This window comes from Desmodus rotundus, chromosome 2 (assembly GCF_022682495.2).
Source record: "Desmodus rotundus isolate HL8 chromosome 2, HLdesRot8A.1, whole genome shotgun sequence".
Classification (NCBI taxonomy): domain Eukaryota; kingdom Metazoa; phylum Chordata; class Mammalia; order Chiroptera; family Phyllostomidae; genus Desmodus; species Desmodus rotundus.
Window position 1 is genome coordinate 55,071,065 of NC_071388.1, and position 144,179 is coordinate 55,215,243.

Below are 144,179 nucleotides of genomic sequence, written 5' to 3' on the forward strand. Positions count from 1 at the left end.
TAGAACAGAAACAGAATTAAAGAAATGCAGATCACATGGAGGATTATCAGCAGGGAGGGGTGGAGAGTGGGGGAAAAGGTACAGGAAATAAGAAGCATGAATGGTAGGTACAAAACAGACAGGAGGAGTTTAAGCATAGTATGGGAAATGGAGAAGCCTAAGAACTTGTATGTACGACCAATGGACATGAACTAAGCAGGGGGAGGGGAATACAGTGGGAGTGCAGGGCAGAGAGGGATAAAAAGGAGGAAAAAAATGGGACAACTGTAATAGCATAGCCAATAAAATATACTTAAAAGTTTGTATATTGGCCCTTTGAAAGGAATGAAAATTATGTGAGCTTCTCTTTTGCAAGAGTTGACTGTCTTGTATCTTGTCCATTTTGAGCTCTGGTTTCCACATTTTTCTGGTTAGATAGTATTATGTTTTACCAGTATAATAAAATGTATTCACCTGTCAAACCTTACCTATAGAGAGCATGACAGTCTTGGACACTTGTAAATTGCCTTGAACCATGTAAGGGACTTGAGCATATTTTACATTGACAGAAGAAATATGGACATTCAACAAACAAAAATATACTCAGTCTCACTAGAAATCTTATAAATTGCAAATTAAAACAACAATGAGATTCTCTATTAAAAATGTCAATTGACAAAACCTGACAATATCAAGATGCGGTGGTATGTAAAACAATAGCAATGCACATACACTACTGTTGAAACAGTGAATTGGTATAACCAATTGGTAGAGCAATGCTACAATCTGTCATGACAATGAAGGGGTTCATACCCTTAAAACTTGAAATTCTAATAATAGCAATAGCCCCAGAGAGCCTCTTCTTATGCATAGAAGGAAACACGGACAGAAATATTTACTGCAAGATGTATTATAAAGAGAAGTTAGTGAATTAATAAGGGCTATCCAGGAAATCAGAATAAGGGAGAGGAACAAGGGGAGGGAGAGGGGAAAAGGGTAAGTTTTTAAGGAATTGGCTCACATGACTGTGGAAGCTGGCAAGCCCAAAATCTGCAGGGTGTGCTGACAGATTGGAAGCTCAGGGAAGAGACGATACTGCAGTCTGAGTCTGAGGTCAGTATGTTGGAAGAACTCTCTCTTCTTTGAGGGAAGCCGATACTTTTTATTAAGACCTTCAACTGATAGGATGAGGCCCACCAACATTATGGAAAATAATTTGCTTTCTGAAAGTCTACTGGTTTAAGTGTTAATCTCATCTAAAAAATACCTTCAAAGAGTCATGTAGAATAATGTTTGACCAAATATGTCAGTACTTTTGCCTAGCCAAGTTAACATAAAATTAACCATTATAATTGGCAAGAACAAAATATTCATTAAAGTTAAACAGGTAAACATATTTTATTATACTGGTAAAATACAATACTATCTAACCAGAAAAATGTGGAAACTAGAGCTCAAAATGGACAAGGTACAAACAAAATTTTGAATAAAGCAATCTAATTGCAGAAGAAGTATATAGTATAATGCCACTTATATCCTATTAAACATATGAAAAGTGCCTTTCTGCCAGTGGATGCCGCTGAGTAAGCGTCGTTGAAGTTCTCTCTTCTGCAGTTATCATGTCTAAGTCAGAGTCTCCCAAAGAGCCAGAACAGCTACAGAATCTCTTTATCAGAGGTTTGAGCTTTGAGACAACAGATGAGAGTCTGAGGAGCCATGCTGAGCAATGGGGAATGCTCACAGACTGTGTGGTGATGAGAGACCCAAACACCAAGCACTCCAGAGGCTTTGGTGTCACATACGCCACTGTGGAGGAGGTGGATGCCGCCATGAATGCAAGGCCACACGAGGTGGCTGGAAGAGTTGTGGAACCAAAGAGGGCTGTCTCAAGAGATGATTCTCAAAGACCAGGTGCCCACTTAACTGTGAAAAAGATTTTTGTGGGTGGTGTTAAAGAAGACACTGAAGAACATCACCTAAGAGATTATTTTGAACAGTATGGGGAAATTGAAGTGATTGAAATCATGACTGACCGAGGCAGTGACAAAAAGAGAGGCTTCGCTTTTGTAACCTTTGATGACCATGACTCTATAGATAAGATTGTCATTCAGAAATACCATACTGTAAATGGCCACAACTGTGAAGTGAGGAAAGCCCTATCTAAGCAAGAGATGGCTAGTGCTTCATCCAGCCAAAGAGGTCGAAGTAGTTCTGGAAACTTTGGACATGGTCATGGAGGTGGTTTTGGTGGGAATGACAACTTTGGTCGTGGAGGAAACTTCAGTGGTCGAGGTGGCTTTGGTGGTAGCCATGGTGGTGGTGGATATGGTGGTAGTGGGGATGGCTATAATGGATTTGGTAATGATGGAAGCAACTTTGGAGGTGGCTGAAGCTACAATGATTTTGGCAATTACAACAATCAGTCTTCAAATTTTGGACCCATGAAAGGAGGAAACATTGGAGGCAGAAGCTCTGGCCCCTGTGGTGGTGGAGGCCAATACTTTGCCAAACCACGAAACAAGGTGGCTGTGGCGGTTCCAGCAGCAGCAGCAGCAGCAGCTATGGGAGCGGCAGAAGGTGTCAATTACTGCTGGGAAACAAGCCTTAGCAGGAGAGGAGAGCCAGAGAAGTGACAGGGAAGTTACAGGTTACAACAGATTTGTGAACTCAGCCAGGCACAGTGGTGGCAGGGCCTAGCTGCTACAAAGAAGACGTGTTTCAGACAATACTCATGTGAATGGGCAAAAAACCCTCGAGGACTGTATTTGTGACTAATTGTATAACAGGTTATTTTAGTTTCTGTTCTGTGGAAAGTGTAAAGCATTCCAACAAAGGGTTTTTAATGTAGTTTTTTTTTTCTTTTTGCACCCATGCTGTTGATTGCTAAATGTAATAGTCTGATCATGACGCTGAATAAATGTGTCTTTAAAAAAAAAACATATGAAAGGTAATACTATATATTATATTGTTTATGGATATATACAAATATATATAGAGAGAGAATGATAAGAGGGAAAAACAAAGAGACAGATAATCTAAAATATTTCATTCATAAAATACCTGTAAAAATATTATTCACTATATAGAAAAATATTTGATAAAATAACTTATACCAATTATACATTGTTTCTTAAATAAAGCTTTTGGTTTTATTAATATTCCATATATAATCACCAAGTTTATGGGTGTTTTCAGTCAGTTGAATGTCTAGGGTGGGGCATGGAAGGTGGTTCTGTTTAAGTTTATATAAGGACCAGTCTTCTCAATACATTTTCAAATTAGCTGAACACAACTCAGTTATTCCTGAAAACATTCCTAGGTGAGTGGGAGATTGAGTTCCTGTTATAGGAAGAATAATGGCCCTGAAAAGATGTACATATTACTGAAAGTTTTGTTACATAGCAACAGTGAATTAAGTTGTGGATGGAAATAAAGTTACTAATCAAGTAACCATAAAATGAGAACATTATTCTGGATTATTCAGGTGAGCACAATGTAAACCCAAGGGTCCTTTAAATGTGGGAGAGGAAAGCGGAAGAATAGGGTCAGAGGTAATGTTACAATGGAAGCATTTGCTGCTTTTGAAGATAAAAAGAGGCAGTTATTCAAGGAATAATGGTTCTCTTTAAAGACAGAAAAAGCAAGGAAAAGGATTCTGCCCTGGTGCCTCCAGAAAGAATAAAAACATTCCAATGCCTTGATGTTAACCTGGTGTACTATTTTCTCAGAGATCTGGAAGTCTTAGTTCAAGGGGCCAGTGTGGTTGGCTCCTGGTAAGAGCTCTTTTCTCGACTTGTAGAGGCCACTTTTTTGTTGCTGTGTTCTCACAAGGCCTATCCCTAGTGCATGGACACAGAAAAGGAGAATTGTGAGCAAAGTCTCTTTTAATGAGGACACTAATTTTATCAGATTAGGGGCCCATCCTTTTATCTTCATGGAACCTTCATTACTTCCTTAGAGATCTCGTCTTTAAACATAGTCACACTGGTATTAAGGATTCAACATACAAACGTTGAGGGGACATAAACATTCAATCCACAACACCCATTAAGACCCATTTTAGACTTTTGGCTGCCAGAACCATAGAAAAATAAATTCGTGTTGTTTGAAACCACTAAGTTTGTGGTGGTTTGTTATAGCAGCAATAAGAAACTAATACAGATTTTGGTTTCTGGAAGTATGGTGCTACTGTAACAAGCACCTAAACATGCAGAAGTAGTGTTGGGATTTGGAAGTAGAAACTGAAAAAATTGAGGAGCTTGATTTAGAAAAAGCTAAGATTGCCTTAAATAGACTATTCATTGAAATATGGATTTTAATGATTGTTGGTCAGTGCTCAGAAGTACTCAGAAGGATATGTATTATCTTAGAGTATATTTGCATCATTGTGAACAGATGGATGGTAGAAATATGGATTTAAGGCATTGAAGGGGAGAACTCAGATAAAAATGAAGAACATGTTATGGGAAAATAGAGGAAAGGGGATTTTTTTATAATATATAATGTCAGAAAGCTTAGTTGAATTGTGTGTTGCAAAACTGTATATTTACTATTTTGTTGTTTATATATTAATAAGTATCTTATAGGGAGAAATAAATTGCCTTTCATGGGCAAGCTGGCTTCAAGCATCTGTTTTCCAAATCTAGTTGGCTTCCAACATGGGTAAATTTATAGGCTATCCCTTGGCACAATTAAGCAACTTTATTCTACATAAAATTAAGGGTAGATTGAAGTTTAACTTGCATACTTAGTATAGGGACAAATAAGCTCACAAGTCTATGGCCAATTGACTGTTGGGTATCATCTTATGGCCTATTCTGCTTATAAATCCAGAACTTCTAGTTCAAACCCTGTATTGTTCAGTTAACATTATTTCATCTGGTCTCATGCTACAAATTTTGCCACCTTCTTTCATGACTTACGATATTTGGAGGCCGTGAAGCTAAGAAGGGAACTCAAGGCCTCAGGACCCAGATGGTATTCTACCCAGCTCTGAAATGAGAATTGTTCTCCAGTCTGGCATTTTATATAGAGACATCCTCTCTCTCCCGAGAAGGGAATCAGTCTTCATCTGTGGGTTCAGAATAATTTGTATATGTCATTTAAAGCCGCAATACAGAAATATAATTTAGCTTAAGTTTTGCCTGTTGGAGGGAGCCACTTCTCTCATTTTAAAACCAATGATCATTACTAACACTAAAGTATTTTTCATTTTCTGCTTTGGTTTCCTGCAGGAAACTTCTCAAGTGCCTTGATGAGGTTAAAATATTTAATCCTCACCTTGACCTAATAAAGTAGACACTGTTATGCCCCCTTGACAGCTGAGGAAATGAAGATATAAGTGGTGATACAGCTTGGATGAGAAAAGGTCTGTGGCAGGAATGTTAGCCTAAGAAATTTAGTTAGCTAAGGCATAGTAGGTGATGGGCAGGGACAGGGACAGGGACAGGAGCTGCGCGGGTCTCATGCAAAACTGTTTTTGAATTACAGTCTAATTTTTTTCCATTTTTATATCCAAAATAGACAATGTAACTATAAGAAAAAATTATACTTTATTAAATCTAGCCATAATTTACTTCCTTTGTAACAACTAGTGTTATTCTGCAAATACTGTATATTCATAGTTAAATATTAACATAATTTCAGTCTCCTTTATAATTATGTTCAATTAATAGTTAACTAATATGCATTTTACCAGGCAAAAGTAAAATTTGTCTTTGTTTTATATTCAGATATTTTCACTATATTTAATTTCTCCTAAAGGTAAAATGTTCGATATAATTTCTCCCAAATACACAATGAACATTCAGAGAAAATGTGTAAAAATACTTATAAGCAATGATACAGAAAATAAGCTATATAATTTGAAGGTGAAATCATATACCTGGACTACGAGGCATCACAGTAATTTAAACATGGTATAATTATTTTTAAGAAGCACACTGGTTGTCCTTTTAGACAGTCCCAGTCACTTCACTGTCCCAAGCACGGACACTTCAAATCTTGCGACATTCATTAATACACTAACACAGCTTTGCTTTCAGGAATGTATGCAGTATTTTAGGACACAAATTATTTTCAAAAAACATGAAATCCTAGATAAAAACAAAGAAACATAGAAATGAGTTTTCAGCAGCAAAACAGACAATTCTCTAATATAGAAGTTCTAAAGGTTCTGAGGAAAACAGTAATATACCTGTTAAACAAGAAAATTTTAACTGTAATGAGTAAATCTGGGAAGAGTTTATAGCTATATAAACTCCACCTTCAGCTTTCCATTTTTGAGCAATTAAATCCTATAATTCTATTTATTTGTTGACATCTGCATGAATTTAATTATCATCTGGTAATTTCAATATATTTTGCCTTTTCTAGTCTCCTAGAAATCTTCCTCTTTCAATATATCTTACTCAACTTTTTTCGTCCCTCTCTAGTAATAGAACTTTTTCTGTGACTAAAGTTCCGACTAAAGTTCCAACTAAAATTTTAAAAAATTTATAAGAATGCCAGCTTTTCTAAGAGGTAGAATTTTTTTTTTTGGTGTTGGTTTCATTTGTCTTCCAACTTTGTCCACTATATCCCCAGCTTGTTTCGTTTCGTCAGTGTGTATACAGACCTCTACCCCTATGACTTCAACCACATCCTATGGCATATGTCTCTCACAGCAATCATTTTCCTTACACCATCAACAGAAAATAATTTATCCTTATTGTAATGACCAGCAAATGCACTGTTGCAATTTTACCTCTCAAATTCACTCCTCACATAGACACCAGGATTTATCTTTCTAAAATTTTGATTTATAACTATTATAGTTAGACCTAGTTTAAAATCAACATTAAATGAACCATTCTCAATTAATTACAATTCTCTATGAAAAGTTGCTTGATCTTTTCTCCCCCTCACCAAAGGATATGTTTATTGATTTTTAGAGAGAGAAGAAGTGGGGGCAGAGAGAGAAAGAGAGAGAGAAAGGCATTGATCAGTTGTTTCCCATACGCATCCCGTTGGAGATTGAACTCACAACCTAGTATGTTCCCTGAATGGGGATCAAAGCTGAAACTTTTTGATGTACTGGACAACACTCCATCTGAGCCACCCAATCAGGGCAAAAGTTGCCTGATCTTTGAAGATCCTTTAGCTGAAGCCCTTAGTCATTTACTAATGAGCCAAACATCACCCCAGCCCCATTTCCCATTGATCTAAACACTTTAGGGTACCCTCTCTTCCCTAGAGACACCATATATTTCACATTACCCTGTCTTTAGAGAGAGAAAAAGGGGAGAGAGAGAGAAACATCCATGTGAGAGAGAAACATCGATGGGTTGCCTTTTACTTGCCTGGACCAAGGATCAAACCTGGGAATGCACCATGACTAGGTATGGGTCCCGCGACCCTTCGGTCTATGGGATAACGACAGTACAAGGAACTGAGCTACACTGACCAGGGCAAACAGCCAATGTTTAAATTACCCTAATAAATGGATTAAAATGAATCAATATCCAAACATGGCCAACAAAGTATTATGTTGATAGTTTGTCCCTTTTTCATTTTATTTTTATCTTTTTATTTTCCTTATATTTATTTACTGAAATAACTATTCTTTTCTGTACACTCTCTCACTTTTTGCTTATTTTAAAATTTTCTCCCTCAGGTCAACATTTGTGTTCCAAACCTTGCTTGCACACTGGTATCATCTGGGAGTGATCTAAACAGTTTGCAGGCTTGGTCCCATCTCCAGAAATTTTGATTCGATATCTGGGTGCAGTCTTGACACAGGAAGTTTGAAAAGATACCCAAGGTGTTTCTACTGTGCAATTAAGGTTGAGAACTGTTGCTTCTTCCCAGGAGTCCTTGACTTTGGCTGCATATTGAATCTTGGGGAGCTTCACAAACTTCTGAGTTAGTTGCATCACGGTATGATTTAGTACGTGGGGTTTTTGAAATCTCCCCAAGCGATTTAATGGAAGACAAGTTCAGAATCACTGTCTATCCTACGTGTTTCCTTTCAGCTGCCAGTTCCGTCTGCTGGCTTGACTGGATGCACACTCTTACTGCAGTTCCCACTGCTGCAGTAGAAGGGTTAACTGAATAAACGAATCAGGATGAAATCTCCCTGTTTCACTGAGTTGTACTCCATGTAAGCTCATATTTGAAGTCTTACCCAAAGCACCTGTTTCAATTTTAAATAGAAGCCCAAAGACCAGGGTCTCTCTGTAACACAGAAGGTCCTTTTACTGCCATGTGAAACTAAACAGAATTTCCCAAGAAACTGGTCCCCTGTGAATCCAGACTATCAGGAGAAAGTGGAATTTCAGAGAGAGGATTAAATGGGACCCCTTGAATAAAACCTATAAATTTAAGCAGGTCACTTAAAAATGTATAATTTACTGAATCTTCACAGAATGACACTAGAGAAATACCGAAGATTAGCAAGAATAGACTCACAATGAGGAAACACGCGCCAATCATGACAGCTTTCATTTTCACGTCAAGGTCTAAGGGGAAATGAATATCAAAACTACTGAAATCTGTAAATGCCTCTCTCACAAAGCCAGTCCACTGCTTGGAAATCTTGCCAATCACATTTTCTTCATCAATAGATTTAATCTAAATTGAAAAAAAATAAGAGTCTTAGGAAGTAATAAAGAATTATTAATTCTTATAAATAGTTAAGAGTTCTAGAAAATAATACATCTATTGTACTTTCAAAGTTGGAACACAATGAAAGAAATACACTATTAAACTTATGTGCGATACAAATACATAACTATGAACATTATATCTCTCATTAGGTGCATATAAATTCCTGTACTTGTTTATAGGTACATAAAAAAAATTATTTCTTTGCTACAGAGAAATATATGAAAACAGTTTCATGGAAATATTTAACATTTTTTACATAGAGAGATGGTAATGAACCATTTGAACTGATCTAAAGCAAAATTTAAGCATGAAAAGGTACAAACACAAAATGTTTCTTTGATGGAATTTCTACAAGCCATCAGAAGGCTAGCAAACTAAACCCCATGCGACACATCTGTTTTAAGACCAGCACAGAGAGTTTACATGGGCTGATGGGACGGACATTAACGCTCACTGTCAGTAGGCAGCCAGCACTGCTAAGGGCCCGGGAAACAGGGCTGGCAGTTTTGAGTGAAGGCAAGTTTCCAATAAGTAACCTGATGGTATATGCCCGTGGTCCGGGGTTGGGGTATGGCTGGACAACAGAGCGTGGGGGACAACAAAGAGAGGGGTGTGTGTGAAAAAGCTCTGAAGTAAAATTTTTCTAATTTCACAATTCTGCCTGAGGAAAGTGCAGGGCCATCGTAAAGAGCTGACAAGATGGTAGCTGGACAAATGCACCTCACCCAGTGGGCATGTGGGGCTGTAGGTAGCCACACTCACCATGGCGTGTACATGTAGGGTTGTGTCAACACCAGGAAGAGAAGTGTCTTTTTTAAATGTACACAAGGTAACACATGTGCCAGCAACACCCTGTGAAGCCCTAGCTCAGGTAGAGAGCTGCTACATAAATGAGGGGAAATTAAAAACTGTTCACTCCTTTTATTCCTTTGTGGGAGGTAAGTTATTAACAAACCTGAAATAAACTTTTCATCTGAAAACTGAGGTAGCATGGATTACTGTTCATCAATAGTCATTCACCCCTCCCACTGTAGGCCCAGTATGCTTCCCTGTACATTGATAATTAGGGTGGTCCACATGACTAGTTTGACCAATGGAAGGTTAGTATACATGAGCAGAGACCTTAAACGTGGCTAAGTGGTTTGGCCTGGCTCTTGCTCTCCAGTGATCAGCCACTAGAAAATCATGATCCAGGTAGTTGTTCCTGCTGCAGCTCTAGAATGAGCACACCTGGAGCAGGTCTGGGGCCACCCTCTAGCCTAAATCAGAGCCACCTGGCTGAGCCTATGACTATCCACTGAGAAACAGCTGACCTGCAGACCCATGCGCATGAGAGCAAATGCCTGTTGTTTAAGCTATTGAACTCTAGAGGTTTTATGTCATGTAATACTATTGTGAGAAAACAGACTAACACAAATTTCGAACCCTTTAGTGTTTTATCTGCTAACAGCTGTCATTTAAGTATTCGTATCTTGTAGAGTAATCTTATTTTATTTTTGAAATTTATTTTTAATTTAGAATATTTTGAAATGTACAATACAGAAGATAACTTTGCAAAAAAATACCACACTAGATTTAACTGTTATTAATATTTCTCCTTTTTTATTCTTGCTATAAAGCAAGAAATTTTAAACTTTACAAATATTCAAGCAAAAAGTAAAAAACAGTTCTTTTAAAGGAAAGAATCAGAAATGTGAATAATGAAAACTAAAATGTTATCAGGACTAGGTAATTTTTAGCTAAATTTTAGATAACCTTTTAAAAACAGAAAATCCTTATAATAAAGTTATTTACACATAAACATAATAAATTGGTATTTGTGACACCATAAGAAATATATCTTTAGTTTTTTCATTGGTTTCTTACATAGAGATCTAAAAGTCTTGTACCTTTTTAAATGATAAAAATTATAGGAGAGACTTTTAAAAAAATAATACTTGGTGTTTGTCTCAGGTTTCTGGCACACAGATCCTAAAAACCTAGTTCCTCCTGAGTGATAAATCTTTTGTAAGGTGATGAAATGACTGTTAGCTATGGCCCCCTGACAGCTTCAGGATGGCGACTGTTCACCAGAAAGTCCAAGCATGTTAGAGACTTGGCACTTTGACCCCTTTCCCGACCTCTGCGGAGGAGACAAGGGCTAGCATTTGACCTGATCAACAATGGCCAACGATTCAATCATTCGTGCCTGTGCAGTGAAGCCTCTATAAGAACTCTAGGTAATGGGGATTGGAGTGTTTCCTGATTGCTGAATGCATCTATATTCTGGGAGCATGGTAAGCCCTAACTACACAGGACAGAAGCTCCTGAACTCAGGACCCTTCCAGACCTCACCCTATGTATTTCTTCATCTTGCTGTTTATCTGTATCCTTACAATATCCTTTAGAAATCCTGTAAACATGAATAAAGTTGTTTCTGATCCTTATGATCCATTCTAGCGAATTACTGAATCTGAAGACAGGGTCATGAGCACCCCAGATTTATGGCAGGCAGTCAGAAGGACGAGATGTCTAGGACTTGTGATTAGCATCTGAAGTGGGGCAGTCAGTGGGATTGAGCCCATAACCTGTGGGGTCTGCATCAACTCCGAGCAGTTCCCGTTAGAATTGAATTGCGTTGTACTACAAGCAGTTGGTGTACAGGAAGAATTGTTTGGTATGGGAACCAGCCCCCCTCCATACACTTTGTGTCAGCAATGTGGATACCATTATGGTATATTATATTTGAATTAATTTATAAATACATTAAGTTTAATACCAGTAGTAAAGATAATATAAAATGAAAACTATAGATTCACCTATAATACAAATATAATGGAAAAAGAAACAAATAGAACACTAGCACTATACCTAGGTAAGTATCAAAAGAATATACTGTGATAAAATACAAATCACTAGAAAATCAATATAATTTAAAACATGCTCATATCAATGGCTACCAAAAGGATATTTTATTTACTAATTAAACATTTATGTAACATCTAGTATATGCATGACATACAAAGACTTTATGATTGATAGGTTTTTAATGCTTATAAAAATTTGCAGAATACATGCTATTATTATATGCAATTTTCACAAGGAAAAAAAATGAAGCAAAGAAAGGGTAAGTACTACATCCAACATTACACAGATAAGAAATTGTGGAGATAGGTTTCCAGTCCAGGCATTCTATCTCCAAAGTCTGTACTCTCAACCATTATATTCTTTTTTTTTTTTTTTTTAATTTTCTTCTTCTTTTTTGATTTAATCTTTATTGTATTTTTTTCAATTACCATTTAACCCCCTAATAACCCTTTCCCCCTAGCAATCCTTTTTAAAGGTTAAGTATCAATTCTGAGTAAAAATCTCAGCTGGGAGTTAGCAATTAATGGTTACTGGGCCAAATCTGCCTGATTTCCATTTTTTTTTCAAATAAAGTTTTATTAGCACAAAAATATAATCATTCATTTATGTATTGCCTGGGACTACTTTCATGCTACAACTGTAGAATTGAGTCACTGTGACAATGACCATATGTCCTGTAAAACCTTAAATATTTTCTGTATGGCCCTCTTACAACTAAAGGTGTGATGATTCTTGTTCTAGGAAAAGTAGGAACAGAAAATGACATGAAAAACTAAAAAAACTTCCTAAATTATGAAATATTTGAATAGTAATATTTTTCTAAATTATGAAATATTTGTTACTCTTTTAATTGAGATCATCAAGTTGGTAGGTATTCCCAGTATTGTCATCATCATTATAATTTTTGTTGTTTAGGCTGGAAAAAAAATGAACCATTTAGTATATAAACACAAAAGAGCTACCATAATCTCATTTGCACCTAGATTTTATACCTAGAGAAACCATGTAAATGAAGCATAAGCACCTACATTTAATACTGGATTAATGTCATATGACCAGATAAAAGGTAAAGAGAAATAAATGGATTTTCTCAGTATTGGTAATAAGCACCCCAAAATATAAATATTCCTCCTTATTGGTAATAATGGCTATAAATTACTTACTACATATTGTTTTTTCATTCATCAGTGGACATTTGGATTGTTTCTGCTTTTTGTTCCGTTACATGCTGTTTGTTCTTGGATTAGTTCCTAGAGAGTTGTGTAACTTTTGTTTTTTTTCTTTTTTTAAAAAAATATTTTTTTGATTATGCTAACACAGTTGTCCCATTCCCCACCCCCCCTTTATTTCTCTCTGAACTGCAATCCCCAGCCACCAGCAATCCCCCACCCCTTAGTTCAAGTCCATGGGTCATACATATAAGTTCTTTGGCTTCTCCATTTCCTAGTATTCTTAACTTCACCCTATTTTGTACCTACCACTTACGCTTCTTATTCCCTGTACCTTTTCCCCCTTTCTCCGCCCCCAACGCTGATAACCCTCCATATGATCTGCATTTCTGTAATTCTGTTCCTGTTCTAGTTGTTTGCTTAGTTTGTTTTGTTTTTTGTGTTTTTTAGACTCACTTGTTGAGACTTATGAGTTTGTTGTCATTTTACTGTTCATATTTTTGATCATCTTCTTTTTCTTAGATAAGTCCCTTTGACATTTCATATGATTAGGGCTTGGTAATGATTAACTCCTTTAACTTGACCTTATCTGGGGAGCACTTTATCTGCCTTTCCATTCTAAATGAAAGCTTTACTGGATAGAGTAATCTTGAATATAGGTCCTTGCCTTTCAAGACTTCAAATACTTCTTTCCAGCCCATTCTTTCCTGCAAGGTTTCTTTTGGGAAATCAGCTGATAGTCTTATGGGAACTCCTTTGTAGGTAACTCTCTCCTGTTCTCTTGCTGCTTTTAAGATTCTCTCCTCTTTAATCTTGGGTAATTTAATTATGATGTGCCTTGGTGTGTGCTTTCTTGGGACCAAATTTTTTGGGACTCTTTGAGCTCCCTGGACTTCCTAGAAGTCTATTTCCTTTGCCAGATTGGGAAAGTTTTCTTTTGTTATGTTTTCAAATAACTTTTCAATTTCTTGTGCTTCCACTTCTCCTTCTGGCATCCCTTTGATTCGGATGTTGGGATGTTTAAAGTTGTCCCAGAGGTTCCTAAGCCTTTCCTCATGTTTTTGAATTCTTGTTTCTTCATTCTGTTCTGGTTGAATGTTTATTTCTTCCTTCTGCTCCAAATCATTGATTTCAGTCCCGGTTTCCTTCCCTTCACTGTCGATCCCCTGTAATTTCTCTTCATTTCATTTTGCATAGCCTTCAGTTTTTCCTCTATTTTGCAACCATTCTCAACCATTTCTGTGAGCATCCTGATTACCAGTGTTTTGAACTCTGCATCTTATATGTTTGCTATATCTTCATTGCTTAGTTCTATTTTTGGAGCTTTGATCTGTTCTTTCATTTGGGTCATATTCTTATTTTGTCTCAGCACAGCTTTTACCTTGTAAGGGATGGACCCTTAGGTATTCGCTAGGGAGGGGCAACCCATGTTGTTGTGTTGTGGTGCTGTATGTGGGGGAGGGGTCAGAGAGGGAACAGAGACGCTTGCTCAGCTCTCCGCCAGCTTTCAGTCACTTCCCCTGCTACCCACAAGCAAATTGGGTCCTTCTGGTACTGATTCCTGGGTGGATGGTTTTGTGTACATTCTAGGACCTGTGGGTTTCCCCAGCGAACTCTCCTGTGAGGCTGGGATTTTCTTCTGCTGCTGCAACACCCACAGGTTTTTACCTCCAGAGGTTTTGAGGCTTTATTTCCCTAGGCTATAACCCTGGGTTTCACAGTCTGTTTTGCTCCCCAGTTGTTCTTCCCAGTTTATCCTCACGCAAATGTGGGACTGCCCCACCCACCAGCTGCCGCCTCACCTGCCTGGCCCTCCAGCCACTACTTTGCTGAGTGTCCTCTCAGCCCTGTTTACCCGTCTCTGTCCCTCTTACCAGACTGAATGAATGTTTTTTTAACTCCTTGATTATCTCGGACTTCCATAGAGTTTGATTTTCTGGCAGTTCTGGTTATTTTTTGTTTTTAAATTTGTTGTTCTCCTTTTGGTTGTGCGACGAGGCAAAGTGTATCTACCTACGCTTCCATCTTGGCCAGAAGTTCAGTTATGTAATATGCTCATGTAAAGATAGTTTTGTTTTTTTTTCCTGTAGAAATAGAGGGTGCCCTTGGTGATTAATCTCCTTCTAGTGTGTTTTGTAACAGGGTGCAGCCAAGGTGGGCCCCAAATAGGGATTTTTAATGGGGCCCAGAACTCAGTGTCCAGGGAATATTAGAAAAGTATATATAGAATGTCCTCCCCCTGCCAAGTCTGAGCTGGGGGATGGGATACATGGAGAAGGGCCATTGCTGGGATGGTTGTTTAACATCTTTATAACCTTTAACTGGTTTCATAGATATGTTAAATAGCTGTGGCTGTGCTTTGAGCCAGGGGGATGGGATCGACTTCAACCCCTGATGTAACTGGGAGGCAACTCCCCCTGGTTACAGAGTCTGCATAAGAGCTTGGAGATGATTGGCTCCACACCACAGGGCCATACCTGCCCAGACTTACTATGGCAGCCCAGTAAAGCTGGAAAAATATGGGAATGCTGGCAGCTGTGGCCAGTTGTGGGAGGAGTAGGAAATGGTGCCGCAGAGGAAGATTGGCTCTGTGATTTAAACCCAGGCACAGCAACCATGTAGTGTCTTTTTGGGACCATGCGGCATCGGCAGAGAAGAACCACAGACTTCTATTTCTTTTTCTGAGATACGGTACCCCGGACTGGAAAGAGCGGGAAGGAAAGGCTGTGTATTTGTGGGTATTCTAAAGGACTTTGGGATCTCAATGAAGACATAAAGTCATTACTCTTAAGTTTTTATAACATTTAAAATAAATAATCCCTTTTCTTTTCACCAGTCTCTGGCATTGAGAGATGTCTTTCCCTGGTGGCAGGCAAGGTGAACCTAGTATGAGGTGGGGGACCCCTGGAACACAAGGGTGGGTCCATTTGGTAATAGTATATCATTCACCTTCCTCACCCTGGGTCTGTTCTGTGAAACTTTAGCATTTGATCCTACTATCAGTATCACCACTTAGCATCTATTTTTATGTTTTGAGATTCCTAAACATACCATAGTGATTTTGTCAATTCAGATTTCATATTCATAGAGGGGCCTGGATTGGAATATCAGTTTAATGTATGCATATTTTTTCCCTACCAAGAGTCCTGGAAGAAGACAGATTCCCTTATAATCTCCATGGGATGTAGAGGAAAGTCTACTTGTCTTCTCTTCACACTTGGAACAACCTTCTCACAGCTTCAACTACTATCTGTATGCTGAAGAGTCCCCAATATTTTCCTCTACATATGTAAAATTCAACATAACTCAAATGCAAACCACTAGCTTCCCACAAATCAGCTGTTTCTCCTTCAAGATTATCATCTTTGCGAAAGGCATTATTTCAGCTTCTTAATTCTCAGACATCAGATTCATCTCTAGATTTTCTTTCATCCTCAATGGACATCATATTCATAAGACAGCTTCATTCAGTCTGCTTATGAAATTTCTATGCTCTTTCTCCCTATTAAATGATTCCTGCTGTGTTCAGGCTTTTATCTTTTTTCTACTCCAAGGTTCCATAACTACTGACACAACAATGGCACAATCCATGTTCCACAGCAGTCTCTCCTACTCAAAATTCTAGATTTAAGGTGTCGCTCTTGCCATCACCAATTGATTCAAATGGCTATTTCTCAATGCTCTGAAAGATGGTACCTGGTTATCATTCTGGATGCATAGGAGAGAAGTTAGTTTATTACATACGATGAATTCTCCAAGGATTCTATTGTGAAAATTTGCTGGATGAAATCTAAATTAGTTAGCATTAAATATAATAATTTCACAATGCTTTCCTAATGTTTTCACCAATTTCTCCAAAATAATACATGCCAGGTAAACTTCAGTGATTTTCGTTGTGTGAATGAACGATTATCTTTCTACTCCTCTGGATCTGTGATAAGTATGCCATACCCTACATGAGGAACTATTTTGTTATACATACATCTATATAAAGTTCTTATACATATATAACACACATACACACCAACATACACATTATCCATATCCTTTTAAAAGAGCCTTTATAAAGACTGTTTACATTGTGTGTGTTTTCTTAGAATCATCCATCTCTGTCATTAGTCTATTAATTACTGAAGGAAATGATTCATCTTTATATAACCAGGGTGTAACAGAATTGAAAATCATACAACTAGGGAAGTCAGGCAGATAACATAAAAAATAAAGAGGATAGTGGGAAACTGAGAACGATGAGAAAGAGGCAAAATTCCCACATCTTGTTATAGGGTGGTATCCCTGCTCAGTTGTAGACTTTTGCCCTTTCTGTGGAAATGTGGGCTCAGTTTAATGGATTTTATAATTTTCAAAGATAATCATAATATCAAGATTAAGTTATAAAATCTCTTGATTTACAACTAATTTGGGCTTACAGCTAGAACATCTGTTGGAAAACTTCCATAATGAAATTGCTTCATACAGTAAGCACACAGATATATTTTGGTTTCTAACAACCAATTTAATACTAAGATAAAGCAGAGACCATAGAGAAGCATAACTGGGTGGCACAGTTTACACTATCTTCCTGAAAACTCTCTTTGCCTCATGGGGCTTTCCGTAGGAACTCAAAGATGTCAGACCTTCTGAAGAGGGCCGAGGGCGCCGACAGCCTGTGTTTAAGAGTAAGGAAGGCTGCACAGACTCTGGCAGTCAGACATCCATGACAAGGTGGATATTCAAAGTGGATAATATATAGCACTTCCACACAGAAACCACCACAATGTTAGTTGTTTTGCTTATACTTATTGAGTATAAGGCTCTGCTTCACTTTTTTCCATTATCACAATCAACACTGAAGCTCAATGAGATTAATAACTACCTTTCTGACCAAAGTTACATATGTGAGTGCACTGTCTCCCTCTTGAGATATTAGGATACACATATTTATTTAATATCTTTGTAACATGTTACAAGATTATATTCTCCTTATATTTGTAAATCAAATTCTATTAGAGTGATTACATCTCTTACCTCAAAAACAAGATCTTCACATGCACAAAATGAACATCCGCATGCACAAAATGGGCCAATAATTCTTAGTATATCCTTTTTATCCTCATTTTGAATTGTAAGCTTAGGCAGATATGCGTGCCTAGCCTGAATAACATAGCCTATTAGTGTACCAGGAGGAGAGTAGATTCTTATCTACAAAAGCAAAAGAATATATGTAACACAAAATCACCATTGTTGTCCTCATCATCATCGTTATCATAATACGAGCTCTCACTTCATTGCAATGGGCAATATTCTTCCTTTCCAGCTTTATTGATGTATAATGGACAAGTATAATTATAATTTATTTAAAGGGTACAATGTGATGATTTAGTATACATATACATCATGAAATGATTACCACAATCAAGTTAGTTAACACATCTGTCGCCTCATATGGCGATGCTTGAGATCTCTCTTAGCAAACTTCAAATATACAGCATAGTCACCTTGCTGTACATTTGATACTCAGATCTCATTCATCTGATAACTAAAAGTTTGTACAGTTGGACCAACATTTTCCCATCCTCCTTTCCCCAGTCTCTGGCAATTACTATTCAAATCTCTTTTTCTATGAGTTAGACTTCTTTTTTTTTTAGATTCAGTATATGATAAGTGCTATACAATGCCATACAGCACTTGCCTGTTCCTGTCTGATTTACTTCCCTTAGCGTAATGCCTTCTAAGTGCATCCACGTTGTCTCGATGGCAGGGTTTTCTTCTTTTCTTTGGTTGAGTAATATCCCATTGTACATACCTATGTTTATATTACATTTTCTTATCCACTCATCCATCAGTCGACATTTAGGTTGTTTCTATATTTGGATTATTGTGAGTAATGCTTCAATTAATATGGGAAGGTAGATATCTCTGAAAACCTGGTCGCATTTCCTTTGCAAACATACCCAGAAGTGGGATTGCTGTATCATATGAACCTGCATGCTCTTTTCCACAGCGGCAGTAACAATTTATATGTATTCCGACCAACAGTGCACAAGGGTTCCATTTTCTCCACACACTTGCCAAATTATGTCTTTTTTTGATAACAGTATTCCTAACAGGTGTACTATGATATCATATTGTGGTTTTGATTTTAATTTCCTTAATAATTAGTTATGTGGAATAGTTTTTCATATATCTGTGAGCTATTTTTATGTCTTATTTGCCTATTAAGCTCCTTTGCCCACTTCTAAGTATAAGATACTATATTTGCAATACTTGATTGAAAACAGTTACTTAGATGTGTGAACAAGAGCTCTGATCACTGGCTCAATTTCCCAGTATGAGTGGCAATGGTTCTACAAGGAACATGGGGAGGATCTTGGCCCTGCTCTTAGCTGGGGGACCTAGAGAGTACAGTACAGTCATTTGTAAAGGTGCCTTCCTAGGCTGTGTTCTAAGATCAAGAGTCTAACGTGTGTTACTGTGCTCTTTACATTTAGAGCATATTTCCTCAGACTCTCAGTTTTTCCTCAGATATTCCTACAGACAAGTACTCATATATCTAACCCAAATGACATAAAAACCAAAAGAATGCCATAGGAATAACTTCAGTTAACTGTTTAAAGTAAATGCAGATGAGACTTCAAATGTCTATGTGCTTGTGCCTCTGTCTGTGGCAGGGACTCAGAGCTACTTGTCTGGAATGGCTGGCCAGGCCAGGGCTGCTCTCAGGCCAGTGGGATGTAGGCAAAGGCCAACTTTCCTAGAAACTCTGTGCCCTGGTGTCTCCCCTGAGACCCACATGGTATATCAGTGGGATGCCAAGTAATTTGAAATAGATGCCTGGTCTTCCGAGACCTGAAGGTACCCACACCTAGCATATCTCTATGACAGAGGCTCAAATACATTAGTTTTTAAAAATGGGGATCTTAAAAACACGGGAGTTGAGATTTCTCAGAGGCGGTCTCTCCTAGGTTTGTTCCATAATATTTTGGCCAAACTTGTGAGATGACTATGTGTTCTTGTCCTCATTCTTCTGGACACTTGCTCCAGGAATTGTATTCTAGGTCTGTCTATGGTTCCCTTCTCTGGCCTTGGCCAGGCCTCTCTTGCTGGCCACTTCCAGTGAGGGACTTGACCAAGGTGCCTTATCTTCTCAGTTCTCCTCCTGATCAGGAAGATTAGGAAGGCTGGTCTCTGAGCAGATGCTCAATCCCACCAGACAAACTTCTCAGGACATGGGCTCACTGGTCACTGTTTTTTGCCTGCCATCCTTCCTGTCCAAATTAGTCTCAAGCATAAAACAACAGCTGATGGACCAATTTTTAGAAAATCTTATTTGATTATATAGGTTCAAAGACAGGGTGAAAACTCTTGTTGAACTACTTTACAAATTACCCAGGTAAGGGCTCACCAACCTCCTGCAGGCAGCACGGGAAACAACAGCTGGTACATCTTAGTGGTCTCTCCAGAGTCATGACCTCTCGGCTCATGAGATCAAAAATTTTCATGGTAGAAGGCCTAGAACATGCACAGCAATTTCGGGCCCAGCAATCAGTATCTTCCACAGCAAAGTAAATCCTCTGTCCAAGGCTGTTCTTAATTTCGTATTTGTTATTTGTTTCAATATGTATTATGACTGAAAACAAAGAAGAAAAAACCTTAATTACCATTATGTTTAAAAATATAAGGTATCTAAATACTTAAAATCAAATATTTTTGATAATATCTCAATACTTAGATGACACTTAATGTCACATAGGGGGAATGAAAAGGAAAGGTGTTTAGGGATGATCTAGAGTCCAGACAGAGGAAAAAGCAAAGGAAGAGAACTAGGAGAGCATGTGAAGGTATATAAAATTGAGAGTTCCTCTGTGAGACATGGAAAAGAAAACCCTTATCTTCCTAATTGCACAGACTCGTGTCAGAAAGGGCGGCTTTGCTGCTGAGGAATGGGCCGTGCTGCAGATGGTTGCAGCCGCACTAGGTTACACAGCGTCGTGTCCATTTGCACAGTGCTGTCTTCAGATATCCAATCGGGGAGGGGAACAGAGGATGACTGCCATGTTTATGCTGCATTAAATAAACATAGTGCATTAAATAAATTGGCTCGAGATTTTGTTTCATAATACATTGATGGCTTACCTTTTTGCACTGAATGAGGGAAGGTAACGAAGGTGTTTACTCTCCACTCATACATGTAAAGAGGGAGAGCGTGAAAGTGGAAGGTGGGTTAGGACACCACACTGGGCCCAGAGCGTCCTTGTTTAATGCAGCAGTAGTTGTTCAGAGGTGGGAGGTGGTATTAGATGGCGGGGAAAGGTGCTTGGCAACCAAGGCTGCAACTCACACAATATCTCAGCCACTGTCATCCTAAGTGAACTCTGTACCTTAGAGGAGGCTAATCTCTTCCCCAGGGAAAAGATATTTGCTCACTACTGACACCCACCTGGTATCTTATGAAAGTCTTCCCAGACCAAACCACACATTGGAAACTGCTCCTTGCTCAGAGCCAGGAAGGAGCAACTCATGTCCCCACTTGTCCAGAGCCCTCATTAACTTGGGTTGTAGGATGTCACAAGCCACCCCAATAAAAAGTGATTAAAAGGAATGTATGAAGATGAAAACTCTCTAATATCTGCGTGGATGGGCTGCTCTCTAGTATCTGTTTGATTCAGATAGAGATGTCCTGAACTAATTCTAGCTCCATGAGCTGCCCTAAATGTCTTTGTTCTGACTCTCACAGGCCCTCGACTTTGCCTTTATAAGAATCATCCTTCACCTAAACATGCCAGTCAAATATTTCATTAAAAAATTTAAACTTATTTATGAAGTTGGATTTATTACCTAAGTGTTTCATTGAGTAGCTAAATCTCACAAATCCTCTTATTTATCTGTAAAATGAGATCAATCGACTTACAAAATATCCAATTTTTTTCTTGTTACTTAAAAAATTAAAAAACAACAGACAATTCTATGGGTATATCTTTATGGTCCATTAAATTTTTTCACAGTTTTTATTTTTTCTTTTAATTAAATTTATTGGTGTGAGTTTCATTAATGAGATTATATAAGTTTTAAGTGTACATTTCTATAATACATGATTTTCATATTGCATTGTGTGCCCACCACCGAAAGTGAAATCATCTTCTGTCACGATATATTTTAACCCCTTTACCCTTTACTATACTCTCCACCTCCCTTCCCTCTAGTAACCGCCATACTGTTGTGTATGTGTAGGAAATTTTTATTTGTTTGGCTGTTTTTCTTGTTTTGTATCCCACATAGGAGTGAAATCATATGGTTCTTAAGTTTTTCTGGATGACTTATTTCATGCGGCGTGATATGCTCAAGGTGCATCAATGTTGTTACAAATGGCAATATTTCATCTTTTCTTACGGCGGAGTAGTATTCAATTGTATATATGTATCACATCTTTATCCAGTTGTTTATTGAGGGACACTTTGGTTGTCTCCATGTCTTGGACACTGTGAATAATGCTGCAATTAACATAAGGGTGCATATTTCTTTAAGAATAAATGTTTTCAAGTAGGTATCCAGAAGAGGGTAGCTGGGTCATATAGTGACTCTATCCTTAGTGTTTTGAGGAACCAGCATACTATTTTCCATAGTAGCTGCACCAGTTTACATTCCCACCAGCAGTGAATGATGGTTCCTTTTCCTTCACATCCTCTTCAACACTTGTTTACTACCTGTCTTGGGATAATGGTAATTCTAACAGGTGTGAAGTGGTATCTCATTGTAATTTTGATTTGCATTTCTTTAATAGCTAGTCCAGTTGAGCATCTTTTCATACATCCATCGGCCCTTTGTTTGTCTTGGGAGAATTGTCTGTTTAGGTTCTCTGTTAATTTTTAAATTTAATTAGGGCTTTTTGTGTGTGTAGTTGCATGACTTCTTTATATATTTTAGATATTAGCCCCTGGTCAGAGCTGTTGTTTGCAAATATATTCTCCCATTAGGCTGGTTGCCTTTTGGTTGTGTTAATGGTTCCTTTTTCTGTGCAGAAGCTTTTTTGTTCGATATAGTCCCATTAATTTATTTTTGCCTTTGGAATCAAAGTCATACAATCTTTAAAAGCAAGAACCATGCTTTTAGTATCTATGTTTTCATGTAATTTATTTTTTCAGATCTTACCTTTAGGCCTTTGATCCATTTAGAATTAATTTTTGTAAATGGGGCAAAGTGTATCTCGTTTCATTCATGTGGTTTTCTAATTTTCCCAGCATCATTCATGGAAGAGGCTTTCTTTTCTCCATTGTATGTTTTTGCTTCTTTGTCAAAAATTATTTGCCCATATGTATGTGGGTTTTTCCTGGGCTTTCAATTTTGTTTCATTGTTCTATGTGTCTTTTTTTCTGCCAATACCAACCTGTTTTGATTATTTTGGCTTTGTATTATGATTTGGAGTCTGGGAGTATGATACCTCTGGTTTTGTTCTTTTTTATCAGAATTGCTTTGGCTATTCGGGGTCTTTTGTGATTCCATATGAATTGTGGTAATTATTTTTGTTCTATTTCTTAAAAAAATGCCATTAGGATTTTGATAGGGATTGCATTGATTCTGTATATTGCTCTTGGTGATATGGGCATTTTAACTATGTTTATTTTTCCAATTCATAAACACAGAATATCTTTCCATTTTATTGTGTCTTTTAAAATCTCTTTAATAATGCTTTGAGTTTTCAGTATGTAGGTCCTCCTCATTCTTTGTTGAGCTTATTCTTAGGTATTTTATGCTTTTTGTTGTAATTGCAAAAGGAATTTTTAAAATATCCTTTTCTGAAATTTCATTATTAGTATATAGGAATGCAGTGGATTTTTGTAAATTGATGTTGTACCCTGCAACTTTGCCACTTGCTTATTGTTTCTAATAGTTTTTTTTTTCTTTTTGGTGGAGTTTTCATTGTTTTTATATATAGAATCAAGTCATCTGTAAAAAGTGATACTTTTACTTCTTAATTCCCAAATTGGACATCTTTTATTTCTTTCTCTTGTCTGATTACTCTGGCTAGGATACGCAGTAATATGTTGAATAAGAGTGGTAAGTGGATATCCTTGTCTTGTTCCTGATATTAGAGGAAAGTTTTTCAGTTTTTCACCATTGAGTATGATATGCTGAATGTTTCTCACATATGGCCTTTATTATGTTGAGATACTTTCCTTCTATACCCATTTTATTGAGTGTTTTTATCACAGATGGGTGTTTTACCTTATTAAATGCTCTTTATGCATCTATTGGTAAGATCATATGATTTTTATCCTTTGTTTTGCTCATGTGGTATATTACATTGATCAGTTTGCATATGTTGAAACTTTCTTGTGCTACTGGAATGAACCCTACTTGGTCATGGTATATAAGGTCTGTCTGGAAAAAGTCCAGCCATTGTTAATATAATGAGAATGGTTTATGTGACATCAATGTAACCTGGCAGCCAAGGAGAGCACTGCAATGCACATGTGCGAACAATGACAACTTCATTGTATTAGTAAGTGGCAGCGGTAGATACCATTGAGTGAGCATGTGTCCTGTGTGGCTGTAGCATTCAAAATGACTGGGCAAGTACAGCAGCAAATCTGCATCAGATTTTGAGTTAAGCATTCCACATTATTAAGTTTCCACATTCCTCTGTGGAGACTATTTGGATGATTCAGGTCTCAGCTATGGGAAACTGGTATTTGTCAGCTTCATCACAACAACATGCCCACTCATGTAGCAGATCTCATGCAGCTTTTTTGTGAAACATCAAATCACCCAGGTGACTCAGACTCCTTAGATCCCAGATTTGCATCCTGTGACTTCTGGTTTTTCCTAAAACTAAAATCACCTTTGAAAGGGAAGAGATTTCAGATCATTGATGAGATTCAGGAAAATATGACAAGGCAGCTGATGGTGACTGGGAGAACTGTGTGAGGTCCCAAGGTGCCTACTTCTCTGATGCACTGGAGCTCAGAGGTAGTGAGTGAGCTGGAGTAAGTTGTGCGTGGGCTTGTTAAGAAGAACTGCCTGGAACTCTAGTGCTTTGTCTTCCACAGCCTCAATCTGCAATGGTTTTTACACCCAGAAGTTATGGAGACTTATCTTCTGGGCATTGGAACCCTGGGCTGGGGGGTCCTTGCCCCTGAGATATCACTCCTGATTTTTATCTGCCACACATGGATGTGGGACTAGCCTGTTCCACAACTCCACCCCCCCCCCACCAGTCTCAATGTGTTTTCTTCTTTAATTTTGTAGTTGTAGGACTTTCATCAGCTCAGTTTCCAAAGGTTCTGAATGGTTTTCTGTAGTTTAGCTGTAATTTTGATGTGGTTGTGCAAGGAGGTAGGCCGTGTTTACCTATGCCATCATCTTCACCAGAAATCTTTATTTGCTTTGTGAGCTGGCCCATTATATTGACTATTCCTGGCATTTGATGGATTCCTCCTTTATATGCATCTATGTATGAGTAGTACTTCTGTAGATCGATAAAATGAAGTCTTTCTATTGTTTTCCAGTAGGGGGTGCTGAACCCCAAGGTTTTTAGCTCTCCAACACTACTCTTGCTTTTCAATCTCGGGGGTGAAATGGGGTGTGTATGTTGGAAATTAGCCTGTATTCCCTGGGAATTTGGGAATTCCTCCATGTTTCGGTGGTCTAGGTCTCAAGGGACCAACCTCGCTGGGGATTTGATGGGTGGTGGGGTTCCAAATCTGTGAAATCCCAGTGCTGTTCCCTGCAGGCAGATGCTGCTGCTGGCAGTGCAGTTATGATGTGTAGGAGTGGGGTGAACTGGGGGGATTTGGCTTCTTTCTTTGTTGCTTTGCTCCCCCAGTAACGATGATTGCTAGATCTCTGGGGCATCTCCTATGTGTCTCCACATGACTCCTGGATTATTTGTAGAGTGTGCCTGTCACTCAGGGAAAATTGTTTTTGTAACACCAGTTCTTGAATTTGTAGATAATGTGCTCTGCAGCCTGAAACTAGTTGCTACAGCTTCTTCTGGGGCCTGCTGTGAGCTCTGGGAGAATTAACCGAGGTGAGCTCTGGGAGGGTGAGAGGAAGCGGCCAAGCTCCCTGCCTTTGTTTCTTTGTCTGTAATGCCGATTGCTAGACAACTGAGGCCACACCTCCGTGTTTTGTTACTGGACTCAGCTGCAGCTCCTACTGCACCCTCCTGCAGGAATGGTCACTGACTCTCTTTGCTCTCCCAAGCTTAAGGGAATGCCGGCAGCAACCTGATTTCTCCCCTCTCTGGCTGAGCACTGCAGTGAGCTCTAGCCCGTGAACCCCGGCTGCAGGGCTGTATCTGTGGCCCATCTCTGTTCTCCTTTCCCACCTTTCTAATTTGTTCTCACTTGCCGAACTTCAGATGTTTCGATACATGGTTCTCTCAGATGTGTTTGGGTATTGACCAGTGAACCATTTGTTGAATTATAGCTGTTCAAATTGTTGAAACTTTAAGGAGAGAGACCAAGAGGATCTCATCTGCCCTTCCTTTGATGTCACTTCCAGAGACTTTATGGTCTATTAAATTTTGAACTGGGCAGAGGTATAAGTCCCTGTCATAGTCTTAGATGCTAAAAATAAATTTTATCCCTTTACACTAGTCACTGACCTCCTGAAGGCAGCCAAGCACCTTCATCACTTTATGCTGAGTATAAAGTATAAAGATAAAGAATAATCTTCATTACTTTCTACTTGCCCTAATGCTCAAATATAACATAGGCTTTCATGTAGAGATAAATGAAAAAAAATTCAAAACATCCACTTTTAAAAACTGAAGAGTTAAGAAGTAGTATTTTTGGTACTTACATTGTATTTCATGATAAACATATATTTCACATATATTATGTTTTTAATTCTAAAATCATGATTAGAGGGCTGTAAAATATACAGAACATAGACTTTCAGGTTTTATAATCTCATTAATACATGTCTTAGAATAACACTTAAAAATTCACAACATAAACTATTAAACATCAAAGAGCTCCTTTATAGATAAAATTTGCTTTTGAGAAACTAAACAAAATCAAGAACATATAAATATCTAATAGTTACAGTGGAAGTAATTTTTAAAAATTTATTTACTTATTTCTTAATTTTTCCAATTACAGTTGACATTCAATAATAGGTCATTTTTGGAGATGCTTTTGTACTATATTTTATTGAAATGTAATTGACATATAACATTGTAAAATTTTTAGGTATACACCATAATGATTCAATACATGTATATATGTGAAGTGATTGCCACAATAAGTTTATTCAATATCCATTACTATGCCCAGATAAAAACTTCCCTTGGTGACATTTAAGATACTCTCTTAGCAACTTTCAAATATACACTATAATATCGTTAATTGTATTCACCATGTAATCACATACACAGGGCTTATTTGTCTTATAACTGGAAGTTTGTATGTTAACCACCTGCATCCATTTTGCTAACCCACTACCCCACCCCCACCCTCATCTCTGGCAACCACCAATCTGTTCTTTGTAAGTTTGATATTTTTAAATTCACACATATATAAGTGATAACATACAGCATTTGCTTTATATGTCTGTCTTATTTCACTTAGCATAATGCCCTCAAGGTCCATCCATCTATCCATGTTGTTGCAAATACTAAGATCTCCTTCTTTTCTTATGGCTAATAATATTACTCTATCTATCTATCATCTATCTATCATCTATCTATCATCTATCTATCTATCTATCTATCTATCTATCTATCTATCTATCATCTATCTACCTATCTATCTATCTATCCATCCATCCATCCATCCATTCACTGCTCATGGACACTTAGGTTGCGTTTCTATGTCTAGGTTATTATAAACATGCTACAATGACCATGGGGGTGCGGATATCTTACTAAGATAGTGTTTTGGGTTTTTTTCACTCTGGTTAAATACTAAGATCTAGACTGCTGAATCATAGGTAGTCTATTCTTAATATTTTGAGAAATCTTCATACTGTTTTCCATAGTTGCTGTGCCAATTTATATTCCAACCAAAATCTCCTTAATTATTATGTAGAGTACGTTCAAGTACCTATTGGCCATCTGTATGTCTTCTTTAAAAAAATCTATTCAGGTCCTCTGACCTTTTAAAATAAATTGTTGTTTTCCTATTGAATTGTGTGAGTTCTTTATATAATTTGCATATTAACCCCTTACCAGACATATGATTTGCAAATATTTTCTCCCATTTCATAGGTTTTTTTTTTCATTTTTGTTCATCTTTCTGTGCTGTAAATATTTAGTTTAATGTTGTCCCATTTGTTTTAGTTTTGGTTACCTGTGCTTTTGTAAGGTAACCAAAAAAATCACTGCTTAGACCAGGGGTGTCCAATCTGCAATCCATGGGCCTCGTGTGGCCCAGGATGGCTCTGAATGTGGCCCAACACAACATTGAAAATCTACTTAAAACATTATGAGGTCTTTTTGTGATTACATGTTGCAGTGTATTTAACGTGTGGCCCAAGACAACTTTTCTTCCAGTGTGACCCAGAGATGACAAAGGTTGGACATCCCTGGTTTAGACCAATGTTAAGGAGCTTGCCCTTCTATGTTTTCTTCTAGGAGTTTTATGGTTTCACGTTGTACATTCAACTCTTTAATGCATTTTGAGTTGATTTCTCTATATGGTGTAAAATAGAGGTCCAGTTTCATTCTTTTGCATGCGGTCCAGTTCTCCCAACACCATTTACTGGAGAGCTTATTCTTTCCTATTGTATATTCTTTCTCTTTGTTGTATATCAAATGACCTTATATGTATGGGTTATTTCTGGGCTTCCTATTCTGTTCCTAATAGAATAGAATAATGTGTATCTGTTTTTATGCCAATACCATACTTTTAGAGTTACTATAGCTTTGTAATACATCTTGAAATCAGGTAGTGTGAGGCCTCCGGCTTTGTTCTTCTCAAGATTGTTTTGGATATTGGTAGTTTAGGTGATTTTGTACAATTTTAAGATTGTTATTTTCTTTTAGTAAAAACTACCATTGGAATTTTGGTGGGGACTGCATTGAATTTGTAGATTGCTTTGTGCAGTGTGGACATTTGTACAATATTGATTCTTTCAGTCCGTGAGAAAATTTTTCCATTTTTTGCATCTTCAATTATTTTTACCAATGTCTTATAGTTTTTAGGATTTCACTTTTTGATTAAATTTATTGCTAGGTATTTTATTCTTGTTGAAACAATCTTTTAACTTCTCTTTCTGATAATTCATCATTAATGAATAAAACAACTGATTTTTATATATTAATTTTTTAACTTGACACTATACTGAATTTGTTTATTAGTTCTAATAGTTTATTGGAGGAGTCTTTACGGCTTTCTATATAATATTATGCCGCCTGCAAACAGATTTTTACTTTTATCTTTACAGCTTGGATGTCTTTTATTTATTTATATTTTTTGCCTAATTGTTCTGTCCTGAAATTTAGTAACATGTTGAATAAAAGTAGCTAGTGTGGCATACTTGTCTTATGCCTGATTAGAAAGAAAAGGCTTTCCACTTTTCATCATTGAGTATGATGTTAACTGTGTGCTTTCAATAGATGACAAGCTTTTATTATATTGAAGTACTTTCCCTCTATACCGAGTTTATTGAGAGTTTTTATTGTGAATGGATGTTCAATTTTTGTCAAATATTTTTTTGTATCTACTTAGATCATATGATTGTTATCCTTCATGTTATTGATCATGGGTGGATCTGCAGGTGTTAAAACATCCTTGCATCCCTGGAATAAATCACACTAAATCATAATGTGTGATGCTTTGAATATATTGTTGAATTCCATTTGCTTACATTTGTTGAGGATTTTTGCACCTCTGCTTTTCAAGGATATTGTACTGTAATTATCTTTTCTTGGAGTGTCTTTATCTGGTTTTGGTATCACAGTAATGCTGGCCCTTAAAGTGAGATTGTAAGTGTTTCCTTTTATTTTGAGAAATGTGGATATTAATTGATCTTTAAATGTTTGGCAGAATTTACAAGTGAAGCCGTCTGGTCCTGGATTTTTATTTGTTGAATTACTTTTGATTACTAATTTAATGACCTTATTAGGAACTTATTATGAATTATTTTTGTTTCATAAAATATGCTGTTTCATGGAGAATGTTCCATGTGTTTGAGAAGAATGTGTATTGTGTTACTTTGGGATGGAATGTTCTGTAACTGCCTTCTAAGTTAAAAAAAAATTGATCGAGTTTAGAGAGAGAGACAAAGAGAGAAAGAGATTTGTTGTTTCACTTATTTATGCATTCATTGGTTATTTCTTGTATTAATATGTGCCCCGACCAGAGATGGAACTTGAAACCTTGACACATCAGGATGATGCTCTAACCAACTGAGCTACCTGGCCAGGGTTCTTGCTACCTTCCCTTTGAATCCATGAACACAAGCCCTGCTGGCTACTGGAAGCAAGCTATCAATAGATGTTTCCACTGGATGGGAGCCACAAAAGCTGGGGATTCCAGACATGCACAAACGCTCCTTTTTGGGGATATCAGTGACCTGTGTTTGGATAGAGAGATCATGAAGTTGGCTTCCATTGGCCTCTCTGGGCTCTGGAAAGTATTACTGTTGGCCCTTAGATGTGTGTAAAATAAGAAGCTTACACTCAAAATTTAAAAACTGTGTTTTTTTAAAGCAAATATGCTACTTTCACAGAAAGACCAGCTTGAATCAATCTGTTGCCTCTGTGCTGGGCCCTGAGGGTCTAGCCATGGTGAACATGAGACCTTTATTAACTGTCTCTGAGTTTGCGATAGCCTTGTGGGCCATGGACACAGCCCCCTTGGCTTTCAAAGCTAGATGTTTTGGCAGCACATCATGCAGGGAGAAATCTTAAAAGCGGGGGCAACAGATGTGATGTTCAAACCCTTCGATCCTCAGGGAGAAGCTGGGAGTTCGGAGTTCCCTCCTGTCTGTGTGTCATCGTGCCAGGGGTGGGGTTTATGGTGCTGTCACATTACAGCCCCTTCTGTCTGTTTCAATATGAGCATTCTGTCCTTTGTCCAGTGTGTACAAGTCACACAGCTAGTTTCTGGATTTCATTCACAGGGTGTTGTTCTGTATGTAGCTACAGATTCAGTGTGTCTATGGTGGGGGATGAATTTAGGAGTATCACAATTTAGTATCATGAATTTAGTTGCATCACAATCTTAAACTGGAGCATTATAAATAATTGTATATTTTAATCAAATTCACTACTCTGGCAGTAAAATCATGTTTTAAATCTACAAATAGAAAGGAAATTTCTAAATAGATAAACATGGATTCAACAGGTGTATTCTAAAATTTAGCAGTTTTCTCAAAATTTCTTATATCTATAAGGAAGTCATTATTGTTGTTTTTCCTTCAATCCTCACCTGAGATATGATTACTAATTTGAGAGAGGGAGGGAGAGAGAGAGAGAGAGAGAGAGAGAGAGAGAGAGAGAGAGAGAGATGGAGAGAAACATCAGTTGGTAGCCTGCTAAACTCACCCTGACCAGGGATTAAACCCTCAATCTTCGTATGTGTCCTGACCAGGGATCTAACCCATAACCTTTTATTATACAGAATGACACTCTTAACAACTGAGCCACCTGGCCAAGGCAACACTATTAGTTTATGTTTTGTTGTTGTTTGATTTGATATTTTTTCCATTACCATTGAGTAACCTTATAGCCCACTCCCCCAGCAAACACTATACTGTTGTCTATGCCCATGAGACCTATTTCCTTTTTGCTCAATCCCTCCACCCTTAGCCTCCCCACCCCTTACTAGCTGTCATCATTTTGCTTGGGGATATCAGTTATCCCTGAGAGTATTTATTGTAAATGGGTACTGGATTTTATCAAATTACTTTTCTGCATCTATTGATATGATCAAGTGGTTTTTATCCTCCATTTTGTTTATGTGGTAAATCACATTTATTGACTTGAGAATGTTGTACCTACCTTGCATTCTTAGAATAAATCCCACTTAATCATGGAGTAAGATCTTTTTGATGCATTGCTGTCTTTGGTTTGCTAATATTTTGTTTAGGATTTTAGTATCTCTGTAATTCAGGGATATTGGCCTATAATTTTTTTTCTTTCTAGTGTCTTTATCTGGTTTTGGGATTAGGATAATCCTAGCCTCATGAATGAGTTTGGAGCCTTTCCTCCTCTTGAATTTTATGTAACAGTTTAAGAAGGAGAGCTATTTGCTCTTCTCGGAATGTTTGTTATACTTCACCTATGAAGCCATCTATCTGGTCCAGGGCTTTTGTTTGTTGGGAGATTTTTGATTACTACTTCAATTTCACTAGATGTAATCTGTCTATTCAGACTCTCTGATTCTTCCTGATTCAGTTTTGGAACACGTATGTTTCTAGGAGTTTATCCATTTCATCCAAGTTATGAGTGTGTCGGTATATAGCTATTCATGGTATTTTCTTACAATCTTTTGTATTTCTTGGGTGTCAGTTGTTATTTCTCCTCTTTATTTCTGATTTCATTTATATTTCTCTTTTTTTTTCTTGATAAGTTTGTTAAAGGTTTTTCAATCTGTTTATTTTTTCAAAGAACCAGCTCTTGGGTTTATTGATCTTTCTATCATTTTTTAGACCCTATTTCATTTATTTCTGCTCTGCTGTTTATTATTTTCTTGCTTCTACTTACTTTGCACTTTGTTTGTTGTTATCTTTCGAGTTCCTTTGAGTGTAAAGTTAGATGTTCAATTTGAGCTTTTTCTTGGTTTTTGAGATAGGCCTGTAATGCTATGAAATTGCCTTCCTTATTATGTTCCACGGATTTTGGACTGTTGTGTTCTCAGTCTCATTTGCTTCAAGGTATCTATTGATTTCTTCCTTGATCTTGTTGACCCATTCATTGTTTAGTAACATGTTATTTAACTTCCATGTCTTTGTGTGTCTTTCAGTGTTCTTCCTGAGATTGATTTCTAATTTCATCACATTGTGGTCAGAGAAGATGCTTGAAATGATTTCAGTCTGCTTAAATTTATTGGGCCTCATTTTTTGTCCTAACATGTGGTCTATCCTAGAAAACATTCGATGTGCACCGGTAGGGTATGTATATTCTGCTGCTTTGCGGTGAAATGCTCTGAAGATATCAGGTAAATCCATTTGATTTAGTGTTCTTTTTAAGGCTGCTGCCTTCTGTTAATTTTCCCCTTGGAAAGTCTATCCATTGAAGTCAATGGGGTATTAAAATCCCTAACTATGGCTGTATTTCTGTTGGTCTCTCCCTTTATGTCCATTAGGAGTTGTTCTACATATTTAGGTGCTCCTATGTTGATTGCATAAATGTTTGCTAGGGTTATATCGTCTTGTTGGGTTGTTCCCTTTATCATTATGTGCTGTTCTTCTTTGTCTCTTATTATAGCCTTGTTTTTAAACTCTATTTTATTGGATATAAGTACTGCTGCCCCAGCTTTTGTTTTCTTTTCCATTTGCATGAAATATCTTTTTCCGTTCCTTTACTTTTAGCCTGTGTGTGTCTTTCAAGCTGAGATGGGTCTCTTGGAGGTAATATATATATGGTTCTTGTTTTCTTATCCATTCAGTTTATCCATTGGTTGGAGCATTTACATTTAAGGTGATTAATGATAGATATGTACATAATGCCATTTTTATTAGACCATTTTCCTGTGTTTATTTTTCTTTCTCCTCTTCTTAAAGCACACCCTTTAACATTTGTTGCAGTATTGGTTTGTTATTAACAAACTCCTTTAGCTTTTTCTTCTGTGGGAAGCTCCTTATTTCTCCTTCGATTTTCAATGATAGCCTTGCTGGGTAAAGTAGCCTTGGTTGTAGGTCCTCACTTTCCATCACCTTGAATATTTCATGCCACCCCTTATGGCCTGCAATGTTTCTATTCAGAAATCATATGACAGTCTACTTGTTTCTCCCTTGCAGGTAACTACCTGCTTTTTTTCTTGAGGATTTTGGGATTCTCTCCTTGTCTTTAAGCTTTGTCATTTTAATTATGTTTTGCCTCAGTGTAGGCCTGTTTGGGTCCAACTTGTTTGGGATTTTCTGAATTCCCTGGACCTGTGTCTTTTTCTTTCACCAGATTAGGGAAGTTTTCAGTCATTATTTCTTCAAATAGGTTCTCCATCCCTTGCTCATTCTCTTCTCCTTCTGGTATTCCCATGATGTGGATGTTGTTACACTTCATGTTATCCAAAATGTTTTTTAAGCTCTCCTCATTTTTTAAAATTCATTTTTCTTTTTGCTGCTCTGCTGGGGTGTTATTTTCTACCTTGTCTTCTAAATCACTGATCTGATCTTGTGCTTCATCTAACTGGCTGTTCATTCCTTCCAATGTATTATTTATTTCAGATATTGCATTCTTCATTTCTGACTGGTCCTTTTTTATGGTTTCTATGTCTTTTATTCATGCTGTTGAGTACCCTTATAATCTTTACTCTAAAATCTGTCTGATACTGGCTTGCCTCCAATTCATCTAGTTCTTCTTCTGAAGAATTCTCTTGTTCTTTTGTTCAGGGTCTGTTTCTGTCTTCCCATTTTGGCTGTTTCTTTGTATTTTCTCATTTAGCTGTTAAACTAATCAACTGTTAAATTGATCAATTAAACTAATTAATCTGTAATCAGCAGCCAGGCTTAAGCACCACAGGTAGAACAGAGTAATTTCTGTGGGCAGGGATATTGCTTCCCTCCAGCCGATGCCACTCAGAGAGGAGTGTTCTGTCTGAGAAAGATGGCTGCAGTCTTGATGTGGCGAAGTGGTTTTTCTGTCTGTCCTTGGTTATAAGGCTCCCTCCAGCTCTTGTTCGGTTAGTTTTTTCAGGATGCTTTCTCTACAGTTTTGTTGTAATTCCAGATTGGTTCTGGGAAGAGGTTAGTGTAGCCTCCGCTTACTTCTCTGCCATCTTGAAGCTCCCAAGGCAACACTATTATTAATGAATCTACCCAGGGTTTTTTTTGTTTCTCAGGGGTCCTGAAGTTCTAGTGGCTTTCTAAGTTTGTTACTGCACTCGGATAGTACTGGAAACATCTTATAGAGTCAAAGGTGTTATGTAGAATGATCAGCAGTGCTCTTCTAGGAAGCTAGGCCACTGGGCCTGCTGGTCGGCACAACCAACATTGCAGCATTGTTTCATCTAGCTGGTAATTAACAGTCCATGAAACAGAGGTTTTATAGGATTTATTTCAACTTCAAAGAGAACCTGTGGGTAAGTATACGGTTTTCCAGAACATAGCCATTCAAATTTAAAGAATTCCCTTATTTTGGAAATGTACTAAGGTAACTATTAATATGTGGTACTAAGGTAACATGCACTATTGCACGTGGCTCTGTTCCAATCTCAACGTTATCACAAATCAGGGAGAACACAGCTGAAGTGATATAGGCAGGTAAAGTAATAGAATCACTAAAGTGATTTCTAGAGAGAAGGGGTAAGAAACGTAAGTTTTGTTTCTTCTCTTTCCAAATTAAGGTCAGTACCATGAGGACAGATGCCCAAAGAAATAGCTTTTCACCACTTGACTCCTAACTTCAAGATTTGAGCTGATGATCATCTTTATCATTTTACTATCAGGAAGGGAGACATTTGTAAATAATGAGGCCTAACCAGTGCCATCAGTGAAAGTTGTTATATTTGTGGTTGTTGATATGTCTTTATCTGCATAAATGTCTACTCTTTATAGAAAAATGATAACAAGTACATACCTTCCAAAAGATCAATTTGCTGATGAATCTGTAATTTATCTATCTAATATAGTAAAAAAATAAAAAAGAATTAGCTCTAAATACATGTCAAATTTTTTAAGCTGACCAAGTTAAGAATCATTTTCTATATTTTTAAGAATGCATATAGATATCAATGTCTGTCAATATTCTCAATATTTAACAACAGTTTGTATTAATTTTAAGTGTAAAACTAAAGTTCAATAATTTATAATTTAAAAAGGATTTTGGGTGTGTTCACTATGGAGGGGAGCAAATGACTTATACAGGAATCTCTATAAAAATAAGAAAACACTATTCCTTCTAGAAGATGTTTAGGAGATAGGAAGACTTTTTCATGCACTTAAGGAACTTTCTCTATAAATATCAAAAATTTTTAAGTATACTTGATATAATTATTTGTAGGAAACAATGACTTGCCCTACATATTACATAAATCCTAATTTTTAAAAATTTACTTAGTGTATTTGTTGAATATGTAAACTACTAAAATTGTCATAAAATATCTTATTCAAGTGCATTATTGGAAATTAAGTCAATAAATAAAGTACAAAAGACACCATTTATTTATTGAAAAGTGATTTGCTATTATAAGAATATTTGTTTATTTAGAAATTGAACACATTAGAATTTGTACTTTATCGAGATTCTTAATACCAAATATGAAACCTTGCATTGCTGAGATAAATTATCATGTAGTACATTAAAATCCAAGATTTTATTTTTTTATTGGTGATGTTGACCCTGAGAAAGAAGATACCTATCAGGAAGGATCCTGGTGGCTACTTGGTCTCTATTTTTAAAAAGAGCCTAGTAGCCATTTCTAAGCAGGGTCCTCTTATGCAAGCCACACATCTGAGAGAAGTTTGCACTAAGCTTTCTGCCTCCCGCACTGAATTGCCATTCTGCATCATTCCTGTCATCTGAGCCAGACTGTATAAAGGAATTCCTGAAATTGTATTTCAACCAATAGGACTGAGACTTTCCCTCTCCATTCAGAGCTGAATAGCTATATTCCTTTCAGTATCTTTACTGACCAATCAGAATATCTCCATTCTGACCAATTAGGACAGGACAGCTTTTAGGATTAATCAACCTGTGAGGATTTAGAGCCCTCATTTGCATGAGAACAGACCAATCAGTGATGAGTGGCAGGGACTTCTTTCTACATTAGTCAGCTCCCCTCTGGCTCAGGGAGCATATTTCCCTTTCCACCAAACACTGAAGACTGAGTTTCCCTGGCTGGAGCTGAAACACCAAAGACAGACCAGAATGGAGTAGAATGGAGTAGAGTGGAACAGAGAAGAGCAGGTGAGCTCACTGGCCCTAAGTGGACTGGGGTGGAGCAGAGCTTTCTAGCCAAAGAGAGGCCTCACCTAAGGGCTGCCTCACAGCCATGCTGTTCCACAGCTGTGCTATTTCATAATTAGTTGTAACACTATTGAGCTGTTGTACAGCAATGCTGAATCTCAATTGAGTTGTTTGCATTGATTAGTTTCCTTCTTCATTGCACCCTATATAGAGGATTCTTGTTGGCATTGAACTGGCACTAATGACTATCGGTTGATAGTAGTATCTATAAAATTAGGTTTTACACAGAACAAAAGCATTATAAAATATAGTTTTATTAATTAAAATAAAAAGTGGATCATATTAGATACAAAATATTAATTCCTTTTTTAGTACCACTTATTGAAACTCAACGGTAAATTAAGTTTGATCTTTCTTAAAGAGCCTGGGATACAGAAGCAAGGTTCCACAAGTAAAAAACCATCCCCACTTCCTTGGCATTTTGATGTTGAACAAATTATGTAACTTCTCTGGACCTCAATGTCCTCTTCTGTAAATTGGTGACAATTATAGCACCTATATATCATGGAGTTTTTGAAAGGATCAAGTGAGTTAATACTTGTATTATACTTAGGAACAAAAACTTGAAATTAGTGCTTAATAAATTTTTGCTATAATCTATTACCACAGATTATATTCAATATCATAGAAAACACAATTTCCTAAGCCATTTGTAGTTTGATTTAAAAGTAAACCCGACCTAGAGGAATTAAGAGTGATTTATTAGCAAAAATGTTTTACCATTTAAACTTTTGTGAGTCATTTGTTAACAAGTAAACTGGAAGCATGGTTTTATTTTTATGACTCTTTTATGAATTTGAAATTACCTCAGTTAAATATTCCAACCCTGGTGGACAGTCCAATAAAGGTGGTGTTGCTGGCATCCACAGTGGCCCTGCAGGTTCAGCTGCCTGATTATTCTCTGGCTGGTGTTGGATAGGAAAGCCCAGTAGACTAGCACTTGAACAGCCAGGCATTCTGACTGAACTGCTAACTCGGGGGCCAGGATAGGCATCCTGGGGGTGAGGTTGGACCCTATATCCTCGAGGTTCTGAAACATGAACAAGTAAAATAGTTTGTATCTGGGAAGAAAAATAGAAACATCAGTACATTTAGAATTGCCTTAGTTATTATAAACTAAAATTTTAGCTCCAGAATACTGTTTCAACGAGGCTTAAAATTTGTGCTATTGTCTTTCAGCATGTTTTCTACTAAATATCAGTGGTTTCATATATACTTCTATTTTGAAGGTGGTGGAATGTGAATCAAGTCAGCCTAAGTCTTACCATTGCTATTAAAAATTTAGATATAAATGTTTAAAATCTTAAAAAAAAAAAAGGAAGAAAGAAAATCAACAATGATCTAGAGACACCTAGATAAAGATTCTGGAATTTCTTCATGGAAAAAAAGAGATGGCATTGGGAAGAGGGCCCATGATAGTGACTTTGAGCCAGTGTGTCTGAGACCAAAACACTCCATAAAAAGTTATATTTTGGAATTCTAACAAATGACCTCGCTTATATGTATAGAACTGGGACCAGCTGTGCCCCCTCAAGTGATATTTGGTGAGGTGTGGAGGTGTTTTTGGTCACCATCATGGAAAGGAAGGGTACTAAATGTCTTAAAATGGAATGCTACTAAATGTCTTTAAATGCCCAAAACAGAATCTTTGAAAAAAAAAAGAATTATCTATCCCAAAATATTATAGTGCCACTGTTCAGAAACCCTGACATAGAAGTGAAAGCATGTCATCCACTTACTATGCTCCAGATACTTTTCTGGATTAACATCTGCAAGAAGTTTTAATCCATGGGGCAATCCATTCCTGAGACACTCCACATGAAAACAAAAGCCCACTATGATATAGGATCACAGATTTAAATCTCACAATTTAGTACTGTCAGGATTATGGGAATAGAATTGAGAACCAAGGTAGGTAAAAATGTTATTACGACAAAGCTGTCTTAGGTTCTTAATATGCACAGTGTATACTGTGTATACTCTATATGCCATGTGAATTTTGACTATGCTGAAGCTTCATAGTTTATATGTATAGTGAATAGAATAATAATTCCATAGCAATGGAATATAATTTGAAAGGACTGTGCTCTACAATATTTTTAAAAACTGTCTTCCACAATATTTTAACAGTAAAGGCTATGCAAAATTTAACTCAGAATATGCAATTTGTAAATACTCTTAGTGGAACACTGATGAAAAATACATACATAATTAAAAAGTAAGAATAAGAAGAGAGCTTAAACCTCATACTGATGTCTTCTAAACACTATAACTTTTATAATTAATTCCTTCTAAAACAAACAAGTATTTAAGATAATCTATGATCTGACTCTGGTCTAGAATCAGAGGGTATGGCTATCAATAAGTTAAACTGCTCTCAAGGGGTGTACAGGCAAATTCTGGGAGACAGAAAATAAGCTTTTTTAAAAAAAATAGATTTCAGATTGAATTGATGGAGAAAATGCATGGGGAGAGGGAAAAGTATCAACTAGTTGCTTTTAAATAGGTAAAATTTAAGTTGAGAACTAAACGATGAGAAGGGAAAAGCTTTGAATGACAACCTGGTGAGGAATGTTCTAGGAGGAAGGAAAACTAAATGCAAATTCCCCAATTTAGGGATGAATTTGGCATGTTTGAGAAAGAGAGGAACATCTTAAGGGAGAGAAAGAATAGAAGTGGCTGTCACTAAAGAAATAGGAGCGGTTCATCTAGAGAGTTCCTTAATAAGGAGTTTGGATTTTACTCCAAGTATGTCTGTTGCAGGCATTAGAGGATTTCAAGCAGAACAATGAGTTCCCTGATCTGATTTATATCTTAAGAAGTTTTAGGAGTGCTGGGCACTGGGATTTAAAATAAGCACAGAAAAAAATCATTCACTCATTGCCTAACGGGAGAGAGAACTTCATACTCACTTTTACTGTAAGGGGATACAATGCTATAATGATTAATTGATTGATTAGTATTGAAGATAAGTCATTTGAAGGAAGGGACCAGTGTTATGACTATATTTGCCAAAGGAAGGTGTTTGGATGAAGAGAAAGGGAAGGAGTTGGGACAGCTTCCCCAAGGACCAAGGGATAAAAGGAGGTGAGTAGGCTGGTGGCACAGAAAGAACATTTCAGAGATAAGCACTGGCATAGCAACAAACATAGGGCCTTGCACATCAGAGAAAAGCTCCTTCTTTCTCCCTGCTGCATAGAATTCCACTGTGTAAATGTACCATAGTTTTTTGATCCACTCATTTACTGATGGGCACTTAGGTTGCTTCCAGCACTTGGCTATTGTAAATTGTGCTGCTATGAACTTTGGGGTGCATAGATGCTTTTGGATTGGTGTTTCAGGGCTCTTCGGGTATAATCCCAGCATGGAATTGCTGGCGCAAAAGGCAGTTCCATTTTTAGTTTTCTGAGGAAATTTCATACTGTTTTCCACAGTGTCTGCACCAGTCTGCATTCCCACCAACAGTGCACTAGGGTTCCCCTTTTCTCTGCATCCTCTCCAACACTTGTTTGTTGATTTATTTATGACGGCTATTCTGACTGGTGTGAGGTGGTATCCCATTGTGGTTTTAATTTGCCTCTCTCTGATGGCTAGTGATGCTGAGCATCTTTTCATATGTCTCTGGGGAATTCTACACAGCAGAGATAAACAAGGAGCTCCCAACTTTTGCGACAGCATGGATTGAACTGGAGAGCATCATGCTAAGTGAAATAAGCCAGGCAGTGAGGGACAAATACCATATGATCTCGCCTTTAACAGGAACATAATCAACAAAAGAAAAAATCAAGCAAAATATAACCAGAGGCATTGAAATTAAAAACAATCTAACAATAGCCAGAGGGGAGGGGGGAGGGGACAGTGGGGAGAAGGGTTTTCAGGAACTACTATAAAGGACATATGGACAAAACCAAGGGGGAGAGTGGAAGCAAGGGAGGGAGGTGGTTTTGGCTGGGGTGGGGGGAGTGGTGGGGAGAAAATGCAGACAACTGTAATTGAACAACAATAAAGTAATTTTTTTAAAAATCAGAGAAAAGGACCCATTTACCCGAACAGCAGAGAGCCAGGTCTAGGAGGATTTTGAAAGGGAGGAAGGGAGCCCCCAGGACCTGGTAGTCAAATTAACCATTTTGGTCCCCAGCTTAAAAGTAATGGGAAGCCAACAGAGACTGAGTACTGTCTGCAATATGAAGAGATTTATATTTTTAAAGAACCACTAGGGAGGTGGAGATGTCAGTTAAAATAACTAACAAATCAACAGACTATCACATTGTCTCAAATATGTATTTTTTAATGTTTACATATATTTACAGACATACATTTTATTTCCATTTTTGCACACACCTACATACAAACACATGTAATTCTTCATATGATCCCGAAGAGTTAAAAAGTCATAATGAGCATGGCCAAATATAACATTGTTAAGTGATTTGTAGCTTCCTAAAGTTTGTAGCAAATAAAACAACTTAATACTTCACAAATTTACTTTTAACACACTTTGCATTTTGTAAATAAATAAAATTAAGTCAATATAACAATCATTAAGAGAGAATGATAAAGCTTCATAAGGGAAAGGTGTGATTTTTGGTCCTGAGAGGATTTAATGAATCCTCTCAGGTGAGGCTGCAGCTGTGGTGAGAAATATACATTATTTGGCTTTATTAATAAAGATATAAGGGAGAATAAAGATCATTTCAGAAAACCAGATTTTTTTTTTATGGTAAGCCCTTTTTTTTAAAGACAATTTTTTAAAACTTTACAACGAAATTGTGAGGGAAGTCCAGAGTTTTCCCATATACCTCATTTCACATATGCACAGCATCCCCTATGAGCAACATCACTCAGCAGAATGGCTCATCTTCCCCGAGGATGCACCTACTTTGCTACAACATCATAACCAACAAAAGTCCCTTGTTTACCTTATGGGTTACTCCTGGTTGTGAATATTTTATGGGCATAGACAAATGTATAATGATACACCGCCACCATTGTAATATCACAAAGAGTATTTTAACTGCCCTAAAAATCCTCTGTGCTATGCCAAGTTATCCTTCCTGCAAGCCCCACCCCCTGTAAATGCTGATTTTTTACTGTCTCTATAGTTTTCCTTTCCCAGAATGGCATACAGTAGGAATTATATAGCATATAGCCTTTTCAGATTGGCTTCTTTCACTTACTAGTATGCATTTAACATTTTTCAATGGCATTTCATGGAAGAATTTTCATGGTTTAATTAAACAGTTCATTTCTTTTTTAACACTGAATAATATTCCATTGTTTGGATGTACCACAGTGTATTTATCCATCCACCTCCCAAAGAATATCTTATTTGCTTCTAAGTTTGGATAATTATGAATTAAGCAACTATAAACATCAAGGAGCAGGTTTTTATGTGGATTTATTTTCGCTTTCTTTAGGTAAATATCAAGGAGTGTGATATTTCCTGTCAAACTGTTTTCCAAAGTGGCTGCACTATTCTGCATTAACTGCAGCAATGTATGGGAGTTCCTGCTGCTCCTCGTGCTCACCAGCATTGGGTATTGTCAGTGGTCTGGATTTTGGCCATTCTAATAAGTATGCAATGGTATCTCATTGTGGTTTTTATTTGTATTTTCCTTATGACATGGGATGTGGAGCATCCTTTCATGGTTATTTCCCACCTGTATTTCTTCTTTGGTGAGGTGTCCTTTAAGTTCTTTGGACTATTTTTGATAGCCTTTTTGTTTTCTCATTGTTGAGTTTAAGAGTTCTTTGCATATTCTGCGTAATATTCCTTTATTAGATGTGTCTTTTGCAAGTATTTCCTCCCAGTCTGTGGCTTGCCTTCCAAGTCTCTCGCTATTGTCTTTTGCAGAACAGAAGTTTTTAATTTTAATGAAGCCCATCTTATCAATTATTTCTTTCATGGGATGTGTTTTTCATGTTCTATCTGAAAAAGCATCACCATACCCATAATCACCTAGACCAGCAATTTTCAACCGGTGTGCTGCACGAAGTTTTAAAACATGCAATACCTCATGACTTAGTCAGGGGCACTTTTCTTTTCCCTTACATTGTCAAATAAAAAAGTGACAACAGCCAACACAACAATAGTCATCTGGTTTGAATGAGTTAAAATTATACTTTTTTTTTTGTCAGATGGGCAAAATATCTAGTTTTGGTGTGCTACAGAATTTTAGTGATTAGTTTACTACATTCCATGAGATGAAAAAGGTTGAAAATTGCTGAGCTAGACTTCCTTCTATGTCATCTCTAATGGTGTTAGTTTCACATTTTCCATTTAGTTCTGTAATGAATTTTGAGTTAACTATTGTGAAGCTGTAAGGTCTGTATCTAGATTAATTTTTTTGCATATGGATGTCCAATTGTTCCAGCAATATTTGTTAAAAAGACTGTCTTTGCTCCATTATATTGCTTTGGTTCCTTTGTCAAAACAGAGTTGACAATATTGGTAGTGTCTAATTGTGAGCTCTCTATTTTGTTCCATTGATCTATTTGTCTATTCTTTTACCAATAGCACACTGTCTTGATTACTGTAGCTATATAAGTACATCCTGTTGTTAGTTTGCATCAGTTCTTTAATGTCCTTCTTCTTAGGATTTTGTTCTTGATATTTTCCCCTAATGTGTATTTTTTCTCTTTAGAACATTAATTTTGAAAAAGCTATATTTTATTGCATGCTTAATGTCCATCTAATTAAAACTATTCTTTTTTAAAAATGTTTTTAAAATATATTTATTGATTATGCTATTACAGTTGTCCCATTTCTCCCCCCCCACTCCACTCCATCCTGCCCACCCCCTCCCTCTCACATTCCCCCCTATAGTTCATGTCCATGGGTCATACTTATAAGTTCTTTGGCTTCTACTTTTCCTATACTATTCTTACCCTCCCCCTGTCTATTTTCCACCTATCATTTATGCTACTTATTCTCTGTACCTTTCCCCCCCCCCTCCCACTTCCCTGTTGATAACCCTCCATGTGAGCTCCATTTCTGTGGTTCCGTTCCTGTTCTAGTTGTTTGCTTAGTTTGCTTTTGTTTGTGTTTTAGGTGTGGTTGTTAATAACTGTGAGTTTGCTGTCATTTTTACTGTTCATATTTTTTATCTTCTTTTTCTTAGGTAAGTCCCTTTAACACTTCATATAATAAGGGTTTGGTGATGATGAACTCCTTGAACTTGACCTTATCTGAGAAGCACTTTATCTTCCCTTCCATTCTAAATGAAATCTTTGCTGGATAGAGCAATCTTGGATGTAGGTCCTTGCCTTTCATGACTTGGAATACTTCTTGCCAGCCCCTTCTTGCCTGTAAGGTCTATTTGGAAAAATAAGCTGACAGTCTTATGGGAACTCCTTTGTAGGTAACTGTGTCCTTTTCTCTTGCTGCTTCTAAGATTCTCTCCTTCTCTTTAATCTTGGGTAATGTAATTATGATGTGCCTTGGTGTGTCCCTCGTTGGGTCCAGCTTCTTTGGGACTCTCTGAGCTTCCTGGACTTCCTGGAAGTCTATTTCCTTTGCCAGATTAGGGAAGTTCTCCTTCATTATTTGTTCAAATAAGTTTTCAATTTTTTGTTCTTCCTCTTCTCCTTCTGGCACCCCTATAATTCGGATGTTGCAATATTTAAAGATGTCCTGGAGGTTCCTAAGCCTCTCCTCATTTTTCTGAATTCTTGTTTCTTCATTCTTTTCTGGTTGGATGTTTCTTTCTTCCTTCTGGTCCACACCGTTGATTTGAGTCCCAGTTTCCTTCACCTCACTATTGGTTCCCTGTACATTTTCCTTTGTCTCTCTTAGCATAGCCTTCATTTTTTCATCTAGTTTTTGACCAAATTCAACCAATTCTGTGAGCTTCTTGATTACCAGAAAATGTTTTTTTTTTTTTTTAATTTTTAGAGAGAGGGGAAGGGAGGGAGAAAGAGAGGGACAGAAACATCAATGTGTGGTTGCCTCTCATGCATCCCCTACCTGGAACCTGGCCCACACCCCAGGCAAGTGCCCCAACTGGGAATTGAACCAGCGACCCTTTGGTTCTCAGGCCTGCACTCAATCCACTGAGCTACACCAGCTAGGTAATTTAAAATACTCTTGATAGAAAAAAATCTAGAGCATAATAATTGGTATTTATTTAAATCTATATACTTTTGTATGTTACGAAATATATATCAGGAGATCTAGCTGAGAATTTTATTATAATGAATGACACATTAAAGTGATTATCTGTTAATTAGTGTGATATGAATAATATTTATATATATAAAATGCACTAGAAAAGGGAAAACTGATCTGGATGAAATATAATATAAATTAAATTATTTCCCAATAAGCTTGATATTTCTTAGTTTTCTCTAAGATTTTAATTTTTTATTTTTTAAAAGGAAAATTAGGTGTAGTGGATATTTGTGTATTGTTTCTCAAATACTGAAGTTATATCCTTTCAGAAACTAGACATTATGACAAGTAACCTGTTAATAACAGAATTAACAAACAGGAAGGAAAGTAAACAAAGAAAGTTACTTACTTTGGTTGTCCATGATTTAGAGTTCTGAAAGAGAAGATCTGCTATTAGTACATTATCTATAAATTTATAGGTCAAATATCACCGTTGAAACAAGATACTCTGTAACTATATAGTCACACACATAGTATACTTATTTTTATTCATCTTATCTATTTGTATCTGGCCATTTAAATCCTTGTGGCTTGACCCTTCTCATTGCTATGTTTCTGAGTATGACTTTAGAAGTTGTTCAGCCAAGGCTGGCGGACAATTTCTAAAACCTGGAAGAAGAGGGCCCAATGAGGCCAAGAGCCATGAAGAAGCCACTGTGGCCACAACACCGCACATGGTAACCAAGCTGAGCCTTCACACATTATATAAACTAAGGAGAGCATGTGATCTAGCACCTAGCCTCAAGGCTGGACTCCAGGCATGCTCCAGAAGGAGGAGGAGAAAGATTAGCTATCAGGTCATACTACTGCAAAAATCTCTGGGAATCCCAGGTCCTGTGGATATGTTCTTCCCAGAACAAACAGAAAATTTGCATTGGTCTGACCCTTATTCTGTGAATCGATACATGCTTTTGAACTGCATGGGTAGAAGTCCTGAGGCTCAGGGAGCTCTTCTCATTCAAGGAAAGGAAAGGCCTGTGGGTTATAGACCAAGAGGGAGAGATCATTAGACATGAGGATGGAGACGTGCACAGGAGACCATCCTCACACATTTGCTCTTTCTCCAGCTGTTCTCTAAACTCGCAAAGGCCGGAGCATGGCTGGTCCCAGACAAGGCACTTAATTGGTGCTTACTGATCCAACAGTGTGTGTAGAGTATTATTTCATTCTGTTCAGTCAGGAAGAATGGGTTCCTTACAGATTTGAAGGCTACTTAATTTACAACCTGGCTATTTCAAATGCTACTTTCTACCCACGTGGAAAAGTCCCCTCATTTCACTTGGTAGTCTGGCCTTCCAAGTCCTACATTGTCATGCTCCCCAGGGCGGTATTCAGAGAAACTGTGCTGTTACAAAAGGTCAAGGGAGAAAAGGGGGATCCCAAATCGCCTGACAGGTCACACGGAGCAAGTGACACTTGTACAGTACTAACCACATCCCTCATCTTGCTAAACCAGCAGGAACAACTGTTTCCTGTCTGACCCCTGGAACTGGGAAGTGACCATGCCGGACTTCCAGGACTCGATGGAGAAATAAAACCGGAACAAGACAGGAGACTTGGAGAAGCAGGGACTTTGTCAAATATCAAAAACAATGGAAACTGTCACTGAGTACTTTGGGCAGTGCCAGACCCTGCTCTAACAGAGTTGCACTAGTACATGCCCCACTCTAACTCCTAACTCTGGATAGTCACGCCATTTCAGAGGTGAGGGAAGGAAGGGGGGTCTATGAAGAAACTGGCTGGAGGTCAGAGTCCCCAGATAGTAAGTAGTAGAGGGAGGAGACAGACGGACTCCCGAGGCAATGGCTTGGCCTCTAATCTACAAACCGCCTCTGTGTTTCCAATTTTGGTGTCCCAGGGTGCCTAGTGGGTTCTAGCCATACTCCTAATTAGTATTTACTGTTAAATGACAGCTAGCAGGCTCTATTAATATAGTTCCCTCTTCTTCCGAAATAGGCTGGCAGATCCCCCTGGTCCACTGTGTAGAGATGCGCTAGGGGAGTCCAGCCTGGGGGCGGTTTCAGCCAGGCATCTCCTTGTCAGGGATACTTTCGGGGCCTGCGGTACCCACCTGGGCAGCTGGGGACCCTGCTGTTCCCTGGATCCACTTCTGAGTGGCTTCCTGAGGCCGTTAGAACCCCGCCCCCACCCTGGGACACAAACACTGTACCAGTCTTCCCCCCACTCCCCAACTGCTTCCCCACCCCCCATCCCCCCACCTCCTCGCATCTGCGTGGTGCGGCATCCGGAACGCAGGGGGAGAAGTCGTGCCTCAGGGCAGCCACCTTCCAGCCTTGGGCTGTGCGTGACTGTTTGTGGGTGGGAGAGCTGCTGCAAAACCACCGCCTTCCTTTTTACTTTCTGGAGAGACTCCAAAGGCTTTGGCTCTGTGGCCAAGGGCAGCTGGGAACCGGGCTCTCTCACAAGCTGGAACTCGGAATGTCACTGACCCGGAGGTGGCTGCCCCTGGTGGTTGTTGGTGCCTGGCCTGCGGAACTTCCTTTACTCTGGCCTGACCTCCATCCCTTGGACCCCTGTTGCTTCCAAAGCTGAAGGAGCGGTGTGCTGAGTACAAGTGAGCACAGGTCAACCTTGCTTTTCTTTAAGGTCTCCTTTTTCTCTCGCACATGCTCTCTTCCTCTTTCTTCTTGTCAAATGATGTTTTAGCTTGATGTTTGAGACAAAGCAATCAAGTGGGTAGAGTATTTACCGTTCTATACAAACTTAATAAATTGAACTGCTCGTTATTTTTTCTTTAATTTTTTTTTTTATTTACAAAAGTAACGCAGGACCTTTCAAATAATAAAGCCACAATATAGAGGAAAAGAGTAAAGTATATCCTGTTCCTTTTCATTATTCTCTCCATTATACTGTTATACATCGTTAACAGATATTTGAAGATTTAACCAACAGAGGTAGATAGGAGGAGAGAAAAAGGGAGCTGGGAGGGAGAGTAATAGAGAGAGAATCAGAAAATCAGTTGGGAAAAGGAGGGAAGAAAACCAAGCCACGTGGGTTCCAATCTTCTCATCCACTTTCATCCTTTCCATCCCTCTGATCATCTCCGTGGTGACCTTGTGAAAGTTACCTGACAATTTCTGCGTGGGTAAAGTCAGGGTAGTCATAGTATCTACAGCACAGGATTTTTATGAAGATTAAGGAGGATCAAGTGTGTAAAAGTGCCTGCCACAGAATAAGCACTCAATAAATGTTACTATACTGTCAAAAGTTTAGAAGTATAAAACCAATGAATCACTGAAGTAGTAATTCGTAAAAGTTTATTATGCAGACCCCAAAAAGACAGTTTGCAAACTGAGGGGGCTAAAACCAAAACATGGAATGAAACACAGGGGTATGCTAATAAACAGCTTATATAGTGAGAGAGCAGTGACCGTTTATTCTTTACAGTGATTAGTTATATTAGAATTTTCAGTGGTTACCTCATACCAACCTTGGGAAATAGTTCACCGTTTGCTTATGATTTCCAGAGGCTAAGCCAGAAAATGACTCAGGTCAAGTTAGTCTTGCAAAATAAATTGAACTTTATCTATGTGACTACACTGGTTTTGTCTGCTCAGGGAATTTTCAAGGCCGGTCTCCATTTGATTTTAATTTTAGTAATACAAGTATGTATTATACATCTATATAGTGTCTTTTTTTTTTTTACATAAATAGGATTATTTTGTAAAAGTTGTTTCTGATGATGCATCTTGGAATTCTCCAGGCCTTTTATACAAAACTGTATCATTGATCTAATAACCTAGGTGTACTTTATTTTTAGATTTTTGCTATTATAAGTTATGCTGTAGTCATCATCTTTGCACGTATCTTTTTGTACAGACGACAGAAAAACATTCTATTCTTCTGCCAATAAAGTATGAGAATACTGTTTACACATCTCTCCAATTCCATATTATGAATTCTAAATATTTACTACTCTGATTGGCAAGGTTATATGTATTTGTAATTAATAATTATTAATAAGATTGAGTAGTTTTTATTTATCCGCATCAGAGGACATGCTTATTGATTTGAGAGAGAAGGGAAGAAAGGGAGTGTGGGAGGGCAACGCTGATGTGAGCAAGAAACATTGATGGGTTGCCTCTCCCATGCACCCTGACTGGGGACCAGACCCGAAACCCAGGCATGTGCCCTGACCAGGAATCAAATCTTCAACCTTTCCATTTATAGGACCATGCCCCAGCCAACTAGGCCACCCCAGCCAGGGCAGGTTGAGTACTTTTTGATATGACTATGATCATTTACCATTTTATTCTGTGATTTATCTAATATTTCATACCCAGTTTTCTGTGGTATGTTCATTTCCTTTCCCATGCTGATTTGTTGGTGCACTTTATAGTTTTGTGGAGTTGAATTCCTCTTCTGTTAAATAAAATACAATTCTTTTGCCCATTGGGTCTCTGGATTGTAGCTTATTTAAAGTTGTTTTCATGATACATAAATTTTCATTGTTAACTGACCTTTTACTGTATTTTCCACTTTTGATTTTGGGCTTTGCACCTTACTTTAAAAAGCCTACTGTACCTCAGGACACTCACTATGATTTATTCCTTGACACCTGTTTATTTCCTAATTGTGAATGGGATGAAAATTTCTAGTTACATTTTTATTATTTATAATTGTATTATGGTCCAAGAACATACTGTGAATGGTTTCGATAATTTGAAATACTTTGAGATTTGCATTACAGCCCTTTGCTACACAGCCGATTTTTGTACGTATTTTGTAAATACTGGAAAAATAGGTATAGTCTTCAACTGCAGGTACAGTGTTTTTTTTATTGGCTCAATTTGGCAATTTTACAACTATTTTCTTTTGTTTGCTGTTCTAGCATTTAGTCAGAAGAATATTAAAATCTTAGCTGTAATTATGGGTTTATTTATTTATTCTTGCTTTGATTTTTTCCCCCATATATTCTGAGATTATATGATTAGGCTACTTAAAAGTTGTATCTTTCTGTGAATTGAACCTTTATTATTTTGAAGTATTCCTCCTCTCCTATAGTAATTTCCTACAGTGTCTGTTTTGTCTAAAATTAGTGCTTAATTAATTTATATATATTCCTATATGCCATGTATCCGTATGTATATATACAGGTATTCCCCGCTTTTTGAAAGTTTTTTTCATGACTTCGTTTTAATGAAAGACCTATATTTGTAGCTGTTTTCACTAACCAAAAGAAATCCAAAGAGGTTTTTTGCCTATACAAAGAAAGGCAAAGTGAAAATAGCATTTAGTGTTTGTTTTGCAGCAGCCGTCACAGAGGCAGCGTGCACCTGGAGCAGCAAGAGTGACATCACGTTTCTTCCCTAGAAACAACTCAGCATCCCAGCATCAAGCTGCCATTACTTTGAATTGTGTCTGTGAGCCTCTGTGTTTTAGCTCCATTTACTTTGTGCATCTGTTACCAAATTGCATCCTAAGGTAATCATTTGTTTGCTTTATGCCATTCGGCTTATGGAAGATTTGATAGGAACACTCTACTTTTGGATAGCAGGGGAAACTTGTATGTACAAACCCACAGAGATAGACATAGATAGGCTCTCTCATCCGGCAACACATCAATAGGAGCAAGTTTTCCGGTGCTCTTCCCATCTGAATGGTGGAGTTTACTTCTTTTTTATTTTATGAGGTGATAACTTTTTATGAGCCCAGGTTTTACTGGAGATGTTCTACTAGCTTTTTCTTCTTGATGGACCTTGAAATTTATTTCTGGTCTTAACATCCGTTTTCTTCATCTTGTGCAGCTATAACAAAACTCACAGACTGGATGGATTAAGCAACACATTTTTTTCCTACTGTTCTAAAGACTTGGAATTTCAAGATCAAGGTGTCAGCTGATTTGGCTCCTGGTAAAGGGCCCTCTTTCAGGCTTGTAAACAGCAGCCTTCTCACTGACCCTCACTCGGCAGAGAGAACTAGCTCTTGTTTCTCTTCCACTTCTCACAGGGACTCTAAGCTCACCATCACGCCTACCTTCAGGACTTCATCTAAATAAAAATACCTTCCAAAGGCCCCATCTCCATATCATCATCACAGTAGGGCTTAAGGCTTTAACATGTAAAAGTAGGGGAACAAAACACGTAGTTCACAACATGCTTATGCAGTAGTCAAAGTAGACGCCCAAGGCTTCCACTGCTTGCAGAAGCTACTGCTTAGGGTTTTGCCTCCTGACTGTTGATCTTCTGCTGCACGAGGGTAGGAAACAGTAGCGATCCAGTAGCTTCTATTTCAAAATATTTTACAACCCCCACTCCCACAATGGATATTGTGTTTTTTAATTTAAGCCTCATCAGAACGCTCCTTTTTCTCTACAGCCTGTTTCAGAGATAGGCAACATTCCTCCAGATCTCACTGAGATTACAAATAAAGACATTTGTTTTAATTCCTGGTGTTTTTATCATTTAAATTTCTAATTTTTCATTTGTAATACTTTTTCTCTTAGTAAATGCTAAGTTTTCCTAGTATTTGAACTTAAATGGATTCTGCAGATGGTCTATGATTTCTGCACAAATCTTCCTTGCACATTGAAGAAGAAAGGAACTGTTCAAATCAGCTGTAATTTTACTTTGCTGAACCAGAGATCCTGAATTTTATGCATAGGAGGGGGCAGAGGAAGAAGGAGGTGGTGAGAAAGATGGAGAATGAAGGATAATATCAGTACCTCTAGCCTCATTTTGGGTTGGTTATGGTACCTGGTAGCTAGCCTGGAAAGCCCTCCTCTTCTCCAACTGGTATAACTAATGCCACTAGGATCCAGCTATGCAAGTACCTCGCTTTATCTGGCATGCTGTCTCTACCAACCATAAACTGAATGAAATGAATGTGAGGGCCATGGTTACTTCTCAACATTGTAATCTGGCATCTGGTGAACTATTTGACTAATGAAAATGGTCAGGACTTAGCTTTTCCTGAAAGCTTTTTCCTTAGCTTTTTCCTACATTTTTTGAATGTAGCTCCCCGACATTCAAATGTTCTCAATATTAGGGGCTAGTGATTTTGGTGGAATTTTGCTGAAGGTGAGACAGAGTCTCTCCCCTAACCCCCTACATCCTAACCACTTCTCTTTTGCATGAGTTGAATTATGGTTTAGGCATCTCTTCCTACTCAGTCCAAATTTTCCTATAAAACAGAATATAAAAAATTCCTTTAAGTTTCTAACAGATAGAAATCCTAGTTTCCAGCACTGGTATGGGTTTTACTAATGAGCAAAAGCTTCTGCTGCTTTGAAAAGGAAGGCAGGTGGTAAATGTGTAAGGTTCAGAACACCATACGAATTACTTGCCCAGTTTAAAAACAAAAATATGCAGTGAAGTATATCAACAATTTTTTATTTCAGTTACTTGATTGTTGGCATAAATAACCCACTAGCTTATTAGTGAAGTTCATACTATGGTGAATTATATATGTTCTATTTAATTAATACCTGAGTGATCTCATAACTACCATGCTCTATGAATAATAGAATTAGGTATTATACATTCCATGTGTAACTAATTGCCTCAAGAACTATAATAATACTCAAGTTTTAGAGTGAGTGAGTCTTTAAATAAAGTGTCTTTCTTTGGAACAGAATCATATGTTTTTCACTGAAATCCATCAAGAATTGGTAATTTATTGTCTTGTCAATGTGAAAATGATAGTAACAGATTAATTTATATAAAGAGTTAAATGTGGTTTAATTGTTGAATAAAAACAAACACATATCTTACTTTTCCTTAATAGTATGAACTTGAGTATTATTTGAACATAATTATAAAGGAAACTGAAGTTGGGTTCATTTTTAACCTTTTTGAATATAAAATATTTGCAAGTAACAGTTGTTACATCTAAAATAAATTTTAACTAAATTTAGTAAAATTATAATTTTATAATAAAGTCATTTTAATAAATTTTGCTATAAAATTGAAAATAAAGCAATTTATCAAAGGAAGTTTCATGTTTAAATGTAAAAATTCCAATGCCCTTTCTCAGAAATATACAATAAAATACAAAATGTATAAAATGAAAGAAAATGTATAAAATCATTTATAATTAAGTGATACAGAAAATAAGTTCTATAATTTGAAAAGTGAAATCATATACCTGGAGCTTCAGGCATCATAGTGTAATTCACAATTATAAGTCATTTCAATAAAGAAAAAGAAAGCCCACTGAATTTTACTTGTACATAGTCCCAATCAGGATACAGACTTCACACTTTCTGAGGAGACTTTATTCATCCACTACCACACTCCTGCTCTCTGCTCTTGGCCTCCAGTCCTTTCAAAAAACATGAAATCCTAAACAGAACCAAAATACAGCAATGAATTTTCAGTAACAAAACGGAGATCAAGTCTCAGATGCATAAATGCTAAGGGATATGATGAAACAGAATGACATATCTACTAAACAAGAAAACTGACTGTCAAAAGTAGATCTGGGAGAAGTCAGTAGTTTCAGCTTTTTAGTATAATAGCAATTAAATCCTAGAATTCTATTCACTTATTAATACCTGTATACATTTAATTAGTCCGCTGGTAGTTTCTCTAAATTTCACTTTTTCTCAGGCCCCTTGGAATGTTCCTTTTTGATTCTTCCTTCCTAAACTTCTTATATTCCTTCTCTAATAATATGACTGGAATGCCATGTACAGCTTACAGGTTTTTTTCAGGTGAATGAAAGCCGTTTAGAGTTAGAATACCACTTGGAACTGTTTGGCCCAGTTTTATGAATTCTCTTTCAAACTTATCTACTGTGTTCCCTAACTTGCCTGACTCCATCAGTGTCTAACTAGACCCTCTCCTGCATGACGTAAAGCCAAATCCTATGGATTTTATCTCTCACATCTATCACTTTCCTTTATCACTCCAACAGAAATAATTTCATCCTTATTTCAAATCTTGTGCAATTGCGCTACTGCGATTACATCTCTCTTCAATCCATCTCAGTCATCAGGATTTATCTTTGTAAAATTTGGATTTACAACTATTTTATTTATACCTAGTTTAAAAATAGCCAGTAAGCTAAATCATTTTCATTGCCCAGTCCTTAAAAGTCCTTTAGTAGAAGCCCAATCTATTCCATAGCCGTTCACTAATAATCCCACCACCACCCCCAATCCCATGTCCCATCTATCCAAACATCTCAGACTGCTTTATCTTCCCTATACACACCATATCTTTGGCTAACCACTTCCCTAAGGGTAAGGTTAAATTTTCTTTTCATGTGATATAGATGGTTATTGAAAACACCATTTTTAAGCAGAACTATGGTTTTCTTCAAAAATTTACATATAAAATATTGAGCCTATCCCAAATTAGATAGAATAGCATAATGAAGTCCAAATAACTACTCACCCAGATTCAGTAATTATTAATATGACCAGTCTTAGTTCACCAATTACTGTTTTCTAGATTCCCAGGCCTCACCCCTATTATTTAAATGCTAATCTGTGATATCATGCCATTTTATACTGAAATACGTCAGTATGTGACCTTAAAAATAGGAACTCTGTTACTGTTTTATTTTTATATAACCATTATAATCATACCTTAAGAAACACAAAGTCAAAGATGGAGGTGCAGGTAGATAGATACACTTTGCTTCCTTGCACAACCAAAAGAAGAATAACAACCAATTTAAAAACAAAAAAACAACCAGAACTGCCAGAAAATCAAGCTGTATGGAAGTCCAACAACCAAGGAGTTAAAGAAGAAACATTCAGATTGGCGGGAAGGGTGGAGACAGGCAGCTGGAGCACAGGACATGCAATGAGATGGCGGCTGACAGACTGGGGTGGGCGAGGGGGCAGGTGGTGGACCAGGATATCCCACACTCATGCGGATAAGCCTGGAGGAACAACTGGAGAATGCGACAAACCACGCAACCCAGAGTTGCTCCAGGAAAGAAAGCTTCAAAACCTCTGGCTGTAAAAACCTGTGGGGGAAGTGGTGGGAGAAACTCCCAGTCTCACAGGAGAGTACGCTGGAGAAGCCACAGGATCCTAGAATGTACACAAGCCCACTCACTATGGAATCAGCACCAGAAGGGCCCAATTTGCTTGTGGGAAAAGTGGGGGAAATGACTGAAAGCAGGGTGGGAGCCGAGTAGGTGGCATTGTTCCCTCTTGGACCCCTCCCCCACATACAGTGCCACAACACAGCCAAGTGGGTTGCACTGCCATGGTGAATACCTAAGGCCTTACAACATGACAGGTGCACTAAGACAAAGAAATATGACCCAAATGAAAGGACACATCAAAACTCCAGGAAAAGGACGAAGCAATGAGGAGATAGCCAACCTATCAGATGCACAGTTCAAAACATTGGTAATCGGAATGCTCATACAAATGATTGAGTATGGTCATAAAATAGAGAAAAAAGTAAAGGCTATGCAAAGTGAAATAAAGAAAAATATACAGGGAACCAAGAGTGAAAGGAAGGAAACTGGGACTTAAATCAATGATTTTGAATAAAAGGAAGAAAAAAAACATCCAACCAGGACAGTATGAAGACACAAGAATTCAAAAAAATGAGAGGTTGAGGAACCTCTGGGATAACTTTAAATTTTCCAACATCTAAATCATAGGGGTGCCAGAATGAGAAGAGCATAAGCAAAAACTGAAAACTTATCTGAACAAATAATGAAGGAAAACATCCCCAATCCAGCGAAGGAACTAGACACACAAGTCCAGGATGCTCAAAGAGTTCCAAAGAAGCTGGATCCAATAAGAAACACTCTGAGACACAACATAATTAAATTACCCAAGATTAAAGATAAGAGAGAGTTACCGACAAAGGAGTTCCCATAAGAATATAAACTGATTTCTCAAAAGAAACCTTACAGGCAAGAAGAGGCTAGAAAGAGGTATTTGAAGTCATGAAAGCAAGGACCTACATCCAAGATTACTTTATACAGCAAAGCTATCATTTAGAATGGAAGGACAGATAAAGTGCTTCCCAGATAAGGTAAAGTTAAAGGAGTTCATCATCGCCAAGCACTTATTACTTGAAATGTTACAAGGACTTATCTAAGAAAAAGCAGATTAAAAATATGAACAGTAAAATGACAAAAAACTCAACTATCAACAACTGAACCTAAAAACAAAAAGACTAAGCAAACAACTAGAACAGGAAAAGAATCACAGATATGGAGATCACATGGAAGGTTATCAGTGGGAAGGGGGAGGGGGAGAATGGGGGAAAAATGTACAGGGAATAAGAAGTATAATTGGTAGGCACAAAATAGGGGAAGGTTAAGAATAGTATAGGAAATGGAGAAGCCAAAGAACTTACATGTACAACCCATGGATATGAACTAAGGGGTGGTAGTAATGCTGGAGAGAGGCAGGTGCAGGGCGGAGGGGGATAAAAGGGAGAAAAACAATGGGACAACTGTAATAGCATAATCAATAAACTATACTTAAAAAACCCAATATAACATTATAGTTAAAAATGTCCTATTTAAAAAATAAACAGTAAGTCAATCATCAAAGAGCTAGTCAATGCTGAAATTTCTGTAAATGCCTATAAATGTCTTTTTATACTGGTTTGTTCAATTCAGTATACAGAATTTACACACTGCATTAAGTTGATGTCTTTTAAGTACCTCATTTTATTATATTTTTAATTTTGACATTTATTTGTTAAAGGAACTGGGTCCTTTTGCTGGAAATATCTCTCATCATTTAGTTTTGTCCTCAGTGCATTTCCAAATAAATATTTAAGTTATTCATTTTTGGTTCCAAACCTTGCTTGCACACTGGTATCATTTGGGAGTGATCTAAACAGTTTGCAGGCTTGGTCCCATCTCCAGAGATTTTGATTCAATATCTGGGTGCAGTCTTGACACAGGAAGTTTGAAAAGATACCCAAGGTGTTTCTACTGTGCAATTAAGGTAAGAACTGTTGCTCCCTCCCAGGAGTCCTTGACTTTGGCTGCATATTGAATCTTGGGGAGCTTCACAAACTTCTGAGTTAGTTGCATCACGGTATGATTTAGTACGTGGGGTTTTTGAAATCTCCCCAAGAGATTTAATGGAAGACAAGTTCAGAATCACTGTCTATCCTACGTGTTTCCTTTCAGCTGCCAGTCCCGTCTGCTGGCTTGACTGGATGCACACTCTTACTGCAGTTCCCACTGCTGCAGTAGAAGGGTTAACTGAATAAACGAATCAGGATGAAATCTCCCCATTTCACTGAGTTGTACCCCATGTAAGCTCATATTTGAAGTCTTACCCAAAGCACCTGTTTCAATTTTAAATAGAAGCCCAAAGACCAGGGTCTCTCTGTAACACACAGGTCCTTTTACTGCCATGTGAAACTAAACAGAATTTCCCAAGAAACTGGTCCCCTGTGAATCCAGACTATCAGGAGAAAGTGGAATTTCAGAGCGAGGATTAAATGGGACCCCTTGAATAAAACCTATAAATTTAAGCAGGTCACTTAAAAATGTATAATTTACTGAATCTTCACAGAATGACACTAGAGAAATACCGAAGATTAGCAAGAATAGACTCACAATGAGGAAACACGCGCCAATCATGACAGCTTTCATTTTCACGTCAAGGTCTAAGGGGAACTGGATCCCAAAGTTATCAGCATCTGTAAATGCCTCTCTCACAAAGCCAGTCCACTGCTTGGAAATCTTGCCAATCACATTTTCTTCACCAATAGATTTAATCTAAATTGAAAAAAAAATAAGAGTCTTAGGAAGTAATAAAGAATTATTAATTCTTATAAATAGTTAAGAGTTCTAGAAAATAATACATCTATTGTACTTTCAAAGTTGGAACACAATGAGAGAAATACACTATTAAACTTATGTGCGATACAAATACATAACTATGAACATTATATCTCTCATTAGGTGCATATAAATTCCTGTACTTGTTTATAGGTACATGAAAAAAATTATTTCTTTGCTACAGAGAAATATATGAAAACAGTTTCATGGAAATATTTAACATTTTTTACATAGAGAGATGGTAATGAACCATTTGAACTGATCTAAAGCAAAATTTAAGCATGAAAAGGTACAAACACAAAATGTTTCTTTGATGGAATTTCTACAAGCCATCAGAAGGCTAGCAAACTAAACCCCATGCGACACATCTGTTTTAAGACCAGCACAGAGAGTTTACATGGGCTGATGGGACGGACATTAACGCTCACTGTCAGTAGGCAGCCAGCACTGCTAAGGGCCCGGGAAACAGGGCTGGCAGTTTTGAGTGAAGGCAAGTTTCCAATAAGTAACTTGATGGTATGCCCGTGGTCCGGGGTTGGGGTATGGCTGGACAACAGAGCGTGGGGGACAACAAAGAGAGGGGTGTGTGTGAAAAAGCTCTGAAGTAAAATTTTTCTAATTTCACAATTCTGCCTGAGGAAAGTGCAGGGCCATCGTAAAGAGCTGACAGGATGGTAGCTGGACAAATGCACCTCACCCAGTGGGCATGTGGGGCTGTAGGTAGCCACACTCACCATGGCGTGTACATGTAGGGTTGTGTCAACACCAGGAAGAGAAGTGTCTTTTTTAAATGTACACAAGGTAACACATGTGCCAGCAACACCCTGTGAAGCCCTAGCTCAGGTAGGGAGCTGCTATATAAATGCGGGGAAATTAAAAACTGTTTACTCCTTTTATTTCTTTGTGGGAGGTAAGTTATTAACAAATCTGAAATAATCTTTTCATCTGAAAACTGAGGTAGCATGGATTACTGTTCATCAATAGTCATTCACCCCTCCCACTGTAGGCCCAGTATGCTTCCCTGTACATTGATAATTAGGGTGGTCCACGTGACTAGTTTGACCAATGGAGGGTTAGTATACATGACAGTGAGCAGAGACCTTAAATGTGGCTAAGTGGTTTGGCCTGGCTCTTCCTCTCCAGTGATCAGTCACTAGAAAATCATGATCCAGGTAGCTTTTCCTGCTGCAGTCTAGAATGAGCACACCTGGAGCAGGTCTGGGGCCACCCTCTAGCCTAAATCAGAGCCACCTGGCTGAGCCTATGACTATCCACTGAGAAACAGCTGACCTGCAGACCCATGAGCATGAGAGCAAATGCCTACTCTTTTAAGCTACTGAGCTTTAAGGGTTATTTTCAACAACTTTCTTGTAGGAAAACAGACTAGTACAAATTCTCTCTTTTGACACTTCAGTGTTTCATCTGCTAATAGCTGTCATCCAAGCACTTGTAGCCAACAATAAGACCTTATATTTTAATTTTTTAAGTGTAGTATTAAATTTTGAAATATTTTGCAATGAAATATACAAAAGATAACTTGTCAGCCACTATAATCCTACCACTAGATTTAACATTTACCCTTTTTGATTCCCTTGGCAAGAAATCTAAAAGTTCACCAAAATTTATGTATGAAGTAGACCATACAATTTTTTATGGATAGATTCAGAAATGTGAAAAATAATCTACAGCTGAAAAGTCAACAAAACTAAATAATTTTTAGCTAAACTCTAGTTAATATTTTAAAAACAAAGAAATCAAAACAAAATGATTTCAACTTCTGAAAAAATAAACTGGTATTATATTACTATCACTTAAATTTTAATTATTTAAAAAATAATTGATAAAGGTATTCTAAAGATTCTTAGCAATTTATCTATTTGAATATTCAGCAAATTCTCCACCTTCTCTTTTTCTGTATTCCTTTTTGGCATATGCAAGAGTGGTTTATTCTAGCTTCCTCATCTCTGAAATTTTTGTAATCCTTTCAAATATATATTTCCTCATTTATTTTCCTAATATAGATCATCCATTTCAGTAACTTATCTTCATCTGGATCTAACTGCAGCACTCTTTGCCAAAGAGGTTTAATGACTCTTCTTCCTTATACTACTTGGCTTGTTTTCAAATCCTCCTTTCCTTTAATATTAGTGTTATTCTTCCCATTATGCTTCTTGTTTTGTCCAATGTTTATTTAATTACTTCTTATGTGATTGCAGATTTTTCGATTATATGAAATTTGTTCTTGATGGATTAATTCCTAGAGTATTATGTACTCATGGCTTCAACTACCATCAGTATGCAGAAAACCCCACAACTTTTCCTTCTACATACCTAAAATCCATTACAACTCAATTCAAATCAACTGGTTCTGCTCCAAGATTCTTAATATTATTCACTCAGCTTCTTAAACCTCAGACAACAGAATAATCCCCCTATTTTCTTCAATCCTCAACTGACATCAAATCCATGAATCAGTTCCACTTAGTACACTTACTAAATGTCTCTTGAATGATTTCTTGCTATAGAATGACTTCTGCTCTTGCTGTGTTTTACATGTACCAAATTCCCAAGCCCACTGATACTCAAGTAGAATTCATCTCCACTATATTTCCTCGTATTGATAGTTTCTGCATTTCAACTTCCTGTCAGATTGCTTTCAGAAAATGTTTCAAGGGACTGTTTTCTCAATTCCCTCAAAGATGTTACTTATTAGCACCATTTGAGACACACACAAGAGTAAAGTTAAGTTATTACCTATACTAGATGCTCTAAGGTATCTATTGAGAAGGGTTGGTAGATTATTTCTAAATTTGTTAGCATTAAATACAATCTGACTTGCTTCACCAGTACTTGCCACAAATAAAATATATGTTAGGCAAACTTCTCTGAATGTTCGGTGAAAGAACAATTACCTCTTTACTCATCTGGATCTTTGATAGGAATAACAACCCCTACATAGAGAACTGTTATTATATACAAATCTATAAAGTCTTTACACGTGTAGTATACATAACACCCGACAACCTACTGGATTGGCCAAGAAGTCTGATTGGTTTTTACCATACAATGCCTCTAGTAGCTTAGTTGTCTTTAACTTCATTTGAAACAATGTTGTTAAGATTAAATTGGTGAACTTTTGTGTAGCCATTTTAATATTGAAGATGGAAGAAAATATACATTTTCAGTGTATTATGCTTTATTATTTCAAGAAAGGTAAAAATGCAACTGAAACACAAAGATTTATGCAGTGTATGGAAAAGGTGCTGTGACTGACTGAATGTGTCAAAAGTGATTTACGATGTTTCTTGGTACTATTGACATTTTAGCCAAAAAATTCTTTGCTATGGGGCTGTCTTTTGCATCAGAAGATGTTGAGTAGCACCTCTGGCCTCTACCCACTAGAAGCCAATGGTGGGAGATAGCCAACGTACTTAAAATATCCAAATCAATGAAGTTATTGGTGCAAATGAAAAAAATGAAAAGATGTCTGTCCAGAAAGTATTCAGCCATGAAATTCTAAAAATAGAGACCTTTATTGAAGGAGATGCAAGATATAAGAAACATTGTACATAGGACAATGACACCTCAGTTCTCTTCAAAGTAGGCACTTTGGGACCTCATACAGATCTCCCAGCATCTCATCCAGGGTTCAAAACACTCTGCAAAATCCTTTGTTGGAATCACCATCAGCAACTCCCTCGTATTTTCCTGAATCTCATCGACAGTCTGAAATCTCTTCCCTTTCAAAGGTGATTTTAGTTTTGGGAAAAGCCAGAAGTCGCAGTGTGCCGAATCTGGGCTCTATGCATACATGATACATCAGAGGGCACGTTGTTGTAATGAAGCTGCCAATCACCAGTTGCCCATAGCTATGGCCATTTTCATCATACTGCATCCCTCAACCAATGAAGAACATGGAGGTAGTTACTCCTTATTAATTATTTGGCCTGGAAGGGCACACTTGTGATGTACAATACCTTCCCAATCAAAAAACACAGTTAACATGGTCTTGATCTTGCTGCAACTTTGCTGTGCCTTTTCTGGGTGTGGAGAACCAGGTGATTTCCATAGGGATGACCGGGCTTTCATTTCCAGATCAGAGCCATGGAGCCACAATTCATCTCTGGTTACGACCTTCTTGAGGAAATCTGGTTCATTGGTAGCGCTTTGAATCAAGTCATTAGCAACTACAACACGATGTTCCTTCTGCTCTGGTAGCAGAAGCTCAGGAACAAATTTTGCCATGACACATTTCATGCCAAGATCCCGCATCAAAATCTCAGACACAGTAGTTTTTGGAATCCCCAGATCAGCTTCCAGTTCTTACATTGTCAGTCACTGACCTCTGTGGATTGTAGCCTGTACACATTCAACATTCTCAGGTGTTCCGTTTGTTGCAGGCCTTCTGGAACATGATCACTTTCAACAGATTCTTGACAAGCTTTGAAGCATTTGTGCCACACTTTTATTTGTGCTGGACTCACTGCATGGCCCTGAAAGCCTTCTGAATCATCCAAATAGTTTCCGTGGAGGAATGTTCAAGCTTAATGCAAAATCTGATGCAGATTTGCTGCTCTACTCACTCAGTCATTTTGAATGTGATGGCCACACAGTACACATGCTCACTCAAAAGTGTCTCCTGCCCCACTGACTAGTACGGTGAAGTCATCATTGTTCATACATGCGCATTCCAGTCCACTCTCCTTGGATGCCAGGTTACATCAATGCCATACAAACCATTCTTGTTATATTAACAATGGCTAGACTTTTTCTGGACAGACCTCATATTTTATGGAAAAAACTAAATGGACTTTTTGGCCAACCCAATATATCCCTTTTTGAGAGTCTTTATAAAGTCTCTATTACATCATGTGTGTTTTCTTAGAATTGCTTGTCTCCCTCATTAGACTCCGAGGTCATTGTGGAGAAGGATTCATTTTTATATAACCAGGGTCTAACAGAGCAATTTGATATCATATTATCAGATAAATACTATAAAAGGAGGCAGCTGGATAGTGGAAAACCTCAGGAAGCCACAGGAGACTGGCAGGGTTCCCACATATTTATCACAATGGGGCAGCACTACTCAGGTTCAGCCTGGTTTCTGCTCCTTTTATAGAAATGTAGGCCCCATTCACCACATTTTCTGCTTTTCTAATAGAATGTGAAAATCAAGATTAAGTTATAAAATCTCTTGATTTTTAATATTTGCAACTAAATAATGTGAACTATAAGGCTAGGCCATCTGTTTGAAAAACGCTGTAATGAAATTGCTTCATACAGTAAGCACACAGATATATTTTGGTTTCTAACAACCAATTTAATACTAAGATAAAGCAGAGACCATAGAGAAGCATAACTGGGTGGCACAGTTTACACTATCTTCCTGAAAACTCTCTTTGCCTCATGGGGCTTTCCGTAGGAACTCAAAGATGTCAGACCTTCTGAAGAGGGCCGAGGGCGCCGACAGCCTGTGTTTAAGAGTAAGGAAGGCTGCACAGACTCTGGCAGTCAGACATCCATGACAAGGTGGATATTCAAAGTGGATAATATATAGCACTTCCACACAGAAACCACCACAATGTTAGTTGTTTTGCTTATACTTATTGAGTATAAGGCTCTGCTTCACTTTTTTCCATTATCACAATCAACACTGAAGCTCAATGAGATTAATAACTACCTTTCTGACCAGAGTTACATATGTGAGTGCACTGTCTCCCTCTTGAGATATTAGGATACACATATTTATTTAACATATTTGTAACACCCTCCCAATTTTTATTATTCTTACATTAGGAAAGCAAACCCTACAAGCACTATCACGTCTCTTACCTCAAAATCAACATCTGCACAACAGCTGCACACAACACATGGGCCACTAATCTTCAGTACCTCCTCTCTCCTCTCATTTTGAACTGAAAACTCTGGCAGGCATGGGTGCCAAGTCTGAGACACATAACCCACTGGTACACCAGGAGGAGCATGGATTTCTATCTGCAAAAGGACATATATAAATTGTAATAATAACAATGTCTAGTAATGACTCTCAAGTATTGAATACTTTTCTAAGTATCAGACAGTGTGCTGAACACCACTTGACTTACAACACATTTAGGCAGGTTGGTACAATTATTCCTATTGAGACAGGAAGTGTCTGAATACCAGAGAGGTTCATTAACTTGCATCAGATTCCGCCACTACAAAGTGGAAGAGGTGAGACACAAACCCAGACAGGCTGCACACGTAGACTCCACTCTTAGGCACGACTCTGCTGATGTACATTTTTAAGTTCCCATACTTATGAAACATGTCCAAGTTATGAAGGAACTCTTTTCTCAAACTCCTCTAAAAATAATGGTTCAGCCATGTGAACAGAGCTCTGATCACTGGCTCAATTTCCCAGTATGAGTGGCAATGGTTCTACAAGGAACATAGGGAGGATCTTGGCCCTGCTCTTAGCTGGGTGACCTAGAGAGTACAGTACAGTCATTTGTAAAGGTGCCTTCCTAGGCTGTGTTCTAAGATCAAGAGTCTAACGTGTGTTACTGTGCTCTTTACATTTAGAGCATATTTCCTCAGACTCTCAGTTTTTCCTCAGATATTCCTACGGACAAGTACTCATATATCTAACCCAAATGACATAAAAACAAAAGAATCCCATAGGAATAACTTCAGTTAACTGTTTAAAGTAAATGCAGATGAGACTTCAAATGTCTATGTGCTTGTGCCTCTGTCTGTGGCAGGGACTCAGAGCTACTTGTCTGGAATGGCTGGCCAGGCCAGGGCTGCTCTCAGGCCAGTGGGATGTAGGCAAAGGCCAACTTTCCTAGAAACTCTGTGCCCTGGTGTCTCCCCTGAGATCCACATGGTATATGAGTGGGATGCCAAGTAATTTGAAATAGATACCTGGTCTTCCGAGACCTGAAGGTACCCACACCTAGCATATCTCTATGACAGAGGCTCAAATACATTAGTTTTTAAAAATGGGGATCTTAAAAACATGGGAGTTGAGATTTCACAGAGACGGTCTCTCCTAGGTTTGTTCCATAATATGTTGGCCAAACTTGTGAGATGACTATGTGTTCTTGTCCTCATTCTTCTGGACACTTGCTCCAGGAATTGTATTCTAGGATTCTGTCTGTGGTTCCCTTCTCTGGCCTTGGCCAGGCCTCTCTTGCTGGCCACTTCCAGTGAGGGACTTGACCAAGGTGCCTTATCTTCTCAGCTCTCCTCCTGATCAGGAAGATTAGGAAGGCTGGTCTCTGAGCAGATGCTCAATCCCACCAGACAAACTTCTCAGGACATGGGCTCACTGGTCACTGTTTTTCGCCTGCCATCCTTCCTGTCCAAATTAGTCTCAAGCATAAAACAGCTGATGGACCAATTTTTAGAAAATCTTATTTGATTATATAGGTTCAAAGACAGGGTGAAAACTCTTGTTGAACTACTTTACAAATTACCCAGGTAACGGCTCACCAACCTCCTGCAGGCAGCACGGGAAACAACAGCTGGTACATCTTAGTGGTCTCTCCAGAGTCATGACCTCTCGGCCCATAAGATCAAGAATTCTCATAGTAAAAGGCCTATTAGGCCCACAGCAATTTCGAGTACAGCAATCAGTATCTTCCACAGCAAAGTAAATCCTCTGTCCAAGGCTGTTCTTAATTTCATATTTATTATTTGTTTCAAAACCTATTAAGACTAAAACCATAAAAGGGAATCACTATGACTATTATGTTAAAAGAATGTTGAATCTATCCTAAGATACCATAATACCTAGTTATACCATTTTTAGGTGACACTACATGTCATATAAGGAGAACAAAATGGAAAGGAGTTTAGAGGTGACCCAGACAGAGGAAAAAGCAAAGGAAGAGAAGTAGGAGAGCGCGTGAAGGTATATAAAATTGAGAGTTCCTCTGTGAGACATGGAAAAGAAAACCCTTATCTTCCTAATTCCACAGACTCGTGTCAGAAAGGGCGGCTTTGCTGCTGAGCAATGGGCCGTGCTGCAGATGGTCGCAGCCGCACTAGGTTACACAGCGTCATGTCCATTTGCACAGTGCTGTCTTCAGATATCCAATCAGGGAGGGGAATAGAGGATGATTGCCATGTTTATGCTGCATTATATAAACATAGTGCATTAAATAAATTGGCTCGAGATTTTGTTTCATAATACATTGATGGCTTACCTTTTTGCACTGAATGAGGGAAGGTAACGAAGGTGTTTACTCTCCACTCATACATGTAAAGAGGGAGAGCGTGAAAGTGGAAGGTGGGTTAGAACACCACACTGGGCCCAGAGCGTCCTTGTTTAATGCAGCAGTAGTTGTTCAGAGGTGGGAGGTGGTATTAGATGGCGGGGAAAGGTGCTTGGCAACCAAGGCTGCAACTCACACAATATCTCAGCCACTGTCATCCTAAGTGAACTCTGTACCTTAGAGGAGGCTAATCTCTTCCCCAGGGAAAAGAGATATGCTCACTACTGACACCCACCTGGTATCTTATGAAAGTCTTCCCAGACCAAACCACACATGGGAAACTGCTCCTTGCTCAGAGCCAGGAAGGAGCAACTCATGTCCCCACTTGTCCAGAGTCCTCATTAACTTGGGTTGTAGGATGTCACAAGCCACCCGAATAAAAAGTGATTAAAAGGAATGTATGAAGACGAAAACTCTCTAATATCTGCGTGGATGGGCTGCTCTCTAGTATCTGTTTGACTCACATAGAGATGTCCTGAACTAATTCTAGCTCCATGAGCTGCCCTAAGTCTTTGCTCTGACTCACATAAGCCCTATTATCTCAGTGTTTCATTAAGGAACTTAATCTCATAAATCTTTAGCCTATTTATCTATAAAATTAAACCAATGGGATTATATAATACAATCTCTAAATTTCCTTCTAGTTATTTAAAAAAAAGGAAAAAAATAAAACAAATAAATGCTATTGCTATATCTTTATTGTCTATTAAGTTCTGAATTGAGAAATGTGGCTGCCATAGTCTCAGATTCCAAAAATAAGCTGAGTAACATGCACCTCTTTTTACTATTCATAATGGTAAAATATAGACTTTCAATCTGAGACAGAAAATTAAAGACACCCCCTTTAAAAACTCAAGAATAACTACTAAATTTGGTACTGTATATTTCATGATTAATATAAATATTTTTAAAAATATATAAAACATAAATTTAAAACTATAAATAGCATACTGTATAATGTATTGGGGGAGATTTATATTCTTAAAAATAAATTTCCTAGAATACAACATTAAAAAACATTTAGAATACAAATTATCTAACAACAAAGAGCTCCTTTCCAGTTTAGACTTAAACAAGCTAACAGTAATGAGAACATTATAAATATCTAACAATGTACAGTGTCAATGATCAAAATACAATAGATAATAATTGTATGTCTAACCTAATCTATTACCAACCAGTACAATTCATATTATACTTTCTGTCTGTGGAAGGAAACTTTATAGAGTGGTGAAGAAGGGTTTAATAGATATATTCTAAAAACTAGTAGAGTTTTCATTAAACTGTATATGGAGAAGAAAGACACCATCGTTCATGAATGACACTGGCTGGAGTTCTGAAACGTCTAGCGACTTCCTAAGGTTATCTTCTGTGTGAGGCGCACTGGACCCAGGGAGACACCTGCTGGAGTCAGGCCCACGCCCGTCAGCAGGAATGCTGTTTGAGGAAGCCAGACCTCTAGGCCTGCTGGTCAGCATCCTCCCACATCCAAAGTGATAATCCTCAACCCGTGGCAAAAAGGTTTTACAGGATTCATGTGAACTCCCAAGGAGAAACTGCGAGCAGGAATGTGATTTTCTAAAATAGTCATCCAAATTCAAAAAAATCATGCACTTCGGAAATGTACTAAGTAACTGCACTACTGCACGTGGTCTGTGCCAATCTCAAGGTTATCACAGATTGGAGAGAAAAGAGCTTAAGTGACAGAAGTCAGGGAAAGTGATAAATCACGGCAGTGCTTTCTAGAGAGAAGGGGGAGCAAAAGTAAGCTTTGGCTGGTTTCCTTCTAAATCAGGGCCTGTACCATGAGGACAGTTGCCCGGAGTAATAGTATTTTACTACTTGACTCCTAATTTCCAGAAACAAGCTGCTGACAATCATCATCATTTCATTATCCGGATGAACGGCATTTGTGAATAACGAGGCTTAGTCATTCCACATCAGTGAAACTGTTGCATCTGTGGTTGCTGACATGCCTTTATCTGCATAAACATCTTCTCTTATGGAAACATAATCAATACATACCTTCTAGAAGCTCAACTTGCTGATGAATCAGTATCTGATCTACCTATTATAGCAAAAAAAGTTAAGATGTAAATTATATATCACATGTTTTTATGCCAACTGAATTGACATTAGTGTTTTTCTATTTAAAGAATATAAATTAACAATACTTACCAAAATTACCAATATTTAATGATAGTTTACATTACTTCTGGGTATAATCAAAGTTAACATGTTTTTAACTAAAAGTGTCTACTGAATGTGTTCACTATTAATATGGGCAAATTAAGGAATGTGAGTCATATTACATACAAAATATTATTTTTTTGGTACCACTTATTGAAACTCAACACTCAGCTTTCTTTGTTGTTTATTTCCTACTTCTAGGAAATTATTCTGTGTTGGGATTTAAGCCCCCGGATACAGAGCTAAGTTTCCACAAGTGAAAAGCCCTTCCCACTCCCTTGGCATTTTGATGCCGAGCATTTTATGCTACTTCATGGAATGCAGTCTCTTCTTCTGTAAATTGGTGATAATTATAGCACCTATATATCATGGAGTTTTTGGAAGGATCAAATGAGTTAGTACTTGTCTCATACATAGGAACAAAGCCTGGAAAATGGTGCTCAATAAACGTGTGCTATTGGCTATTACCACAGGTTATATTCCACATCACAGAAAACAAAATTACCTAAAACATTTGTAGTTCGCTTTAAATAAACCTGACCTAGAATGATTGGAGTAATTTTGTTAGCAAGAAAAAATGTTGTTTTACCATTTCAGACTTTGTAAATTAGTCATTTGTCAATAAGTAAACTGGAGCACAGTTTTATTGTTAATGGCTGTTTAATGCATTTGAGATTACCTGAGCTAAATATTCCAACCCTGGCGGGCAGTCTGATGGAGGTGGCGGTGCCGGCATCCATTGTGTCCCTGCAGGTCCACCTTGCTGATTGTACACTGGCTGGTGTTGGACAGGAAAGCCCACTGGACCAGCACCTGAATAGCCATGTGGTGGGACTGAGTAGTCAGCATAGGGGCCAGGATAGCCTGCCACTGTCCCAGCATAGGGGGCCTGCGGGCCTGGGTAGCCAATGTGTCCTGGAGGTCCTGAAATATGAACAAGTAAAATTGTAACTTCACTGAAGAACGGAAGCGTCAGCTCTTTGGGATTACCCCAGTGATTTCAGATCAGAAGTCCTGTGTCTATGAAGCATAATATTCATGTTTTTATCTTGTAGCAAATTTCAATTAAATATCTGTGGTTTCATATACGCTACTATTTTGAGAGTTTTGGGTGGAATAGAGTTGGCTCAGGCCTTACCCTTACCTTTCAAAACTCAGATGAAAGTACCAAAGCGCTCTGTAATAAATGGTAATTTTGAAATTCTAACAAATGGTATCTCCTACATGTCCAGAACCGGGGATAGTTTTGTCCCTTCAAGGTATATTTGGTCAAGTCTGGAGAGGTTTCTGGCTGTTACAAGGAGAGAGGAGGGTGATACTGACATCTAGTGGACAGAGGCTAGGAATGCTGCTAAAAATCCTAAAGTGCCTGAAACAGCATCCTGAAGAAAAAGAAGTATCCACCCCCAAATATTATAGTGCTACTGTTGAAAAACCCTGGAATATAGGTAAAGGCATGTCATTCCTTCCATGTAATTTTCTAGGTTAACAATTTCCCTGAAGTTTGAGTCCACTGTATTCCATTCCTAATCCGCAATAATATTAAGGTTACAGATTTAAATTTCCCAATTTAGCACCCTCAGCTTTCTGGAAACACAATTTGAAACAACATATGTAAAAAGTTATCATGAAAAACTGTCTTAAGTACTTAATAAGCACCATGTATACTGTGTATATTCTATTCTCCATATAATTTCTAAAGTGTATACTTCTCATGTGGAGGCACCAGAGGGCTGGCTGGCCGCCCATGGGTGGCAGCTGCAGTTCCTGGTGGTGTATTTCAGTGGCCTGGGGTTCCCTCTGAGAGGTGTGGGGTTTGAATCCCAAGCTGGGCTCCCCAGCCTAGCGAACCTACATGGTAAGTGGAGGCAGTCCGGCTTCCTTGCCCAGGTGTCTGAGTAACAAAGAGAAGCAGTGTTCCCATAACCCTGAATGGGTTTGATAAGTAGTGTTCTCACAGCCTTGAGACTGCGTCCAATAAACTGTTCCCATTATGTGAGGTGGGCTCGCATGTACAGAATTATGTTATGTTATATAATTTTCTGGCGTGAAGCTGGCTTTGTTTGTTCTAGTATTTTAAGAGGGACTAGGGGCTTCTTGCTGGGTGCTATGCTGGGGAGCAAGGGACACGACATGTGCCACACAGAGACAAGCAGGCAGACACACTGCTTGCAGCATGTGTGGCTCGCCCACCCTCGAATAAAGTCGTTTGAAGCATCCCCATAGCTCTGTGAATATTCTTCCATCTGCCTGAATACTATGAACCTGTCAGGCCTTGAACGGTCGCAACACAGCACCTGAACTGGGAACGGAACCTAAATAACATTCAGCTGTGAAAAGCAGCAGGCTTTCTCTCCACCAGGAAGAGGTAGTTAGAGATGCAGAGAGCCTCTTAAAGGACCAAAACACAAAATATTTGTAGCCACTTACCCTGGACTCCAGCGGAGGGAGGGCAGAGTGGCCTAGAGACACATGAAGAGGGCTGGGGTTGGTGGCTCCTGGGAGAGAACTGTAGTATCCCTGTGCTGTATTCTGTGCTGAGTCATTCCCCATTCTTCAGAAGCCATGTTTCTGAGGCAACTCCCCTCCAGGTGGCATCAGCCTGGGGGGAAGCAACAGCCCCACCCACAGGAATCACGTTTGCCCTACCCGTTGGAGCTTTAGCCTGGCTGCTGAGGAGTATAGATGGAGGCTATTTCAGAGACAAAGCCTAACAGAAAGACTTCAGACAAAGGCAGATCTCTGGGAGCTCTGACTTTAGCTGATACTCTCCTGGCCCCTGTGCTGGTAAAAGCCAGCCTTAGTGCACAGCCTGGCTTTTTCTCCATAAAAACAGGCCCAGCAGAGGAAGCCACAAGCTGTGGATTACTGTTAGCTCCAAATAGGTTGCCCAGGGCCAGTCACAGAAAGAGTCTGACATAGGCCAGATCCAGTCCTATGCAGTCTCCCTAATACATACAAGCAAATACAAAGAAGCAGCCAAAATGGAAAGACAAATAAACAGGAACCTAATGAAAAAAACAAGAGAATTCTCCAGAAGAACTAGATGAAATGGAGGCAACAATATATTGGATAGAGAGTTTAAATGATTATAACTATAATAAACAGCATGAAAAAAGACACAGAAACAATAGAAAAGGACCAATGAGAAGTAGAGTGCAACACCTGAAATAAATAATACACTAGAAGAAATAAACAGTAGATTAGATGAAGCAGATAATCAGATCGGCAATTTGGAAGACACAGTAGACAAGAACACTCCAGCAGGGCAGCAAAAGAAAAGGAATAAAAAAATTATGAAGAGAGCTTAAGAAACCTTTGGGACAACATGAAGCATAACAACATCCACTTCATGGGAATACCAGAAGGGCAAGAAAGTAAGTAAGGTATCGAGAACCTATATGAAGAAATAACAGAAAACTTCTCTAGTCTGTTAAAGGAAAAAGACACACAAGTCCAAGAAGCACAGTGAGTCCCAAACAAGATGGACCCAAAGAGGCCTGCACCAAGACACATCATAATTAAAATCGCAAAGCTTACAGATAAGGAGAGAATCCTAACAGCCACAAGAACAAAGCAGGCAGTTATCTACAAGGGAGCACCAACTAGACTGTCACCTGATTTCTCAGCAGAAATGTTTCAGGCCAGAGGGATTGCCATGAAATATTTATGGTGATGAAAAGCAAGGACCTACAACTAAGGTTACTTGACCCAGCAAGACTATCATTTAAAATGGAAGGAGAAATAAGGAGCTTCCCAAACAAGAAAAAGCTAAAGGAGTTTGTTAACACCAAACCAGTACTGCAACAAATGTTAAAGGGCTTGCTTTAAGAAAAAGAAAAAGAAAATAGAAAAACAGAGAAAAATAGTCTAACAATAAAATGGCATTAAATACATTATATATATAATATATGTGTGTGTGTGTGTGTGTGTATAAATAATCACTTCAAATGTAAAGGGTTTAAATGCTCCAACCAAAAGACGCAAGATAGCTGAATGGATAAGAAAACAAGACCCATATATCTGTTGCCTCCAAGAGACCCACCTCAGGTTGAAAAATATACACAGACTAAAAATAAAGGGATGGAAAAAGATATTTCATGCTAATGGAAAGGAAAAGCCAGGGGAGCAATACTTATATCTGACTAAATAGACTTTAAAAGCGAGGCTATACGAGATGAAAAAGGACACTACATAGAGGGAAAAATCCAACAAGAGAAGATAACCCTAGTAAACATTTACACAACATAGGACCACCTAAATATGTAAAGCAAATTATGATGAACATAAATGGAGAGATTGACAGAAATATAGTCATAGTAGGTGATACTATACCATTGACTTCAGTGGATAGATCTTCCAGACAGAAAATCAACAAGGAGACAGCAGTCTTTTTTTTTTTTTTAAAGATTTTATTTATTTATTTTTTTTAGAGAGAGGGGAAGGGAAGGAGAAAGAGAGGTAGAGGAATATCAATGTGTGGTTGCCTCTTACGTATCCCCAACTAGGGACCAGGCCCGCAACCCAGGCATGTGCCCTGACTGGGAACTAAACCAGCGACCCTTTGGTTTGCAGGCTCGCACTCAATCCACTGAGCTACACCAGCCAGGGTGAGACAGCAGTCTTAAATGACACACTAGATCAAATGGATTTAATTGGTATCTTCAGAGCATTTCACTCCAAAACAGCAGAATATACATACTTTTTAAGTGCACATGGAACATTTTCTAGGATAGACCCATGTTAGGACACAAACCAAGACCTATAAATTTAAGCAGACTGAAATCATATCAAGCATCTTCTCTGACCACAATGCAATGAAACTAGAAATCAGTAACAAGAACACTGAAAGACACACAAAGATATGGAAGCTAAATAACATGTTATTAAACAATAAATGGGTCACCAATGAGATCAAGGAAGAAATCAAAAGATACCTTGTAACAAATGAGAAGGAGAACACAACAATCCAAACTCTGAGGGACACAGGGAAAGCAATCCTAAGTGTGAAATTTATAGCATTACAGGCCTAATCAAAAAAAACACCCCAAGAGAAAGTTCAAATGAACAATCTAACTTTACACTTAAAGGAACTTGAAAAAGGACAACCAAAAAATCTCAAAGTGAGCAAAAGAAGGAAATAATAAAGATCAGAGGAAAAATAAACAAAATAGACTCTAAAAAAATGATATAAAACTCAATGAATCTAACAGCTGGTTCTTTGAAAAAGTAAACAAGATTGACAAACATTTAACCAGGCTCATCAAAAAAGGAAGAGGACTCAAATAAATAAAATCAGAAATGAAAAAGAAGAAATAACAATTGATACCAAAGATATACAAAGGGTTGTAAGAAAACATTATGAACAGGTATATGCCAACAAACTGGACAACCTGGCCAAAATGGATAAATTCCTAGAATCATACAGTCTTCCACAACTAAATCAGGAAGAATCAGACAATCTGAATAGACAGATTACATCTAGTGAAACTGAAGCAGTAATCCAAAAACTCCCAACAAATAAAAGCCCTGGACCAGATGGCTTCACAGGGGAATTTTACCAAACATTCTGAGAAGAACTAACACCTCCCCTCAAACTATTTCAAGAAATTCAAGAGGAAGGAAGGCTCCCAAGCTCATTTTATTAGGTTAGCATTATTGTCCTAATTCCAGAATCCGATAAAGACTCTACAAAAAAAGAAAATTGCAGGCCAATATCTCTGATGAACATTGATGCTAAAACCCTCAACAAAATATTAGCAAACCAAGAACAGCAATACATCAAAAAGATCATACATCATGATCAAGTGCAGTTTATTCTGTGAATGCAAGTTTGGGTCAACATTTGCAAATCAATAAATGTGATTCACCATGTAATCAAAATGAAGGATAAAAACCACATGATCAAATCAATAGATGCAGGAAAAGCATTTGATAAAATCCAACACTCATTAATGATAAAAATTCTTAGAAACGTGGGAATAGAGGGGACTTACCTGAACATGACAAACCCACTGCCAGCATCATACTCAATGGGACAAAACTACAAGTGTTCCCCTTATGATTGGGAATAAAACAGGGATGTCCACTTTCACATCTTATTCAACATGGTTTGGAAGTCCAAGCTACAGCAACCAGACAAGAAGAATAAATACAAGGCATCCAAATTGGAAAGGAAGAAGTAAACTGTCATTATTTGGAGATGACATGATACTGTATATAGATAACGCTAAATTTCCTACCCCAAAACACTAGAATTGATAAATGAATTCAGTAAAGTAGCAGGATACAAAATAAATATGCATAAATCAGCTGCATTTATATATGCCAATAATGAACTAACAGGAAGGGAAATTAAGAACACAGTACCATTCACAATTGCTACAAAAAGAATAAAATACCTAGGAATAAACCTAACCAAGGATGTAAAGGACCTCCACTTGGAAAATTATAAGAAAGTGAAGAAAGAAATTGAAGATGATACCAATAAGTGGAATCATATACTTTGCTCATGGATAGGAAGAATTAATATCATTAAAATAACCATACTATCCAAAACAATATATGATTCAACACAAATCCTATCAAGATTCTGGTGACATATTTCACAGAACTAAAACAAATATTTCAAAAATTTATATGGATCCCCAAAAGAATGCACATAGCAACGGTGATCCCGAGAAAGAACAAAGTTGGAGGAATCATGCTACCTAATATCAAACTATACTATAAAGCTGTAATAATCAAAACACCATGGTACTGGCATCTTCTGTTTTTATGCCAGTACCATATATCACTGGAACAGAACAGAGAGCCCAGAAATAAACCCACACCTTTGTGGCCAATTAATATTAGACAGAAGAAGCAAGCACATACAATGGGCTAAAGATAGTTTATTCAATAAATGGTATTGGGAAAATTGTACAGATACATGCAGAAAAACAAAACTAGACCACCTTTTTATAGCACATATAAGAATAAATTCAAAATGGACTAAAGATAAGTATTAGACCTGCAACCATAAAAACCCTAGAAAAAAACATAGGTAGCAAAATCATGAACATTGCTCATAGCAATATTTTATCAGCTATATCTCCACAGGCAAGGGAAACAGAAGAAATAATAAACAAATGGTACTACATTGAACAAGTTTTACACAACAAGGGAGACCATCAACAAAATAAAAAGACAACCCACAGAATGGGAGAACATATTTGCTGATACATCTGATAAGGGGTTAATATGCAAAAATCTATGAAAAACTTCCACAATGAGATATCACCTGTCAGAATGGCTATCATCAATAAATCAACAAACAACAAGTGCTGGCAAGGATGTGGAGTAAGAGGAACCCTTTACACTTGGTTGCGATGCAGACTGGTGCAGCCACTGTGGAAAGCATTATAGAGATACTTCAAATAATAAAAAAAATGGATCTTTTGACCCAGCGATCCCACTTCTGGGAACATATCTAAAGAAACCCAAAACACTAATTCAAAAAAACATAAGCAACCCTATACTCATTGCAGTGTTATTCATAATCACCAAGATATGGAAGCAGCACAAGTGTCCATCAGTAGATGAGTGGATAAAACAACTATGGGACATTTACACCAGTGGAATACTACTCAGCTGTAAAAAAAGAAGAAAATTTTACCATTTACGACAGTGTGTATGGACCTAGAGAACATTATGCTAAGTGAAATCCAGTCAGAGAAAGACAAATACCATATGATTTCACTCATATGTACAATCTAATGAGCAGACTGAACTAACCAGCAAAAGAGTCTGACTCACAGATAGTGAGCAGCATGACAGCTGGGGGAGAGGGGTGCTAGGGGATGGCAGGATCAACCAAAAAGGAAAACCGACTCATAGACATCGACAACAGGGTGGTGATTGCAGGGGGAGGGGTGTATAAATGTAATGGAAAAAACACAATAAATTTCTTTTTTTTAAAAAGCACTAAGGCTTGGAGGTACAGCAATATGTTTAAAACCAACAACTATTAAGTACAGAAGCCAGAACTTGAAGCCTGAACAAGCCTCTCTATACCTGTGTTCCCACTTGGATACTAGGAATAATTAATGTATTTACCTCATAAGAGTATCTGAGAATTAAATGAGTTCATCCACATTAGGCAGAGTAAGCTCTCAATACTAAGCTATCAGTATCGTTACATTAAAACCTGTGCTATATGTGGCCTTGAACTTGAACAATAAAATTGAACTATTTTTTCCTACAAACTCTTAAGTCTGATGATAACCAATTTAATTATGTATCATCTACTTTTAATTAGCTGTAGGTGGATTAAATCATTCTCCAAGTACCTTAGATGACTATTACAGACTTGCTAATAATTGTCTGAACACCAACCATATAAGAATTTAGAATAGTGGTTTGAAGCCCTGGCTGCCAGTTAGACTAACCTGAGTAATTAAAAAATTTCCAGTCCCTGAGTCCCACTCCCTGAGCTTCTGCTTTAGTTTTTTTCCGGGATAGTGCTCTGGCACTAGTGTTTTTAACAGTTCTCATGGAGCACTTGTAACAGGTACTCTGGAGACAATTACCTTAGAGCCTTGGATTTTTTCTAGCTCACATTCTTTTAATTGCGAACATCTGATGACATCCAGTCCCCCACTGAGAGATTTCCAGTTAGACAATTAAACAGACTATTCAGCTCCTAAGCAGATTGTTCAGAGTAGAATACAAAATGCATATAACCTTCTCTTCAAACCTGAAATCGTAAGTCCCCGCCATGGTCTCCCAAGATATGGGTAGCCTGTGTACTCACATGCAAAGCGTAATTCAGCATGTAAGCAAAAGGAAAGCTTTTACATGTTACAAAATGAAAATGAGAATCATGCCCAGGTAACTACATTTCTAGTGCTTGTAGCTTTGTTTTATTAAAGCAGTCTTGTCTTTTCTGTGACTCTCACTGAACAATTAACCTGAGCTTTGCATGACTCAAAAACACTCAGGATTAAGTCTTCTAAATGTGACTACAGGATCACAATTTTCTGAAGGGATGGAGAATCAATATAATATTTTACTTAGTATGATTAGTTTGGGGTTTAAGTTATATGCAGCTTTATATTTCACTTGCTAAATGTACGCTTACTACTATTTTTACTAACTTTATATCTTTACTACCCTGCATAAATAAAATCTACTTCAATGATATTTATGATAATATATATTGTCAGCCAAACAATCAAGAACTAGGCTGGCAATTTCACTATTGCACCTTCAACAAAGTGCAATACTATAATAAATATACAGACAGACAGAAACACACACACCTCCCTTTTCGGGAATATCAGTGATTGATTTACCTTGGTTTTATACCTTGAAAAAATGTTTTACCTTGGAACGCTGCCGGAGGATATTGAGGATACGCAGCTGGGAAATTTGTTCCTGGGGGAGGAGCATTCATTTGCGCATCTGTAATTCAAGGAGAGGCAAACATGTACGTGCTTTAATGAAATACTTATTAGAAAGAAAAATACAGTATCTGTACATAACTTCATTTGTATGATCTTATGCTGTTTTGAAATAAGAGAGAGTGCATTCTCCACTTAGCAAAAGCTGTGCCTGTTATCAGAATCATTTTGCTGTAGATCAATCAATTTTGGTTGCTGTCGCAAACAAATTCTCTTTTGGATGAAATGAGACCGCGTTGAGTTACTGGGGTTGACTTTCTAGTTTTTGGCTATGCCTGATGAGTGTTCACTTCCATACTTTTATTTTGTTGGTATTAGAAAAAGTTTTAAAAACACATATAGAGTGTGAAGAGAGAAATAAAACTAGGTAGATGTGTGGATGGGAATTAAAGGATTATGGATGATTTTAAAGATATCTATAAACATTGCTATAGGAATTTCTCATTTTTTAATTTTTTCAATGTTTTTCATTTTTCCATTACTATTTATCCTCCTTATACCCTCTCCCACCTCCACCAACCCTCCGCCCCTGTGATCACCACACTGCTGTCCGTGTCCATGAAGCTTTTCTTTTTTGCTAGATCCCTCCACCTCATAAGCCCCCAACTAAATACTTAAAAGGATGCATATATAGTTATATTTAAATATCTTTTTAAAAATATTTATTTTTTAATGCTTACTCTGGAATTACCCTAATAAGGTTGACCAAAGTTAATTCTAATATTTGACTGATTTTGACCTACAAATATCATAACTGACTTAATTATAATAAACTAACATTAAATGTTATCTGCTAATCAGTGTGGCTTAAATAACCTTAAAATATGCACAAATGGTTCAACATGCTAGTTCCTCATTGTTGTGTTTCTCCAATTATTCATTCAACAGCCATCCCAACCCAACAATAGATATTCACAGAGCATCTCCTGTCTCACCCCTGAGTTAGGCTCGGGGGGGCCGCACTAGCTCCGCCTTCATGGAACTTACGGTCTACTGCCCGCTACACTTAAGCCCTTTCTTTCCCATGACTTACTAACTGTAAATTCAAAAGTTTCTTTTTGAATCATGGGGACATGTCACATGGAAATGTTAGCCAGACTTTCAATCTGACACATTTCCTGTATTTGTCCATTTCATGTGTCTTTTAAGATCACTCCACCCATGTGGTTTCAGCAGGGAGGCTGGATTCTGGGACCCCCTCTCTCCTCCATTCAGTTGGCTTCATAGTAAGTTCAGCAGAATGGAGTCCATGGAGACTGCAAATCCAGGCAACAGAGAATCCTCTACTTCCATCAAAGCAGATACTGCAACATTCCCCGAATTAGCATATATTTCTGAAATACCGGAAGCTGTTCCTTCTAACCATTCCCTTCTGTTTCTCTCAAGGCTTTGCTCACAGCCCCCACTCTCAAACTGAGTGGCAGATAACAGGATCAGACTCTACAAGTCTGACTGAAAGACTGTTGGGAACCGCCCTGCCTGGTTTCAGAAGCTGTAACCCCCCAGGGCTAAGGCTGAGTAAAAGACCTGGGAAGCATAAGCCACTAAGGAGACAAAGCTTATCTTCCTGGCTGGGGTGCAGCCTCTGCCCCCTTTACTACACCTGCTTGGCCCCAGGGCAGATGACAGTTAGCCAATAGCCTTAAGATTCCTCAAGGGAGGGACAATCTAAGACAGGTATGGTCACGATGTGGCCATCAGAGAAGGACTTGGGGGGCTAGAGAAAAAGGGGGTGATGGACCTTCACCCCTCGGCTTTGACATAGCATGAGTCCTCATTCTCTCTGTAAGAAGTCTCCTACTCTCTTGGCTGCCTTACTTCCGCTGAGTGATTTAAGCCTTGAACAATGACAGAGGGCGGTGCAGCCCTGGGCAGGAACAGGCGATTCCCCCGGGGAGATCAGGCCTAAGAAAGAATGCATAAAGTCCTGTGAAACCTGCTTTGCTAAGAATGCCCTCAGTTTTCTGATAAGGGTCCAAGCAAGGAATGAGTTTGTTTCCCAAAGTTTTAATGGCTCCTTAGCTCAGAATAAGCCCTCCTAGTTCTTTGAATGTTACGTATTGTTGTACTGTTTGATCATTACTGCCTGACAATGACTGATGAGCTTTACTTGTATTCCTGTGCAAATTGAACCCAGTAGAGCAAAGAGCATATGAATCATGAATGGACTTTAGAAATACAACTTAAAGTAACTTATAAAATCATGGGAGTATCATATTGTTGAAAGGTATTTAATTTTTATATATGTATACTTACATACATACATTTTATATATGTATATGTATAAAAGCCCATTGAGGAACAGGCTCTTGGCCCTTCTCCTTTGAGAGATCGGCCACCTTTCCTCCCCAAGCAGATCATGTCTTGGTAGACTTATTCTCATCCGAGATGGCCGGGGGGGCTTTGCTGGACAAAGCTCCCCCACCAAACACCTACCCTTAAATAATATGTCACATTTTGGCACCTCTGAGTAAGTACCATTGTTTAAACAATAGCAAAGACACACTTATGTCCATGACCTGACAGAGTCAACAAATTAGGAGCTCACCATCTCTGGGATTTTTGTGCCAGAGCAATGATCCTGGCTTCAGAAATTTCAGTGGAAATTGATACAAGAGAAAACATGTGAATGGACAGGTGGTCAAGTAGAGCAAAGAGCATATGAATCATGAATGGATTTGAGAAATGCAACTTAAAGTAACTTATAAAATCATAGGAGTATCATATTGTTTAAAGGTATTTAATTTTTATATATGTATATTTACATATATACATTTTATATATGTATATGTATATATATGAAGTATACATATATTCATTTCATTTCTATTTATGCAAACATATACATACAATTTATCTATATGAAACTGAAAAGTTAAAAGGTGACTGCAGAGTCTAATGAACAAAATAAAGTGACAAACAAAATAGAAATAGAGGCATGGATACATGGAACAGACGGAGAGCTGTCAGAGGGGAGGGGGTTGGTGCGCTAGATGAAAGAAGGTTAAGTGATTAAATACAAAAAACATAAAATACATATAATATATAGACACAGAAACAGTGTGGTGATGGTCAGAGGGAAAGGGTGATAGGTGATAGGTGGAGGTGGGCAAAGTGGGAGAGAATGGGGACAGAAAGAGGCTTTGCTTTGGGCAATGGGCACACGATGCGGTGCACAGATGATGTTTCATTGAATTGTCCACTTAAAACCTGTATGGTTTTGTGAACCAATGTCACCCAAATAAATACAATAAAAAAAAAGAAAACATACTCTGTTTAACAAAATAGAAACTCCTACCATTGACTCCTAATCATTACAGCTGATTTCAAGTTATTTTGTAAATTTATCCCCGTAGGTGTCAGTGCTGAGTTGAGGCAAAGTCCTTTTTCCAAGTGTAAAATTTTAATTAATTAAAAAAAAAAGAAAAGAAAGAAAAACGAAAAAAGGTGACTATGATTATACCCAGAAGAATCTTTATGAAATGATTTGAAGCATGCCAGAGTTTATAGCAAACAAAATAACTTAATATCATATACATTTACATTTGAAAAGCTTTGAATTTTGCAAATAAGATTAAATTATTACAGAAAACATAAAGAGAAAATCGTGAAACTTCCTAAAGAAGAGCAAAGGTTTCTGGTCCTAATAAATGACACTATAGGTAGCAAGACTGACACTGTGGTGAGAGAGAAACAGCTTTGGCTCTCTAAGCAGAGATAAAGAAAGATGATAAAACCTTTCAGAACACAAAATTTTATTTTTTATATTTTCCCCCATATGGATTGCCTTAAATTTTTAATCAGACAAAGTCTTCTTAGATGCTTGTCAATACTCAACTTATTTAAAATTTTCTTGAAAGAACAAAAGCCAGAACATAATGTTTGGTATTTATTTAAAACTATTCACGTGTGTATGTTATGAAATATATATATCAGGGATTTATGTGAGATTTTATTACAATGAACTGACATAAATTTATCTGTTAATTAATATGATTTGAATACTCAACGTGCATGAAATACACATGGAAAAGGAAAAACTGATCTGGATGAAATATAAATAAATAATACAATGTATTTTCCAGTAAGTCTAAAATTTCTTAGGTTTATCTAAGGCTTTTTAAAAATATTTTTAAAGGAAAACTAGTGATAGTGACTATCTGTGCATATGTATATGAAAACACTGAATGAGAGTATAAATAACACAAAGCAAACTATATCCTCTCAGAAACTGAATAAAATACATGGTGATGAATATATTAACAACAGACTTAACATTGAAGGAAAAAGTCAACACTTAATTTACTTACTTTGTTTGTCCATGATTTAAAGAGTTCTGAAAAAGAAGACCTGATATTAATACACAGGTTATCATTTTATAGGTCACATATGACTGTTAAAACAAGGTACTCTGAAATTATACATGCAGGTAAGATATTCCTCCATTCGTCTAGTTTACCAGAATCTGATCATTTAAACCCTTTGGTCGGTCCCTTCCCCATTGCTGTTTCCGAGTCTGACTTCAGAAGTTGTAAGTCAGCCCAGTTAATAGACAGCTCAGGGCTGGGCCCCAGGCGTGGTCCACCAAGAGGAGGAGAAAGGTTAGCTATCAGGTTACGCTGCTGTAAATACCTCTGGAAATTTCCAGTTCTGTCAGCTTAAATGGAACATCTGAAAGGTCTGACCCTTTGTTCTATGCTTTAAGACACGCATGAACAACAGCGTGGTGATTGTTGGGAGCAGGGGACCTAAGAGGACTAAATGGTAATGGAAAAAAATATACAATAAAGATTAAATAAAAAAATGTAAAAAGACATGCTTTTAGCCAGAGAATCCATCCAGTCTCAGGGGTTGTCATAGATGTAGTAGCATAACAAATCCAAGTTAAATTTTGTGTTTGGTTATTTCTACTGAAAATAATGAATAATAATAAAATAAACACTGTACTCAGTACTTCTGCCTTCCAGTGCCTTGATCCCGTCCTAGTCTTTCCCCTACTGTCCAGTCATTACATTCCCTATCTCTCCACTTCAAATCCCTCTACACCCATTAATTACAATTAACATGTAAAGTAAAAACTCGGTTACCTGACTGTTTCGTCTTGGACCCACACACTAATATAAATCATCTCTGCCCGTTCCAGTCCCTCTCCGGGTTTGTCTGCCAGTTTATTAACTCTTCCTACTGTGTTGTCTTAAATGGTAAATAAAAATCAACTGATCCCTCGGTCCTTTACTAAAATCTGGTATTCCCAAGAGGGAATCATGTCACTCCTCTCAATTTTTTATCATTGCCTACTTTAGGCATAAAATTTCATAATCTAGTAAAACTCTTATGAACATTCCAATTGTAGTTACCTCTTAATTATATACTCAAGAAATTCAGCAATGGTTGAATAATTGGGAATGGGTTTACTTGGCTTGGAATAAAGCAAACAATGTGTTTGAGTTACTGACTTCACTTCCTGGATTTTCTTAGAATAACACAAATACAAGTTTTCATGAGCTGGTCAGAAACCAACTGCTACGGACCTCATCGGGCGAAAAGAGCAAAAAGATTAAAATGTATGCTTTTCTTCGGTTAATCTGTAAAATGATCAATAAGCAAATAAGCACACGTAATCAAAGTTGGATGAACATTTTCAGAGGCCACATTCATGTTTTAGTGTCTGTCATAAAACAGTAAAAGGAGACTAAGGTCATACATACCAAATGCCACGGTTACTTTTGTCAACCTCACATTTCCAGTATCGAAGATTACACATGGAAAGTAATACCCATTACCTTAAATATGCTGAGTACCTTCACAGATACATAAAATTAAAAGATTGAAGTTGTAGAGTAGAATTAAATAGTATCCCTTAATCAACATACTGGACTGGACATCTCTAAAGTTTTTACCTAACCTCTGTTGCTTGTAGGACAGCCCTCTTTAATATTAGTAAAAAAATATCCTATAGCCTTTAACCAATTTTACAGCAATTTTAAGAGACTATTGTTTCCATCATTCTCCACTTGCCTACAGTGACAGAAAGGCCCTTATTTCAAGGACAAATTCTGAACAATATCTGGAGGAGGAACACACACTCTGTGTGGGGATGGGGGTGGGGGAGGGACTTTAAAAACATTAACATATATTTTTACTTAAAAAATAAAATATTTTTAATTAAAAAATACACACTTTTTACACTTAGTTGTTCGAGCCTGGGGAGTGCCGTGCCAGTCAGAAAGAATGAATGAGCCAGAAAGAGGAAATTCATAAACAAATGCTGTGAATCACATTAGGAACAGATGGAGGCTCTTAAGTAATGAGTGCTCTAGGCGCCCTCGTCCTTGCCTAACAGATCAACTTGAATACCAGAATATTTACCTTTCTTTCATGGGGTCAAAGATCGCTTCCTTCTTGCACAGAAATCCAAAGAAGTGAAACTAAACGAACCCCAAAACAGAGCTCATTTGTTCATATTTACTTTTCCTTCCTATTTGGTTACATTATTTTGAGTCTCGTATTTTTAAAATAATTTTCCCCACATGTGTATCTCCAAAGCCTGTGGGTCTTAGCAGCATGGTAGGTCCTATTGGCAAACGGTGTCAGCCTAAATTGTGATACAGAAAGCCTTTAAAATATGGTCATTTATAGAAATGTAATCAGTGTGTGCTCTTTTGTGTCTGGTTTCTTTCACTCAACATATTTTTGAGATTCATCCATGTGGCTTCTTTTATCAATGGCTCCTTCCGCTGAGTAATAGTGTATTCACCACTGAAATCAGAACAGTGGTTGTTGCTGGGATAGGAGGGGACTGACCGGAAAGTGACAGGAGAGAATTTTCTGTGGCAATGGAAATGTTCTGTATCTTACCTGGTGTGCTCTTTCCATAGGTTTATACATGAGGGGGTCCCCCATGAAATGGAATTTATTTATTAAAAAATTGTGTATTTATTGTTACATGTTTAAACTTAAGTCACCTTCAAAGTACTCTCCTTTTGATGCAATACACCTATCAAGACGTTTTTTCCACTGCCCAAAACAGTTTTTGAATTCATTGATTTTGATGCCTTTTAGTGATTCTGCCATTGTTTGTTTCACCTCTTCTACATCCGCAAAATGTTTCCCTTTGGGGACGTTCTTCATTGGGGGAAACAAAAACAAAGTCACTCGCGGCAAGGTCCGGTAAATGTTGAGGGTGGGCCACAGGGATCATGACGTTTTGGTCAAAAACTGCTCAATACTCAGCGCAGTGTGGGCAGGTGTGCTCATAAATCTCCCTTCCTGAAATGGGCAAAGGCGTGGAAAGAGTCTTCAAAAAATTTACTGAAGTCGAATGAAGTCTCTAAATGCTGGCTGGTATACGGATGAGTTCCTAGAACACACCTAGAGGGGGAAGCCTGTCAAGGGGTAGTCAAAGAGCATGCCCTCCAAAAGATAATTTTGGCTTTTGGGGGGTTCCCCTTTGTATAATATGCATGTACATATATGAATATTATACAAATATATATTTAGCATAAAGCTTGTGCCCCTTTTCAAAGAATATTGATGGAAGGAGTAGAGAATGTACAAGGCACTATAACAATCACTAGAGCAAAATGACAAATAACAATATATTACTACAAACAGTTGAAGTGCTATAAATAAATCTAATGGCGCTGTAATGAAGAGTTATAGGGACACAAGATTAGGTGATGGGGAGAAGGTGTCAAGGAAGACAGATTCAAGAGCTGAAAGAAGTGTGTTTGAAGAGTGGGTGAGGTTTAGACAGAGGTAACTGCATGGGCAGAAGTCCTGAGGCTCAGGGAGCTCTTCTCATTCAAGGAAAGGAAAGGCCTGTGGGTTACAGACCAAGAGGGAGAGATCATTAGACATGAGGATGGAGACGTGCACAGGAGACCATCCTCACACATTTGCTCTTTCTCCAGCTGTTCTCTAAACTCGCAAAGGCCGGAGCATGGCTGGTCCCAGGCAAGGCTCTTAATTGGTGCTTACTGATCCAACAGTGTGTGTAGAGTATTATTTCATTCCGTTCAGTCAGGAAGAATGGGTTCCTTACAGATTTGAAGGCTACTTAATTTACAACCTGGCTATTTCAAATGCTACTTTCTACCCACGTGGAAAAGTCCCCTCATTTCACTTGGTAGTCCGGCCTTCCAAGTCCTACATTGTCATGCTCCCCAGGGTGGTATTCAGAGAAACTTGTGCTGTTACAAAAGGTCAAGGGAGAAAAGGGGGATCCCAAATCGCCTGACAGGTCACACGGAGCAAGTGACACTTGTACAGTACTAACCACATCCCTCATCTTGCTAAACCAGGAGGAACAACTGTTTCCTGTCTGACCCCTGGAAATGGGAAGTGACCATGCCGGACTTCCAGGACTCGATGGAGAAATAAAACCAGAACAAGACAGTAGATTTGGAGAAGCAGGGACTTTGTCAAATATCAGAAACAATGGAAACTGTCACTGAGTACTTTGGGCAGTGCCAGACCCTGCTCTAACAGAGTTGCACTAGTACATGCCCCACTCTAACTCCTAACTCTGGATAGTCACGCCATTTCAGAGGTGAGGGAAGGAAGGGGGGTCTATGAAGAAACTGGCTGGAGGTCAGAGTCCCCAGATACTAAGTAGTAGAGGGAGGAGACAGACGGACTCCCGAGGCAATGGCTTGGCCTCTAATCTACAAACCGCCTCTGTTTCCACTTTTGGTGTCCCAGGGTGCCTAGTGGGGTTCCAGCCATACTCCTAATTAGTATTTACTATTAAATGACAGCTAGCAGGCTCTATTAATAGAGTTCCCTCTTCTTCCGAAATAGGCTGGCAGATCCCCCTGGCCCACTGTGTAGAGATGCGCTAGTGGAGTCCAGCCTGGGGGAGGTTTCAGGCAGGCAACTCATTGTCATGGGCACTTTGCTCCTGGGGTACCTACGACCTGGTCACTCGGTGCGCCTTGCTGGGCCCTGGCTCCACTTCCTGGGGGCTTCCCTAAGCCCCTAGAATCCCAGGATCCCGCCTCCCGCCCCAACCTCAGCACAAGCCCAAACCAGCCCTCTCGCCCCAGTGTCACAAGCCACCCCGGTGCCCGTGCCCAGGGCAGGGGACAGAGAACGCCGCCGCCCACCTGTGTCTGCTGCTGCTCGGCGGCCGCGCGGAGTACCGGGATCCCAGGCGGCGGCGGCGGCGCTGCTCCCTCGGGTCCCCGAGTGACCCTGCCCTGCTCCTTACACAGCGTGCGGTGAAGTCAACAGGAAGGGGCCTCGAAGCGACCGCGGCGCTGAAATTGCGTCGCCCGGTTTCGTTTCCGGGAACCTACGTGTACAGAAGGGTTCCCTGGAGGTCCGGATAGTTGCTAGGAGGCAGGAATGCTGCAGGGAGACCGCCGCCCGGGGCGGTGCGGAGATGTTTCCCCGCCCATCTCATTGATCCCCGGACGGACTCCGGAAACCGCGGGCTGCGGCCGGAGGGCGGTCGGGACCTGGGGCGTCCGCACCAGCTGGAGCTGGGATGGGCGCAAACCCGGAGCCTCCGAGGTGGGGTTGAAGGCACTGCACTCCGTGAACTTCTTTCCTCGGACTTTGACCTCCATCCCTCAGACTCCTCGCTTTCAGGGCTGGGAGCGGTGAATAGTTCAGAGCACAGATAAGGAAGGTCAAGCTTGTTTTTCTTTATGGAGCCTTTTCGCTTTCGCTCTCTGGCTCTTTGTCTCTCTTCCTCTCTTTCAGTCTCAGTCTCTGTCTCTTTCAGGAAATGATGGTAACTCTTTTTAAGTGTCAAACAGATCGTATGTGTTTAGAATGTTTAGTTTTTCAGGTTCCCTCCGACTGGCATCCAAGCACAATAAATGTTTCTTGAACTGAACTGAATTCATTGGCTTCCCTTTTCTTTTAACATTTTCATTCATAAAAGTAACACACGATCTTCCACACCATAAAGCCAAATACGGAGAAAAGTGAAACATACCTTTTGCACCCCCACTTTTCTCCCCATGACACTGTCAAGAGACACTTGAAAGTTTGCTGACTGACCAGGGAGGTGGCAGGGGAGAAGAAGGGAAATAGAAGGGGGCGGGGGGGGGGGGGGGAGGCGCGGATAGGGAAATTGAGAAAACGATGCTGAAAAAGGAGTGAGGAAACCAAACCACTCTGGTTTGAATCCCTTCTCATGTCTGTGACTTTGTGCAAATTGCACTGTCTCTTTTCTAATTTGTAAAATGAGGGTTAGCAATACTATCTACCTCATAGGATTTTTATAAGAATTAAGGACGTTAAAATATACAAAAGGTTTAGAGTGATGCCTGTCACAGAGTAAGCACGCAATAAATATTATATATACAGACGTACATAGTGTTTTTTTACATGAACAGGACTATTTTATGCAAACTGTTCTCTCATGTGTTTCCACCTTATGATGCATCTTGGAAATCCCCTTGCCTTTAATACAGAACTGTGTGGTCGATCTAATTATCATGGTGTGATTTGCTTCCGATTTCACAATTCCAAATTATGCTGTGGTCATCGCCCTTGCACATATATTTTTGTATACTCCATAGAAACTTGTCATTCTGTTCTGAGAATGCTTGTTTTACTACATCTCTCCACTTCCTGAATATTATTTCTAAATGTTTGCTATTCTGATTGGCAAATATTAACTTACTGTTTTTCTTAATTCTGATTGTTAGCAACATTGATTATTTTTTCATATTATTACCGAACATTCTATGATATTCTTTTGCGGTATGTCTTAATACAGTTTTCTGTTGGATTGGAACATTTTTTCTTCTTTTTGATTCGTTATCCTCTTTATATACTGTGGATTGAATCCCTGATCTGTTAATAAGGTTCAATCCTTTTGCCCAGCAAGTCTCTGAATTATATCTAGTTAAGTTGCTTTAACAATACATACTTTTCATTTTTAATCATGTTTTACAATGCCTTCACTTTTGACTTGGGGATTTGGCATCTTATTTTAGAAAGCTTCCTGTATGTACCCCAGAATATCCAATATGAATTCTTCCTTGACACCTGTTTATTCTTTTTTTTTTTCACATCAGGACACAACTATTAATTTTTAAAATTTTTCAATTATAGTTGACATACAATGTCATTAGTTTCAGTTGCATTGATTATAGACATTTTATATCTTACAAGTGATTACCATGGTAAGTCTATCAACCATCTGACAGTATACATAGTTTTTAAAATAGTATGGCCTATATTCCCTATGTTGTACTTTACATCACTGTGACTTTTTTTTTAATACTCACCAGAGGACATATTTAGAGAGAGGAAGGGAGAGAGAGAAACACCAATGTGAGAGGGAAACATCAATTGGTTGCCTCCCTTATGTGCCTCATCTGTGGATTGGAACCACAACCTAGGCATGTGCCCTGACCAGGAATTGAACCTGCAACATTTCGGTGTACAGGCTGACACTCCAACCAACTGAGCCACCTAGCCAGGACTTGATAGCTGTAAATTCATACTTTTTAATTTCTTCACCTTTTCATCTATCCTCCTAACCCCTCCCATCTAGCAAATATCATTTTGTTCTCTGTATCAATGAGTTTCTTTCTTTTCTTTCTTTCTTTCTCTCTTTCTTTTCTTTCTTATTCCACATATAAATAAAATTATAATGTATCATTTTTCTCTGCCTGGCTTATTTCATTTAGCATAGACTTCTAGGTCCATCTGTGTTGTCACTAATGGCAAGATTTCATTCTTTTTTTATGTATGAGTAATATTCCATTGTATGTGTACTACCTCTTCTTTATCCATGCATCTATTGATGGACATTTATGATGCTTCCATATCTTGGCTATTGTAAATAATGCTGCAATGAACATAGGGGTGCATACATCTTTTCAAATTAGTGTTTTTGATTTCTTTGAATAAATACTCAGCAGTGGAATTCCTGGGTCATTTTTAATTTTGGAGGGAAACTCCATACTGTTTTCCATAGTGGCTACACTGAATAACAATCCCACCAACAGATATATAAAATTAAAAGACGAAATTTGTCAAGCAGAATGAAACAGTATCCCTTAATCAACATGCTGTACTGGACATCTCTAAAGTTTTTATCTATCCTCTGTTGCTTGTAGGCCAGAAAGTATTCTAAGTGTTTAACATACAATGACTTACTTAGCTCTCACGACAGCCCTGTGAGAAATATGCAGTTATTATACCTGTCTTACAAGTGAAATCTCTAAGCTATCACAGAGCAATTCAGAATAAGCTTATCCCCACTTCCATATTTCAGCACCTACATTTTCCCTTCTTCAGGGTATGTACCTCTAGACATTCCTCATAGAACATGCTTTCTACAATCTTTATGTTTTTTTGAGATAAAATTGACATAAATATTGTATTAGTTGTAGGTGTACAGAATAGTGATTTGATATATGTATTTGAATATATTACAAAATGATTACCACAAGTTTAGCTAATATTTATCACCACACATATTTACAATTCATTTTCTTGTAATAAGAAGAACATTTACTCCCTTCACAGCTTTCAAATATACAATGCAGTATTGTAAACTATAGTACATTGCATCCCTGGGGCCTCCTTATCTCATAACTGGAAGCTGGTACCTTTTGACCCCTTTCTCACGTTTTGTCCTCCTCCTCAGGTCTTACCTTTGGCAACCACCAATCTGCAATCTGTTCTCTGTAAGTTCAGATGGTTGTTTCTTTTTTTTTTCCATTTCCACATATAAACGAGTTCATATAGTATTTGTCTTCTAGCCCCACTTATTTCACTTAGCATAATGTCCTCAAGGTCCACCCATGTTGTTGAAAATGGCAGAATGTCCTTCATTTTATGCCTCAATAATATTCCAGTGTGAACACGCATTACATATTCTTTACCCATTCATTTGTTGATGGGCACGTAGGTTGCCTCCACATCTTGGCTATTGTAAATAATGCTGCAGTGAATGCAGCAGAGCGGATAACTTTGTAAGATAGTGATTTTTTTTTATTCAGATAAATATCCAGAAGTGAAATTGCTGGATTATATGATAATTGTATTTTGAACTAATTGTTGAGGAATCTCCATACTGTTTTCTATAGTGGCTGCACTATAGGAAATTTACATTTCCACCAACAGCACACGAGGGTTCCTTTTCCCTCACATCCTTGCAAACACTTACTTCTTGCCTCCTTGATGATAGCCTTTCTAATAGGTAATGATAACTCATTGTGGTTTTGATGTGCATTTCCCTGATTATTAGTGATGTTGAGCAGTTTTTCACATTCCTGTTGGCAATCTGTATGTCTTCTCTGGGAAAAAAAAATGTCCATTCAGATCCTCTGCCTGTTTTTTAACTAGATTGTTTTTGCTATTGAGTTGTATGAGTTTTTCTTTAATGTAGTTTGGATATTAATCCCTTATCAGACATATGATTTGCAAATATTTTCTTTCATTTCATACATTGCCCTTTCATTTTGTTAATGGTTTTATTTGCTGCCAAAGCTTTTTAGTTTAATGTAGTCCTATTTGTTGATTTTTACTTTTGTTACCTTTGCTTTTGGTCAAATCCAAAAAATCATCAAAAAGATTGGTGTCAAGGGGCTTACAACCTATTTTTCTTCTGGGGTTTTATGGTCTCAAGTCTTAAATTCATTTTGAGTTGATTTTTGTGTATGGTATAAGATAGGAGTTCAGTTTCATTCTTTTGCAGATGGCTGTCCAATTTTCCCAACATCGTTTATTGAAAAGGCTATCGTTTCCCTGTGGTATAATCTTGGCTCAGTTGTCATAAATTAATTGACTGTGCATGGTTTGTTTCCAGTTCTCTATTTGTTCGATTGATCTATGTGTCTGTTTTTATGCCAGTATCATACTGTTTTGATCACTATACATTTTAATATAGTTTATTTTTAATTAAAATTTTTTAAAATTAAATTTATTGGGGTGACATTGGCTCATAGGGTCATATAGGTTTCAGGTGTACATTTCTATAACATGTGATCTGTATATTGCATTGTGTGCTCACCACCCAAAGTCAATCACCTGCGTCAGCATATATTTGGCTACCTTTACCCCCTTTACCCTTGGCTGCCTCCCACCCTTTTCCCTCTGGTCACCAGTATGCTGTTACTGTTTATGTCTATGAGTTTCAGTGTTATATACCACATAAGAGTGAAATCATAAGGTTCTTAGCTTTGTCTGATGACTGATTTGTTTAGCATAATATTCTCAAGATCCATCCACATTGTTGCAAATGGCAGTATTTCATCTTTTCTTACGGTTGAGAAGTATTCCATTGTATATATGAATCACATCTCCTTAATCTAATTTTCTATTAAAGGACACTTTGGTTGTCTCCATGTCTTGGCTACTGTGAATAATGCTGCAATGAACATAGGGGTTCATATATCTTTGCCAATAAATGTTTTTGAGTGTTTCTTATAGATACCCAGAAGAGGGATTGCTGGGTCATATGGTAACTCTATTCTTAACTTTTGGGGGAGCATCCATACTGTTTTCCATAGTGGCTTACCAGTTTACATTCCCAACAGCAGTGAAGGAGGATTTCTTTTCCTCTGTAAACTCTCCAACACTTGTTATTACCTGTCCTGTTGATAATAGCCATTCTAACAGGTGTGAGGTGGTATCTCATTGTAGTTTTGAGTTGCATTTTCCTAATAGTGAAGTTGAATATCTTTTCATATATCTGCTCGTTGTTTGCATGCATTCTTACAAAAGGTGTCTGTTCAGCTGCTCTGCCCACCTTTTAATTTAATTGTTTGTTTGGTGTTTAGTTGTATGAGTTCTTTATGTATTTTGGATATTAACCTTTTGTCGGAGCTGTTGTTTGCAATATCATCTCCCATTCAGTTGGTTGCCTTTTTGTTTTGTTATTGGTTTCTTTTTCTGTGCAGAAGCTTTTTAGTTTGATATAGTCCCATTCACTTATTTTTGTGTTTATTTCTTGTCAAATTCATAAAATTTTCTCTGTGACCGAGGTCCATAAGTTTAGTACCTATGTTCTCTTCTATGTAATTTACTGTTTCAGATCTTACATTTAGGTCCTTGAACCATTATGAATTAATTTTTGTTCAAGGGGACAAACTATAATCTAGTTTCATTCTTTTGCATGTGGCTTTTCAATTCTCCTAGCATCATTTTTTTTTTTTCAAGAGTCTTTCTTTTCTCCATTTTGTGTTTTTGGCTCCTTGTCAAAAACTATTTGCCCATATGTCTGTGGTTTTATTTCTGGGCTCTCAATTCTGTTCCATTGGTGTGTGTCTGTTCTTCTGCCAATACTATGTTGTTTTAATTATCATAGCTCTGTAGTATAATTTGAAGTCAGGTAGTATAATACCTCCAGTTTGGTTCTATTTTTTTCTCAGGATTGCTTTGGCTATTCAGGGTATTTTATGGTTCCATACAAATATGACAAAACTTTGCTCTATTTTTTAAAAAATTAACATTGGGATTTTGATAGGGATTGTGTTAAATCTATATATTGCTTTGGGTAATATGGACATTTGAACTATGTTGATACTTCCAATCCATGAGTACAGAATATCTTTCTGTTTCTTCCAGTCTTTTAAAATCTTTTCAGGAACTACTATAAAGCACACATGGACAAAACCAAAAGGGAGGGTGGAAGCAAGGGAGGGAGGGGGGTTTGGCTGGGGTGGGGTGGAATGGTGGGAGGAAAATGAAGACAGCTGCAATTGAACAATAAAATAATTTTTAAAAATGCTATGAAGTTACCCAAAGCAATTTATAGATTCAATGCAATCCCTAATAGAGTACCCATGACATATTTCACAGATATAGAACAAACATTTCAGAAATTCATATGGAACCATAAACGACCCCGGATAGCTGCAGCAATTTTGAGAAAGAAGAACAAAGCAGGAGGGATCACAATACCTGACATCAAACTGTATTACAAGGCCACGGTAATCAAAACAGCCTGGTACTGGCATAAAAACAGGCACATAGACCAATGGAACAGAACAGAGAGCCCAGAAATAAACTCAAGTCTATACGGTCAATTAATATTTGACAAAGGAGGCAGAAACATAAAATGGAGCAAAAACAGCCTCTTCAACAGATGGTGTTGGGAAATCTGGACAGCTACGTTCAAAAAAATGAAACTCGATCACCAACTTACGCCATACACAAAAATAAACTCAAGATGGATAAAAGACTTAAATATAAGTTGTAACACCATAAAAGTCCTTGAGGAAAACATTGGCAGGAAAATCTCAGACATTCCACGCAGCAACATCCTCACAGACACATCCCCTAAAGCAAGGGACATAAAGGAAAGAATAAACAAATGGGACCTCATCAAAATAAAAAGCTTCTGCATGGCCAAGGAAAACAGCACCAAATTACAAAGAGAACCAACAGTATGGGAAAACATATTTGCCAATGATACCTCAGACAAGGGCCTGATCTCCAAAATATATAAAGAACTCACACGACTCCACTCCAGGAAGACAAACAACCCAATTAAAAAATGGGCAAAGGACTTGAACAGACACTTCTCCAAGGAAGACATACAGAGGGCCCAGAGACATATGAAAAGATGCTCAGCATCACTAGCCATCAGAGAGATGCAAATCAAAACCACAATGAGGTATCATCTCACACCAGTCAGAGTGGCCAACATAAACAAATCCACAAACAAATGTTGGAGAGGATGCGGAGAAAAGGGAACCTTAGTGCACTGTTGGTGGGAACGCAGACTGGTGAGGCCACTGTGGAAAACAATATGGAATTTCCTCAGAAAACTAAAAATGGAACTGCCCTTTGACCCAGCAATTCCGCTGCTGGGATTATACCCTAAGAACCCTGAAACACCAATCCAAAAGAACCTGTGCACCCCAATGTTCATAGCAGCACAATTTACAATAGCCAAGTACTGGAAGCAACTGAAGTGCCCATCAGCAAACGAGTGGATCCAAAAACTATGGTATATTTACACAATGGAATTCTACGCAGCAGAGAGAAAGAAGGAGCTTACACCTTTGCAACAGCATGGATGAAACTGGAGAGCATTATGCTAAGTGAAATAAGCCAGGCGGTGAGGGACAAATACCATATGATCTCACCTTTAACTGGAACATAATCAATAGAAGAAAAAAGCAAACAAAATATAACCAGAGACATTGAAGTTAAGAACAATAGCCGGGGGGGGGGGGGCGGGGACAGTGGGAAGAGGGGATTACAGGAACTACTATAAAGGACACATGGACAAAACCAAGGGGGAGGGTGGAGGTGGGGGAGGGAGGTGGGTTCAGCTGGGGTGGGGTGGAGGGATGGGGAGAAAAGGAATACAACTGTAATTGAATAACAATAAAAATTAAAAAAAAATGCTATGAAGTTTTCGATATGTAGGTACTTCATGTCCACTGTTTAGCTTATTCCTAGATATTTAATTGTTTGTTGCAGTTACAAAAGAAATTGCTTTTTTCCTTACTTTTTCTGAAATGTCATTGTTAGTATATAGGAAAGCAATGGATTTTTGTACATTGATTTTATATCCTGAAAGTTTACTGTATTTGTTGTTTCTAATAGTATATTGGTGGAGTTTTTAGGGTTTTCTATATACAGAATCATGTCATCTGCAAAAAAGTGACACTTTTATTTCTTCATTTCCAACTTGGATGCCTTTTATTTCTTTCTCTTGCCTGATTACTCTGGCTAGGACTTCCAGAACCATGTTGAATAAGAATGATGAAAGTGGGCATCTTTGTCTTGTTCCTGATTTTAGGGAAAAAGATTTCTCTCTTTAACCATTCAGTATATTGGCTGAAGATTTGTCATATATGGCCTTCATTATATTGAGGTATTTTCTTTCTATACCCATTTCATTGACTGCTTTAATCATAAATGGATACTATATCTTATCGAATGCTCTTTCTGCATCAATTGGTAAGATCTAGTGATCTTTATCCTTTGTTTTGTTAATGTGGTATGTTACATTAATAATTTGTTCAACCATTCTTGTGCTCCTGGAATAAACCTCACTTGATCATGGGTATTATTTTTTAAATATATTGTTCTGTTTGATTTGCTATTATTTTGTTTAGGATTTTGCACCCACATTCATCAGAGATATTAGTCTGTAGTTTTGTTTTGTAGTGTTTGCCAGGTTTAGGTATCAGGGTTATGTTGGCTTCATAAGATGTGTTAGGAAATATTGCCTCTTCTTCAATTTTTTGGAAGAGTTCAATAAGGATTTGTATTAAGTCTTCTTTGAATGTTTGGTAGAATTTACTAGTGAAATCATCTGGTCCTGGACTTTTAATTTTGGGGAGGTTTTTGTGGTCATTAAAATTTCTTCACTGTTGATGAGTCTGTTTAGATTTTCTATTTCTTCATGATTCAATCTAGGAGGTTGTATATTTGTAGGAACTTAGCCATTTCTTCTAGGTTACTGAATTTGGTGGCATATAGTCTTTAATAGTATTCTGGTACGATCCTTTGTATATCTGTGATGTCGATGGTAACTTCTCTCTCATGTGTGATTTTGTTTATATGAGTCTCCTCTTTTTTCCTTAATGAGGCTATCCAGGTGGTTGTCAATTTTATTAATCTTTTCAAAGAACCAGCTCTTTGTTGTATTAATTTTTGTATAGTTTTTTCATTCTCTATTTCATTCAATTCTGCTCTAATCTTTATTTTTTCTTCTACTGACTTTGGGTTGCTTTTGTGTTTTCCTTAGTTCTTTAAGATGTGATGTTTGGTTGTTTACTTGGAATTTTTGTTTGTTTATTTCTTGAGCGAGGCCTGCAATGATATAAACTTCCCTCTTTTTTTAAAAGATTTTATTTATTTTTAGAGAGATGAGAAGGGAGGGAGAAAGAGAGGAAGAGAAACATTAATGTGTGGTTGTCTCTCACATGCCCCAACTGGGACCTGGCCTGCATTCTAGGCATTGTGCCCTGCCTGGGAATCGAACTGACAACCCTTTGGTTCGTAGGCTGGCAGTCAATACATTGAGCAACACCAATGTTAAACTTCCCTCTTATTACTGATGTTTTGATATGTTACATTGCCATTCTTATTTGTCTCTCTACATCTTTTCACCTCACCTTTTTATTTCTTCTTTGACTCATGTTTTAGTAGTATATTGTTTAATCTTTACATATTAGTAATTTCTTTCTTTTTTAAAAAAAAGATTTTTGTTTATTTATTTTTAGAGAGAGGGGAAAGGAGAGAGAAAGCGAGGGAGAGAAACATCAATGTGTGGTTGCCTCTCATGTACCCCCCACTGGGGACCTGGCCTGAAACCCAGGCATGTGTCCTGCCTGGGAAATGAACTGGCGACCCTTTGCTTCGCAGTCTGGCACTCAATCCACTGAGCCACACCAGCCAGGGCTATTTGTAGATTTCTTTACTTTGTTTGAGCAGTTGACTTTTAATTTCAAAGCACTGTGGTCAGAGAATATACTAGGTACAATTTCAGTCTTGAGTTTGTTGAGACTAGTTTTATGACACAACATATGTTCTGTCCTCGAGAATGTACCATGTGCACCATAGAAGAATGTATAATCTGATGTTCTGGGGAGAAAGGCTGTGTAAATGTCAATTATGTCCATTGGTATAATGTGTCATTTAAGACTGATATTTCTTTGTTGATTTTCTGTTTAGATAATCTGTCTAGAGCTGTCAATGGAATATTAAGGTCTCCAACTATGATTGTGTTTTTGTCAGTTTCTCCCTTTAGTTCTGTTAGTATTTGCTTTATATGTTTTGGTGCTTCTTGATTGGGTGCATATATATCAAGAAGATGTATCAGGAAGCACCACAATGTAACTCTTTTTGATATAGTATCCACTTTATCATTATAAAATTTCCATCTTTGTTTCTTGTTACCTTTATTATCTTGAAATCTATTTTGTCAGATGTAAGTATGGCTATACCTCACCGTAAGTTTTGGTGCTGCTATGTTGGTGCATATATATTTACAAATGCAATATTCTCTTGTTTGATTGACTGTTTTATCATTACATAATGACCTCTTCACCTCTTGTTATGGTTTGATTGAAGTCTATTTTGTCTGATGTACATATAGACAAAAACTAAAGCTTCAGACATGTGCTGTGCTCATTTGGGAGATACTAGGAGTGAGGAGACCTGGAGTGAGGGGTAAAGAAAGGGTGAAGATGGTGTCCACTGATTTTCTGGTCTCTGAAAAGTGTAGCTGTCAGCTGGTTGATGTGTGTTAAGTAGATGCCTGCCCCTAAGGTCACAGCTATTAAGATAAGCAAATAGGTCTCTTTTATGGAAAACGTGAGTGTGTTTCTGACTGCCACCTGTGTTCCAGGTCCTGGAGGTATAGTCATGCTGACTCTACACTGGCCTTTTGAGAACTGGCACTGAGTTTTCCATAGCCTTGTGGGTGTTGTGGACTCAAGCCTCACTCACTTTCAAAGATAGATGTTTTGGAGCTCATTTCTTAGATGGAAGTCTTAGAAGCTGTGGCACCAGATGTATGCCAAACCCTCATTCCACAGCTGGGAGCTGGGAGTTCTCTCTCTGTTATATGCATCTGTGCTAAGCTAGAGTTTATTGTGAAATTATGTTTCAGTCTCTTCTCTCTGTTCAGTTCAAGTTTTTTTCTCATTTGCTTGATGTATAGGACCTTCTCAGCTGGTTTCTGAGTTCCTTTCAAAGGGAATGTTCCATATATAGCCATAGATTTGGTGTGTCTGCAGGTGGAGGTGCGTTCAGGAGTATCCACCATGGCTATCTTGAACTGTAACCCTTCAATCTTCATTCTTTTAAATCATTCTTTTCTAGATGTCCACCAGTTTACTGGTATTTTTAAAGTTTAGAATCTATTACTATAGTGTTTATAACACACAAGATAAAGGATTATTGACACATACATTGCAATAGCTACTACATTTGTTACAGACGATAACAATTCTATCACATCATCTTAGCATACCTCTGGATTTTTAACAGTTACATGAGCTTGTAGTTAAATAAAACTCATATTTCCTCTACACGATATGTTGGCACATCTCTTATTTTGAAATTTTGAAGATAATTTTAAATCTGAGATGTTATATGTATCTGTTTAAAATTTTCATTTTTTCCATCACAAGAAAAGAAGTATTTATTAAAATTAACTATATGCAAGGCACAGTGTTCTTACCAGTATTGGGGACGTATAGAAAAATGATGCAAAGGCAGAGCCTGCTATGAAGAAGCTCATAGTCTAGTAAAGATGAGTCATAAACAGAAGTAGCTATAATGCACAATAGAATGTGCTAATTTCCATAATAACATCAGCATTACAATTTGGCGTGAAGAGAATGGTTCCAGAAGGTAATACAGACTGAATGAAAATCAGATAATTTTGAGACAGAAACAATTTTGGCATCAAAAAATGAATAGCATTTAGACAGACAGAAAAATATAGGCAAGTATTAGGGCAAGGGAAAAGTACAAATAAATATTGAGAAATAGGAGTACCTCAAGAATGGCTGAGTTTTAAAAAAGTTTATTAGCCTATGATGATGTACAATCCAGACATTTTTATTCTTTAGATTCAAAATTAAATTTGAAAAGTTTCATAATTTTTTTTAGCTTTTTAACAGTGAGATTTCACTGCTTCCCTCTCTGGTGAGGCTGATTGATGTTCAGGTTTGTGTAGCTTTCTCTTTGTAATTGTCCCCAAATTTAGGAAAAGCAGCAATCAAAATCTGCTGCCAATGTGATGATTCTCAGCCCTCACCACTGTCTCATTTGTTGTTTGAATAATTGAAATATTTCCTGAAAAGGGATTTACATTTTGGCATTTTCTGAAGTTACAACCAGGCATAAATCATTGATCAATGCACCTATGTAAATATTTGTTTGCATTCATAAACACACATAATATACCCTATTTGTTAGAATAAAGGGGTAAAATATGATGTACATATCAAGAATAAAAGTATTTTTTACTTCTCACAATAGAGTCATAACCCTTTGTGGTATAAAATTTACTTTGAGAGTCAATCACATCTCCTTTTATAATCTTTAATACATGACTTTTTGTCCATTCTACTTTATTCCTGGTATTCATTTTTGAAAAATGTATATTAATTATAATATAAAGCACTACAATAATGTTTTTATACATTTGACTCAGGTAATTGTTGCATAGTTCATTCATAATGATTATCAAAGAAGAGAACATATTAATATCTTGTAGACTGAAAGACATTTATAATATTGTTAGAATTTTGCATTTGTTTCATATTAAAAAATCCAAGAACTAGCAGTTTGTCAGTTTATATAGACTACATTTTTATAACTTTCTTCTTTTCTTTTTATAGTCCTCTGAAATACTACAGTAAAAATTATATCTTTTTTCTTTTCTTTTCTGTTTTGTTTGTTTGTTTGCGCAGGAAGAGAGGCTGGGTAAACCACCTGCCCTCCAGGCCCTCTAGGCCAGCTCCTCAAAGATGCGGGCAATGGGTCTGACTGGAACCACCCCACACGCGTGCGCCTGGCCCCGCTCGTGCATCAGCAATCTTGGTGGTCAGGGAGGTTCTTTCTTATTTTTTAATATGCAAATGTGGCTTCTAATTCTTGTGTCCAAGCTCACGAGTGGTACATGTATTAAGCACACATAAACAAAATATTCAGCAAGTGATTCTATACTTTGTTTATGCATAATCTACAAGCCTTTGCTTGCTTTTTATCTTTTTGGTTAATGAAATCTTTATTGCTATTATCTATATTCATCTGAGGATGAAAAGACAATATTGAAAACTTGCTAATTATGCTACTTATTAATACTTCTAATAAATATTTCTTGGAGAGTATAAAATTTTTAGTTCAAATAGAAAATTCAGATTTTTTTAAGATTATGATACTAAATCAAGGGGTCCCAGGAATGTAGTAACATGTTATTTTCCAAGAATTCTTACTTTTGTTTGTTTTTCATAGCCTGCTGTTTCTCTTTAGTGCAAGCATCAATTTTTCAAATTCCTCAGTATACACTGGATTTTTTGTTTTTAGAGTTCTCTGTTCCCGTAGCTTAGTATATTTGTATTTACTCTTGTTGGCAATTATTAAATTTATCTTGGTATGCTGTGTCTCCATGTACCCGTTGGTTTTAGTTTGTTCATATTTCAGAATAGAAGGCCGTGACTTGTCACTTTTCTCTGCTCTTGCATGCCTGTTTCTCTGCTAGCTCTCTCCCACCTGCAGGACTAAGACTAGGAGGTCAGGTATGAACAATGCTGGTGATCTTTAGGGTGAACAGATGGGGAAATCACTCTTTGAATGAGAAGATGAGGAGAGCTAAATTTACTCTGGCACCAGAAGCCGTTCCAGAAACATTAAAAACCTTATGCTCATGCAGTTAATTCCTTTAAGTGCTATTTTGAGGTAATGCTGGGCTGCTATGCTCGGTGTGCATGGAGACAAGGAAGGGGTTAGAAAGGAAATCAGTGTGGGGCACCAGACAACACAGTGTTTCAGTAGACAGACTTTAATAACTGTTTTTAAACATTCTTCCTACTCTCATTTTCCAGGACACTTGTCTCTGAGCCACGTACCTCCATGGGCTCAGGGTGGTTCTTCGTACAGACTGTTTATGTAAATACTGGGCTGCCTTTGCCTTTTATCTTTCATTGTCTTCATTTGCATAATTTCATGAGGTACTTAAGAGAAAGGAGAGATAAATTCTTATCTTTAGTTGTTTTTAACTGGAAGAGACATTTTTTGAGACACTTGCTTTAAAAGTCAGTTTATCAGTTATATGGAAAATGGAGTGTACGAAGGAGCAGAGGCTGGTTTCCGGGATGTAAGTAATTAGGTTCAGAAATTGGGTGGTGACAGTAGAAATGGAGATGAAGAAAGAGAAGAATTAAAAGGAAGGTGAAATTTGTAACATTTGGTGATTATTTTGTCATCAGAGTTGTGTATACATAGGAAGAAGTAATTGCTTCCTTTTGCATGACCAGTAGATATAATTCTAATATGAAAACAATATGTAAAGCTCCAGACTACATGTCTCTTCAGAACTACCCTGTACCGGTATAATTAGGTTTGAAGTAATTAAAATTTGATTTACTGATCTTCATTGAAAAATTATATTTTCTGAAATCTAATACAGAGCCATTATGTCTGGATTTACATGTAAACAGTATGAGCAATTCATAGAAAAGCTGGAAGACGTAATTCTACACCTAATTCTTCATTTTTTTCCTCATCTTTTTCCATCACTCCATAAAATAATGTCCGAGGCTCAACCTTTTAACTCAGATTAATCAAATGTTTATGCTTTTGATTCTGGAGCAAAAACTCCATTCTTATCCAAATAACAGGTTTATTCACCTGTGTTTGGTATATTATTTTTGTTGTATTATTCTATGGGCTTTGCTTAGTTAATTCTCATAACTTTTCTGCAGAATACTAAAAAAAAATCTATGCCTAATTAAGACCACTAATGCCACCCTCTTCCAGATCCTCATGGTTGCTGATATTTGCTCTCTATATTAATTCTAAGTTATTTTTGTTACAATTAAAAAAAATCCTTACTCATTTTCTTTGATTCTTTTTTTTTTTCCAATCAGGCCCAAATGCACTAAATTAGGATGCTTACCAAATCCATTTAACAGTACTTTCTCTAAGGCATAATGATATTCAAAGCTCTAAATCCCAAGCAAATAACAAAATCATGTCTTTTTTTTAACTCATTGTAACATAGAGAAAGATTACCACTCACCTCATAGAAACCTCTCCTCTCTTCTTTTTAAAATTTTTTTGTCTTTCTCTGTTTTATTGTTGTTCAAGTACAGGGGTCTCCATTTCCTCCCACCACTCTCCTCCATCCCACCCATCCCCACCCCCCACCTCGATCCTACCCCGCTTTGGCTTTGTCCTTGTGTCCTTTATACAGGTTCCTTGTAGAACCTCCCCTCCAACTCCCCTCCCCCCTTGGTTACTATCAGTTTGTTCTTTATTTCAATGTCTCTGGTTATATTTTGCTTGCTTGTTTGTATTGTTGATTAGGTTCCATTTATAGGTGAAATCATACAGTATTTGTCTCTTACCACCTGGCTTATTTCACTTAGCATAATGCTCTCCAGATCCATCCATGTTATTGCGAAGGGTAGGAGTTCCTTCTTTCCTTCTGCTGCATAGCATTTCATTGTGTAAATTTTTGATCCACTCATTTACTGATGGGCACTTAGGCTGCTTCCAATACTTGCCTATTGTAAATTGTGCTGCTATCAACATTGAGATGTATAGGTTCTTTTGAACTGATGTTTTAGGATTCTTAGGGTATAATCACAGCAGTGGAATTGGCAGGTCAAAAGGCAGCTCCATTTTTAGCTTTCTGAGGAAATTCTATACTGTTGTCCACAGTGGCTGCACCAGTCTGCATTCCCACCAACAGTGTACTAGGGTTTCCTTTTCTCCACAGCCTCACCAGCACTTGTTGTTTGTTGATTTGGTTATGATGGCCATTCTGACCAGTCCAAGGTCCTATCTCATTGTGGTTTTAATTTGCATCTCTCTGATGGCTAGTGATACTGCGCATCCTTTCATATGTTTCTGGGTCCTCTGTATGTCCTACTTGGAGAAGTGTCTGTTCAGGTCCTTTGCCCATTTTTAATTGGGTTGTTTGTCTTCCTGAAGTAGAGTCATGTGAGTTCTTTGTATATTTTGGAGATCAAACCCTTGTCCAAGTTATCATTTGCAGATATATTTTCCCATATGGTTGGATCCCTTTTCATTTTGTTGAGGTTTTCTTTAGCCATGCAGAAGCTTTCCTGCTAGTCTCTAGGCAGTTCTACTCCAACCTTTGTGGACTTTTCTTCCTCTTTGCAGTGAAGTATGGTGTCCCAAGGCTTCTTCCAAGCTCGACATTCTTTAGTTTACATGCAATAGAATTTCAGTGGATTAAGCCATGCACTCATGGCTTTGATTCCTGAATTTAGCCCTTTAAATATGTGGGGTAGTATGATAGGTCATAGGAAATCTTGTGGATATTTATAGGTTAGACAATATAACAAATAACTCAATGGAAAAAATAGAAATAGATTTTTATAGAGCTGATCTCATTTAGAATACAATTGGAAAGCCTGGGAGTTGTCATAAAGGAAAAAAAAAGAGTCATTTTTGTCAATTTTTTCTTAATATTTTTTCTATGTATTCAAGAAATGTCATCAGTTTTTCCCTTGAAACAAATCTGAATAGTTGTTTTAGAAGATAGTTGTACTTTAATCATTGTGTGTGTGTGATGGGTTAATTGTTCAAACATTTCAGAATTATATAAAGTAGCTATTAGTTCCTGCATATGCGTATCTCAACTGTGAAAGAATTACTTTTAAATTTGATGTGTTCTTCCAGCTTTTTTAATTTAAGAGTATTTTATATAGTGTATATGCAATTACTATTTTTTTTACAAAAAATGAATTACAATTTACATAATTTCTTCAAAGTAACTTGCTTTTCCTGTACCTACTACATTATAGACATTTCCTTCTTCCCCTCTCTTTCTCCCTGTTCCCTGTCTAAATGCTTATGAATCTTAATTTTAAGAAAATAAAATTTCCTTTTCTGTATGAACATTTATTTATTTATTTATTTTTAAAGATTTTATTTACTCACTTTTAGAGAGAGGGGAAGAGAGAGAGAAAGAAAGAAACATCAACGTGTGGTTGCCTCTCACGTATCACCCCTCGGGGACCTGGCCTGCAACCCTGGCATGTGTCCTGACTGGGAATTGAACTGGCGACCCTTATGTCTCAGGCCAGTGCTCAATCCACTGAGCCACACCAGCCAGGGCTGAACAGTTATTTATTAAATAACCCACAATTGGTTAACATTTAGGATGTCTCTATTCATTTTACTGTTAATATTAAAACGATTTTGCAACACCCAGGTACATATATCTTTGAAGGCTTTTGCATTTATTTAATATATATATAGAATAAATTCCAAGAATAAATTATATCTATAGAATAAATGCTCAACTAATATGTCCATTTAGTTTTTTTACACTTAATACTATATTTCCTCCTGATTAATATCAGCTTACTTTTCCATCAAGAGTGTGTAAAAAATGTTGCTTTCTGAGCTTTTACTATCAATGAATAATTCAAACTTTTGAATCTTTTCTAATCTGATTTATTTTTTACTAGCTATTAATATTTATTTTTTAATAAGTTTTATGTTTATCACTATGCCTGTTTCCTTTCAAAATATTTGCCTCCTGTATTTGTAGTTCTTTCCTGATCACGAGTAAGTTGTTGCCGCCCTTTTCTTTTGTCTGAGTGCCTGTAGTGTTGTGCATGACGGAAAAACTTCATCTTCTAGAATTTGATGGTTCATTTCTATATAGACTTTTGTGTGCGTGTGTGACCCTGCATCATATTTTAATTTTTCTAAATGGTTTTACCTAATAGCAATGTTTTCAGCTTTATGTTACAGTCTACCTGAACTAGTGGCCTAAGTACTAAATGATTTCTTAACACATGCATGATCTCACTTAAGAATGTTGGAATTTTGGACATAGGTAGACTAGGACTGGAACAACAGCTCTAGGGTGTCACCAAAGACCCGTATTCCTTCTGTTATGTGAGTTTCTATCTTTAGAGTATTGAGTTACTGACTCATTGTGATTGCTGCTGTATTTCCAGGCTTCAAATCACGTTTGAAGGAGGAAGTGGGCAGAACAATGGAGCCAGTCACATCTGCCCTTTTTAACAGAAAAGTAAATGCTTTTCGAGAAACCCTAATAGCCTTCTGGTTATGTTTCATTGTCAAGAGCTGAGTTACAGGGCAACCCCTAGGTACAAAGAAGCTGAGAAAACAACTAGTTTTAAAATATATGTAGACCTATAGGATAAACCTATATTCTAGATACATGCTTTTTAACATGTATCTAAAAACATTTCATGCGGTTTTTATGATTGCATACCTGTGCTCCTGCTATAGCAAATAAGAAATTTAACCTTTGCACTTCTCTTTTTTCTCTCTTTTTCTGCACACCCCACATGTGTGTGTGAGATCATAATTCTGCACAGTTTTGCAAAAATCTTGTTTTTTCTTCATCTACTATTATAATAGATATTTTGTATCCTGTTTTCCCACATACTTAAGTATCATGTCTATCATCTACCTTACAATCCAACTTTAAGAAAAAAAGAATCATATTCTATGCATAAATCATAATTTATTCATCTATTCAGCAATCTTGAGCATTTTACATATTTATTAACAATCTTTTTATGTAAATTCTGATATGATTAAAAGACCTGTGGACATGAAGTAGAAGAAAGTCACTTAATTTTTTTACTTCTCGTTTTCTAGGACTTGAACATTTGGAGGTTGTACCTTGTCATATCCAAAGTTGTGCACAATTGAAAACCTGTTTTCTAGTGAGGCTCTGTGGACAGAAGTGCTTTGACATATTCTATGGGATTACACCAATATATAGAAGATGCCACTACTGTTACTGTGACTTTGCACTCACTCAGTGCACTGGGAACGTGGGTGAAAGACAGTAGACTGGGGACTTGCACAGGGATCCAGAGGGACATGACTGCCCTGTAAAGGGGCCAGGCTGACAGGAAGTTTATGTAAGTAGACCAGATCCAGACTACTAAATATTGTCACTGTTCAGTTTGGATTTAGACTTAAAAATGAAGTTTATACTATTTTGTCAGCATTGAGCAGCAAGGTATTTGCAACACCAGTGGCACATTTGTATCACTGGGAAGATTTTAATAAAGAACACAATGTCTCTGGAGACGTGGCTAGGGATTTTGACTTAATTGGTATGGAATGAGGCTGCGGTATTGGAATTAAAAAAAAAAATCTCTCCACAATTAGTATTAAAAAAAATGTAACTTAAACATTTAGCCTGGATTGAAAGTCGCCCATACAGGATAAAGTTGATTTCCCTATATTTTACACTGCACTTCCCCAACTTCTCCCCCTTCTCCCACCATTCCGATTAGCATATTCATTATGGTTTTTGTGTTCCTATCACTTTACTACCTTAAAAGCCAATTTAAAAATGGTAGGGATATATCCACTGGTGACCAGACCTACTTACCCTTGCTGGATGGCCTTGAATCACCCAATCTGGAACAGATTTGACTCCATACATGTGCCATGGCTTTGCCTACACATTTCCTGTGAAGATGATCAAGATGCAACATACAGATGACCAGCGTGAAGAGATTTTCTGCATGATTCTAAATAATTTTAGATTTTGTATATTGACTATTTTTCTCTTTAATCAGGAATAGCAAATCAGATATGGGAATCAAATTTCAATTATATGCTCAATCTTTATGGTTGCCTTTACTTAACTATTTGATAACTATTTCCAGTTTCCTTGGAAAAATAAGATTACACGTATATGCATTCACTAAATTGATTGGAATTTAATTCAGTCTGGTTGTCAAAAATAGTAATTACTAAACTTTTATGTTGTATAAAATGTATCCATAAAAATGGTCTGTTTCTTGTCTGATAATGCGAATAACATCAAATCCTCTCTCCTACATAAAAGTGAGTACATTTTCTATGGCAGGTGATGGAAATAACACAGCCAGTGTTCAATAGAAATTTGTGTTCCCATGAGTCTGCTGGCACAGCTGAGCAGAGTTGATGAGGTGTTGTGTCACCTATAGCATGGATGACCTAAGAAGTATATCACATACGTATAAAACTTGGTTTTCAACAACTGGTTTATTTAAAAAAGAACTGTTTAATTTCTCTATTAGTCTTTCCATTTATTTTCTACAGCTAACTCTAAACTTACTTAAAAATATAATATATTTTAAAACATTCAAAGTACTTGTGATTATGATGTAGGTGTCCAAATAAGTACTGAGATTATATTTATTATTTGATTATGCTAAAATTGATTTTTTTAAATGCAATTAACTAGTAGACTAAAATAGTTTTATGATTTATTGATACAAGAAAATATTTTGTATTTTTAAAAAGTTTTATAAAACAATCTAGTAAAATTTAAACTTTTTCTGAAAATGATTTTTTAAGCTTATCTATTTCCCACCTAATCTGTTATATAGAATAATAACCACAGAGATATCCATAAAAATTACAACAAAGATATAGTCAGTTAATGAAAAATTTTAAGTTGTTATTTATATGTTGCCTTTCCGAAAGGAGATAGTACATAGCATGGATGAGAATATTATTTATTCAAGTGTTAAGTGGATGAGAACACTTCTCTCTTAGCTTTCTGAATTCTCATTCTATGTATTTTAGACGTTCTCCTTTTGCCATTTTTAGTCCACTCACATTCTCACTGTAGAATAGTTGTGTACAATTTGGCAAGTTACTTTAACCTTCCTGAGCATTGATTTCTTTTTCTGTCCTTTTTGGCTTATAATAACCATTTCGTTGTACTGCATTGAAATTAGATGAGAACTGCATGTGAGAAGTCTAGCATAATGTGTAAAATGCGCTAATTTATTAAACAAATCATTTCATCATGATTAGTTGTGTTTCAGGCAAAATACCAAATTTTCATATTTGAAACTTCTTATGTTTCTATTGTAATTGATCTTTTAAAAACCAGATATTTATAATTAAATAGAAAATTATTTAGCCCAGAAAATGCATTTCAGTTGTTTCGATACTACGTTTTATTGGAAGAAGCTAATAAAATACTGTTGCAGTCAGCAAAATCTAATATGGTTTTCTCCTTTTTTCTAACAAAATTTCAATTAGTTTATTTTTTTCTATTTAAAATAAACCGTAGATTCCATAAATTATTTAATTTAAATTACTGAAATCTGTGATGCCTAAATTTAACATCTGGACAGTTGCATGAACCATAATACATCTATTAAGTGCAGTGCTCACATATTTTCATGGTAAAAGAAGCCCTAGTATAAGAAATAGACAAAATTATTTGCATATAGAGAATTTTTATTAAAAATTATTTTTTTCTTTCTGAGATAATCCACAGATACCAGAACAAAATATTAGAAGAAAGAAAAAAAGATCAAAATTTATATAAAGAAAAAAAATTGTTGAACTTGCAAAATCAAAATATTATAAATAATTTATTATCCTCATAATTTTAACAATTAAAGGAACTGTGACAGAATTGGAAAAATCAGAATAAAATTGTGAAATATTAAAATGTTGTGTAATTTTCTAGGTTTATTCTCATTTGATAAAGACAACAAATCTAAAATAAATGTATATAATATGCTAATTAAGGCCCCAATAAATCTAATTTTAGTAAACTGCCACATATGCTGCCTGGGCTACACTGTTATTCTTCAGATCACTGCTCCTCTTTTGGAGGAAAGTATGGGTGATTGACCTAACAAGTTTTAGTTTCTCTTATCCAGGATGTTAGGGATAGGGTTTGTTTGCTGGTACCTGTCGGTTTACTGAGACTCAGTTACTGAGTTCAGTCTAGTTTCTAACTCAATTTCAAAGTACAAAGACAAAGTATATGTGTCCAGGAGAAGAAGCCATTCTTTGAATCATGATCTAGTGCAATTACTCGGAGGACACCGGGGCGCAGCTGAGTGGGGAAGTGCAGCATCATTGCTAAAGAAGAGACTCTGAACTCATTAGGCATATCCTGAACTCCTGGGGTTTCTTCATTCGTGGCGATAACTATGATGATACTCACTCCTCTGCCTTTGTACTGTGCTCATGGCAGGGGATGTTCTGGTTTTGACCCCACTGGAGAACACACACTCATCTCATATGTTATCTGCTCTCTATGGGTTCTTATCTTCCACCCTGAATATACTGTATGCTGACTCATTTTGTGCCTTAATGTACATTCTTTTATTATAGCAACTGTACCACTGGATTGCACCTATTTTGGTGAGTGGCATTGCCATTCCTTCAGTTTCTTACAACAGAAACTGGAGCTTGAGTTCTTAATATCTTTTACATCCCATATTCAATCAAGTGCCAGGTTTTGTCAATTCCTTTCCCAATCTTACCTTGCAAGACCATATATGATCTAGCCCAGGGATGTCAAACTAATTTTCACCGGGGGCCACATTCAGCCTTGCCTTCAAAGGGCTGAATGTAACTTTAGGACTGTATAAATGTAACTTACTCTTTAACTAGGGGCAAGGAGCTTGGCATTGCCACCAGGTAGAAACAAGGTGCCGGGCCGTATAAAACAAGGTGGAGGACTGGGATTTGGCCTGTGGGCCTTGTGTTTGCCACCTGTAATAGGCCCTGGATACTTTTCCTACTGTAACTCACACCATCTTCCTCTTGTTTACTATACTCCACTTGCTTAGCCTTCCTCTTTCTCAAGCTTGCCCATCAGGCTCTTGATTCAGAGCCATCACACTTCTTTTTCCATCTGCCTTTCCAAAATATTGTTGTAAATTGCTGTGCTTTCCCCTTTTCTCTGCACAAATGTAACAGCATCTCCATTTCTCTCTATTTCTTCATCCTGAAATACTTTTCTTTATAGCTTTGGGAACATAAAGTTCTCATGCTCCTAAGAAAGAGTTGATTGTTTTCCATTATAGCAATGAGTAACAATCAAGTAACAAATCCAGTATTAAATGGGTTTAATCAACCAGTAATTTATTACAAAAATTCATACACTTCTGAATAAAACCTAGTAACCTCCCCTGCAATCAACTTCATAAAATTAGAAAATCAGCAACAGCTTCTGTCCAGTGAACAGATTTCTGAGTCAGCCAGTCTGCAAACACTCTTACTCTGGCAATCATGTTTCCATAGCTAAGGTCAACACCTGTCGCTTTGCTCACTGCTAGAGCTTAATGCTTGACATTGCTGCCTAGCGCATAATATGAACTTCACAAATATTTATTGAATGCATCTCTAGAGTAGGAATAATTGCCACTAAGCATAATATTCCCACTGCCTGAAACAGTGCCTCATACATAAAAGTAATTTCATAAAACATTAGTTAATGAATGAATGAGTGCATTGTCCGTGCAATTTTAAAAATATGTGTTAGGGACATCTTTGAAGTAAACCAGCAATTATTCAGATATTCAGGTCTCTGTGGGTTCATACAGTTCTCATAAACTCACTCTCTATTCAGAAACACACTAGATGAAGAGATGTCCACCTGCCTATTCGGGAGAGTTACAGGCATTACAGACTCATTGTGTTTAAAATTGAACCCATGCCTTTTAGCCCTGAGCCAGGTCCTCTTCCAATGTTTTCTCTGTCAGCAGATGGGATAGGCCAGAGACCCCCCTTTTCCCTAAAATCTCCATTTTCAACTCAGCATCAAGTAATGGTGATTTTATCTCCTAAATATATCTTGAATTTGCTCACTTGTCTCCCTTTACATGAGTGAGTGACACATTAATCCAAGTTGCATTAGTTGTCACCTAAACTACTTTATAATCTACTGATTGGTCCATGAGCATCTCCCCAACCCTCTCACCAATCCTATCTTTAATCAGCCAAATCTGTCCATATAAACTTTTATCAGATGCTTTGCTAAAATCATTAACCTGGCCTACAGGCCCCGTTGATCCTCACCTTGCACCGCATTCCACCTCACTGTTGGAACTTTAGTCACTGGCTTCCTTCACGTCACTTGAGATTGTCATGTCTCCTTCTTTCCCACCGGAGAACTTTCACAAATGTTAGTACTTCAGCCTAAAACATTCTCCCTCCCCTCCTGCCCGTTCATCTGTTAAATCCCCATCACTCCTTCATTGCCTGACCAAGTCAAATATCTCTACCTTACTTAGTCCTTTGTCTATTTCCAGGAAGCACTTCGCATGTTTGAAGTTCAACTTTTGTTTGTGTGATTATTGAATTAATAGCTATCTGTTTAACTAAACTGCAAGTTCCATAAGAGGGGGAACTGCATCTTCGTTATATAGAAAGGAGTCAGTAAATATTAAATTAATAAATCAATGAATGAATGGGAGGCATTTAAATCTGGTCAAGTGTCCTCAGTACATCTCAGAGTGAATAGAGTTAGACCTTGTGTTCTGAGGGTGTAGTCAGACCCAGGGAAGATAGTGGGGAACAGAGGGCCCGCCTGATTCCAGAGCTGCATGCTACTCATTGAACATTTCACTGAAAAGTAAAAGTCCCTCTAGTGTCTCACTGACTCACGTGTGGTGAGACAGGGAAAAGTGGAACATAGAAGATGTATAAAGGTCAATGTCACCTTTACTGAGGAAGGGGAGAATGGATTTGTTGTAATGTGCCAAGTCCGGAGCAAAGTACCACCGCAAGTTTTTATTTAAAACAGCCAACTATAAAATGTGTGCTATATTCTCAGAAGGATATTTATTTTTGGGGAGTCTCTTTTTCCTTAGGTGTTAAGTAGCTCTTTTCACTAGGTTTAGGGTTCGTTTAGATAATTTTTGAAAATCCAAAAGAGTTTGTCACATTAAAATGCAGCACTTATAAATGGTGTTTTCTTTCTCCTAGTCTTGCCTGAAAGTCTCGGTTGCTGCTATTATGCCATCAGTTACAAACATCTTTCATTTTAGAACTCAGAAGTAGAGGACAAGACGGAGCTATGGAAAGAGCATGATCCTTGGGAAGAACATACGCGACATGCGCAGGTCTTCCACTTACCACCTGATTTTCCTTTGTTTCCATATCATTTTGAATTTATGTGAAACCTAGTTCCTGGAGTATAAGAAGCCCTCACAAATGGTAACTCTTTTCCTCCATTTTATTAGTTACTATGCAGCAGCTTTAAAAATCTCCATCTCCTTTAGCTTGTTATAAATGATCAGAAATCACTCACACTTCAGTTAAAACAGATCAAGGGGAAATGGAGGAAATACTGTGCGTCAACTAAATGCTGCAAATACCAAAGCATCGACACGGCTCTGCAAGGTAGCAAATGGGAGACCTGAGGACTCTCAGAAAGTCTGCTTGGCAAGTTGAGAGACAGGACCAGCACACAGGTGATGCCTATTATTTACAGGACTTGAGTTCCCACCCCTGACGTGCTTGCTCCCAACTGCAGGTGATACCAGTTAAATTGATTTCCTCTATCTTCCTTCTCATCCTTAAACATATTATGTAACCAATTTTTAGCTTTTCCAATGTAAAATAAAAATGTCTTGTTACAATAAGCAGATTAATAAAGTAAAAATAAAAAGACTGCTTATGAAAAAATATTTTAGAATCCAGTTCTTCTGATTAGTAACCAGCTTTGGTACCAGAAAAACTTCAAAGTACTCTCTAAACATTGAATTTTCATCAGTGATGCTGCAAGCCTCAGTTCTCATCTTTCAAGCTTACCCGTGCAATAACTTCAAAAGAATAAAGGGAAGAATAATACTCTCTCAAAGTAACCTTACGCTAGAGCCAGTAATCTTGTTTTTAGCTCTCATGCATTCACAACCAAATCATTGCTTCATTGTGTTATACTTTATTAAATATAATAATTAACATTTTGTTACAAATGAGTAAATACTCAAACCATTCAGAAATGAAATCCAAAGCCCAAGGGTTTCTAAAAGAAAATGAGAGAGAATTAGCATCAGATGTCAACATCTTCAAGGGAAAGAAATCATTTAAAGTTGCCTTTTACTTACTGAAATATCTCTTGCATATTTTATTGTTTTTGTCATCTTGCTTGTTATAATCCAGCCAGTGAATGTTCAAAGAACATAAAATCCTACAAAGAAGTAAACTGAATGTAAGTGAATTTACAGAAAGGCAACAATATAAGATCAAGAGTATCACATGTAAGCTTTGATAACTTAAAGCAGTCATCTTTCCTTGTGTTGCTCCAGCAACATGTGGTTTATTTTTCCAGTAGGGGAAAAATGTTGTAAAAATTGTAAATTTTATGACACGTGTATGTCTGATTTTCAGAGCACAAGGAATTGAAAACCTTATCTGAACCAGTATGGTATTATGAGTCAAAATGTGGGAGGTCGAGGCTTTGCTTCAGAATTAGATTGTAGGACATTCTGGGTCAGTGCAGGAGGCTGTAATAGACACTGGTCTTTGAACAAGAATTAGCTGTGTCATCGTGGACTCTGGTCAGTAACTAGAGAGTTATCTGAGGAGGTACTGAAAACTATACCAGAGGGCACGCAGGAGGCAAGAGGTTAGAGCTGTGGGTGAGGGGGTGGGCTTGAACCACGGGAGGACAAAAATTAGATATACTTCTGAATTTTGCTGTTTGGATTAGGGAACGTCCTCACACTAGCAGCTTTTTAAAGTCTCTTACAACAAGGCAATAAAGTGGAAGCAGTATTTGAAAATTAAAAACATAATTCTTCCTATCAATTTATATATAATGTCAGTAATTTATGTTGGTAATACATGTGAGAAATTTTTAAAAGATATGTTAGCAAAAAGTGCAACTATTTTCTAATATTGTGGTAAAAAGGGAAAAAAAGAAATGGGTGGGTGTCATTAGATATTCTCAGTGAGCATGTTTCTCCCTCAGACTCTGGAGTTCAAAGTTGTCTTTCAGGGGTGTCGTCAGGTCGGTGCTGCTCGAATTCACAGTGCAGGGGGACTGCTGACCGAACATGATCACTGTCAGCCCGCTACCTAAAAGGGGTGGGTAGGGCAGATTAAAGATGACCTCTTTTTTAATGCACACTCTCAGTACAGAAATCGAAAAGGCCAAATTAAAGTTTGGGGAAGAGAGTGTGTGTGTGGCGTGCACCCATGTGTGTACTTGGAGAGACTGGCATTGAAGTGCAGAGTGATGGCAATGGAAAGGGTGAGCGGGAACTGGCAGACTGACAGCCCTGATGAAGACAGACTGACAGCTCCTCAGCTCTTCAGATGAAGAGAGAACAGGGAATGAAAGCAATGTTAGGTGACTGGCAAGAATGACTGGAATTGATTATATTTGTACACGATAATGGGAATTGAGGGTAAGTGACCACTTAGCAAGGATAAAAACCTGGCACTCTACACGTACAAATTCTGCCTTCTACCTATCACAAGGAACCAATAAGTCAAAATAATTCCTCTTAAATTTCAGAAGAAATAATCTCTCTCTCTCTAATACATATGTAATTATTTATTCTGTAATAAACTAAGTAGCCATCATTGATGTCACTAGGGAATTATTTTTAGTTAATATATCTCCCAGGTGTTTTTTACAAGAGACTGAGTAAACAGGGCCTATTATTTTTCCCACAGCAGCATGCATTAATATAACCATAAGATTTAGGGTCCTAAAACCCTGAAGAACAGGAAAATATGAGAGGTAGGATGTAGGTTTATTTTTAAATTGCATGAATTTTTGTGAGTGCGCTGAGAACGCTGGGCAGTGAATGAGATGCTGGAGGCGACATCGGGACAGGAGACAGCCAATCCTTTGGCACGGATATTGTTAGACTTCTGTTTTTCTATCACCAACCTCCACACCAAGGAGGAAAATGTTGTTAATGAAGTTGGAAGTTGGAAAGAAAGGACAGAGACATAAAGTCTTTGTAGTATGGAAACTGGAACATATTAATGCAAATCTATCATCTCCCGTATCTCTGTACCTATCAGAAGGGTAAGAAAATGGCACTTTTCACATTCTGAACATCACCTACCTCATTGATAAGCAATGAAACTGTCCTGAATTTTATCCGGGATAAATAATAGGGATATTTATGTTTACAGTGAATGTGAGAATAAGCCAAAAATCTAAATTGAAGTTGAACGAGAAGGGAAACTCAGGTTTTGATGAAGTGACACGAATGCAGGCTCCTGCCTCCTCCCCGCGAAGAATGCTGGTCCTAAAGCAGGCTTCTATGCCAAAGCTACTCTTTGGGGTAAATGTTGTGTGTTTGCAATTGGCAGTTGAAAAGGAGAGAGATAAATCAGCTACGTTCTTACAAAGAGAAAACAAGCACCGATCATCGCTGCTTTGACGGTCACATCTAAATCGGCAGGAACGTGGATCCCGAAGTTGTCGGCATTGGTGAAGACGTTGTTTACGAACCCGGACCAGTATTTTGAAATCTTCCCAATTGTAAGCTTTTCATCGATGGTCTTCACCTTTAAGAAGAAAATCAGAGGTATAAAATTTGAAGGGGATGTAGATGGTTTTAGACTTCTTCACGTGTTTACTTCCTGAGAGATATGAATTATTTTATCATCATATCTATGACAATATGATGTTGTTCATTCCTTTATATAAGCACAAGCTTGTAGATTTAACTTTGCAGTTCATTCTTCAGGAATTTTGCTTTTCTGACAGTTTTCTAATCCATCACAATTTTTTTTTATATACAAAGGAGAATATAATTGCAATAAGTAATTAAACCCATATGACCACTAGATGGCAGCAGGAACATAGTTTCAGTTAGTGATCCAACCAGGAAGGTAAATTCCTTTTTACTACAGGTCCAGATTTTGAAATGAACAAAATAAACTGACAAACAAAATAAAAGCAGAAACATGGATATATGGAACAGACTGACAAATCTCAGAGGGGAGAGGGTGGGAGGGACTGGAAGAGACTAGCCAAAGAGAGTATGTGCATATATGCATAGGGCCCATGAACACAGACAACAATGTAGTGGGGGTGGGAGGATGCTGGGTGGGAGTGGGCAAAGGGAAGAAATGGGGGACATCTGTAACTGTTAATTAAAACAAGAAAGAAAAGGAGAAAATGTTTGAGAAAGGTTTTACAAGGAATTAGCTTCACTTGCAGGTATAATTTGATAACTTTTAAATTTTACTGCTAAGATTTTACAAACATTTAAATATTACTAACCATTGCTCCATTGCTTAATCTCATTTTTACATTATACTTAGATGTTTACTAGATCATTCCATCATAACCAAAGATAAGTCCTATTTTTGCATTAAAAAAGCCCTAATATATCACACAGGAAATTCAGGCTAATTTGACCTTAATAAAAGAAAATCTATTATCTTCCTCAGCTAGAATAAGTCCACAATTAAACTTTATCAGCTATTCATTTGCTTGCCCTGTTTGCCATTCAAAAGCAGAAAGTGATTCAATAAAAACTTTCACTTTTGGCATGCCAGTAGAAGATAGAAAATAGAGAAAGTTACTTAGGACATCCCTGTATCAGGAATACTAAAATTCTATGCCTAAGTTCTCCTTGATTATAGAGCATATTTTTATACTTTACTCTTAGGAGAGCCACGCCAAGTCCTCTTGGAGTGGGGTGGAGTTAGTACAGCCCATTTTGCAAAATTTACATCATACTCAATGTTAATGGTGTTCCCTAAAATTCTACAAACTGAATGCCCTAGATGGATGTACATGAATGAAAGAATAAAAAATGAATATACAATTTAAATCAAACCATCTCCTCTGCCTAAGATGTACTTCTAGGAGAAGCTGTTAAGATACTTCATAGTGATACAGATTAAATTTGCAGATACCTATTGTTTTTTAACATTCAACATATGCAAATACATTTATGTGAGAGATTGTTTTACAAAACAAAGTTATTAAGTCTTATGAACATGACTTTTAAATTAGTGATATTTTAGTGGAATATGCTTCTGAGATGAGATTTGAACTGGAGTACATTGCCACCAGGGGTATAGGAAAGAAGATGTAATTTATATGATTCTAAACTATATATATTTGTTTTATACTTTGGGTGCTATACTGACACATAAATCAACTTTTTATAGTATGTTAAAAAATTCTTGGACTTAGTATTTTTGAAATTATGATTTCCTATCAGCATGTACAAGGGTGGCTTATTACATTATTCATAAATATATTATTTTCTAATAATGTATTTCTATATTTATAATAACACATTTATTCCGGAGATATTTTTATGTCTTGAACATTTAAAAAAATTGAATTACATTCCAAAAAATCAAGACCTAAGTGAAAACTTCATTTTGTCAATCATACCTCAAAATCCACATCGCCAAAACAGCCGCATGTTGCGCAAGGACCAACGATTTTCAAAATATCTTCTCTGTTTGCATTTTGGATTGTGAATTTAGGCAGAAAGGGGTCCCACTTCTGTGCAACATAACCAACTGTGGTGCCAGGAGGGGCTTGGATTTCTAACTGTATGAAGAGGTAACAATCAAATAAGATTTCTAAGGTTATTGTATTTTAGTTTTATTATAATGTAAATTTACTTTCAAACAGTACACTTTTATGAAATTATTTTTATGCTACAAATAATCTTAAATATCTGCTTCTAAGGAAGCAAAGCAATATTTTTTTCAGACTTTATAAAAACTAAGAAATTCACTGTATATGTTTAGCACTATGCACTAAAAGCCCAAGTCTTTGGATGTTACTTCCCTGAAGAGAACCTATCCCAGACCTGCCTTCTGACCCTGGGACACTGGCCTCTTTGCCATTTTTGTTCCAAGTACAACAGTTGGTCAAGCATGGGAAGCTGTTTCCCATGAGGAACTCAGTACCTACTTCTGTTCAGTTGTTGCTACAACACACATCTATTTTAAATATTCATTTATCAATTATTAAGTATGCATAAAATTTTTTCCCTCTTCAGACTGTTAACTTCTGGCTTCTCTGTGTTCAATTAGAAGCACGTGCTCCTGCAGAGTTACAATTATTGCACACCAATATAATCATTGTTTAACTTCTTCCAAAGTGTTAAAGATTAGCAATTGCATTTTCAAACGTTAGTATTTTACCCATTACCCTTCATTCGAATTTCTTTATTTTTCATCGTATTGTATTTCAATAGGTTTAGGTAGCCAAATCAATCCCTCGTAAAATAAGCTGGAAGGGGGTGCACATCATAAAAATTTTGGCTCTTCAATCAAACTAACCACCATTAGGTCTCATTTTGTCTTTTCTTATTTATTGAGTTTATAGTCTTATGTGTATGTCTATCATGTGGTTTCAACAAAGCTGCTTAAAATTATATAGAATTGTTCTGGGATCACTTTTAAAATTATTGGTTTGGTTATGATCAATTTTTAAAAATTATTAATGGGTGTCTGGATATGTCTTATGCTTAATTTATGTGATACTGGCTACTATAAATTAAAACATCAGTTATCAGAAATATTCAAATGGGCATATGTTGGGGCATATTAGATCTTAAGTATTCGCAGTAGGAGGATGGGAATTCTTGGGCTCCACGTGTAAGTACCTTAGCTATCTTATCACTAAGGCAGGGGATTAGCCATAAATAGTTGGAGAATAAGCTTCCCTATTTATCCTCTTTCTGTTAATATTTATTTCCATTTTTCTAGCTTACTTATACACAGGCCCTTCACAGAGAAAGTTGGGCTTGAATAAAGAGACCTGGACCAAGTCCCATTTATATTTCCTAGATATGTGATCATAGGTAAGTCACCTCCACCCTCTAAGCCTGTTTCCTCAACTGCAAAATGTGGATAGTAAAACCTATTCTTTCCAGCTCATAGAGATGTCATGATATAAAGACATAAAACTAAGTAAATGTTATTTATCACCTGTATTACGTCAGTGAAAGTTATTATTACAGGTCCATTAAAAAGTAATGGAATCTATTCTACATTAAAATAAAATAATTGAATGATTCCCTGTAGAACAATAACATTATCATTTCCAAACCTTGATGTTTGTTATAAATGAGTGACTACAATGAGACATTCTGTCCTAAACAATATTACCTAACCAAGAGAGAACATCGTGGAAGAGTTCAGTATCACTTGGCACTTTCTGAACTTTGCTACAGCTAGAGAGGACAAAGGGACAAAGGGTAGATTGCTTAATGGTGAAACTCATAGATATTACAATTACATGCTAATAACAAGATTCAGGAAGATGTGTCTCATTTACATGATGCATGAGCTGTCTTCACCAATTAACATCATAGAAGCCACTACCTTTTTTTTTTTTTTTTGGTTGGAAAGGAAAAAAATTTCAGTGACTTACCAAATCCTCAAGCTATTCAGATTCTAAAGGGGCAACTACTAATTCAAACAATTGAAATGTTAATTGCCCCATAGCTCCAGATGAATGCCACTTATTAAAGAAATAATTGGTAATCTTTTCAAAGGTAGGAGAAAAAAAGCGCACCGAGCCAATGACTGACTGACCTCTTGCAGGTAGCAAGGGCACCAGCAGCTGTTACACCTCAAGGGCCTGTTTACTGTGATCACCTCTCGACCCGAGTTGTCTGTGATCCTCAGAGTGCAAGACCGCAGCGTGGAACAGAAAGTCCGATTGAAGCAGATGCTTTCCTCCACGGCAAAGTATATTCTTTGTCCTAAGCCGTTTTTAATCTCATATTTGTTTGAGGTCTCAGTGCCAAGTATCACTGATGGGGCAAGAAAGAAAATTCTTCAAAGTAATGCTAATGCTTAGTATCATACCTTTAAATAAATAAAAGGGATAGTGTTATTTAAAAACATAGTGACAGATTCATTATTAAGAGTATGGTAACTTCTTCACACAAATCTACTGTGCTCTAAAATTTGAGGACTTCTCTATGGAAATCAAAGTAAACTCAGAGAACAAAGATGTGCATTTAATAAATGTTGATACTAGATACGTGATTTACTTGGAAACATACAATTCCACTTTTCAACTAAGAAGCAATGCTATAAAGAATAATCTAATACTCAAATAATAATTGTGTCACTGATATGAAATTTATTGGGACAACTCATATGATAGAATTTTGTCTAAAATCTGTCTGGTAATGTATCTACAACTGCATGCTATCCATTTCAATTTTGACATATTTTAAAAATAATATAGTATATGAAGAACAAAAAACATTCAACTAATTTGCATTCTGTTAGTCCTACTTGTTTTCATGGATTTTTAAAAATTTAATCTCAAACTTGATTTTCATTTCAGGAATTTTTAAGAAAATGTAAAAATTAGGAACCATGGAATCATCACATTTTTTAAAAATTTTAAGATTAAAAATAATGTTATATTCCTATGGCCATATCACCAAAGGTGTAGAGAGTTTTATGCTTTTCGGTTTATTTATGTCAGACTAATAATTTTACTTACAATGTTTATTTTAAAACAATAAAATAAAATCATGCTATTTTCAACCTAAAACTATTCTAAACATTTAACTTGATTCTTTATACAATATTTAGATGGAAAGAACCTTCTGAAATCTGAAACATTTTCAACAGCTTAAATAAGTAGAGAATGAATATACTTACTTCCGAGAAGCTCCACCTGCTGGTGTATAATGATGAGTTCTAACTGTTAAAGGAGGACGTAAAGGAAATAAAAAGTATTACATCACAACTCTGAATATTTTTGGAGATATTATTAAGCTGTTTACTAGACTATGTGTAGGTGATTTTCATGTTCTCTATTACCAAAAGAGTTGAATATAGCTCACATTTTATAATGAAAAAGAAAGGAAAATGTTTTTTGTTAAGTGAAAATAAAAACAATTACAAGAACCCTGACAATTCTAAGTCAGTAGTATTGCCCAAAATATAAATAGAAACTGTGGTTAACTGTTCTCTTTCTATGTTAATGGAATAAAAGGGTAGCTGCTGGAAACAATGCTTTGAGAAGATTCTTAAACAATCTCTGAATAATAATGCCTGTGAGGTTTTAAATGTCTACTTCCCTACTTTTTTTTTTTTTTTTTAAAGAAATGAAACAAAACAAGGATCTGAATGTCTGGCCTCTCCTCCCAGCTCCGCCTAACTTGACTCTCTGTCAAGCGGCAGCTCATGCCCCACAGTGAGGATAAGTCTTTGTTACAGCTGAAAGGGCATATTCTGGAAAATTATCTCATTCACACTTTCCTTTGGACTAGGGGAAAAAAAGCCTGCTGATGTTGACAAAATATAAATTTAGCAGAATAACAGTTATGCCACTAAATGCGTGGTAAAATTTGCCTTATATGATTAGAAATTAAGTTAATTTACAAGGCATAAAGTATTCACACAATCATGAAATGACTATAAAAGTAGACAATACAAATTGTTCTTAAAGAAAATTTTAAAATATATTTTTAGAATGAATTTTATTTGTGTGTACTTTAGATTTGACATTCAGTACTTGAAGTCATGAACATGTATAATGCTGGTCATTGTTATTCTAATATTTAATTTTCCATTTCACCTTTAAATTTACTTTATTCTCTTTCCACAATAATAAACTCACATGTAACTGTCACTACTAATATTTGGCATTGATTGGGCGTCACAAACCCAGAAAATTGAAAGTTACATTATTTTCTTCATTCTCCTTGTATATACTGAAGTGGAGGTAAAGCTGATATCATTCCTTTATTCAAATCTTATTATTGATAAAAGTGAGCATGTGGCCTCTTCTTAAGATTCAAAAAAATATATTTTCCAAAAATAATTTATGATTTAAGGTAGTATAAAACCTATTTTAACAATTATGGCTATTGTTTTTAAATTAGAACCAACCAAATGGGAGAAGATATTTGCAAATAACAGCTCCCACAAGGGGTCAATATTCAAAATAAATAACTCAGGCAACTCAACAATAAAAAACCAACCAATTAAAAAAATGGGTAGAGGACCTGAATAGATACTTCTTCCAAGAAGACATACAAATAGCCAATACCTATATGAAAAGATTCTCAACTTTATTAGCTATTAGGGAAAATACAAATCAAAACTACAATGAGATACCACCTCACACCTGTTAGAATGGCTTTATCAACAAGACAGGTAATAACAAGTGTTGGAGAGGTTGTGGAGACAAAGCAACACTCATTCACTGCTGGGGGGAATATAAACTGGTACATCCACTATGGAAATGGTAGGGATATTCCTTTAAAAATTAAGAATAGAGTTATCATATGACTCAGAAACCCCTCTTCTAGGATCTACCTCAAAAGTTTGAAAACATTTATTCTCAAAGATATATGCACCCCTATGCTTACTGAAGCATTATCCATGGTGGCCAAGACATGGAAAGTGAATTGTCCCTCAGCAGATGATTGCATATAAAACTGAAAGCAACACAAGCAAAGAAACAAAAACTCATAGACACAGGCAAAGTATGGTGGGTACCAAAAGGAAGGGGTTTGGGGGGATAGTAAAGGGTAGAGGCGGTGGACTATATGGTGATGGAAGTCTGACTTTGGGTGATGGGCATACAATGCAATATACAGATAATGTATCATAGAATTGTTCACTTGAGACCTATATAATTTTATTAACAAATGTCATCCTGATAAATTTAATAAAAAATTAGAATCAGTTTTTTTGTAGTGTACTGTTGTTAGTCTGGTCTCTTATTTTGAAAGAATTTGAGGGCTTTGGGATGAGAAGACATAAGCCTCATAGAAGCTATCCATGATGATTTAGCAGCGGCTCTATGTAGAAGTAACATGTATGGGAAGAACTATTGGGCCAAGACTAAGGTTTAAGTTTAGGGACTTTAAATATCAGTGTCATGGATCAAGTCTTCGTCTTGAAATTAAGAGGCTAACAGTTAAGGCCCATTCTACAATGGAAAGGGGAATTATACCTCTGTAATATCTAGTAATGGCCGTTGTTTATTTAATGACTACACTGAGGTAGTCATTGTGCCAGATATTTTGACATAGTGTCTAATTTATTTCTCAGAGAGATAGATATCATTATGTTTTACATGTGAAGAAACAATCCCAGAGAGATTAAATAGTTGCCCAAGAATTGCAGTCTGTAAATGGTTGGGCTGGGACTTGACCTCAGGCTGTGCTACAGCCAATTTTGATATGCTTTCCACTCTGTTGTACTGGCACCACTAAGCTAATCTTAGAAACTGGGAGAAACAGCCCTGACTGGTGTGGTTCAGTGGATTGTGTGCCAGCCTGTAAACCAAAGGGTCACCGGTTTGATTCCCAGTCAGGGAACATGTCTGGGTTGGGAGCCAAGGTCCATAGTAGGTGGTGTGTGAGAGTTAACCACACAGGGATGCTTCTCTCCCTGTCTTTCTCCCACCCTTCCCCTCTCTCTAAATATAAATAAATAAAACCTTAAAAAAAAAAGAAACTGGGAGAAACAATTCTTAAGTGAAACCATGGAACCTCTGAATACCTTTCTTCCTTATCTTCTCCTCTTATATTCACCCTATTCTCTGCAAAGCATTGATTTGATTTGATCTACCTCCGAGAGAAAACCTCCTGCACTCGAGTGTCTTGTTTTTGGTTGTTCTTATAGTTTTGTTTTAGTCCTAGGCCACCTATAAACCATGGTGGAAATGGGCCCTTTCCATCCATTGCTATTAATTAATGAACTGGGAATTATTGGAAAGTTTAAACTTCATCAAATCATATATTCAGGAGTCAGGGCAAGTAAAGCACTCCTAAAGTATGAATGCTGTAGAATGGGTATCTAACGACAGACAGCCTTGGATACAGAGCTTAATAATAATTTCTTCTGCATAATATATCAGGTTTGCAGATATCAGCAATTGCATTTAATATATGTACCGTGGACTCTTTAACAACCCAAGTTTGAATTGTGCAGGTCCACTTATATGTATATTTTTTTCAATAAGTACTGTGAATATATTTCCTCCTCCTTATGATTTTCTTCGTAACATTTCCTTTTCTCTAACTTACTTTATTATAAGAATACAGTATGTAGTACATGTAACATACAAAATTTGTATTAATTGACTATGTTATCAGTAAGGCTTCCATTCAACAGTAGGGTATCAGTAGTTAAGTTTTGGGGGAGTCGAAATTTGTAAGTGGATTTTTTCTGTGCCTAACCTATGTGTTATTCAAGGGTCGATTGTACTTCAAAATAAACAGTATTTACATGTTTTTTGTAGACTTTAATTCACTTCTTTTACCTATAAGTAACTAAATTATTATTATCCTTTGACACTTGTAGAATAAAATATTATTATGAGTGTGTTAATCTAATGTTGAAAAAGAAGCTATTAGTTTTGTTCTTAGGTTTAACCTTAAGTATGTGTGTGTGTGTATATAAAAATATATTTTTATATACACACACACACAAACACCTGGTAATACATACACATACAAACACCTGGGAATATATTTATAAATTGTTAATGGACCAAAAGATTTTCAATAGTGATTGGGTGGACTTGATTAAAAGAGAATAGATGATATTTTAAAATTTTACTTTTTTTTCAATTTAGAGAATTTGTATATTTTTGTATATTTTTCTGTTTATTGAAGAATGTACTATTTCCAAAAGTTCATAATTTTACTTAATTCATATGGTTTTCAGATAAAAAATAATGCATAATGCATATGAATCCATTTTATATATGTCCCTTACAGATTTGTGGTCTAAAGCTTTTAAAATGATCATTCATCCTGTATATGTACAGTGCTTTAAAAAATATGTTCTTTTAGTTTAAAGTGAATAAATTATCTTTACCTTTGAAGTAAAATATTCACCAATTTGTGGCGTATTTTTGTTTTCTGTAAAATATTACCACAGGAGTATTTTTGGAAAATTGACTTTGTTTCAGAACTGAAGCCGATGAGTTCATATCTCTATTGAGTATGAAGGAAAATGTATTCATGTCAAGCATCTGGCTCCGGGTGTGTCATCATTCATGGATGGAAGAAGAATATGTGATGACCATATGTGATCAGCAAACCTCAGCCCTCTGGCACTGGTATATCACTCTTATCCTTGGCAAAACCTTGTCTGACAACGTTCCCAAACAGCTTGCAGCAGTTAATCAACTCTAGTCAGCTATTACAGCTGATCCTTTCTGCAGATGGAAGATGGTGGGTTAGCTTTCCCAGCTCTTTTACATATCTCCCTGAGCTCCCCAGTCTCTAAAGTACATTTGTCTGCCAGTGGGTTTCTGGAGAAGGCATCTGCAATTATAAACATTTTCCCAGGAACATATGCTGCATGCAGCTTAAACCCTATCAGGCATAACAGAAATCTCTTGTACCTTAAGGGAATTAACACAGAGATTTGATTTTGATAAAGGAGATAGACTTTATAGTTTGAAAGAATGCCAAACAAGCTGAAAATTGCAGCAGATGTGCTGACATCTCAATATTGGTGTAAGTGTATTTCTAATCTTTTGTAGGATAAAATACCACGGTGACAATAATATATGTATATATACAAAATTGCTATTCACGTGTCATATAATTCAGATGATATATCTTGATTGAATTATTATAACAGCTTGAACCACTGCTTACCTTCTAACGATGACTAGTGACTATAACTAATAATAATAGGATTTTTCAGCAAATTGACCTGGAGATGCAACAACGTCAAAGACAATATTATCAAGTTGGTAGTTTGCTTTCCCTTGGATTTGCAGCTTCCATCTGAGATTCAGTTGAAGACAAACTCTCAGCTCATTACAGAAGTCTCTTGCTCAGTGTAACAACCTTTTTCTCTTCTATCCACCTGCACACATCACAGTCGTGTGTTACCTGCCTTTGGTACACGGCCTGGCACTTTTTGTCAACATTTTTTTTGTCTTGCCAATTAGGTTGCAGAACGTTTGAGTGAAAGGACTAGGTTATATGCTTTTTATATGCTTTGATTTTAGCAAGTGCTCAATAAATATTCTTTAATTAAATAGCTGTCGATGTCTCGACATACATATTAAACAATTTTGTGAGGATAAATTTGTTGGCACTGTGAGCAATGAGCAGAAGGAGGATAAATGTGCTAAACAGCTCAATCAAAAATGTTTAGTTTCATTACTCTGGCAAGGAAACTAGAAGTGGTAATAAAAATAAACATAAATTTCTTCCCTCAAAGTAGAAATAAATAAAAGAAAAAATTTAATTTCATGGTTTATAATGCCTTTTTCACTACAGTAAGTTAGTTGTTGAAGTCCTTCAACCTTGGTCGAAAAGCAAGAAACCAAGTTGGTATTCATTTTAAGGGGAAACATTCACAGAAGTAGAAAAACAGAAACACCTGGCTTAAATATTCTAGACCAGGAGGGAGGCTGCCCGGCGGAGGGTGTCCTGGCTGCCACACCTGGCTCTCTGGACTAGAAGGTGAGACGTGCAGGCCGCGGTCTGGGTCTGAAGCTCCAGGAAGAAAATGAGGCGGATCTCTGCTTCTTTGGTTCTGTGCATCTGCAAGTGAACAAAAACCCCAGCCTATATGTAAATTTAGGCCATTACAATTACTTTTTTAAATAGTACTTGTTACTTCTAATTTGGTGGGCAGATTTTCTCCTGCTGCGCATTCCTTCAGGGCTTCCTACGCAACTGTCACCCCACGTGACCCCGAAACCAGAGAAAGGAATGCAGAAGATAGCTAGTAGTTGTGAGGAAAAGTTGGGTAATTTGGGCTAAAAGCGTGATGTTAGAAAGTATATATTGTTTGAAGGCCTGTAAAACTTCCGTTCAAAGAAGTAAAAAAATATGAACTACAAAAGGAAAAGAAATGGTAGAAAGAATGAAATTTTCTCTACTCATAAAAGGATAACCTGAGACATAGGTTTTGAATCATAATTATGACTTTCAAGGAATATTCTCCCTTCCCCAAATATTATGAGGGTGCCTCATAATTTCCAGGAATATTTTGTGTTATCAATCATATTGTTATGACTAGGTTTAATTCAGTGGTTCTCATTTTTCACCAGGCTTCAGTACCAGCTGGGATGCTTGTTAAAACAAGATTTCTAGGCCCCTTCTTCAGAGTTTCTGATTTCGTACTTGATGTGGGGGCGGGGCTTGAAAATTTGCAGGTCTAATAAATTACCAGGTAAGCTAATGCTGCTGGTCTGATGGCATACCTTGAGAATTAATGGTTTAATTCTATATACTCTGAGCATATTTATAACTATTTTGTGAGCTTCTTAAGAGCAATATAATATCTAATTTAGCTTGGAATTTTCAATATTTTGTAGAAAAGCATTCCAAAATTTTTTTGACAAAATGAATTCCTTTGTAGCTCACCCAAAATTACAAAAGGTAAAATAATTACAGATTTCTATAATGTTTGGCTTTTTCTTAAGAGAATCACCTGTTTTCTATGTTAACACCAGGTAAAAATACTACTATTTCAATGATCTCTTAGATTGAAATTTGGAGATTTGCTATTTACTCTGTATTAGTCTGGAGCCTGTGGAAAATTATGCATAAACCCTAGTAAGTGGTGCAGGCAAAAGTATTGTTTTTTGTTGAAGAATATAAATTATCCTTTGTACTGTCATTTTTCCTTTTTCTTCTCATATGACTGCCATTTGGATACCTCCCTCAATAGATACCAGTATTTTCAAAGACTACCAGTGTTTTTCACTTCTCATCTTTACTAATTCATTGATTAAAAAGTTCTCCGTGTGCATTGATTTAGTTTATCAACACTGTGCAGTTTTAGAATGAGTATGAATGTGGATTCAGTTTCATGACAATATTTTCAAATAGAGCAGCCACAATAAAGGCAAATACTTCAGACTATTCTAAAGACAGATGAGTGGGAAAGACAAGGAAAATGGTTCTGGTTTACTCTAAGAAGAAATTTGTAACAGTTGCACAAAGATCTGAACAAGTACTCTCATACACATACTAAAGCTAGAATGACATCTATATAATTCACAATAGATTAGAATGGTCTCTCTTCAGCACTGATGCTCAGATTCATGTAAGGTGTGTGTGTTTGTGTGGGAGGTGTTCTTCTGAATCTTTTAAATTGGTAAAAAATAAATTTGGAAAAAGACCAACTTGTCTTTGTAGATAGTAAGTTCCCCATTATTAAGAGAATTCAGGTATAGCCGGGAGGAGCACTTGGAGGGAGATTAAAAAGAATTGGTGAAGGAACATAGGCATCAAAGGACTGGTCCTTTAGACAATGACATAAACTGTTTCTAGTAATAGTAAGCCCATTAAGGCTGTGTGTAGTTGTGGCATTAATGAGGAACAATAGCAGATGATTCCTTTATTTATTTAACCTGGAGAGGGCAGGAATAGATGAAGACGGATGGTCATTTGTACTGCTCTGTGGCATTTACCATTTGGACAAGCTTCAGGGTTAGGACCATATGGAAAGAAACTTGTTACTTGGCTCTACTAAAATAGAGCTCCATACCCATAACGTAGCAGTCTGGTTCCCACAAGGACCCCATCCTGAACTTCTCTTAGATCTGGGCAGACACACAGGATGTAGGCTTTAGAACTAACTCCTCTTGCTCTTGAGAAGGAGCCTGAATGGGGTCCCAAACAGTAACCTGAGAGGAAGACTCTGTGGCATTCCTCAGATTTGGTAGAGGAGCTAAAGGCCACCGTAGCAACAAGCACTGAAAAGGAATAACAGGCAACAGACATCTTGTCTCCAGCATTAGTGCCAAGCACACTGTTGTCATTGACTTTCAGAGAAGCATACAAGTGAAACTGTGATCTAGGGAAAACTAGTTCCTAATGAAAAAATTCAGAACAGTGCTTCTGTTTGGGAGTGGAAGAACATGGTTACCGACTGGAAAGGAAACTTTATGAGGTGCCAGAAGTGTTCTACCTCTCCATCTTGGTGGTAGTTACACAAATGCATCCTTATCTTAAAATTATAGAGCTTAAGCTGGATGCTCATTATCTACTTTACTATTCACATATTACCCTTTAATTAATATGAGAGTCTCTCTTCTTGTTAATTTCATTATAAAAAGATTAGTGAGTTACTCTAATTTTATCAGGTGAACTATGTGCACTCTAACAAAATGCAGGAGGCTTCAGTGTCTGGCAAGTGGCTCCAGCACCCTGACCCAGGCCTGCAGGTCCTCAGACCTCACAGCAGGTCCAGAGACAGTAATGCACTTGGGGTCCAGGGAAGACCATGTCCGAAGTCTTTATTCATGAGTAGCCTCAGTGGGTGGAGACTGTTGGGATCCCCTTTCTGAGATCACTTGCTTTCTTATCTGGGATTTCAGTTCACATTGGAACAGCCTTTGGGAATAGCTCTTGTTCAGTTGTGATTGTCCTGGAAAGTCCTGCTTTTCTCAAATTTAAAATAAAGTTTGATACCAATCTGTTCTTAAATTGTGTTTATTTACACTAAACCAGGGGACTGCAGACCACACAAATATCTCTTCAGTTCTGATGGCATCCAGTATTCAGACTGCCCTTTGGTTTAGTGGTGCCAGTTGAACTGCCTACAAAATGTGTGAAATGTCCAATGAGCCTGTATTACCTGGGAAAATGATCACCGCCAAGATAGTTTCACGGGCCAGAGAACATTCACAATGTTATAAATAATGCCTTAAAATATATCTAAAGAAAACTGTGAACAACAATGTTTAAGTAAATAATAGTGATAATCCTACTTGCCCCCTCAAACATGATTGCTAATTCAAAAGGATGATTCACTTTTACTCCTTTTAAGTAGTGCAGGGTCTCTCACAGATGTTTTACCCACGTCACATGTTACTTTGAGTAAGAGGAGTGTTAGTTTTCTACCTGAAGTTTTACCTCAAAGTTTAGTGTTGAACACATCATTAGTGACCATCACTGCTGTTTTGGTAGATTAATCACATTTTGATCATAGTATTGCTTTCTAGTCACAAGTTTCTTCAAAGACTCAGACCACCAGATAAAAAAGGAACTCCTTTGAATTTCCATCTGGCTTTGAATTTCTATCTACTATTTTAAAAATGTATAACTAGCTTATAAATATTTCAAGTACTCTGCAACTCTTTACCTTACAGGCTACAGTTGTTCTGTAACTCTTATTTTATAAAGTGATGAAGTGTTTTGAACTAAGTGTTAGTGTCGATCTTAAATAAAAAAAAAACTTGTCAAGATTTTTTTGTTTGTCTTCAGTACAAAAATGAAGCACACATATTAAAATTAATGATTTTGATGCCTCATGTCTATATTTTACAATTTGTTTGAGCTTTCCCAGTGCTACTCAGGGACTGGTGTACATGAAATGTTGACAAAAAGTGAAAAGTTACCTTGCTTTACTTTACATGGCACCCAAGGTGTATTTTTATAGATAAAAAAAGAAGCAAATTAACATACACATTTCTTTGAATGGACCATTAATTTAATTTAGGATATTTTAAACCAGTGGATTCTGTTATCCTATTTGTAATTAGGTTAGTTTTCCACTAATTATACTAATCACAATTCTTCATGATAAAACTTTTCATTATAGCTTAGAGTTTAATGACTTATTCTGATAATGAAATGAAAACACATTATAATTTCATTTTTATATAACTTCACATGTGCTTTTAATAAGGTTGCAAACCATTACCCTAAGAAACAACCACATCTCTTGTCTTTTTGAGAAGTTCTTTGAAGTAGGAAAAGTAAGACCACACTAATGATAGTTACACAATTTTAGAGATTGGGGGAAAGACTTACTAGCTCCTCTCTGCCCCAGTATCCAGTTACTCTGTTTGCTTAAATTAGTTATTTTCTGTTTGCATATATAATTACTATCAAAGAAATTTTGAAAGATTTTTGCTTCATAGTTCAGAAATATGTATTTCTAGTCCATTAAAACTTTAGGATTAGCCAATAATAAATGTTGAATTCGTTATGACAAATGGCTGGATCAAACAACAAACGGAAAATTTAAAAGTGATGAACTGTACTTTCACATTTTTTAACTTATGTATGAAAAGTTTTCTTCAAATCTCTTTAAACTTGGAAGATCAACCTGTTCTTGTGTTTGGCATCAAATATTCCCATTTTAAATTTTGCTATGAAACTTTTCTTATTAACTCACTACATTTATATTTATGATAACTAGACATTGTTTACAGCTTAACCTTCACATTTTATCAAAGTGTTTTTTTTTTATTTAATGCAACATGCTCCTTGGAGTTTAAAGATTTAAAAATTCCAGTGTTCAAAAGAGACAAATGATAGGTTTTCAAGTATCAACCTCACTGATTATAATACTCCTCCTACAACTCTATATTTTTAGTCATCCTATAAAGAAAAAATTATTAGCTGACTGCATTTACTCTTACCTTTAGAGGCCATGAAGTTTCTCAGTCACTTCTTCAAAGACAGCCAGGTCAAAAGAAAAGGCTTTTCTTGTTGCAGCAAAGTGAGAAAACACAGCATGAGTAAAACTTCAGAAGGTGTCTGTCTACTTCATGTGAGCTTACAAATAACAGAGGAAGGGAGTGCCTCGCTCAGCTTCCCGAGTGCTGTATTTTATCACTGCGGACAACAGGGGAAGAAGCAGCTGCCACCCAAGGTACATACTGCTTAGAAACCATCATACTGCTCGGTGGCTGAGGAACAATTTAAAAATAATAAAAACCAGAAAGGAAACTACATAACACTCATTTTAAAAGTCTTGTTTCTACTTGGTTGTTTTTATATTCCTTGGAGCATATATACTTTTATTTTCACTCTACATTAGAATTATTTTGTTTTTCTAGTTTCTAGAAATCTTCCATGCCAGAATCTATGATAAAATATTCTATCATGTGTAAGTTTCTAACAGTTCTAAGTACAATTTTTTTTACTCTGATAATGTTTGAACACCAACTCTTTTATTTTTCTCTTGAGATTTCTATCTATTCTCTCTCCCCAAAACAAACCAATAAAAAGGTGTGTCTCCTATTATTTATGTACATAAAAAAATCTTTATTTTCAGTTTTAATTGATTTGATGAATCAGAGGTATTTGAAAATACAAACTTTCAATTACCTTGCAGTTCATTGAAACATACAGGTGATACTTAACTGCAGTGTACACTACACAGAGGGGGAAAACACTGTAACCTTGAGTAGACAGCTCACATTTCTAAGTGTAGCCGACCAGGTCACCATGGAGATTTTGTTCACCGCATCAATTGCCCTGGGTGGCACGGCCTGCAAAGGTTGAACGCGCAGGGAATACTGCCTTAGCAGCAACACCGGACACTTCTAAAAATAAGTAAGTGGCCCGAGAAGGCATAAAGAGTCGCGAAAAATTATAAAGTCACCCTCATAGGTTGTAGATAGCCAAAGCCTAAGTTCTTCTTATTTGGCAAAGAGAGATTTGTTTTTATTATTGCTGTTTTGCACTGTTTGGGATTAAAAAGAGCTCCCATTATTCGAGTTGCAAAAAAGGTGTATAAACATGATTAGTATTTTTTAAATCCTCACTCAAGGATATGTTTACTGATTTTTTTAGAGCAAGGAAGGGGGGCGGGGGAGAGAGAGAGAGAAAGAAAGACAGAAACAGATGTGAGAGAGAAACATCAATGGGTTGCCTCTCCTATGTGCCCCGACCAATGTAGGATCAACTGCAGCACAGGCATGTGCCCTGACTGGGGATCAAACCCGCGACATTTTGGTTTACGTAGGATGCTCCAACCAACAGAGCCTAGGCTAGGGCAACCTGACTGGTGTTTTTAAATTAAATTATATCTTTGCTAAATTTCTTAATATTGTCATGGACAGTTGGAAACACTTTATTCTAAATAAACTAATTTGTCAACACTATCAAACCTGGTATTTTAAATTATGGTCCTAATGGATCAGTTAATTTTGACTTTCTACAAAACACCAATTTTGAAATAAAAAAATAAAAACCTAAGTGAATGAAACTCATATTTTGACATATACAAAGTGACCCTTCTATGTATGTGGATTGGCCATATGACTGACTGATGGAATATTTGAATATTTAACCTGCGAAGGAGACTTTCTGGGTCATCTGACTTGGTCAAGTTTAGGCACTTTCCATTTCCCCCTTCATGTTTCTCCCTCTGTCCTGCCAAAGGCCCAGAAGATACCAACTTGAGATTTCATTTTCCCTCCCCCTACTCCTTTCTCAGGAAGAGGCTCACAAATGCTCCTTGATGGACCTCTCGGATGTTCAGGTGTCCCAATAGCGTGTGCTCCAGCAACCAGGTGATGCGACTCCAGGAGCTGGCCCCACCTCCTCTCCTGCGGCTGTTGCTGCTGCCCTTCACCTTCACAGTACTCTCTGTCTTCCTCTCCTAACACCTCCTGCCTCCATGGGAGAACCAGGACCCCCATTTACTACTCAAAATGGTCACAACATCCTCAGTTCTGTGCTGTGAAGCCCTTGGCCTTTTCAAGCAGCGTCAGTGTCCGTTTCACTTTGCCATCAGGTTGCGGTTTTCCGTCCGCTCCCTTGGTTCCAGGGAATATAGAATATAAGGTGAGTGCGCCTGACAGACATCACCCAAGGCTTGAAGATGACATAGTGGGAATAAAGCACTCAAAAGGAGATTTACCAATGAATATCAGCACACACAGACACTGGGCCTGCTCCTTCGCAGACAGCTCCCACTAGCCCTCTCCCTCGCCCACTGAGCCTCTCCTCTGCGGCTTGGTGCTCAGCACTTGGCTGTTCTGCTTTGCCTGCCCCTAACCCCCCTGAAAGGAGGGCCTCTTTATCCTCACTGTCTTCTGCTCTTTTAGCCAAGAGCAAATAGAAAAACCTGCATCATAATCTCACCACGATTGCCCCTGCCTGTGGCCTTTTGGAAGGACATGTCCCAGATATTTTTGTTAGTTATTCAGAATTATCCTTCTTATTTAATTATTTAACAGTTAGATATATGACTTAAATTTTCATGATTGAAAAGGCTTACCAGTATAGTCTGTCTTAGTACAAAGGAAGAGACTGCCAATTTATTTAAATCTATGTAGTGACAGAAATATTACCTGTTATAACACAAACCATAAACAGCAATGTGTTCGGATGGCATCCTCTGGAGAAAAGATGGAGAATGGAGTGAGAGGTTTGCCTACAAGTCTGGGGCAGGACTGACGACCAAAGACTGGGATGAACTTGTTTTAGGAATTTTTAAATAGCTTTTTGGTTATTCTGCCTTGGATTTCCCTATAAAATTATGCGTTCCTAAAAATCAGATATATACATACATACATGTATAAATATATGTGTACACATGTAATCAAATACATATGAAATGAGAGAAAATTATTTGTTTTTCTTGATTTCTATAAATATTATTTAGGCAAAATTCTAAAAAAACATTTTATTCATTTGAAATTACATTTTAAAGAATTCATGTTAATGCATAAAATTACATCTGTTTTCAGCTACTGCATGTTATTACATTTTATGGATATAATACATACAATTTTTGGTCTTTGCCCTTTCAATGGACATTTAGATTTTTTCCATTTGAGAGGTGATGCTTCTTATGCACATGTGTCCTTTGAAGCTGTGTATCTGGAAACAAAAATGCTAGCTTACGGGGTAACGAAGATCTTCATCTCTACTGGATACCATTGAATCAACCTCTAGTATGCTTGTAGTAATTTATCAGTAACAGTAACAGCATCCCCTTTTCTCCATATTCCTTTCAAAACTGCCTTGGTTAGTAGAGTAGGAAATTACCAAGGGGACTCCCAAATATTAATTTATGAGAAGGCAGCATCCAGGGGTCTTACATCATCATCTGAGTAATGTATACACCTTTGTGTATATTTGTTTTCAGTGGTTCCTATCATGGCATCTTATGTAAGAATAACTAACAACAAACTTTGTAAATAACTGGTTAGAAAAATAATGCTACAGGTGAGAAATGGTTTGCAAATGGACTATAATTTAGTGATAAAATGGCTCCTTTCATTCAGTGGGCTCATGGCATGATCTCCTCAAATGTGAACCCTGCAACTAAGCAGCACATCGGCATGCATTTCTATGTATAAATCTCCTCTCTGGATTTGCAATTTCCTGTACTAAGTTTGTTGTGAAACAAGGCAAGGTGTGTATAAACAAATTAATGAAGAAAATAAAACAAATATGAGGAGAAATATTGTTTTAATAAATGTTTTGTCCCGTCATTTGGTATATAATGGAAATATCCAATCCCTCAATGTAAATGTTTCTTCTGTGGGAATGTGCAACTCCTACTTAGGCAGCTGCTTAACACACTTTGCAAACCTCCTATCAAAGTGCAATCCTTTACTATTTTATTCAAACCTGTTCTTTTGGTACAACACTTCATTTGTTTATTCAATACGTATTTATTAACTTTTTATTATGAGCATTGCATTATAGTAGAGCACACTGTGATATAATGATATAACTGCCACCTGAGGGAACGTGTACTTCCGTGGAGTATCACAATACAACAATGCAATATTTTTATTTTTTTTTAATTAAGAGTAAGTTATGGCCTCCTAAAAATAAAATGATGTAACTCACTCTCTCTCTGTAAAGCAAAATTAATTAGAATCAGTAATGCACCATTCAAATAAGCAATTCTTTGTTTTATACATACTTGTTTAATTTTTCCTTTCCTCTGTTCCTTTAAAACAGGAACATAATAACTATTAAGATATTCTTTTAAAAAAAGATTTTACTTATTTGTTTTTAGAGAGAGGGGAAGGGAGGGAGACAGAGATGGACAGAAACATCAATGTGTGGTTGCCTCTTGTGCGCCCCCTACCTGGAACTTGGCCCGCAACCCAGGCATGTGTCCTGACTGGGAATTGAACCAGTGACCCTTCGGTTCTCAGGCCGGCACTCAATCCACTTAGCCACACTAGCCAAGGCAAGATATTTTTTCTTAAGTAATGAAAAGATAGTAAACTGGATCATGCTATCATGCTTCTTAGCTGTTAATAAGATAATTTCTTAACTTTCTTTTTCTGTCTTCTCGAAAAAATATTGATCCAAAAAACTAGGAAAAAAGAAAAGAACCCTGGATACAGAGAAGAAGAATCTGTGTGAACTATAAGAGAGAACTGGTTCTGGAGAAAATATACCTAGATGGTCCCCATTTGCCAAAATGATATGGAAAAGACTCCAAATTTGGAGTCCTGTGCATAGACCCAGGGACAAACATACCCCATAGTCACTACATTGTAAGGCCCAAGGCAGAAGCAGAAGTTTACTGTTTGTGTAGAAGTTCTTTTTTATTTTCTGCCTTGTATGATTTATCCTTTGGAGTTAAGCTGAATGGAGTTCTTTGAAGTAATCTCTTTTTTTATACTGCCCTGTCTTCTGGCATCTGCTTGATCAGTTATACATAATGCAAACTTTTTATAGTTCATAATAGTATTTTCCTTTAAAGTGTCTAAAAGTAGAGGGAATATTTTGAGAGGTTCTGGCTTAATCCAGTATATATTACTGGAAAATGAGATGAAGTATTTGCAGAATATAATAAGACATATGACGTATCAACAACTATTTACTTAGGTGTTCTTCAAGGTATATGCTTATGTGTATACCTCAGAAGAGAGAAAGAGAGATAGAGATAGAGATAGAGATGAGAGAGAGAGAGAGAGGAAGGAAGGAAGGAAGGAAGGAAGGAAGGAAGGAAGGAAGGAAAGAAAAGAAAAAAAGAGGAAGAGAAGGAGCAGAGAAGGAGGAGGAGGAGGAAGAGGAGGAAGGGGAGAAGAAAAAAGTAGAGTTAGTAAGTAGATTGAGAGGGGAATTAAGAAGACACTACAAATCTTCAGAAACTCCAATGTTCCCCAGGAAGAACTACTTTATCATTTTGAAAATCTCTATTTCTACTATTATTTTAAATATACTTACCTTGTACTTTGGTTCCAGGCCTTGTTCAATGTGGTCATTTTGTCCTCTACACATCTGCCTGTATCTGTAGACATCACCAAAATACTGCATCAAGCCTTTTGGTAGCTGCAGGAAACAGCCCAGCAATGCTCTGCATACATCTGCTTCAGAAGCAGTCATACATGCACAGCAGGAGCAGCTGCAATCCTGTGCTCACTGGGGAACACCGGTTATTTTCTGCAGAACATTTTCTTCACAGTTCCAGCATCAAAAATAAGCTTCCCCAGCCCTGGCCAGGTAGCTCAGTTGGTCAGAGCATTGTCCCAATACACCAAAGTTGTGGGTTTGGTCCCTGGTGAAGGCACATACATGAATCGACCAATGAATACATAAATAAGTGGAGCATCAAATCAATGTCTCTCTCTCTCTCTCTCTCCTTTCCTCCCTCTCTTCCTCTCTCTCTCTCTCTCAAAACTGATTTAAAAAAAATAGCTTACCCAAGCTTGGATCTCCCCAAGAGCATAGTTTCCAAGAAACTGAGATATTTATTATAACATTAAACATATAGACAAAGATAGACAACATATGTACATTACAGTTAATTTAGGCTTAATAGTGCATGTTCAGAGCTTTCTTCTGGTACTATTTATAGGCCACATGTCACCCCATTTGAAAGCATCTTGTTAAATGCTGGCCAAAGAGTAGGTTGTGCCCTGCATGCCTTGGAGAGTGGCGCTTCACTGAAGGGGAGTGGAAAAGCAAGGCCTCTTTTTGCTATTTGTCCACATTCTGTTTCTTGTTTTGTTTGTTGTTTTCCTAATGCGGGTCCTGACCTATTAGAAACATTTGTGAAATGTTAACTGAAAAAATAATAGTAAAACTGTCATCAAAGGTAATATATATTTTGTTTGTTTGTTTGTTTGGGTTTTCTTTCTTTCATTATTTAGTCCAGCGATTTTCAACTGGTGTGCCACAAGCATTTTTAAAACATGTAATACCTGACTATTTAGTCAAGGGCACTGACCTCTTTTCCCTTAGATGGTCAAATAAAAAAAAATGACAGCAGCCAACACAATAATAGTTATCTGGTGTGAACAAATCAAATTACACCTATTATTTTTGTCAGATCATCAAAAAACAGAATACATTTTTTGGTGTGCCACAGAATTTTGGTAATTAGTTTAGTGTACCATGAAATGAGAAAGTTTGAAAATTGCTGATTTAGTCTATCAGCAAATGAAGAAACAGAAAAATGGATGAGAGTTATGATTTTGCTTTTAATCACATACTCTAATCAGTCGTGATTTGAATAAGATGTATGCAAGTATGCTATTGTGTTTTTGGCATGACTAGAACAATTGTGTGTTCGCTTAAAGTGAACTATATTTATGTTTATATAGTTCTATTTTTCTTTTGAAATCTCCTTAGTCATGTTTTGCTCATTATTAAATAGATTCTAATATGCTGTTGTCAATAGAAATATAGTTTGAGCACATACGTTATTTGAAATTTTCCAGGAGCCATGTTAAGAAATAAAAAGAAGCAGATAAAATTAATCTCAATATTATATTTTATTTGACCAACTATTTTTAGCATAATGTAATTACAACATGTGGCACTAGCCAGTTTTCAAGGATAGAGTATCCATATGTGGCTAGTGGCTCTTGTTCTGGGCTTAGAAATCCCAGTGTATTTATACAGCAAGGATAAATACTTGGCTGATGACAGATTAAAAGTTGTTTGTTAATCCTATGTTTTCCCTTACATATATACATGTTTTAAAATAATTTTAAACTTCAATATTTTATTTACTTTTTATTTTGATTTTTTAAAATATTTTATTTATTTATTCATTTTTAGACAGAAGGGAAGAGAGGTAGAAAAAGAGGGAGAGAAACATCAATGTGTGGTTGCCTCTCATGCACCCCCAAATGGGGACCTGGCCCGCACAACCCGGGCATGTGCCCTGACTGGGAATTGAACTGGTAATTCTTTGGTTCACAGTCTGGCGCTCAATCCACTGAGCCACAAACAGCCAGGGCTATTTTTTAAATAAAAGTAAGATATTGATATGTAAGACAAATTGAATTTGTACTGCAAATAATAAATGAAAAGTAAAAGTTCCTTTTCTCCCACACCAGTTCCTGTCCTCCGAAATAAAAACCGTTACCTCTTGTGCATATATTTTCAGGTAAAAAATGCTTATACTCACAATATGGGAATGTATATTTAGAATTTCTAGCTACATGAATTTTACTATTTTTAAATTGAACTTATTGGGGTGACATGGGTTAATAAAACCATACAGGTTTCACGTGTACCACTCTATAACATATCATTTGCATACTGCACCCTGCACTCGCTACCTGAAGTGACTTTCTGCCACCACTTGTACCCATTTTGACCTCTTTTACCCCTCCACTCCACCACCTTGCTTTATCTGGCAATCCCCAAACTGTTGTTCATATCTATGTGTTTTTTCTCTTCTTCTTAAATCTCTCTACCTTTTTTACTCAGTCCCCTGAGTCCTCTCTTCTGACAAGTGTCAGTCTGTTCCATGTATCCATGCCTCTGTTTCTATTTGGTCTGTCAGTTTATTTTGTTCATTAGGTTCCAGAGTCTACATAAGTGAGATAATATGGCATTTGACTTTTTCTAACTGGCTATTTTTACTTAGCATAATATTCTCCAGGTACATCCATGTCACTGCAAAAAGAAAAATTTGTTTCTTTTTTATGACTGAGTAGTATTCCACTGTGTAAATGTAACAGCTTTTTTTTTTTTTTTTAATGTACTCACCTATTGATGAGCACTTGGGCTGCTTCCAGATCTTGGATATTGTAAATAAGGCTGTAATGAACACAGGAGTGCATATATTGTTTCAAATCAGTGTTTCAGCTTTTTGGGGATAGATTCCCAGAAGTGGAATTGCTGGGATATAAGGCACTTCCTTTATTAATTTTTTGAGAAAACCCATACTGTTTCCCACAGTGGCTGTACCAGTCTGCATTCCCACCCACAGTGCACAAGCGTTCTCTTTTCTCCTCGCCAGCACTTGTTTGTTGATTTATTGATGGTAGCCATTCTAAAAGATGTGAGGTGATATCTCAGTGTGGCTTTATTTGCATGTCTCTGATGACTAGTGATGTTGAGCATCTTTCCATATATCTATTGGCCATCTGTGTGCTCTTTGGAGAAGTATCTATTGAATTCGTTTGCCCATTTTTTAATTGAGTTGTTTGTCTTCTTGGTGTTGAGCTGTAAAAGTTCTTTATACATTTTGGATATTGACCCCTTATCAAATATATCATTGATGAATATGTTCTCCCATGGAGTGGGTTGGCTTTTCATTTTGTTGATGGTCACCTTTGCTGTGCAAATCTTTTCAGTGTAATGTTGTCCCATTTGTTAATTTTTCTTTTGTTTCCCTTGCTCAAGGAGCTATATCAGAAAACATATAGCTACAGGAAATGTCAGATTTTACTGCCCATGCTTTATGGTTTCATGACATACCTTTAAGTCTTTAAACCCTTTTTGTGTTTATTATTGTATATGGTGTAAGAAGTTGGTCTAGTTTCATTTTTTTGCATGTATCTGTCCAATTTTCCCAATACCATTTGTTGAACAGACTGTCTTTACCTCATTGTGTGTTCTTGCCTCCTTTGTCAAATATTAATTGACCATATTTCTGGGCTCTTTATTCTGCTCCATTGATTTAAATGTCAGTGTCATGTTGTTTTAATCACAACTGCCTTGTAATATAGTTTGACATCAGGCAGCATGGTACCTCCAACATTGTTCTTCTTTCTCAAGATTGCTGAGGCTGGGTTCTATTGTGGTTCCATATAAATTTTTTGGAGTATTTGTTGTCATTATGTGGGACATGCCATTGCTACTTTAATAGGCATTATGTTGAATCTATAGATTTCTTTGCATAGTATGGACATTTTAATGATGTTAATTCTTCCAATCCACTTATTTGTATCTTCTTCATTTTCTTTCTTCAGTATTCTATAATTTTCTGAGTATAAGACTTTTACCTCCTTGGTTAAGTTTATTTTTACATATTTTATTTATTTATTTTTTGTCTGCAGTTATAAATAGGATTATTTTCTTAGTTTCTCTTTTTGATAGTACCTTATTGGTGTATAAAAATGTCGCGGATTTCTGAATATTAATTTTGTATCCTATTACTTTACTAGGTTCATTCATCAGTTCTAGTAGTTTTTTGGTGGCACCTTTAGGGTTTTCTATATACAGCAGCATGCCATCTGCAAATAGTGACAGTTTTACTTCCTCCTTTCCAATTCGGATGTCTTTTGTTTTTTCTTCTTGTTTGATTGCTGTGGCTAGAACTTCCAGTGTTATGTTGAATAAAAGTATGATAGCAGACATCTCTCTCTTGTTCCTGATCTTAGTGGAAATGCTTTTATTTTTTGCCTGTTGAATATATGTTGACTGTGGGTTTGTCTTATATGGCTTTTATTATGCTGAGGTATGTTCCCCTTATTCCCACTTTGCTGAGAGCTGTTATCATAAATCAGTGCTGGATTTTATCAGTTGCTTTTTCTACAGCTATTGATACGATAATCTGATTTTTATCATTCTTTTTGTTTATGTCATGTATCACATTTATTGATTTATAAATATTGTACCAACCCTGCATACCCAGAATAAATCTCACTTGATCATGGTGTGTGATTTTTTAAAAATAAATTGCTGGATGTGGTTTGCTGACATTTTGTTGAGGATTTTTACATCTATGTTCATCAGGGATATTGGCCTATAATTTTTTCTCTTTGTAGTGTCTTTATCTAGATTTGAAATTAAGATAATGCTGGTGTCCTAAAATGAGCTTGGAAGTTTTCCCTCCTCTTCAGTCTTTGGAAATAGTTTGATGAGGGTAGGTGTTAGTTTGTCTTTAAATGTTTGATAAAATTTACCTGTGAAACCATTGGTCCAGGACTTTTGTTTGCTGGGATTTTTTTTTTTTTTGATTACTGCTTCTATTTCATTAGTTGTAATTGCTCTATTCAAATTTTCTGATTCTTCATGGTTTAGTTTTAGAAAATTGTATGTTTCTAGAAATTTATACACTTTGCCCAGGTCCAATTTGTTGGCATTCAGTTGTTCATAATATTTCTTTTACAACTATTTGTATTTCTGTTGAGTCAATTGTTATTTCTCTTTTATTTCTAGTTTTATTTGGGTCCTCTTTTTTTTCTTGATGTGTCTGGTTGAAGATTCATCATCTTGTTTATCTTCTCTAAGAAACTGCTATTGGTTTCATTGATTTTTAAAAAAAAATTTTTAGACTCTATGTCACTTATTTTTGCTCTAATGTTTATTAAATCCTTCCTTCTACTTACTTTGTCTGATCTTTGCTATTCTTTTTCTAGTTCTTTTAGGTGTACCATTAGATTATTTATTTGAGATTTTTCTTGCTTCTTGAGGTAGGCCTGTAACGCTATGAACTTCCCTTTCAGAACTGCTTTTGCTGTGTCCCACAGATTTTGGATCGTCTTGTTCTCATTTTCATTTGTTTCTAGGTAAATTTTGATTTCTTCTTTGATCTCATTGTTAATCCATTCATTAACATGTTTAGTAACATGTTAATTAACCTCCATGACTTTGTGGGTTTTGAATATTTTTCCTGTGGTTGATTTCTAGTTTCATACTATTGTGGTCAGAGAAATTGCTTGATATGCTTTCAATCTTAAATTTACTGAGACTTCTTTCCTTCCTTACTATCTTTCATGTCTCTCCCTCTCTCCTTCATTCCTTCCTTTTTTATTTCAAGAGCATTTTTGCAGTGCTAACATGCTTCTTTCTTTCATCCATCTTCATCAAAGCTTTTGATTTCTTTGATGCAGTGTGAATAAATCCTTCATTATTTCCTTTTTCAGTTTAATATAAAATTCACAGAGCTCCAGTTTAGTATCTTGGCTTTTCACAGTCTATTACTTTTATTGTGCCTAAGACCAAGAAGGTCAAGAGGAGATTTAATCTCGGCTCTGTGATATACTATTTAGAAGATTTGGTCTCTGTACTTGTTTTTCCATTTTTTGTGAAATATTTTGTATCATTTTCAAAGACCTAAATTGATTGTGTATCCTATTTTTGTTCTGAGGCGGTTACACTTGTATTTAAGTAAAGTGGAAAATCTAGCACCCTCCTTAGCTTCTGGAATGATTCGCCTACTCAGTTCTCTTTCCGCATTTCCCCAAAGCACTGGAACAGAAACACATTGGAAACTACTCTTTTGCCCACAGAATTTTTAGATTGGCTATTTATTGTTCAAGATGGGGTTAGCGTATGAGGGGTTGGGGCATTGCTTGGTAAAGCGGCTAAGTCTGCTAACAAGGCATTTAGACCCATGGCCTTTAGCATACACGTACCTACCTCTTGCTCTCCTCTCTCAGAGAATCTGCCTTGCTTTTGAATTTCTTTTTCTTTGACTGCTTTGTCTTGCAGCTGGAGTTAGTTAACTCTGGGAAAGATTGTTCATTTGTCTTTTCTTTAATCATCGTTCCTGCTGGGAAAATGAAAAGTTCTTGACATTTTTCCTCCTTCTCATGAGGCTCTGACACAGTAGGAAGGGGCTATCTGGAGCTTTTGTCCATATTTTTTCTAGCCTGCCTACGCAGCTCTTCAGTTTGCTTTTCGATTTGGGAAAAAAAATTAAGATCTTAAGATTCAAGGCACAGAAAGAGCTCTTAAAATCATGTATTATGTTGTTTACTAACCAGTAGCTTAATAATCAGTTTCAGTGTTATTTTTCATACTAGGTACTGATAACCAGAAGAAATGTAAATTGCAAATGCAATGATACACCTAAGTACATGCAACTAGATATAGCCCCTGACTCTCAATTTCTTAATGCCTTTATTACTGTATTTCTATTACCCCCTCTTGTTCTTTTTTGCCTACTAAACCCTATACAAAGACATCAGAAATATTTATTTTAGTCTTTCAGATCATTCACAATTTAAATTGACTGGTAAATTTTCAAGCTAAAATTTTAAAGCTATTTATAAAAAAACCTAACATAATTTTGTTTGGCCAGTTAATTGGGAGCAGCAATTCTGATTTGCAGATTCATGCTGTTATAAATTGAGATATTCTGTCCAATTTTTTATGAAGAAGCAAAGGAGATTTCATTATATTTCAAAGGCCTGTCTTGTGTCTCACCATCAGTGTGCTATTATTACATTTAATGTTTCATTTCTCATGAGGAAATTTTTTTTCCATTTTTAAATCCCTTGTCACTTTCCAAATTATCATTCTTGAGACTCCCAATCAAAGGAAATTGTGATTCTTTGAGCCTCTCAGCTGTATTCTTTGTAACCATGGTAACCAAGCCAAACTGTTACTAAAGTAACCTTTCTGAAGCCATGATTTCACTCTC

The 144,179-nt window shown here is 37.1% G+C and overlaps 4 protein-coding genes across 7 annotated transcripts; 1 reads left to right on the forward strand and 3 right to left on the reverse strand.

Annotated features, from left to right (window-relative positions):
• The first annotated feature begins 1,561 nt into the window (after window positions 1-1,561).
• Window positions 1,562-2,450, forward strand: LOC112300942 (heterogeneous nuclear ribonucleoprotein A1-like). Its single transcript, XM_024556280.3, has one exon. The coding sequence runs from the start codon at window positions 1,599-1,601 to the stop codon at window positions 2,367-2,369; it is 771 nt and encodes a 256-aa protein (XP_024412048.2). The 5' UTR covers window positions 1,562-1,598; the 3' UTR covers window positions 2,370-2,450.
• A 1,270-nt stretch (window positions 2,451-3,720) lies between these two features.
• Window positions 3,721-45,984, reverse strand: LOC112300941 (phospholipid scramblase 1-like). Its single transcript, XM_045192021.2, has 8 exons — window positions 45,234-45,984; window positions 37,521-37,744; window positions 35,326-35,368; window positions 20,048-20,268; window positions 17,667-17,840; window positions 8,428-8,589; window positions 6,049-6,074; window positions 3,721-3,802 (listed from the first exon to the last, which is right to left on the reverse strand). The coding sequence occupies exons 1-8, from the start codon at window positions 45,244-45,246 to the stop codon at window positions 3,721-3,723; spliced, it is 945 nt and encodes a 314-aa protein (XP_045047956.2). The 5' UTR covers window positions 45,247-45,984.
• Window positions 45,985-52,215: 6,231 nt separating this feature from the next.
• On the reverse strand, window positions 52,216-87,021 carry PLSCR1 (phospholipid scramblase 1). 4 transcript variants are annotated; one of them, XM_045192045.3, is made up of 9 exons: window positions 86,633-87,019; window positions 81,836-81,861; window positions 77,449-77,526; window positions 68,762-69,006; window positions 67,918-67,960; window positions 65,112-65,332; window positions 63,464-63,625; window positions 57,407-57,568; window positions 52,216-53,187 (listed from the first exon to the last, which is right to left on the reverse strand). In XM_045192045.3, exons 2-9 carry the CDS (start codon window positions 81,846-81,848, stop codon window positions 53,131-53,133), a joined length of 981 nt encoding a protein of 326 aa, XP_045047980.2. In that variant the 5' UTR covers window positions 81,849-81,861; window positions 86,633-87,019; the 3' UTR covers window positions 52,216-53,130. The 4 variants fall into 4 exon arrangements, with proteins under 4 accessions (XP_045047980.2, XP_045047981.2, XP_071076695.1 ...); XM_045192046.3 differs by lacking the exon at window positions 86,633-87,019 and adding an exon at window positions 81,985-82,028; XM_071220594.1 differs by lacking the exon at window positions 86,633-87,019 and adding an exon at window positions 81,949-81,965.
• Window positions 87,022-113,079: 26,058 nt separating this feature from the next.
• On the reverse strand, window positions 113,080-131,290 carry LOC112301012 (phospholipid scramblase family member 5). The gene is made up of 7 exons (XM_024556356.2): window positions 131,278-131,290; window positions 126,273-126,436; window positions 120,564-120,606; window positions 119,475-119,695; window positions 117,313-117,474; window positions 115,299-115,460; window positions 113,080-113,118 (listed from the first exon to the last, which is right to left on the reverse strand). Exons 1-7 carry the CDS (start codon window positions 131,288-131,290, stop codon window positions 113,080-113,082), a joined length of 804 nt encoding a protein of 267 aa, XP_024412124.1.
• Window positions 131,291-144,179: the final 12,889 nt, after the last annotated feature.

What these genes read in the sequence shown, in the direction of transcription:
- LOC112300942 (XM_024556280.3), top strand. Translation starts at nt 1,599, where the DNA reads ATGTCTAAGTCAGAGTCTCCCAAAGAGCCAGAACAGCTACAGAATCTC.
- LOC112300941 (XM_045192021.2), bottom strand. An exon ending in TTGGCGCGTGTTTCCTCATT is followed by an intron (nt 6,075 to 8,427) that starts GTGAGTCTATTC and finishes GTTTTTATCTAG; the next exon opens with GATTTCATGTTTTTTGAAAA. An exon ending in ATGTTTTTTGAAAATAATTT is followed by an intron (nt 3,803 to 6,048) that starts GTGTCCTAAAAT and finishes AGGCCTTGTGAG; the next exon opens with AACACAGCAACAAAAAAGTG.
- PLSCR1 (XM_045192045.3), bottom strand. An exon ending in TCCCGTGCTGCCTGCAGGAG is followed by an intron (nt 63,626 to 65,111) that starts GTTGGTGAGCCG and finishes GTCCTTTTGCAG; the next exon opens with ATAGAAATCCATGCTCCTCC. An exon ending in TTGGCGCGTGTTTCCTCATT is followed by an intron (nt 53,188 to 57,406) that starts GTGAGTCTATTC and finishes GGTTCTGTTTAG; the next exon opens with GATTTCATGTTTTTTGAAAG.
- LOC112301012 (XM_024556356.2), bottom strand. An exon ending in GCAGGTGGAGCTTCTCGGAA is followed by an intron (nt 119,696 to 120,563) that starts GTAAGTATATTC and finishes TTGCCCCATCAG; the next exon opens with TGATACTTGGCACTGAGACC. An exon ending in TCGGTGCTTGTTTTCTCTTT is followed by an intron (nt 113,119 to 115,298) that starts GTAAGAACGTAG and finishes ACTTCTTTGTAG; the next exon opens with GATTTTATGTTCTTTGAACA.